Source organism: Scophthalmus maximus, chromosome 14 (assembly GCF_022379125.1).
Source record: "Scophthalmus maximus strain ysfricsl-2021 chromosome 14, ASM2237912v1, whole genome shotgun sequence".
In the NCBI taxonomy this organism is placed as follows: domain Eukaryota; kingdom Metazoa; phylum Chordata; class Actinopteri; order Pleuronectiformes; family Scophthalmidae; genus Scophthalmus; species Scophthalmus maximus.
In genome coordinates, this window is record NC_061528.1 from 5,457,310 (window position 1) to 5,579,205 (window position 121,896).

General features: G+C 44.6%; 6 protein-coding genes and 1 long non-coding RNA gene across 15 annotated transcripts; all 7 read right to left on the bottom strand.

Moving 5' to 3' along the window:
- Positions 1 to 29,820: 29,820 nt before the first annotated feature.
- Positions 29,821 to 85,217, bottom strand: LOC118282596. Of its 2 annotated transcripts, XR_007032163.1 has the most exons (8): positions 84,535 to 85,217; positions 83,678 to 83,713; positions 79,462 to 79,677; positions 76,181 to 76,294; positions 69,303 to 69,410; positions 65,448 to 65,515; positions 64,615 to 64,715; positions 64,240 to 64,471 (listed from the first exon to the last, which is right to left on the bottom strand). It is a non-coding gene; the product is annotated as an uncharacterized LOC118282596 (long non-coding RNA). The 2 variants fall into 2 exon arrangements; XR_007032164.1 differs by lacking the exons at positions 64,240 to 64,471; positions 64,615 to 64,715; positions 65,448 to 65,515 and adding exons at positions 29,821 to 30,931; positions 44,959 to 45,164.
- Positions 85,218 to 85,480: 263 nt separating this feature from the next.
- On the bottom strand, positions 85,481 to 92,623 carry asmtl (acetylserotonin O-methyltransferase-like). Of its 2 annotated transcripts, none has more exons than XM_035603830.2 (15): positions 92,550 to 92,623; positions 91,734 to 91,855; positions 90,633 to 90,764; positions 90,482 to 90,529; positions 90,332 to 90,396; positions 90,172 to 90,236; positions 89,920 to 90,028; positions 89,262 to 89,610; positions 88,937 to 89,179; positions 87,844 to 88,006; positions 87,544 to 87,743; positions 87,305 to 87,437; positions 87,078 to 87,218; positions 86,837 to 86,959; positions 85,481 to 85,979 (listed from the first exon to the last, which is right to left on the bottom strand). In XM_035603830.2, exons 2-15 carry the CDS (start codon positions 91,824 to 91,826, stop codon positions 85,774 to 85,776), a joined length of 2,070 nt encoding a protein of 689 aa, XP_035459723.2. In that variant the 5' UTR covers positions 91,827 to 91,855; positions 92,550 to 92,623; the 3' UTR covers positions 85,481 to 85,773. The 2 variants fall into 2 exon arrangements, with proteins under 2 accessions (XP_035459723.2, XP_047193192.1); XM_047337236.1 differs by lacking the exon at positions 85,481 to 85,979 and adding an exon at positions 86,050 to 86,381.
- A 108-nt stretch (positions 92,624 to 92,731) lies between these two features.
- Positions 92,732 to 96,484, bottom strand: p2ry8 (P2Y receptor family member 8). Of its 2 annotated transcripts, none has more exons than XM_035603832.2 (4): positions 96,282 to 96,484; positions 96,044 to 96,173; positions 94,544 to 94,864; positions 92,732 to 94,034 (listed from the first exon to the last, which is right to left on the bottom strand). In XM_035603832.2, exons 3-4 carry the CDS (start codon positions 94,834 to 94,836, stop codon positions 93,290 to 93,292), a joined length of 1,038 nt encoding a protein of 345 aa, XP_035459725.2. In that variant the 5' UTR covers positions 94,837 to 94,864; positions 96,044 to 96,173; positions 96,282 to 96,484; the 3' UTR covers positions 92,732 to 93,289. The 2 variants fall into 2 exon arrangements, with proteins under 2 accessions (XP_035459725.2, XP_035459724.2); XM_035603831.2 differs by having other exon boundaries at positions 96,093 to 96,173; positions 96,282 to 96,482.
- Positions 96,485 to 97,462: 978 nt separating this feature from the next.
- Positions 97,463 to 102,133, bottom strand: upf3a (UPF3A regulator of nonsense mediated mRNA decay). 4 transcript variants are annotated; one of them, XM_035604651.2, is made up of 10 exons: positions 101,901 to 102,132; positions 101,063 to 101,169; positions 100,842 to 100,948; positions 100,503 to 100,601; positions 100,290 to 100,400; positions 100,129 to 100,184; positions 99,874 to 100,032; positions 99,628 to 99,764; positions 99,198 to 99,521; positions 97,463 to 99,063 (listed from the first exon to the last, which is right to left on the bottom strand). In XM_035604651.2, the coding sequence occupies exons 1-10, from the start codon at positions 102,063 to 102,065 to the stop codon at positions 99,009 to 99,011; spliced, it is 1,320 nt and encodes a 439-aa protein (XP_035460544.1). In that variant the 5' UTR covers positions 102,066 to 102,132; the 3' UTR covers positions 97,463 to 99,008. The 4 variants fall into 4 exon arrangements, with proteins under 4 accessions (XP_035460544.1, XP_035460543.1, XP_035460542.1 ...); XM_035604650.2 differs by having other exon boundaries at positions 99,198 to 99,486; positions 101,901 to 102,129; XM_035604649.2 differs by having other exon boundaries at positions 99,186 to 99,486; positions 101,901 to 102,129.
- A 1,189-nt stretch (positions 102,134 to 103,322) lies between these two features.
- LOC118283024 lies at positions 103,323 to 105,250 on the bottom strand. The gene is made up of 2 exons (XM_035604653.2): positions 104,403 to 105,250; positions 103,323 to 104,310 (listed from the first exon to the last, which is right to left on the bottom strand). The coding sequence occupies exons 1-2, from the start codon at positions 104,645 to 104,647 to the stop codon at positions 103,563 to 103,565; spliced, it is 993 nt and encodes a 330-aa protein (XP_035460546.2). The 5' UTR covers positions 104,648 to 105,250; the 3' UTR covers positions 103,323 to 103,562.
- A 341-nt stretch (positions 105,251 to 105,591) lies between these two features.
- On the bottom strand, positions 105,592 to 113,435 carry cdc16 (cell division cycle 16 homolog (S. cerevisiae)). The gene is made up of 18 exons (XM_035604536.2): positions 113,242 to 113,435; positions 112,970 to 113,024; positions 112,613 to 112,710; positions 112,471 to 112,509; positions 112,173 to 112,313; positions 111,465 to 111,624; positions 111,263 to 111,357; positions 110,509 to 110,642; positions 109,841 to 109,920; positions 109,668 to 109,717; positions 109,511 to 109,584; positions 109,280 to 109,405; positions 108,885 to 109,037; positions 108,530 to 108,593; positions 108,151 to 108,212; positions 107,170 to 107,305; positions 106,891 to 106,981; positions 105,592 to 106,406 (listed from the first exon to the last, which is right to left on the bottom strand). Exons 1-18 carry the CDS (start codon positions 113,287 to 113,289, stop codon positions 106,150 to 106,152), a joined length of 1,863 nt encoding a protein of 620 aa, XP_035460429.1. The 5' UTR covers positions 113,290 to 113,435; the 3' UTR covers positions 105,592 to 106,149.
- A 751-nt stretch (positions 113,436 to 114,186) lies between these two features.
- cfap97d2 (CFAP97 domain containing 2) lies at positions 114,187 to 116,378 on the bottom strand. 3 transcript variants are annotated; one of them, XM_035603719.2, is made up of 6 exons: positions 116,211 to 116,378; positions 116,001 to 116,103; positions 115,728 to 115,805; positions 115,315 to 115,433; positions 114,992 to 115,178; positions 114,187 to 114,745 (listed from the first exon to the last, which is right to left on the bottom strand). In XM_035603719.2, exons 2-6 carry the CDS (start codon positions 116,097 to 116,099, stop codon positions 114,560 to 114,562), a joined length of 669 nt encoding a protein of 222 aa, XP_035459612.2. In that variant the 5' UTR covers positions 116,100 to 116,103; positions 116,211 to 116,378; the 3' UTR covers positions 114,187 to 114,559. The 3 variants fall into 3 exon arrangements, with proteins under 3 accessions (XP_035459612.2, XP_035459614.2, XP_035459613.2); XM_035603721.2 differs by having other exon boundaries at positions 116,202 to 116,378; XM_035603720.2 differs by having other exon boundaries at positions 116,187 to 116,378.
- Between the last annotated feature and the right edge of the window lie 5,518 nt (positions 116,379 to 121,896).

The window sequence follows — 121,896 nt, forward strand, 5'->3', positions numbered from 1 at the left end:
GGGAACATATGAGCTCTATTGTCGAGTGACTTTTCTTTCAAACAGAAGGAGAAGAAGAAGAAAAAAAAAAAGTCCCTGATAAATGATACATCATTGTCTTTTCTTTCACTTTTTTCTTCCTAGTTTTTTTTTATTTATTTACTGCAACATGAGTTTGGTGCAGACAAACATTGGGCGGCGGTTTAAAGCCGTAATTCATTTTGAAATGTCCTCCATTGAAGTGCCGAGTAACAAACACTTCACTTAGAGCTGTTTTCAAAAAATGTGCTTCTCAAAAATGTCAAATCTCTTTACGGGAGTTTTCTTCAAAGGCTTTTTTCCCCTTCTTCTTCCTCTTTTTTTTTTTTTTAAATTACACAACTTCAAAAACAGTATTTAGACAACAAATTCCCCCAGAGAAGATCATCATTGCATATTAATGTGATCAATAATCAAACGGCAGTTTTATTTCTGAGCTGCGCTTCAATGCTCCACCACCGTCGATACACACAGCTCTGCCCTGCGAGGGCAAACATTTTGAGGCTATGCTCTTATTTACAAAATAAAAATGAATCTGAATGGGAGAAGCAAATACGATTAAGATGAGCAACTGAAACAGATGTCAGCAGTAAGCGTTTTTTTGCGATCCGTCCCCAGCAGACCATCAGAGTAGATTCCGAGGCTACGAGCTTCAGTTCGCTCCGATCGCCAGGACGCTCTCGAATTCACATTCCTCATCTGGGTGCGTGTTCCGCCGCTTGTGCAGTCGAGCGGCAGGTGGTCCGCCGGTGACGTCTTAATGCCGTTTGTCACAGTGAGCGGATCAGGGGGAGTGGTGACGTTCGCCATTAAACATTCACGCCGGGAGAGAATCAAAGGAAAGAGGAGAAACTGAAACTCTTGAGTAAACATATGATGCAGACGGGGTTTTTTTCTTCTTCCCCCGTGTGGCTCTATGACGGCGGAGAACAACTTTTCCACGTCTTTATTTTGCGGCCCGCCGTCGCAATCAGTCACCCGGAGTGGTTTATGCTAATCTGGACCAAAAGGCGGGGGCAAAGGTCACGGAAATGGTTTCTCCTTTTCAACACTCGGCCCGGAGATCGCTGGCGAGCTTTCTGTTTTGATGTGGCGCGGCGAAAAACATCTGCTTGGCAGAGGACCGGCTCTGAGACGTTTCCAGAAGGACAGCCCAACAGTGTAATGTACCTTGTTAAAAAGATTACACTACTGACTTGGTGGCCATCTTGGCTTTGAGTGTGAGGAGATCTTTGTCTGATCTGACACAAGTCATGAAATACGCCTCTCTACTAAACCCAGATTGTTTTTTTTCCTGAACCATCTTGGCGACATGTGCCCACGCTGTCAACAACATCAATTGCGTGGCCTTTCTAGAGAACTATCAAAAACGGTTTGGGGCTTTTTTCGCCCCTGCCACTAATGCTTTGCTTTAAGTGAATTCTTTTATCCTCTCATTCTCCCCTTTGCATAATAATTCACAGCGACCATCTTGTTGAAGTAGGGAACAGAACTGCCAGGATTTAATGATATTTACTTAAAACCACAATCTTTTCCTGTCCCTTATCCAAAGTGTCTCTGCTGCCTCAACCTACCCACATGTAGGACTCAGGATGTGACCCCTGGTGTCTGGGGGTCGAGGTGCTCTGCGTGTCCATCGTCCCGAGTACTATATTGGAAGTTGCAGTGTTTCATTGTATTGTATTGTACAATCTAGTCTCGTCTTGCCTCATCTTGCCTCTTCTTATAGTGTATCATTTAGAATCGCATGGTATCGCATTGTATCGCATCGCATCGTATAATATTGTATTGCCTCGAATCGTATCGCATCGCATCGTATGGTCAACAGATTGAAAAGACAATCACCTGTCGCAGTATGTCCTGAGTGGCTGGGAGGATGTTTTAGAAGAAAGAACCTCACCGATTCAGGTATACGTTGATGAGAAAGGAAACAATCTGCCGCTGCAATTATTGCTGGGAAACATATTCACCCTGCAAACAGGGAACACAAAGTGTCATATGTATAAATACATATAATATGTCTCGGAAAACATTTTTATTTAGATTAATTGATTGCTGTTTTGGAAATTCACGGGCAACTTCCTGCCAAGTTTGAGCTTCTCAGGCTAAAAAGGACAAAAGAAGGTTGATGCTGATTTCGTGTGGCTGGTCGAATGAATCTACCTCAACTTACGGGCAGAGGCCCGCGATGTAAATGAAACCGTAAAGACACGAGTGAAACAAAACTTCCCGCTGTATTTTCCCTCCACCGAGAAGGGAAAATGAAGCTTCTGCTGCAAATCCACAAAGAGATTTAAGTGTGGATGAACAGATTAAGGGTGTGAGTCTCTCATACTTTCTGAGGTCACAAGGTCAGAACCTGAGTGAATGAATAGGAGCATTTTGGGTGAAGGGAAATGGGATTTACATAAAATATTGTCAGCAGTTCTTTGTGTGCAGTAATGAATAATCACTGAAGCTCCCAGGACGGATTTGGTTTGGTATTAATATCTGAAAGAAAACTCTGTTTTTAATAATAGAATAATTGCCTTTCCATCAACTGGGCCCACGACAGAAATTGCTGAAATTTGAGAAGGTCATGCCAATAATTTTTCGGTTGTACTTTAAACACCCAAAAAAGCAGACAAATATTCTCTGTATAAAAAGGCCCCGCTGACAAAATCAACTGTATCACTTTACAAAGAGTGACCTCGCCGGTGAATGACAGCGACAGAACCATTCTCCCAAACGTTTCACTTATGTTCAGCTGCAAAAATGATCCAAAATCATACTCGAGCACTTTTTACGAAGGGAATGGGGAACAATGGGGGGGGGGGGGGGGCTGAGCCATATGGTTCGCTTTGTAAAGCGTTATTAAAACATTATTAAAATATCTATTGGGAAGAAAGAACGCACTGCAGCTTAAGGAAAACACAAAACAAAAGCCAAGGCCGTCCCTCCATAACCCCCCGTCCCCCCCCCCGTCCCACCCACCTCACCCATATACTTTTCACACGGCTCCTAAATTAATCAATCTGGACAAATTAAAATTCATATTTGATAAAAAACAAAAAACAGTCCTATTTCATAAACTTTGGCTTGAAAAATGCTTTTGTCTCTTCGGCGGTGATTCATCGCGATCAACAACAAAATGAGGGCAAGTAATGCAACTGGTGCAGTGAGCAAACACAGTGTGTAGCAAATTAATCAGGCTCTGGAAAAATGATCTCATTTGACCAGACGGGTCGGTTTGCTCCTCTCTCTAATCATATCGCAAGTACAACACGGCGACTCCTCGTCTTTGTTGTGGCCATCGCGAAAATAAAAACAGAAACGTCGCTGTCAAGTATTGAGCACAACTTAGGTTGTTGAGCAACCGATTCCTGTTTTTAATGATCAGGAATTATGCAGATTTTCCCTTTTGGATTGCAGAGTGAACTTGGACAGTTTATGCTCCGAAAGGATTTTATGCAACTGACAAACATTAGGATCATATTGATAAATAACGACCGGTTGGTCCATGAGATGATCTTTGGTCTCACATGCATGTTGCGCTATTAAAAGTTAAATACCAACGCGCACTTTTGAAATTAAAAATCACTGAATAAACATTTGAGTCCCACAGCACCGAGTATGGATATCTCACCACATGCACATCACACACCTCTTCCACGTGACTTTGTGACCTCACGGAGGAATCAAAGCCAGCGCCATAGTCTTATGTCTTTAGTTGACTACTGAGTATGTGGCATAATGAGATAAATATGAATATAAATGCACTCAAGAAAACGAAACAATTCCCATGAAAGGTCCACCCGGGGTCAACGCCAGCCATGCAGAATAACAACATGTCATACGCACACATCTGACCTTTCCACCTGTGAGGATTCTTATTGGCGAAGAGCGATGCCTCGAGGGGGGCACCCAGACTTTCCAGCGCACATACTCGCCGCACAATGGTCAACTTATTGTTCTCCCCGAAGGTGAGGGATGGGAGAATATTTCACACTTTAAAGGCAAATGGGTCTATACGTTGCCTGAAGGAAAGCTAGCTCTCCTGATTGCTACTCATCTCGCGGCTTCCCAAATGTTTTACGCTCTCCTGACTGGTAATCAATAGCTACACATGCAGCCTCTCAGCCAGCAGTGCCGGTCTTTTATACGCCCAAGGAGGAGTTGTCAGTCAATGGCAGCCTTATAAATAGACCGAGGCTACATTGTGGACCGGTGGATGCTTTTCCTGGCAATTGTGAAATGCCTCAGCTCAAACAGTCGGCTTTTTTCTCTTCTGTTGTGGACGTTATGGATATTGTGTCATGTAAGACATATTCTGAACTACATCTTTCAAAAATGCTGCACCGCTGCACCAATGATATGAAGAATTTTCTTTAAAGCTACTGTGTGTAATACTAAGAAGAAGGTATTCACAGAAATTGTATATATTGTCCATAATCATGTGTTCGTATATGTATTATCACCTGCAACAAAGAACCGATGTTTTTTGGTGAACTTTGAATGAGTTAAATATAGTAACGTGAGGTGGACCCGACCTCCGTGTAAGTCGCCATGTTTGCTACGTCGTGTTGTGCTGCGTTCCACTGCCACTCGGTAGGTCGGAAAAATATCACCACCCCGACTTCCGGGGGCCGAGTTCCGAGGTATAATGGAACGCAGCATTAACTAGGGTTGCAGAAAACGTTCTAGAATACGTCGCATTCGCGTTGAATTTCCAACTCTGAACTGCCAGAAACTGGAATAAAGTGTCCCCTGCTGGGTGCTCAGTTTTGCGGTTTGCAACTTTGCCACGAGATACCGCCAGAAAAGTTCAAAAATTACACACTGGGGCTTTAGGTTGAGACATTGAAAAAGCCCTTCAAGCCTGTAGTATTAAATGTTCATAAGTTGATTGTAGATGGATTTGCCGCCATCTTTCCACAAGGTTTATGGTCAAATAGTTGATTGCAGGGCTGGGGAACGTCCGGCCTCCACGGCTTCTATGGGACGCATGGCAATTTGATCTGGGCCGTGAGGCAATATTCATAAATACAAAAAAAAACAAAAAAAACATAGAAATTCATGGTGGACAGGAATTATTTGTGTCTGTGATTAAAAACAAATCTTTGGCAGAGGTTGGGCGTCCACTTGTAACAAGTTTAATTAGCTTCAGTGTTCATACCTTACTATTATTAGGATTGTGAATCTTTAATCATCTTACTGTTCAATTATTCGTCGAACATTAATAAAACAATTCATTCAACTTTAAGATCTCCATCTAAATACAAAGCCATACTAATAAATGACTTATTCTAATAAAATGTAACCATTGCAGGGAAAAACATAAAGCCATTCTTGTCAGCTTTGAAAAAACAAAACATTCTCTCGGCGTTTACGGACATTCGTACGGACACCCTCGATTTCCAGACGCCGCGGTGATGATTATCCACCAGTGAAAGATACATCAGTAAACCCGGCGAGGCTGCTGTTCACTTTGAAGAGAACAGAGTACCTAATTAGCCTTATTTACAGGACGCTCCTGAGTAGGGCGTCGCATTATCTCGCCGTGACAGCTTCACTCGCCCAATAAATGTGATCATTAGGACGTTCACTTCTGCTGCTACGCCTCGTGGATATCGCTGATTTCTCTGCCGGCAATCAGATGCGGCGTGAAAATACATCTTTGAAGAGGTAAAGGGCAGGGAACCCTTATCGAGAGTTATTACGGACGTGTTGGAGGAATTTATAGAGAGTCATTGACGCCTGCAAACACATGACACACAAACTCACGTCGGCCCAAACGACTGTACTGTTATAATCATCTTTAGTGAGAACCAAGTGTTTTTATTTTTACCCGGCCGAGCACGATGACTGTTCCGATCCGCTGCAGGTACATAACGTGCGACGCGCTGATGAAAAACTCTCTGTTAAAGCTACTGTACTGCCCGTCCCCACAGGCTCGCTCCCACCATATTGATGGGCAAATTAACAGAGTTGGATTTGACTCGAGAGGCTTCTATTAGATGAGGCCGTGAAAGATGAATTCAATTGTGATTTCAATAGCACACGGCCCGCCCATCAGCCGACTTTTAATGGGATGGTGGGGGGGGGGGTTGGCTTGTGCTAAATTGAGTTGCGCCCGTTTTGATGAATGCTCGGCGGCATATCTGTTTCTGGTTTGTCATCACGTCCGGTGCTCGTACAGGAGGCCACGATGACAACGCCTCTTCAGAGAAACAAACGCTCTCATGCATATATTCAATCAAATGCGCGACTGAACCTGTGCAGTTCGGATGCCAAACTTGGCAAAACCCCTTCCTCTTCGCCGCCGGGTATTCTGAGACCCAATTAGACGTACATATCCCACACACCGTCGGGCCGGGGGCCAGAGTGCGCCCGGTCCGTCCGAAGGGAAGAGGCGTGGGAGAGAACGGCGCAGTGGGTTGTTTTCTTCCTGCCCGCCAACACGCTTGCACTTGGCATGGCGCATATCAATACGAGCGGCAGCTAATAACGCTGGCTGCAGGTGTGTCTCCCAACATCAGAGGGAGACGAGTGCAAAGGTTGTTTCATCTTTTATAGATCCTGTTCGAAGAAGCAGCAATTGCCTCAAAGAAAGACTGAGTGAATAACCAAAGAGCAGCAACCAAAGTCACAGCGTGTGTGTGTGTGTGTGTGTGTGTGTGTGTGTGTGTGCGCGCGTGGACCACGTGTGTGTACATTGTGCGTAAATGCCGCGGCCCCGGCAGCGGCGTATCTGTTGCCGTTTGCCGCGATCTTGCCTCGTCTTTGAAATTGTTTATGTGGGCCCATATATCCCTACGGTCGGATTAGCACGGGGGCTGTAGAGTTCCCTGTGGAGGTCAGCCTTGCCGAAGCCCCCCCCCCCCAACCCATCATTTGCGATTGCCCTATGTGATAGCACCCAGCAGGCCCGAGAACGCAGGCCCTAACGCTCCGGATGGTCGGTGTCATGAAAGAAGACAATTATCAGGCAGTGAGCGAGGTCTCCCAGGGTTATGGTTTTAGTCAGATTATTTATTTTATGTAGTTTTTGAAGCAGGAGCTTTAAAGTTTAACAGCCGTAGGGTTCTTTGTGTGTGTGTGTTTTTTTCTTTTCTCCCTGGCTGTGTGTATTTGTGCGAGGTTGTATTGCTGGGAATAGGGTTTTTGAAGATCTAATTGGCTATTATTGGATGTTTTCAGGCAATAACATTGTGCTTTTTTTCCCCTTTTCTTTCTTCGTTGTCTCGTTTTAAGGTGTAGTGTGTGTGTGTGTGTGTGTGTGATATTGAATGGACTTCACACGAGCCCTTTCTGCACCCTTCAGCGTGTCGGCCACAGCGGCTGCTGCTCGCATAGACAACACTAGAGAAATACAGATGCATGGACGGAGATAGGAAGACGAGGCTACGCCGCACAGGACTACAACTTTCATCCACGGGATAGTTGCATTTTTCTCTCCTCATAGTGGATTCTGTACAATTAGATTCACGAATAGAATGTCAAGCATGTGTTCATATGCATTTGAGATAATCTACATGAGTGAGAAAGAGACAGAGGTAGGAAAGAGAGAGCAAACAGATGGAACTGTGTGATTGTGAGTCGCACAACAGCTTTCCAGTAGAAGCGCTTTGCTTTGCTTTTTTCCCCCTGCCACCAAACAGGATGATTCAATAATGTGTGTGTTTGCCGGAGAGCGTGTCAGTCTTAAGGATGATAAGTTGCGTGCAGGTGTGGTGAAGGGGTGAGAAGAGTTTCCAACCCTTCTCTATTGGCGAGACGCTGCACATGAATCCACATCAAGGGCCGGCCACGAGTCAGAGAATCCCGAACACCATCAAAGAGTCAGTTATTGATATTTTGGACTTTTGACTTTTGGCTTCTTCGCCGTCACTGTTTTTCATGCGATCCCATTCACCTGTCAGGACTGTTGACCGACCGACCGCTGCAAATACCCAATGTAAAATGCCACTGTTCGTGTCAGACGAACACGTTTGACCGAAATGAAGCGTTGAGCGTGGGAGAATACCTGCGCTCCGCGTGCTGTTGTTCTTTTCTTCTGCTTGACTGCCGGGCGCCATACAGGGCGGTTGTACTACACAAGTCAAAGTGGTGTGTGTCTCTCAAAAAGAACTCACGCTCGACAGCATTTATTGAATACGTGAGGATCCGTGGCTTGATTCCTGCAGAACCGTCGGTTGTGCCCCGTTGTGGAGCGGCTCCTTATGCCACGGCCAGTAATACTTCTTCCTGTGCAATCAACCTCTGCCAGTTTCCCAGCGAGCGGCCCCACGTCTCCCGCAATTACGTCCTCCCTCTGTAATCTGTACTTCCACCCAAATGAGACCGGCCTGAGTAATTTGCGCAAAGATTCGCCAAATTGAGAAATATAATGGGCGAGAATCCGGCCCCGTTCTCCTGGTTATTGAATACAGCAAGCGCCCCAGAGCGATTCGCGCTCCTTGTAGCCTATTGTATATTGTGGCTAATCACATTCGCGGGGACCCGGCCCGCTGTGCGCCCGCGCCTCTCCCAAATGGAAAACAAAGGCAGTCATGACAATCTGTAATATTAATCTGATTGGGTTAACAGTGTCTCAGGGCTCTTCCACTCTTGACTTTTCAACTACCTGTGGCTGTGTTTTAATCTGATTGCACTAATAGCATATTCAAAATCAGGACCTTGCCACCCCCCTCACTGGTACACACATAACTTCTAATGGAACATCCTGTATTTCGAATGAACACTCGCAAAAATTTGTAAATAATTACTATCACATGGGAGGATATAATAGGTGGCCCCCTCAATTCAAATTCACTGGCTCCAGGCGGTGTGGTAATCAGGGAGGAGAGCGGGGCAGGCAGGCAGGATCGGGCCGATGGGGGGCAAGGGGAGAGAGGAAGGTGATCACATTGTATAACAAGCACAGGGTCTGACAGTTTGATAAGAGAAAGAGTTCACAGTGAATAATGAGCGACTTTGTACATAGTACTCATGACTCTATGTGCTACATCATTTGTCAGTAACAGCTGCGTGTTACCTGTGGTTAAAACGATCCTGGCACAATCCAGTGGATTCATTGTTCACCGGTGGATTGGCTCCTCACAAACAGCCGGCTGTATTTCGGCGGCTCACATTTGCTACTTAAAAGCGACCAACAACACACACAAAAACGCGCGTTCCGGGGAAGTCGGTGATGGATTGGATGTGTTATCTGCCTATTAGCACAACAGCCCATTATCAGTTTGCCCAGGTTAGCGCGCTCGCTGTCAAGCAATAAAGACGGCCTGATTCCCGCCACCGCTGAGTAGGAGTTCAGTGGCTGCCCGCGTCCTATCACTTTCAAATGAGCGCCACAAATCACGTCAGCGGGGATGCCCGCGCCGTCGGTGTGGCCGTCAGCATATGAAAATATGTACAGGAGACCATCCAATTTACTGCCAGCGGATTGGAAAGGGAGAAACCCGCCGAGCGTCGAGTGATTGTTAGGCGGCCGCGTGTGCATGTGTGACTCTGGATGTGCAGGTCTCGCTCTGCGGATCTTAATAACAGGCGGAACGACATGCGATGGCGTGTGTTCTGTGTGTAAACAACTTTCTTTTTTTTTTAAATATTCGCCAGGAAAAATGGCAGCATTTGTTGCATTAATAAGCAAATCTTTTTTTTTTCTGTCTGGGGGGGAAAAAAATAAAAATAAATAAAATCACAGTATAACAAGACAACCAGGAGCAAATGTCGGGCTTGTTCAGTGCGTGTGTGTGTGTGTGTGTGTGTGTGTGATCATCTTCGATTTGTGTTCATGTGTCTGTGGAGGCACGCCTGTCCGCTTGTGATCATGTGTGTGTGTGTGTGTGTGTGTGTGTGTGTGTGTGTTCAGCTCGTGTTTTGTACAAACCAGTGCGATTGTCAAAAGGGTGTTTTGTGTGCACTTTGTTCTCCACACTGATCCTGTCCCCGGCAGAAAATAATTACAGTCTGTTTGTGAGCCGCTGCGACGGTGGAAGGACAACACAGGAACCGGCCTCATTTCACTGCTTCAGAGGAAACGACGCCACGTCGCCCAGGAAGAGACGGGGGGGGGGGGGGGGGGGGGGGGGGACAATAGCAGGAGAGAGAGATGAGACCATTAGATGAGAATGCTAATTACTCCGCCTCAGATTTCGCGTCTGTCAAAAACCACCCACTTCCCTCTGAATGTTCTGTGCTTAACACACACTCTTCTTGTTCCACACAGCTGGAATAATATGGTTTGTCCAAAACTGATAAAAGGCAGAAAGAAAAAAAATATATACATCTTTGGTAGACTAAACAGAAGAGACAAACAAAAAACAAAAAAAAGTGCTAATAGCGAGAAAAAGCACTCGCTGATTTCAAGATAGATCAGACAACACAGCCGTGGAGACAATGCTGCCGTTTGTTTTTTTTTAATGACGATTTATGACACGCATCCTCGCACGCGCACATCCGCAGACGGCGTCGATCCCCCTCTCCATCACTCAACGCGAAGATTTACATACTGTACACTCAGACATGCACGCACGCTCATTAGCGGAGGGAGGGGGGGGGGGGGGGCTCCGCGCACGGTATACAGTATGTGCTCGACGGTGGCGGATGAGATACCCACCTCCTTGACAAGAGATCTGAGAGAAGATCCCCGCGTAAGAGAAAACAGCCGTGAAAGGCTCCTAATATCTTTGATAGCATCGTCATGGTGATGATCAGGAGCAAATGCAAAATGCATGAAGTGTGCCTGGCAGTTGAGGATTGCCAATGCTCGTCTTGCTGGCAAGAGGGAGGATGGAGAGAGAAGACAACAAAACGTGTTACAGGAGTCGAGCATGCAGATGTTGTTATGCTTTGCCCTAATTGTTTTTTCGACAGATAAGTGCGGCTAAATGACTTTCATGTGTTGGCAAGTGCACGCGGGGAGGGAATTGCTTTTCTTACCTTTGCTCTCCGCTGTTTGGCAGAGATGCTTGTTGGAACAAAACATTGCCCTCCTAATTATTCCAACCATTAGATCTGCTCATTTGCCCAGCCAAACAATCCAGACAGACAGGTTTTTTTTTTTTAAATCAAAATACCAACAATAGAAATATGTGTGATTTCCCAGTGAACATCCGAGTTTATCCAAACAGAGGAAAATGCAAAACAACCTGAAGGGGTCTTCAGCAGAAAACCTAGCCCATCCTGTCACTTCAAAAAGTCTCAGCATCAACCTGTCCATCATTGACAGTTATGAGTTTGGACTCTCTCCCTTCTCTGATAGTCTGTGTATGCATGCGTGTGTGTGTGTTTGTGAATCCGCATGTGTGTGTGTGTGTGTGTGTGTGTGTGCCTAAGATCTCTAAGGAGTGTCTTTCAAACAAATCTCCATCGAGCAGTCATCAGTAGGAGGTCCAGGTCCATTGGAGATGGCGTAGTCACTCCGAAATCACACCGCTAACCAGGACTGTCAGCCAATCAGGATGTTTTTGATTTTTCACGAGATCCACGCTCAGCTCAGATTAACCTGGACTCCGACGCAGACATCCGAATGGAGTGTGATTAGATGGCGGCGGATGTTCACATCTGGGGAACAATTAGCCCGGATGCGCGGCCGAGCGGGCGTGAACAAAAGTGACAGCGTTGTCAGATTTTGACAAGTGACTTGAGTTGTTCCAAATTTAGAGCCACTGAAGTCACATTGTGGGGGGTGAAATCGGGTCAAAGAAATGCATTGTGAAAAGGGTCACCCTTTCTTTGGAGCCACCGCCACCCCACCAGAACATGTGAAAGACCTGTTATAGATGTAAATGTGAAATGTGTTGCATTCTGGACACTGTAGACATCAAAGAAGGCGTCTGATGATTGTTGGGCTTTGTCCGATTTTGCCAATACATAATTATAAAGTGATGACCCTGAATAATGTGCCAGAAGTCTGAAAAGATGATGCTTACCACACAATGTCCAGTTGGTGTGACCCTTATGCAAGTAAGGCCAGAGATATACTAATTGTTCAAATGCTTGCTGTGTACTTCGCATGTTACCGGGGTTTTCCACTAGAGGGCACTCAACAGTACACGGACCATTATAGAACTACCGGATCCCCATCCACTCATCCATTATCTGTATCTTTAAGTATAGACAATGGATGTAAGCTTTGGGGGCTGGAGCCAATCCCAGCTGACATTGGGCGTCATCTGCATGTCTTTGGACTGTGGGAGGAAGCCGAGAGAAAACCCACACAGAAAGGCCACGATTGGTTGGTTGAACCTTCTTGCTGTGAGGCGACAGTGCCGCCCACTATCGGATTTGCATTCTGTAAGTAAAAAAACATGGCGACAATGGAGGAGGTAAGCCTGTGGCAACTTCTGAGATCACGGCGCAATCGCGGCGCCATCGTCGCCTATATGTGAGACCCTAAAATCAACAATGGCATAACAATGGCGGGTACGTTCCCCTCCACAGCGCCCGCAGAGTTAAATTCCAAAGATGTGCACAACCGGACGTGCCAAAAGGTAGTTTGCCTACTTAAAAGCAAGCATATCTCTTCCGCCTGAGGGTTTTAGATCGGCCCCCATCCGAGCCAACCCTTCGCTGTACTGCTAGATGCACGGCACCTGGATTCAGTCTGGGCTTCACGTCAGTAGCTCACTCAGCTTTTATTAGGAGCGCTGTACCGAACATGAGACGTTTATCAAGGAGCAGTTGGAAACACTGCCAGACCCAGGAGGTCTGAGTGAGCCTGGGGGAGGTGGGCCCACAGTCCTACAGGGAGGGGCTACCAATCAGTTTCACAGGGCCAGTAGTCAATCCTGTGGCTTTTTGTACCTGCAGCTTTTTAATCCACCGATCGGCGGAGGATCTGACTTCTCATTTTGGCGCCACGTGCACTGGGTGCCCACTGGGCTAAAATGCCCCACAGGAATGTTATTGTGCACGTTGTGTATACACCGATTTTAATGGCTAATCTTTTGAAGGCTGGCTGCTCGTTATCAAAGCTGTTGTCTGAAAAATAAAGGGAAATTCATTTCTCGGCAGAGAGTGGACACTGGTGACTTGCCAATGACGAAGTGACAAGGACGTCTGTCAATTGGACGTTTGATGCGGGCTCAAACTGAATGAGGGGCCGCGAGCAGTGGAAAGCAAACAGTCTTTGAAGTGCATTGTTCCACGACATGTTGTATTCATTGGTGGATGTGAGGTAGTGAATTAATGAAAGAGGAAAATATGCCAGTATTGCCTTTCAAGCACATCCAAAAAACTCCAGCAATAAGAATTAACATATGTGGATCCCAAACCCTATTTCTGTCCACTTAGTTCCCGTCAGCACGAAACTTGTTCTGAGAGGGAAATTAATGCCGCCATTAATCGAGGGGTTTTCTATCAACGGCGGAGGAAATGACTCCATGTGATGTGAAAGGGGTCACTTGGAGAAACAAATCCACATTATCACCAAACTCTGCAGTTCCCTTCGGCACTAGAAAGTGTTGAAGTGTCTTTTTTTAATTGTCTTCAGCTTTTTGTTTTAGTTTTCAATCCTATAACCTGATCTCCTTCGGTTCATTCTCACCACTTTCATTCGTTTGCTTTTAAGGAGAAAAGCTCCTGCGACGCCTCTGTACACTATCTGCTCAGCACCACACCACGTGCAGGCAGACATAGTTAGAGACAAGAGCTGGAGAAGAGTCCGATGGAGAAGGAGACGGAAATAGCAAAATATCCTTCGTGACCAGAATTCAAAGCAATCGTTTGACAATTTGGAATAATGCGCTTATTTTTCTTTGTAGTCGAGAGTTAGCATTGAGACTGGACACGACATGGGAAACAGTCCTGCTCTTTTCAAGTCTAACAAAACCCACCAACACATCTGAAGCTCACTAATTAATGCATTATATATTGTTTGGGGGATTTGTTTTGTACAAAAACAGAACAAAAATTCGAAGATGTTTCGGGACAGAGCCGGGCGACCACGGGTCTCGTCTTCTGAGCTAAGCCAACCAGTTGTGGGCTGTTGCATGTTTTCCATATCAATGTTTTCATCTAACTCGTGGAGAAAGCAAACAAGCGTATAGTGAATTCCCAAAATAGCAAAGCAATTTTTTTTTAAAGCTGCAACATGTGAAATTTGTGCTGTAATCCCCCCCCCCCCCCCCATCCTGGTTCGAATTCAGAGTTCATACAAAGGCACGGCTCCTTTGCTCTGCAATCCTTGTTCTCACCAGCCCCCCCCACCCCTCCCCCCGTCTGCATCAGTTTGACCTGGCGGGGTCCGACCGTGTCTGCCCCCCACACCTGTGCACCATTTCGCCCTCGCGGTTCCCACCCTGGAAAACATGTTGACTGACAGCTGCACTTCAAAGATCGGCCTCCCGCTCGCTGGTTATCATCTGTTATGGGAGTCGCATGGTCAAAGATGGAGGCAGCGTCTCGGCCAGCCGGTTCTGTTGTGGGGGCCAATTTGGATGATTGGCCTTGAAACGCAAGCTGAAACGGGGCTTCCCTGTGTTCCTTTAAAGTGACCCATGCCTGGCAGTGTAATGTAAAATTATCCCCGCCGTGTTTGTGTTGTGTCAGATGTGGTGACTGGCAGAAACTGTTAGTAATTGTCTAAGTGCTCCGGTGTGTCAAAGCTGTCCGTCACTCATCCCGGCCCCCTCCCTCCCCTGCTCCGCTTCTTCAGCTTCTCATAATATTTTCACTGAACTGCAGAGGACAAACTACTTGCAGTGATGGAGTTGTCACTTTGGTGCTTTTGCTAAGAAAAATATTTTACCTTGGGAAGAACACACAACCGGCTGACATGTGTTCCTGCTTTTTTTCGGGAGAGGGAAAATAAGAGAGGCATACTTGTTCTTTCTTTTGTTCTTTGATACTTTTACAAATTCAAGACTATGAGCTTTGCTTGTCACAACTCATTGAAGTCGAAACTAACCTGAATGTGACATTATGAAAATACATTCCTCACTGAATCAACTCTAAAAGAATGGACACGCGTACATATTCTCTTATGTATACACTTAAAATGGAAACTACTGACTCGAACAGAGCCGGCACCATGAAAAGAAGTTTCACACAGTTTGGTTTTCTCTGTCTGGGAAATCATTTAGAAAAAATTATTTAACGCTACGTCGGCTGCCACACACACACACACACACACACACACACACACACACATAGAGGCGCTGCGGTGTGAAGACGTGCACCTCAGGTGTGTCGAATTAAACCATGAAGTGCAAATCATACTGTGGTTATTAAGATTCCTGTAAATCAGGGCTTTATTTGGGGAGTTTATTCTTAGGCTGCTTTGGGATCATGGTCGTGAAGAACCTTATATTTAAAAAAAAAAATGGGATTACAGGAGACTATGCTGCATGTTGCTGCAACTTGGGAAGCAACAGTGCGTTTTATGAGTGTACACGTACAGTGTGGCCACGGTGACGCGGTACAACGGCTGCGTTTGTGTGGTACGTGGCGCAGCTGTGCTGTGATTCATTTGTGCAGCAGCGCAATATGACATTCCGCTATTTTATTGCAGTTTACTAATCGCAGTGATGATTTTTTCTTTATTTTTTATTACTGGGAGGTTTTGATTGAGGGTTGAAATCGTTTTTTCCTCCTCCGAGGCCCTCGCTGCCTCCGCCCAGAGGCTCTCGGCGGAGCGGGGGACGCGAGGAAACGCACCCCTCGGTGACCCCCAGGTTGTCAACAAGGCGAATGTTACACTGGTCGCCGATCAGTCAGTTAATATCTTTACACAGTTTGCCCGGCAGCAGCTGCCACGTATCGTTTTTCGATCCCTTTTGTGTTAAATACAGAAGATGTGACACGTGTCGCTGTGCAGGTGACGAAAGGCACCTTGAAGAAACCGGGCCTGAGTAATGAAAGCAATACGAGTAGTCTAATGTAATTACTTTGGCTGTTGAGTAATTTGCAAAAGGTATCTAATTACTTTTTTAAATGAGTAATTGATTACACTTTTCAAGCAGCTTGCCCAACATGCTTTTCATATAAATATTTTTAATACTTATGCCTGTATGTGCCATTCCTTACTTTGGGAAATATCCATCTTTAAAATCTATTAATTTTCCTGTGCAACAAGCAGAAAACAAATGCAACATACTGGGTTTGAACTGACTGTGTTGAATAATTAACGCAGTTACGTCAATCATAAAATAGAGGAGTCGATGTTTATGTACATGGAAACGAGTGGGATTACTTTGTCCAGTTTATTGCTTCCCCCGAAAGATGTGAGACACCAACGCAATTTTTTTCTTCACATTTTGATTTAATGGGCAGTTCGCTCATGTGCTCTCTACTGCAGAGCCGTAGGCCTCAGGATGCAGGACTGCCGTGGAGTCAGTGTGTCAGGCCCCCCTAACCCCCCCCTCCCCTCCCCAACTCCTGTCCAAACACACCTACTCTGCCTTCCTCTCGGGAGGAGAAAAATCATTCGTTATTTTAATGGGTGTCAAATATGTTTTCCAAATCTACTAAAAGGTTATCGTTGTTACACGCGGACAAGTGCTTATATCTGAATCAATGTTAACTTTGTTACCAGGGAAATTTACTGCCTTTCCGGGGCCGAAGCACGGCGCACAAACTTAATCGGCATGTTTTCACAAAGTGCAAGTCGGGGGTGATTCATACGGCCGAGGTGACTGACTGCTCTTTGATAGAGAGGGAGGAGGAGGAGGGGGAGAAAAACAACACGTGTCCGAGAGGTGCGATGACGGCATAAATAACGCTCTCTGTGTTTTCATTTGAACGTCCGACACACGGAGATTATGTATTGTTGGTGTTAGGGCGGGGGGAAGGGGGGGGGGGGGGGGGGGGGGGGGGGGGGGGGGACACGGGTGGTGGCGAACGTGGTAATATGAATGAATGACATACGACTGTGCAGACAGAGACTTATCTCACCTCTGGACTCCCTCGTCCTTCCCAGCAGGACCACTGAACGTGTGATGAAATCAAGGGGGAAACATCCCAAAAATTAAAAATCTTTTGTTGAAAAAAAAAAAAAAAGGTGAGAGGATGAAAAAAAAGAGACAAGGGGAAAGGCAAAGAAAGAATGAGAGCACCGCTGTTACTCCAGTGTCCCGGCGTCACTATTTGTCTTGGGCGAGTTAGCTTTATCTAATAAAGTGTCTTTGTATTAAGATGGATACTTCAAACGCTCTTTTGTCTCTATAATCACAGAGGAGGGAGGCAGAACTCACACATTCCTCGCTCAATTTATTATTAATAAGTACATCAGTGGGAGAAAGATGTCCCGGGGACCAAAACACCCGCCGAGCGCAACATTCATCAAACGTAAACGAATATCACAATACACAGGATACAGAGGCTCCAATAACGGATAATTGATGGGAGAGGTCTTTGGGTGCACTGGATCACGGTGGATGCTTATCATTATATAACATCGTTTCACAGTTTGCGACAAAATGACGAACCGTTTTGTCGGCTGCCCTTCTGCGCACAATGAGGCGGGAGAGTGTGTGTGTGTGTGTGTGTGTGTGTGTGTGTGGGGGGGGGGGGTCAGTGTGTGATTAGACTGCGGTCAGCTGCATAACTGCGTCCACTCAATACTTGTGTGTTTCTCACCAGAGCTTAATCTATCGCAACCGCGGCAATTACCCTTCCGTCAGGATAACAAAACACAAACACACGGGCAACACGGTCACATCCAAGGATTCTAATTCTTTTAAACAGCCTCTTCATCTCCTGCCGGCATGATGACGAGGCTTTGAATCCTGTTTGTCTTCCTTAAGATGCCGAATAGAAATCTCAGTTGTAATCTAATGAAAGATGCAAAATAGAAACTCTGATGTGTACAAAGGTAATTCAGGGAAGAGCTGTTTTTTTTTCTCTCCCCGCTAATATCCCCGCACTCTCGTTTTGTAAGTGATAATGAGGCTCTGTATTCCGCGAGAGCCCTGACAACAGGGAAGCACTACTCCAGATGACAGATGGGGGCCGACTGTGTGGCTGCGGCGATAGGCCACTCCCCCACGCTGCTGCACAACCTGTGCTCCGGTGTCGGGTTTTTTCCGACAGCCAGTAGCAGCGCAGGGGCGTGCACAAGACCCGTGTCTGAGGGCAGGAATTCAATCAATACGGCTCACCCCCTCGACAAGATGTACCATGTTACAGCAGAGACACCGAGAGAGAGAGAGAGAGGCTGAGCCATCTGCTCCCTTCCTCTAGCACGCTTCCCCCCTGTCACATGTCAATCTGGGCCGCTAATGTCCAATATATTAGGTTATCACTCATACACTTTAGAGCACCTTCGCAAGGCTTTATGTAATGAAGCCGTAATTCGATTGGCTTCGGGTCTACCGTTCCCCCCGGTGCCTGCTCTCAAATCGGCTTGCATCTGTCCCCCCCCCCCCCCCCCCCCCCCCCCCCCCCCCCCCCCCCCCCCCCCCTCGGGGACGGGTGTATCGCCGCGGAGCCATTGTCACGTGTCAGGTGATAACGCATCACAATGGCACTTCATTAACGACGATCATCATCACCCCCCCCCAAAAAAAGGGAAAAAGCAGCGGATTAGTTTATCTGATTTTATTTTGTCTGCCCCCCCCCCCCCTTGTAATTGTCCTGTCCTCTCGATCAGATTTTAAGTCGCTCGCAGTCAAGTGGATGCGCGGGCAAATTGGTAGCAGGTGGAGGATTTCAACAAAACAGAGAGAAAAGACGGAAGACGATTCAAAGTCGTACCCGATGGATTTGGCCTGCAGGGGCCCCTGAGCCCCACTTGTTTCCTGAAGAGCCTCTCCGCAATCAACGCTGCTTTTGAAGCGAATGCAGTAGTCATTTGCTCGACAACCTTCGAGTGCCGTCGAATCAACCGGCCGCGTAATGAGCGCATCATCAGTCACATCCCCGCGCGATTCGTTGAAGTCGAACAAGTCAGGAGGTGTCGCAGATCTTCATTCCTTTTCTGTTTTAAACCTATTTTTCGTCTAAAATCATATTACCCAGTTTGACTTTTGCAAGGGGGATGTCAAACCTTTTTTATAGGCAGCTAGTGACATTTCAAAAGTTGTATCACTCAGAGGAGGAACACGAGCACTAGTTCATACGATGAAAAGCAGATTCTATAATAATAATAATAATGCACATGAGGGATGCTTTCGAAACCCGATCTGTTATGAAACATGTATCCATAAAAAAGAAATTCAAAGCAACATTAGGACCTGAAACCGAGTCCAGCGGACTTTCATCCTGCTCCGTCCGCACAACCCCAGTGTCTCCGCTCGATGGCACAATTTATTATTCAGTTTACGACAAGGTCCTCTGTTGTTTCTGTGGTCTGCGGTAATTGTGCTCTCATAAGAATATGAATACTCCCCCATCTGTTTGGTGTTAGCTTTCAGACCGCACTTAGCTCGCAAACCCGCAGCCATGTGAGACATCTACTGTTTAATTACAAAAAAGAAATAGGCGAAAAAGAAAAAGTCAGAATAAAATTATGCCGCTATAAAAGCGTCTTGCCAACAATAACATTATCGTTTGACACGCAGCATGTCAAAAAAAACAAAAAACGCCAGCTTCACATCGCAGCAAAGAGAACCGACCTTTGAAGAATGTGTGTGTCTCTGTGTGTTTGCATGTTTGCGAGTGTGTGTGTGTGTGTGTGTGTGTGTGAGAGCCGCTGATTTTAAAGCTTCAAAGATTGCTTTTAGGATACCACAAAAGAATAACCTCTGACACCCAAACAAATAAACATAAGCCACATTTAAATAGCACAAGCTGGGGAAAAAAAAATCAGAAAGCTTGGTTCTCTGGTGAGTGTGTGTGTGTGTGTGTGTGTGTGGCAGCAGCAGCAGCAGCAGCCGAGTATGTGTGTGTGTGTGTGTGTGTGTCATAAAGAGCAGGGACATGTCTATTATGTGCAGTTTGATTAAAGCATGATGGCTGGTGTCCAACCTGCTTTCCAGGGGAGAGCTGTGACAGCCAGCAGCGCCTCTACCTGCCGCCGCCGCCGCGGCCGCCGCGTGTTAGGTGATTTACGGCTGACTCCCCCCGTTTATGTACTGGCTCATTTTCATTTCTACCCCGCTGAGTGCCAGGTTCAGAACTCCTGAAGAAATATTATGCTTTGCTGACAAAATACAGTGACAGCCATCTCCCAGCCTCAAAAGAGTGCCAGAGTGTTTAACAGTACGCGAGCCTGGGAGACAAGGCGAGGTTGAAGGCATCTGTAAGCACGCGGCCCGCTGAAACAGCCATTTGATCTAAACCCGCTCCGATTGGGCGGAATGATGTTTATAGCCGAGTTAGAATCCACTTTCAATTAAAAAAATGACACGAGGGGGGAAAGGGGAGGTCTGTAAAACAGACGGTAAAATTTATTGAACAACTTTTACTAGGCTCTTGTCGGAGGAACATGTGGCGCACAAATGAAATGTTTGTTTCGACAGACGGGGCTTCGCCTGCAGACGAGCAGGTAACTTGACGCCGGGGACTTTTTCATTAACCCGCAGTTCAAAACCCCGCTGCTGTTTTCGGGCTTTTGTAGGGGAAGCAACAATTTGACGTAAACGGATGAATATAAATACCGCTGTTGTTCAAGAGCCGCCATGTTGTCCCCGTTCATTCGCCGCCTGCTTTTCTCTCTCTTGTTTTGCAAAAGGAGCACTCTGAGCTGTAATGAGGTGTTGTCGCGTCCCGAGGCGTTTATCATTTGCCGCATTATTATTTCAAAGGCTTTCACGGCAGCTCTGTCTCTGATGTCATCCTCATGCATATGGAAGGTGCTCCAGTGACTTGATAGCCGTGGTCTTGAGGAGAAGGTGACCCGCTCGCTAAATAAAATGAGTGATCACAAACCTAATGAGGCAAACGAGTGTCGGGGCCCAGGCATCAGATGGACACGCCGCTGTCTGTTGTTAGCCTCGAGCTACATGAGCATTGCTTGTTTTTATTTCGATTCCAACCAGCGCCAGTTAATACGAATCTGACGCCACAAAAAAAAACCCAACCCCCCCCCCCTCCCTGCATCTGAGACCGACTATAAATAAAGATTGTCATTGTACCCTAATCAAATTATGAGACGTATTTCGGTGAGGCTGTCAGTCGTCTCAGGCTCTGTCTACCTCTCTCTCCCTCTCTTTCTCGGCAGACGAGGCGAAGCAAAGTGAATCCCCTGAGGTCCTCTCATCTCTCTTCAGGAGCTGCCGACTCTCTTCTCTTTATGGCACACCCAGAAGGATTAAGCACAAATGGCATTCACATGATTTCAATAAGCTCAGGGAGACAAGAACCAGCCTTTCAGCACATTAGCTTTTCGCTGCGGAGGACACAAAGCAGACACCGAAGCAACCGCGGGGGGAAGAAAGAAAGAAAAAGAACACACAGTTAATAATGATCATAATAATAGACCAGTCTGGCACCGCTGGAATGGAATTCCACTGGCCCCAAAATGGCCCCCGACGTGGTGATGTCATCAATAACGGCCCTGATTTGGTTAGACGTGAACCTGAGGTGACACCGTCGTAAAGAAGGTGACCCCCCGCGGCAGAGCCAGAGTTGTGGCCTTTCAAAAAGAGCCATGAAAAGAGTTATCTGGACAGAGTCAGCACGTGTGACAGGACGCCGTAAAACCTTTGTTTAAAGGAATAATCCGGGACCCAAATGTAACCAAATGGGTCAAATCCCATTACCGATATTAAAACACATGGACCGTTCGGACACCCACATTCAAATTAACTTTGAATGCTGTTTTCAATGAAGTTGCTGATGTTTCCTGTTTGTGAAAGCAACTTTACAGCTGGTCTACAATTTCACTTTTGATTAGTTAAAGCTGCGGGAATAGATTTTTATTTCAACGATTGATCCAAAGGCAATTTGAAAGATGCAGTTCGTGATGTCGAAGCAACAGATAATTATCATTCATCTCTGCAGTTCCTCTCAGCCATAGGAACAGTACAAACTGAACAAATGGAGGAAAGAACACAGAGGAGCATGTAGCCTCTACAGAGCCAGAGAGGTGGAGGTGGAGACCAAAACAGAGGTAACATTGGATGAATATTAAACTGACATATGTTGCATTGCCAGAAACATGACTTTTATGACGGTTATTTTGTTAAAAGGTTTGATGTACCAACTTTTTATGGTTTAAGGAGATGTGTGAATTTGGGTTTTTACAACTTGTATTTATGTGAAAAAGTATTAATATGTATATAACACGTGGAAAATGCAGGATTGACAAACAAAATACTCTCAGATTAAATACGAGCAAATTTACCCGGTAACTGATATGCTTGAAAAAATAAATAAATAAAAATCTTCCTTCCAAACAACGTTCAAACAATTTTTCCTACGCCTCGGTTCCTTCCGTTACTTAAATTTGATAAAGACTTATGCTATAACCACGTCGTAGAACATTTTAACTATGGGCCACTTATTTCCAACTTCCTCTCTCTTATGTGTTTTCCACAGTTTTTCCTCATTTTAGTTTTCATTATCGCTTTAATGTCCCTTTTTTCCCCGCTGTCGCGTTCTCCGTGTCTTTCTTCCCTTCTCCCTTGTGAATGTGACTAATCATCTAGCTGGCTGAAGCTAAAATGGCACTTGATCTCCCTCCCTCCCTCCCTCCCTGCCTCCCTCCCTCCGCGCCTCACTCCTGCACTGTCAGTGATTTTTCATCGCCCTTGTTGGGGCCGTTTTATGCATTGTTTCCCTGATGCAGTGATTGATGTCAGGGGCTGGTAATCCGGGGGAATGAGAGGCTGGATGGTGGCAGTCGAGTCCCCCTCTGTCTCTGACACGTGTCGGCTGAGTGGTGGTGCGCCGCGCCGCGCTGGGGGCCCTCGTTTGGCTGCGGCCACTGCTGAGGCTGCTCACTCGGCTCACTCAGCCAGCCCTCATTTCCATTTCAATCTCAACCTCATGAATGCAAAAACTCTGGCCGAAAATTAATAACACCACGCGGGGGAAAAGTGGGCGCCAGGGAGAGGGGATGGAAAGACAGAGCGATGGAGGGGAGAGTGAGAAAGAGAATGCGGCGCCGGGGCCTTTTTCACCCTTTTTGTTCCACCAAAAGTGCCCCCTTATTTTATTCCCCTCTCTCTTTCAACAGTATCTTCCAATGAATGGCATTACAGACAATGCCATATCCGGAGTGACACAAATTTATTTCGGTTGCAGCGCCATAGTGTATTTCCACGGAACCAGGGGCGATTTGTCTGGGGACAATTTGGTTTCCATAAAGGATTTAAATGGTTTCTGTGGAGATAGTGGGGCGAAATTTAATTTGTTTCTCATTTACTACAGCAGGTATGAAAAGGAGAAAAATTGGACGGCTGATGGGCTAAAAATTGGTGCTGTCCCTCTGCTGTATCCCCAAAGGACCGAGGCCCTGCATCATATAGATTGAGTTCGACCCCCCCAGCCCTCCCAACCACAAGCCAAGCCAACACACACACACACACACACACACACACGCACACAAACACGCACACACACACGCACGCACACGCGCGCGCTGCCTTCAGCCTGGAGAGAGCTGTAACCTTAAACCAACTTAAACAGTAACCTTTGGGGAGGCTGCCAATCACTCCTAAAACAACGTTTCCATCGATCGGCCTGTCTGCGTGATTTATGGCCTCATTTTGGACTAATTGAGAATTAGAGGGCGGATTAGTGGGCCTCAACACTTCGGCCTGATATGCACTCTGAGCAGTGTAATCTGTCACGCCGGGATGTCCGACACTCTCTTACTCACAAAGGAGGAGAGGAGGGAGGAGAGAGAGGGGGGCGCTTTCTAATTGAATTTCCAGATAACACGGAAATTAATTTGACACCAGCGAAATTTGACTACAGCCCTGGTGCTGTGCTCTCTCGCTCTCTCTCTCCCCCATTATGAAATGTATCTGTTTCTCCTCTTTCAATCCTTCTCTGGGTCCCTCCCTTTCTCTCTCTCTCTCCTCTTCACTCTCTCCGTTTCTGCTGTGCCTAGCAAACACTATTGATCCAACTCACTTTGAGTTGAAGGCTGTCTGAAGCATGGAATCCCTAAATCATATTTGCGCTCATATTAGGGCAGTTAATCTGCCGCTATCTTTGGCCAGATAAAGAATATTACCTTTCATTTTGTTTGACTGTGTTCACATTATCCGTTGTTTTCTTTTGCTTTCTCTCTTTCCGTGGAGGGGGATCTCCTTTCCCCAAGGCTGGCGAATGCATTGCAGGCGAATGCCCCGAGTCAACAGTTGGAATTGAATTACGGTCCCGGCTCGCCAGGTCCATTGTCTGGGTAATTTGTCGTATAAGTGGCAAAATGAAAGCTCTCTCCACGGTTCTCTGAGCACCTGCTGTTGTGTCACTCATCGCTGCAGACATACTGAGAGCGCGACGGAGGGAGATAGAGAGCGAGCGAGCGAGCGGGCGAGCGCTTCACATGCTATCACAGAGCGCGTGTTAAATCGCTCGGCCGCAATAAACTCAGACGTCACCGCGGCGTGACAACATCAAGATAATCAACGAGGGGGATTATTTCACTTTGAGAGATCTAAATAATACCTTTTCACAACATACTGGGCACTTTTTGATAGGATTTTCTGCGGTGGAAGTTCAGTATTATGCAGAATGACCGTCTACGGTGTCATCGGACATCTGTGGGTTCTCGCTTTGGATTGTTTCACACGAAAACGTGATCGCGACTGGTCAAAGCAGAACGAATTTTAACGGCTTGCCATGCCGTTGGGTGCTTGAATCCATCGCAATGACTCGTATCTTATAAAAAAAATGAGCATTTTTAGTATTTAATTAATCTACAAAGTAACTTGTGACGAAAGCACTTCGTTTTCACATACACACTGTGCACCAGAAACCTCTTCCTTTGTAGCCTGCATTGTGTGGGAGTTAAGTTTGCACGCGGGCTCTTTAGCAGACTAAGAGATGCATTTATCTGCGTAATGAACTTTGGACGCTAGCTAACTTAATCCCAGTAATGCCTGCGAGAGTCAATTAGCCCGAATAGATTCAGTGTGGTATTTATCTGATGGAGCAGACCCACACACACACACACACACACACACACACACACACACACACAGACACACACAGACACAGACACACACACCAGGACACACACATTCCATATTGACCATCTTCATCTTATCTTTCGGCTAATGGGACCACAGGGCCCATCATCAACTCCACTCTAAAATACAACTTGTGTTTTTTTTTTGTTTTTTTTTTAAAAGCCTGGAGGGAGTTTTGAAATTGAGTAGCTGTTGATTTGCAGAACTAACAACAAGTCTTTTAAGAAGTTGATTTTTTCTCCTCGCCCTGATCATTTCAGTTTTGTGACGTCATATGAGCGCGTTAATCCGGATTTGCCTCAATCAATGCTCGCAGGATATTATCAATGTAGCACGCAGGTGACAGCACATTACGAGACCTGTAACGGATACCTCTGGGATTCTTCATCTCCCCCATGACAGGTTCTACTGCGTGGAGCAGGGAGCCTGTACAGAGAATAATAAATGACAGGATGTGATAAGACGAGGCTGTTAGCAGGCACGGTCATGGTCTACATTGCCCCCTCTTGTCTCTCTGGGGACAGTGGCATGCGTGTGTGTGTCTTTGTGCATGCATCAGTGTGTGTGTGCGTGGGTGTGTGTGTGTGTGTGTGTGTGTGCTCCAGCTGTGCTCTCACACCGACCACGCTTGACTTTAGCAACAGCGTCAGCGGTGGCCATTGTCTTGTTGCAGGCTGCACACTGGGTTACAAAGGTCTCTATATCTGCCTGCTTCCTCATTTCTTATTCAGACCCACAGGGACGGAGGGTGAGGAGGCTGTGTGGGGAGGAGGGGGAGGAACAAGAGGGGGGGGGGGGTAACTGAGAGGCTGATGGAGACTAGGTGACAGGTTGGAATGGGCCATCAATAGATCCATCAGGCGGGTAATTTGGAGCGCGCTTAACATACATCAGTGGAGTCGCAGGAGCTGGTATCTGTCTTGTCGTGGAATCACAGTAAATAACAGTTAAAGATGGTGTCAGGCCTGACCTGGCTGACCCCCCCCGGCATGCACACACGCACACACACACACACACACACACACACAGAGCAGCAGCAGTGAAGCGTGCACAGATGGGAAAGGGATTAACACATAGATTAACAACATGTACTTTCACACATCCACGCATGCATTCCCTGATAGACACGTTCAGACTCAATCATGTTGAAAAAAACACCCGTCTCAATATAGATTTGAGCCTTTTTTCAACTTTGAATACTAAAATACTTTAGTTTTCCATTGAAGAGGAAGTGATTGTGCCAATGAAAATAAATTCAAATTCAAATTTTCCAAATTAATACATTTTTCATCAATGTTTTACTGTCTCATTTGCAGACCTTTTAGCTGCGGCTTAATAAGACACGACTTAACACAGTTATTGTCCTTGCGTAAGAGGCGTGGATGGGCAACGTCGCTCAAATCGAGTCGGTCGTTCTCACTTCGGGGAAGCTGTATGACAGGAAAAATCGCAACTAGAAAGAACAAACCCGCTCACGAGCGAGTTGACAAATAGGCTGGAGCGTCTTCCATCGACAGACACACACTCTCAGAAAACAAATGCTGCGGGTGCTTTGAGCGCCGTGTGTAAAGCACCAGAGGGCAGGCAGATGAGCCTCATCCCCCTGCGGAAGCATGCGTCTCTCTTTTGTGTAAAAGGTGAGAGTGTGCGTCTGTGCTTACAGCAGAGCATGTGACTATAAAAGTCAAGCACCTTAGGCTAACTGCTGTTCCTGCCACTCACACTCCCCACTAACCCCTCCCAACACACACACGCACACACACACACACACGCACACACACACGCACACACACACGCTCAAAGGTGTCATCTCACATTTGGGGGGACAGTGACGCGGCGACGCTCGATGATAAGCTGCATATCACAACAATGGTCTCTAATTCTTCAATTGATTAATATCTATGATCACTTTTACCGTCAGGTTTAACAAGATAAGAATATTTGTGATCATATCCGAGCAGCAGATCGGAAAAACTTTCAGTTTGCACTGAAGAAGTGAGGTGAAATGAAATTAGTTTTTTCTTAATTGGACTATGATATTGTTGTCAGAAAGTTGTATTCCAAAAAAAAAGATTCATGTCCATATTCTATTGTAAGTGGGTGTTTTTTTTTTTTCATTATTATAATTTTTGATGGAGGAACTTTGTAATGTGATCAAAGTTTCACAAAAAAAAAAACTGAAGACTTGCCGGGGAATCCGCCGATATAAATACGACGTGGTGATGAAAACCAATACTGAGTATGTTGATACCTTTTGTAGCGTCTTTGATAAGAGATGCTTCAGGCATACGGGCCCTGCAGAGAGAGAAACAAACTTTTTGCCTCCGATTTCCCTTTGCAGGATTTTCCGGGACCAAATGGCCGATGAAATCTGAGCCGTGATCCAGGGAGGACAAAATCGAACAAAGCGGTGACACACCACACCGTGCTACTTTACACGCGTCTCTTGGTGATGACAACAGTACCTCCTAAAAATAGAGAAGCAATGAAATACTAGATAACCATTCATCATCACAGACATTTATGATCATATTGCATATACACAAAGCGCAGTTTGCTCTAAAGCGCTTCACGCCAGAGAAATGTAAGACCCCTCCTCCATGCATATGTTCATGTTTTGGTATGTTTGACCAACCTTCTCCCATGTTTTCCCCTCCATCTTCATCAGATATCCCCCTAACCCCGGAACCAACAAGAGTCACATGTTGCAAGTGAGAAAGAACTTCGTCCTGACAACACAAAGTTGTATTACTAGTAAACCAGTAATACAATCTTGGGACCACGAGTTGCTGTCACGGTTTGGCAGCTTCCACTCTGTGTGTGTGTGTGTGTGTGTGTGTGTGTGTGTGTGTCGTGCTGGATGTGGTTACCTGTTTGCTGCTCCTGTCGATTTACCTGCACACCTGCATCTCGCCACCCTTCCCGTCTTTGCGGTCGTCCCTCTCATCCACAATCCCGTCCTCTGGCCTGAAAAGCGGTCGAAAACAAAAATCTGTATTTGTTTTCCCCGTTCAGAGGCGGACGTGGTTTCCCTACAGCGTAAATCAAATTAGTGGGAGGGAAAATCTGATCACGGACGCTCACGCAAAAGACGAGCTCGAGGTGCAATTTGAGAACTTTGAACAGAGATCTGCGCCTGTTTGATCCGGGCACAATATCGGGGTGGACCTCAATGGAAGATTCTTGTTCTGGGGCAGAGGAGGTTTGAAGGGAAAGATTGTATCTGAAAATCGTGTATTAGATAATGCAATTTATACATATGTTTGTATGGGTTGAGTGCCACGAGATCACAATTACTTTTTTTTACCATTTAAAACAAAAAGTTGTTTAATTTTAGGTTTAAAAAAAGCACAATCAGCAACTTGAACTACTATTTCAAATACTTTATAACATTAATGTCTACACCAATGTTTCCACAGACACAGTGTAATTTAAGTAATTTATAAGTTTAATCGTCTTTAATTTGCCAGAAAGGGAGAAGGAATAAAAGAAATTAGGAGTCACCTTAAATTCAAGTTGCTATCTTGAACTCGAGGATCAAATACTCACTTATCAGCGAATCCGCTCGTGGTATCGCAGGTGATGGCGTTACAGCAAGCACGCGCAGCGACACAAACCAGACGTGAGCCGCGACTCCGACCTGCTCTCCTGTCTCGTTGAACTTGTTCCAGTCCTCTCGGCCCCGCTTTAATTAAATCCAATTAGCTAGTCGAGGTTGCGTGCACACCAACGCCGTGGCTCTGATACAATCTGGCCCCTGCTTTTAGCTCTAAGTGCGCCGCGGCTACCTTAATCAAAATTGTCACTTAAAATGAAACTACAGCTCGAGTAATTAAATTTAATTGGATCTTGTCACTTCTCGCGCTGGCGGTGTCTTGATCCCCGTTGAGTGGTTGCTGCCTCCGCTTTGCACCGAGCTCCGTTGCAGCGCTGTGGCCTCAGCGCCCGTCGGGGCCAAATTCGTCCGGACCCGGACGAGGCCGAGGGCGCTTTGAACCCCTCATCGTCGGCGTCGTCGTGCATTTTCCACTTCACGTCTGTGAATTGTGTTGCCGGGTCCTCGACTGTGGAGGAGTCGGAGCAAACAGGCTGAAGTGGAGCCACGGTCAAATCAATGATGCTCTTTGTCCGTGTGTAGGTGGTTGAAACGTTCTCCCAGTGAGGATCTTTAATATCGCCGCCTTTTTAACAAACATGGGGTGTTTCAAAGTTGATTTTGGTGAATGTTTATGTTTTTTTAAAAGCCTGGCTTGAGACGACATTACTTTTTTAAAAAAGTACGTTTTTTCAGAAATGCAGTTCCTCTCGGCTGTTTTCTCACAAAACTCACCGATTTAATGGGTCACGAAGGAGATATCAATGAGTGCTGACGTCTCCATACATTGTGCTTAACGTAGTGAATTCGGGGGTGCCAAAGGTGGAATAGCTTTTTTTCTGGAGCGTTTGGCTTCACGGCCAGTTATTTCGCGTTGCCAGAGGAATGAAATATCTAAATGGAGCGGTCAGGATGGGCTTGGCAGCGTCGGAGTTGACCCCTCGACCTGCGGACTTTGGAGAATATGGAGGAATTGAACATGCAGCCGCGCTACACCTAAGGCGGAAGCGGCGAATCTTTATTCACTGAGAGCTGCTGGCTGCTAAAGCACATTCCCCTTCAATCCATTAGGGCTCGCCGTCCCCTTCCCCTTCATCACACAGTGCGCCCCTTAATTTGACAATGACAAAGAGCCACTTGCAGATTTTAAATTTCATAATTTTAATCTGTCAAGTCTGACATTTAATTAGTGGCTTCCTAACCTGTGTCTGCCTCGCTCTCTGAAGGGCACCGTTTGTTCTGAGAGCGCCCGCGCAATCTCTCGGCGGCGGGGGAAGAGAAAGTGGATTAATATATATGTACATTACCAGCTGCTGCAAAGACAATACACAGCGAGGGGAGGCCATTAGGGCCTAATGCAGACGGATGAGGTTAATAATATTTGGGAAGTGTCGCTCTATTAAGCAGAGCGCTGATTAAGACCTGAGTGGGATCCCCCCTTCATGAGGCGCTGATTGGGACCGGGGCTGCCTTTTGTTCTGCCGCTTCCCGGAAAGAGGAGAGAGGGAACGAGTAGCAGGCGAAAAAGAAAGGACCGGAACAATGTTGGCCGACTTTGCGTTCGAGCCGACAATGAGGATGGGCTTAATGAGAATCTTTACAGACCCTGGATGAGGCTTTTATAGAAGTCCGACGCCCACTGATAAGTTCATTACAACCCACGAGCAAACAGATGGAGCCGGCTCTGGGAATCGTTCTGGTCTCCGTCTGAAGGAGGATGATTGCTTTTAGTTCACACTTGATTTCTTTTTCTTAGCCACGGCAGATAATGTTTCCACACTGACCTCATTAATTTATCTCCATCATTACATGCGGTAGTACGAAGATTCAGGCGCCCCAGTTGTAGCTTGAGATTCTTTCCCACCAAAAAGCAGATTTCTTCGCAGGCTACTATTTCATACAGACAGCTCCGGTGGAGCAGCTATTGATTTTTAAATCAATAGAAAGTTAAGGGAGATGGAGTGGAAATGGCTTGGAATTGGGCCGGCCAGCAAAGTGTCAGGTGCTGCAGGTGTGTGTGAGTGTGTGTGTCATGTTCTGTGTCAAATGTCAATGTCAAAGTTTTATGATCATAAACATTTTTTCGTTTCATGGATGAACTATTCACTGGTTTCTGAAAACCCGACGTATTCTCTTTGTAATGTCCTCAGACTCACTCGTCCACACTTGAACTTCAATACAAACCGAGAGAGAGTGTGTTGAGGAGACGGTGGCATGGTGGGATGCGGTGGTGAGACTTCGGGGAAGGAGTGAAGATGTCTTCCTGGGGCCCACTAGTGGCTGCTCCTCGCCTCCTCAGCCACTCGGCCTGAGGGACGAGAGCAGATGACAAGCACAAGACAGATGAAAGACCCTGAGAGCGAGAGGAAGACGGACAGACAGAGAGAGAGAGAGGGAGAGTAGATCCACATGCTCCTTCCCTTCACTCTGGACGTGGACTAATCTCACACCACAGGGAGGAGAGCTAATGGTGGAAAAGTCAGGCCCACCTGTTTAACTGGTATAAATCAACCCGTGCGAGTCTGTGGGTGTCGTGAGAGCATCTGCATGCGTTTGTATCTCTGCACGCACACGTGTGCGCCGGCCGTGCGTGTAAATCACCCCCATTGGCCTAATTGGTGGCTGATAATGCTCTCATTTCCTGTGGAGGAGGTCCATAAGTCATCGGGGGCCTGCTGGGTCCCCGTGGGGGCTTCAAACGCCGCTTGACCGAACCACTGCCTCTCTGACTGCCTCCTAATCTGTACCAAACCTCTATATCTGCACATGTGGTAAGATGTGGATTCTTGTCGGCGAGCTCTTTTGGTGAACCATGTGCAACTTTGTGTGTGTAAGTACAGTAAGAGAGTGTGTGTGTGTGTGTGTGTGTGTGTCTGTTTGTGTTTCGCTTGATCGCTGCCGCTCCCCTGACAGTGCTCATGCAGAGAATCAGAGAGCGGCGTGAGATAATCACATGAATAAAAATGCAGCCGGTAGCTCATTACAAACCCTATTATTCATTAATTAACATTATTAAAACGTCTAATAGAGCCCGGCACTCCTCCCAGGCCCCCCCCCCCCCCCCCCCCCCCGCCTCTTTTCAACTAGGTCCCCGCTCCTCGGGTCCCTCCTGTTTCCAAACATGAAAAGAATAAGCACATCAAACGAGGCCTGGTTTCAATGTGTTGGGGATTTGCAGGTGTAGAATCACACGGCGCGGGGGAAACGACTCGTCGGGCCCGCGCTCCGTGCTCTTCCCTCTTCGGCCTCGCCGTGACACCCGGTGCTCGCCCGCGCCATAACAAACCCCCTCATTAGGAGCCAGGGAGAGAACTGGGCCGCGTGCTTCCCTAATTAGGACCCCTTCTGAAACTTTCTATGGTCGTCCCCCCCCCCCCCCCCACCACCACCACCACCACCACCACCATCACCACCTCCACCCCACCTCCGTGTCCCTTCATCACAGGAAGAAAAGTAAAAAATGGAATGATGACATTCATAGAAGGAAGTTTGATCAGAGGTGTGTGGTGGGGATATGAGGGGGAGTTTGGATAACAGTTTGTGTCTGTGACATGTATGTATATGCAAAAGGGAACACGAGCCTTGAGTGTTCTGCAGCGATTGAGCAATGCCGCTTCGGCGGCGTCGAGATTTTGTGATATTAGAAAAGCAGAATATATTTCATTTGATTCTCCCCTCTTCTTACTTTTCTTTACTCATTATGTCTATCAGCGCATGAAAATACACAGAATCGTCCACGAGTGGCGAAAACGTAGCAGATTAATATGGTTTTCGTTGTGGTAACTAATATTCAACGGAGGGAATAATATCTATCAAAAGTTTTTAATTGCGTTCCGTGAGAACAAGACATATTAAACACGCATAATATGAATATATATATTTATATACGTGCCGCGAGATCTGGATAATTTCTCTGTCCCCCCAAAATGTAATGATCATCATGCATATTCAAATGTCCAAACGACGCACCTTAGTTAAACATTAATGCCATAATTTAGATACAATCAGGTTTAATGTGTCCGAGAAAAGGACGCGATTATTCCTCATTTTGTTTCTCATTATTTTCAAATAAACAGGACACGTTTGTGCGCGTGGAGAGAAGGGGACCGAGCGGACGGATGATGAATATGTAGAAAAGTCTCAGGGATATTAGCGGCGCTTAAACTACATCCTGTGATTACTTTTTCGTCGCTGTAAATACTTGACGCTCCGGTTGTACTATGACCTTAAACGCGATTTTATTGGAACACAATATCCATACCATTAAGGGAGTCTTTCATCATTCTGAGAGGGACATTGGCTCCTCGTAATCCCTTCGGTGGAGCCTTTGTACATTAAATTACATTCATATTCCTATTTATGGCAACCGCATTCATATGTAACACCGTACACCACGCACCGCACATGGCATCGCGCTAAAACAAATATGCTCTCGCGGGATATTTGATGCTACGATGACGGTTTTTTGGACCGAGTGAATTCCTGAAACGCAGTCGAACAGACGTATAAATATACAGTAGGAGCGGGAGATAATGGGAATTTGTGGTAATAATCGTCTCTTATCAAAGCATCCTTATGGAGACGTATGGAGACAGCTCTTCCTCTCCTAATATCTCCCGCTTTCTTCTCACTCTCTCCCCTTCCACACATCCTGAGTGATGCCTCCTGACAAGTAAATCACATAAGAGGTGGTGTTCCCCCATGTGGCTGAAGAACCAGCCCTCTTCTCTACCCTCCTTCCCTCTTCCTCCTCCTCCTCCTCCTCCTCCTCCTCCTCCTCTCCTGATTAAATCTGGTGCTCCCTGCAGGATTATTAGATTTCTAATTCAATCTGAATTTCAGGAACTTGTTTGCTCGGTTACCTGTCACAGCATATCAGCTTGTCATATTAGTGGTGATCGTTGGCTCCACCTAATCTGCTTTAAACAATTTCATTGGGTGCTGGTCTATAAATCATCCCGTAATGGGATTGACACGCGCAGGCTTAGCTAGGTAAACAAATCAGCTTTGTTTTATGTTAGGCAGCAATGAACTTGGCTTTATCAACTTCCCATCGATTCACACACACCGCAAGGTCAAAATCTCTCTGGCTGCTCATCAGCGGGAGTAGGGGTCAGCACTCAGCAATTAGAATATGTATCAGACAGAAAAGGCAGAGGAGCCCCATCACATCCCGCTCTGCCACCGCGCCTCTCTCTCCAAAGCGTTAATTCATTTCTTATCAAAGTGGAGGCATTTCAAAGTACAGCTTTTGCGGCATCGGAGGGGGAAGCACTCTTTATTGGGATTTGAAAGAGAAAATGGAATGAGTTTGTAGCTTATTGACGGGAAGTCCCAGAGGCGCCTTAAAAACTCATTAACTTTCAAAACTAATTCAAACGTGTTGATTAGCAGGGTTTGACTTTTTCTTTTCTGCGGATTAATGATTCTTCTTTAAGGTCCGGTGTTTTTTTGGGGGGGATTTGCAGACATTCCGTCATTTAACTCTTCACTTTGACCTGTTTAGAAAAGAGTTTTTTTAAATAGGATTTTGATGAGCCACATCATAACTCTGTTTTTCAAATAGACTGAATATATGTGCGGTCTAACATGTCAACTTTAGGAGTAGTCTTGAACTATACTCTCCAAGTAAAATGATATTCAACTGTACCCTGCTGTGTCTTTTGAGAGGAACCTCCCAAATCTATTTTTCCTAAGCTTTAAACATTTTTAAAAAATGTATCTGAATTGTCAGACTAATATCCCCTTTCCGCATTCCGCTGCACAGAGTTACTGTAAATACTCTGGCTGAGTGGATTCTGAGGAGCACAGCAGAATGATGAACGTCTCAGTGACATCAGCAGGTAGAACAGAACCAGTTGTCTTGGTTACACACTTCTGCCAGGTCATCAACTTCCCACACGTCAGAGGGCTTTAGCGTCTAGAACACAAGCTCAGGGTCAAAATCTCAAAAATCACAAAAATCACATACTGTACGAGGAAGTAGTATGTGCATTGGGCATTTTTTCCCCCCCTCCGAGGAATAAAACACAAAATCAAATGAATACTTATTATATTACTGGTCATTATTTATGTGTAAAACCGGAAATACAGGCAAATTCGAAAAAAAGAAGAGTCTTTGCATTTAGCAAAAGAGCCATATCACAATTTAACATCAAGAAGATATTTAGATATTTAGTTATTTACGATAATAAAAGTGTCTTAACCTGCATTAGACATTGCTTGTCACTGGGATGGATCAGGTTTGCTATAAGGCAAAAAAGCCAGCGTACTTAATGCAACCAAACCAGAACTGCTTCGACAATGGAAATAATAGTTATGATAATTTCCATACAACATTGCAGGTCCAATATTATTGTTAAGATAAAATGCTACACATGTAATATCCCTCAAAGTGTCCCTTACTATAAATGGTGTGCTTAAAGAGTTAGAAGAAAAACGAACCGATAAAAAAACAAAAACAACACAGACAGCAGGTCAGTAATTGATGAAAAGGTCCTGCGGACGAGAGCAGTCAGAGGAGAAACAGTGGGCGTCTCCAAGTGCATAACTTGTCCAAACCCTAGATTCACACGGCAGCGCTGAACCACCCAATTACTAATCTGATCAAGGGACCCGGTGCAGGAGCTCGGTAGATGTCCCTTACCGTCAAAGAACGGCTTCACATAAACGGACTAATCAGAGGGTCTGACTGTCGCTCCGCGCTACCGAGGCACACGGGAAAGCGAGGGAACGCAGGAAGGAACAAATAGCAGGGAGCTGACCTGTTCGCCAGCGTGTCATGGGATCTTTTCACACCAACACATCTCCCTAATGCGGGCAATTTCCTGCAGCTTGTCACCTTGAGAGGGGATTTGACCTCTGCGGGCACACACTTAAAACGAATTCTAATGTTTGCCTATAAGGAGGGATTAGGCCGACCAGAAACTGGAGAGAATGTGAACGTGAATGAGCCCCTTTTGGAATTAACAACCACAAACATGTGCGCATAAGCGTCATAGGTGTTGTGCAGAAGCACATTGCTTCTATAAAAATTCCAGCGCACACGTATAAAAGCGTGCATTTATGGCAAGTCTTTCGTGTTGACACGCAGCAGACTGGGAGACTGGGGACAGCGGCGTCCTTGTATGTGGGGCATGTTGTAAACGCACATAAAGTGACGATGCCGCCTGTCAGGTTAGAAGCGGCTTTATGGGAAAGTTGAGGCGCTCGGATGAATATGTATCTGCCAAAGTGGTTGACAAGGCAGCTGGAGTAAACACAGACGTGTCAAAATCTGTGCACTGATGTTTTTTTGTTTTTTGGGGGGGCCTTTGGTGTTTTGATATTTTTGTGCAATATTGCGGAGGGGAAAACTTTCACCACTTGAGAACCTTTTTCGAAATCAAAGCTGGCGTGTTGAGGATAATCGTCTCAATTACCCCGTCTCTCTGTCTTTCCGAGTGTGATAGGCTCTTAGCCCTCTGATTCCCCTGCATCCCGAACCCCCCCCCCCCCCCCCCCCCCCCCCCCCAAAAAAAAAACGTGTGCCACTGTTGACAATGAGAGGTAAACAAGAAGGGGGGGGGGGGGGGGGGGGGGGGGGAGCGAACTCACCAAATCCTCCAGAGGCCTGGAGGGGATGCCACACAGCCAAAAACTCCTTTCACTCCTCTGCTGTGAAACAGCAGCTGCCTTTAAGGCTGTGCTCAGGAGAGACTGACAGCAATTACAGCTTCCCCCCCCCCCTCTCTCAGCCGGGAGAGAGCCACTCGACGGGGAAGAAACCACGAGAAAGGGAATGAAAACCGCCCCTCTTCCGCTTGCGCTCTCCCCGAGAAAAGGAGACATTTACATCCAGCTCTCGGTGAGGGCGATGATTGTTTACCCCTCGACTGATGTGCTATTATGACAGTTCAACGAATCAATGTTACACAGGTTTGTGTGGCAAACGCTGGAATTTCAGAGCAAGCCCATGTAAATTATTAATCCTTTCGGGGGGGGGGGGGGGGGGGGGGGGGGTGTACACACACACTCCGACCTGACAGTTTGCGCTGCTGTGCCAAAACGTTTGACAGCCTGCTCTACTTTAGATTTGTTAAGGAGACATTGGGGCGAGTGTGAGTCATATTCAAAAAGCTGATCTGAGATCATCGCCGCGTGTCTTGCACATCGACTGCGGTGGCTGATTGGCTGGACTGCATGGCAGTTAAACACACACACACACACACACACACACACACACACAGCTACTGGGCCCACTGGATGTTTAATTTACACAGTGTGCATGATAGTGTGTGTGTGTGTGTGTGTGTCACACACACACTGCACCAGATGATTTTCTATCGTTTAAAATCGCATGGCTGATTCCTCTGGGACTTTTTATTGGTCAGAGAACATTGAGAGTCCATGAAAGTCGATATGAGAAACATGGTAACTGAAAAAAAAAATATAAGAATGGCTCACTGACAGCTCGTAACCATTTAAAAACTAGAAATAGATCCATATAGTAACTGCTGAAGGTGTATCTGCTTCTATTTTCCTCCTGCTCTCCTCCCGTCCCCGTCCCCCCCCCCCCCGCCCCGGCCTCAGCCTCCTCCCTCCCCTCGGTGGTCAAGCGTATGAGGATGAAGCAGAGGTGAAGCGGAATCAGAGTGGTACACATATTACTCTCTGTCTGCCTCCATTCCCTTCTTCTGGTGGTTGACAGGGCCTGTCTGGCCTAACCTGGGTGGAAAGTGACTCTAATTGTCATCTCCACAGACAAGGTTCTGCAGCCATCCCGGAGGCGCGGGCGAAATATACTTAGCTACTTTATCATATAGACAGAGCCCGACCGCCGAGGCAGCTTATTGACATGGACTTTTATGCAAAGACAGAGGTTTTTTTTGAATTGGCAGGTCACGTCACCCGCTGCTTAGCATGCATACATAATGAGAGAGAAGCTTTTTAGGCCCTGGCCGAGACACAAGCATCTGACAGGTGGGGTTTGAGAGTTCAAGGAAATGGGTGTATCCTCCGCCTCATCTTCTGAGCCCGCGCCGGTTGGGGATGATCGCGTTAGCCAGGAGCAGAGCGTTTTACCAAGTGTTCAGCGCTCGATGGCATTAGTTCAAGGCCGATGGGACTGCAGTGTTCACACGGGTCTTACCTGACGGAAGCCATCAGAGGTGAATGTTTGTTTTGTCATGAAAAAGAGCGACATTTTCTACACCACTCATCCTTCGAGGACGGCGTGGGGACGGAGCCTATCCCCGCCGACATTGGGCGAGAGGCGGGCTGAACCCTGGACGGGTCACCAACATGTGGAAATAATAAGAAAAAAGAAATCACAGCTGAGGGCTGTTGAGAATGTCTTTAGTTTTGCAGATGGTTGACCAAAATGATTGGACAAACACTTTGACATTTTTACCGGATACAGGAGGAAAAAAACGGAAAATGCAATGGATCCTGTGGAGAACATGAACATCTATCCCAAAGTTCATGGCAACCATTCAACAGCTGACTAGAGATTTCGTTAAAACACCCTGAATGAATCCTCCATCCTCTGGGAACCATGAAAGTGTGGCCCAGCTCGCGTTGGTCAGACCGACACTGATAGCCTTAAAAAACTGCCTCAGATATATAGAAAAAACCACCTTCATGATGTAGTACACCTATCAGAATGAAGTACGATCGCCGTAGTTGCAGCTCCCCTCGACTGGCTTTGTTTCCGTGTGTTTTTTCCTTTGACTACAGACTTCAGCTGTTGCCCCCCCAGATGTGAAAATTGCCCTGCTTTTGTATGAGGCACAGGCCGCCTTTGAATGCAGCCCAGGCGAATGCCTGTGGCCCTATAAATGTGCTCTGAGCGGGAGAGAGAAAGTTAAGCTGTCCCATTGAATTGATTGAACATTCGTGAAACTAAAGTGTGCCCCTTCCTCCCGCCTCCTCACATGTGGAAATGACTTCCAGACATCTCCCGCGTCCCGTATGCAACACAGCCGTGAGGATCCCTACCTTACCGTCAGGTGCTGAGCTGTTGCCCTGCAGGCACGATTCAATTGTTAAATCTCTTATGAGTCGGGCAGGAGGGGTTACCTCGCACCACTTACACTCTCACACGCGCACGCTTTTGACTTTATTGGAATAATTGCACAGTTATTTTACACGGCATCTCGCTTTGTAATCATGTTCTGCCTAAATGCTCATAGTTGCATAAATAGGGGATAAAAGAGAAAGATTATTTTAAGGTTGGAAAAGAAAAGGCGTTCTTTTACTCACCCTGCAGAAAGTAACAGACTATTTTACATTCGCTGTCTCTCTACATCAAGTCCTCATTATTTTGGTAATCTTACGGGAATGTAACAGGCACACGCAATATTGACTTATTTGACTTTTATGTGGCTTTTTTCTATTGCACAGTCATGCATCTAATCAAAATGCCTTATTACTTTCACCCCCCACCCCAAAATACACTTAAAAAGAATGAATTCCAAGTGGGTTCTCATTTTATGTCAATGTCTGTGTAGTGTCAGCCTCAAAGGGGGCAATATTGAAAGCAATTTTCTATGTATTTAGGGGACAGTCAAACGGTTTCTGGAAGAAGAACTAATCAAAAGGCATGAGGCATAATCAATAAAAAGTGAAAGAAGTCGTTTGGTACGAGCAGAATGACAAATTACACCAATTCGGCTTTTTCTCCCATTGTGTGGATACTGCATATTCCTGTGTGTGCGTTTCCGCATTCCGTCATGTGCACACAGTGTGTGTTGTTAAACGAGCGTACGCGAGCGTGTCATCATCACACATTAGATCACCCGAGCCCCGATGTGCACAGCGCGCAGACTATATCGTGTCCCGCCATTAAACCATGCGACATGTTCCACCCAAGGTTGCAGTCGCAGCCGCAAAACACCGAGGGCTCAGGCAGCAGCGAGACCTAATCATTATTTGGCAGCAGTAGCGGAACCATGTCAGGGTGAAGGCCCCAACATCCTGCTTCCTAGTCACATTTTAATCATCCGCAATTAGTTTTGTTTTAATAACACTCACAATTAAAGGTCCTCCCGCTTGCATAATTCATGACACAGCAGCGCTGATGTCAGAAATCAAATGCAACAAATTAGAAATAACAAGTTTGAGACAAGTGTGATTCAATTAAGATCCGGGGGAAACATTGGGCCATGCATAATTGAGGGGCCAGCAAGGCAAGACTCATGTCAGGCCTGTCAGCCCCGCCACAGCTATTGGATTTGGCCTGTCACACACACTCAAATCAGCCCTGTAAAAATTACAGGTTACATTGATTCCTTGTTTTTTATTTGCGAGTGCTTGTGAGCGTGCACGCACGTGCTAATGTGCGGCTGTGGGAGTGTGTGTGTGTGTGTGTGTTAGTGCATTCTGTGCAGGCACGCACTCAATAGTGTGTGTATACAGTTACACACACAGTGTAACATGTGTGTTTGTGTACTAGCCCGTGCACGTGGGTGTGCTCACATGTGCGCCGCTGTAGAGAGGGGACATAAATCAGGTGTGGGAGCCCGCGCAGGACTGAGTAATGCAGCCACATCTGGAGCTCCGGGGTTCGCACTCCGGGTCCTTCCGATGTCGGAGAGGAGCTGAGGCCGAGCTCGTGGGCAAACGCGCGAGACTAGAAAAATCCCACGATCATTTCCAATTTTTACTGTTTCAGCAAGATCATCATGGCAAGGGCTCACATTTAACTCTTGTGGACCCATTCGTGTGTGTGTGTGTGTGTGTGTGTGTGTGTGTGTGTGTGTGTGTGTGTGCGAATCATAAAAAATCACGCCCATGTCACATCCTGGGCCTCGTTTATTCAAGTCAATTTTTTTTTAGTTCTGTTTGTCATAATGCACATCAAGATGAATAAAAGTCTCATGAGGTAAGTATATTTGTGCTCATGCTAGTGTGTGTGTGTGTGTGTGTATGTGTGGGTGTGTGTGTGTGTGTGATTTTCAGTTTACCTGCAGTTTAAAAATTGAACTTTGCTCACTTCAGTAACACCGAAGGCCCATTTTAATCGAAATCAGTGCAGACCTGCAGAGATTTTATTTTTCGGCCATGTGTCGCGTGCCCCGTGAACCGCACGCGAGAGAGACCGTGATGGCCGTTAAATCGTGCTCTCTGTTCATGAAACACTTACAGGGTTTTAATTATCGCACAATTTTCCGGAGATTGTTGCGAGCGAAAGGAAATTGAATAACTTCTTTATGAGTTTGAAAACACCCCTAATGCTTATTTAATTAAACAATCGTAACCACATCTCATAAAGTGCTCGGTTAATGCGATTTCCCCGAGCAGAACCCGCATTAGCACGGACTGCTGCCATGCTTTTAAAAAAAATCCGCATTCCTGAGACGGCGTTTGGCGAAACTGAGGCAGAAATTTGGCAAATTGCGGGGGGAAAAAAAACAAAAAACTTCGCTTCGGGGCTGACGATACTGGCATCGGAAAAAAGGGAGGAAAAACAAAAACCACATAAACATGCCTATCAAAACACTTCCTGTATGAAAGTATGTCCTGATTTGGATCTCGCTGGATGGCCGCTGGTGTAGGAAGGAAACATGTGTTTGTAAACTCGCGCACGCAGCCACACGTTGCCTTCACAGTCAGTAATTTCTCACTGAATAATCACTAATGGCCGAGGACCAATGGCTCCCTGAAGCGTCATCTCAATCTCTGCGACTGACTAATTGCAGCCAGACACACTAACCTCTCTGTGGCCTGTGTCCTGGCTGTAACCCTGCTGCACTTCTCTTTCTCAGATTCAGCCGCTCACTCCTCCTCTCCCTTGCCATTTTGATCTGCCCTTTCTCTAAAGCCGCCCCCCTCCTCCCTCCCTTTTGGCTCCCCCTTCAACCCCAAAACCCTCTCAGCAAGGCTACAAAGACATATGGGAAACTTTTTCTGGCCCCGATTGCTCCAATCTGATTGGGGGAAGTTATTGGGGCTGCAATTTATAGCCGCTGTTGAGACGTTGAGACGCTGAGACGTTGAGGAGCACCCTCTCCTCTCTGCTGCTGCCCCGTTCCCAGTCCAGGCTTATCCATTGGATCCAGCTCAGACTCCTCCGACTGCTCCGACTGTCAAGGCTGCGGCCGTGAATCAAAACCTCTGGCAAGCAGACGGATCCCTCCGTAATTGCACGCTTCAAAACAATGCCATGCCCACTTTGAGCCGGAGTGGTCTGCGCTCAGTTAATTTACAGTCCAACAGAAACAAGAGGGTCAGGGGGGGGAATAAAACACTTTCCTGCGAGGGACAGTTTTACATTACATTAATGTAGTTGGTTTGGGTTCAACAAAAGGGGGACTTGGCCCGAGGAGCCGAGTGGAGAGGGGAATTAGAGCATTTAGCCATCTCCAGACACGGGAGAGAAATGAGCCTGGTGGCCCTTTGTGTTATCTAATCTCGTTTGCATTTCCTTTCAGCATCATGAAAGAGAAATGTAATAGGGGCCTGATTGTGTTTGTTTGGGTGAAATTCTCATTTAGGAGGCTTGCAGCGGGCTCGGTGCCCCCGCGAAACAGCCTCTCCCCCCGGCCGCGTTAACACATCTCCTTGCTGCGTGTGTAGTTTGCGGAGCTCTTTGAGGAGATGAAAAAAAAAAAACAGCTTTCAAAAAACTAAACCCCCCCCCCCCCCGAAAATGAGGGTGATTTTATGCAACATCACCACTTCTCTCTCTCTGTCTCTCCGACGTGCGAGCCGCTCGGTTCACATTCCTGAGTGATTGACTGGCGGAAGGATCTGATGACAAAAGAGACGGGAAATGCGCGTGGAGTGGACTTGACAAGATGAGTGCCAACGCCCCCATTGATCAGCCGCATTGACATCCCTCCCCGAACCCTGGAAGGTGGGCTGGAGTAGGCAGGCAGCTGAAGGTCACAGCTCGCTGTCACAGCACTGTCCGATTACATTACACATCACGCCGCCCGAGAAGCCGCTCGCCCTCCTCCCATGACGGACAGGTGACAATCATCCCGGCAACCATGTTTCACGCGGCCTCCTCGTCTGCGGGTGAAACATGTGTTTCTCTCCGATTTTGTTCCCATTTATATCTTTTTAAAAAAGCGTCGAACCATATTGTTGGCAAAACGTGTCAAGCTGTAATATCTTCAGTATCCAAACTTTTCGCAAACTTAATGAGGATTAATGGCGGTATTTTTTATTTTTCCGCCACTGCCAATTTAAAAAAAAAGAAAAGTTCGGGGGGCCCTGCTGTTGCGCAGGGCTGCTGATTCATAGCTCGGCGTCGGTCGGGGAAGGTGTTTGTGCGAGCACGGCCAATGGGCTCTTTGTGTTTATGACGAGGGGAGAGGATGGAAAGGTGATTTAGGAAGACAGCGGGTCTGCTTCTCCTCAGCGCGAACCTCCAGCAGACAGGCCATTAACAGAGGTGGCGGGGAAAAGCGGTGGCAAATCGCTTTGATTCTGATTTACGGCCGTGCTGCAGAAATAAAAAAAAACCCAAACAAATTAGAGGAACAAAATAATACACCGCGAGAAATAAATCACATTAACGATCAGGCTTTGAACGACAGTCAAGGCATGAAAGCGAGTGGCGGGTGGGGGGGCATCTGGAGGAGAGGGTGGCAGATTATGAGATGATATTAGGGAGCTTGTCTTCAGAGAGGGAGAGGCTGAGAACAATCAGGCACCGGCGGTAACAAGAAGACGCTCTTTGTTCTTCTCTCCACTTAGTAACTAACATGTTGTTATTCAAGTCAACAGCCACTAGAACCTCGTTAGGAGGCCACGCGGCGTACTGCTCATTAGCTGACAAAAGGGTGAAATCCATTGACAGGCAATGTGCCCGCGAATGCGGAGCTTTTTTTTGGTCACCATGCAGAAAACATGAAGTGATGGAATTTAAAAAAAAAAAAAATAATAATAAAAACGGCTCGTGTAAAAATGACAGATAACATACGGTTTGGACTGAGTGTGCTTTGTGAGCAACATAGCAATTTATTGGAGATAATAGTGTCATATCGTGAAAAATTGGGCATCGGCCTTCGACCAATGAATAATTGAAGATATCCAGTGAAAACAGAAATCGTATAATGATCCGTAAAAACACGGCGAAGCTCACATTCCTCAGTTGAACTCTTACGTTGAGGCCATTTGAATCATTTTCCTACGTGGTCTGTCTTAACAGGAGAAGTAACCCAGTTGGACGCAGTGTCCATTCTTTTTTTCCCCTTTTATTCACATGTGGTGCTCTCATCATAATTAGAACTGTATGTCCTTACTGTGTGGAGGTTGCATGTTCTCCCCGTGCCTGCGTGGGTTTTTTCTCTCCCGCTTCCTCCCACAGTTTGATTGCCGACTCTTCGTTGCCCGTCGATGTGAATGTGAGCGTGAATCGTTGTTTGTCTCGGTACGTCGGCACTGTGATAAGATGGCGACCTCTCGCCCAGTGTCATCTGGGATTGGCTCTGGCCCCAACGTGACCCTCAAAGGACAAGCGGTACAGCCAGTGAATTAATAAATGAATAAACTTGATAGCCAGCATTGATAGCTGCGTCGGTTCTGATCTCATCAGGTGAAGCAGTCATTTTATATGCCGCTACTTTTATGAAACAAAATATGTGCATTTTTACAACATTTTCCGAGCAAGAATATTATTGTCAATCTGACCTGAAACCCTTGTTATGTATAGCTGCATTTCCAACGCAGGGTGCAAGGTCTAAATTCAATTCTGGTTACATTTTTTTTTACCTTTCTGAATGTCAGGAAGCCTTTTATTCCCTGCAGGTCAGTCTTTTCGCAATAGCTCGTAAAATCTGTTTCCTTACTTCAAGTCGAGCATTTTAGGTGTTTTGAATAAACTTCCCCTATAAATCTCCTCCACGTTTACTGTTGTTGAACTGTTGCTCGGATTATATAGTGTCAATGTTGTTGTATAGTCTCCTGCATAACCGCAGCCTGTTGCAGCCATCGGTTGTTGGTGTAGACCATGGTGGAAATCGAGGCGTTTTTCGGTTCCCTGAAATAAGTTCCCAAAGAATTCCAGGTTCCAGGTACTGTTGGTCGAAATGTGGCTAGTGAATGTCTTTGCTTGTAGTTAAGAAATGAAGTGTAGTTAGGGCCAGAACACAAAAAAACAATGATCTCAAAGAGGCAATCAAAGCTCCTTGGAGCTGCAGAAAAATTATGATTCATGATGATTATCTGCGGGATCATCAATTTTTTCCCTGTCGTTTGTGCTATGAAAACACATTTTAAGGAGATTCCCAATCAACGTATGTACATAAAAAATTTAAAAGGGGGACAGAGCATCTCCAGTCATAAAGTAACAGATGCTTGATTTGTGCTGCTCAGAGAGGACGGCCGCCCTCCCACACATCTGACCTGCTGATAGACTGTCGCTCCTGCGGACGCCGCGCGCCGCTCAATGAACTGGTCCGAGGCCGAGCGGCTCGCTGCACCGCGGTCCCACGGTGGATTCCAGATGACAGCACTAATGGATGATCCTGTGATGCAATCATCTCTATCCCGGGCGCCTTGTTCAGCGGATGGGCTGCGTTTCCCACTCAGACCTCGGAGATTGAGCGCCCCTTAACACAGACATGCAAAAGTCATTATACGTCTTATGTACATACTCCCGCTGCAGATCCACAATGATTGCTTAATTCCATTTGATTCAAGGAAAATAGCCCCCGGAATACTTTCCTACAATCACATTTGACAGAATGTGAAGCCTCAGATTACGTCCGTCTCCATCCTCGGAGATAAAGCATGTGCACATTGAATTACAGCCTTTTGGAAGGAGGATGGAGTTACATTTCATCTTTTATCACTTTGCAGTCTAACAACTGTGTAAACAGAATTAACCGCAACATCACAAAAACGACCCAGTAACACAAACCACTAACAAGGTCCTGAGATTAATTATTGTTTATGACTGAGATCCTCAAAGCTCGTTTTACAAGACGTTTCAAAAAAACACACTGAATAACTTGCTTTTCATTTTAGGCCTCGTTTACTCAAGATGTCTGTGAGTCGAAGTGAAGTTGATTATGAAAAAAATCTTTTACAATGATGATGAATTTTTTTTCTTCCGGTTTTCCCTTTCAAGTTGCCTTATCCATTCAGCCAACAACATTTCCCCAATGTCCCCTCATATATACTGTAAGTAGGTATATATAAGTCCAGTCTGCCGGGGGACCGACAGTTTGCGTATTCTCTCATAATTATTCATCAGAGCTTTCAGAGAGAGGCACGGACCATTTTCAGAAACGCTTTTCGAGATATAGGTCTGCCGCACAGCTGCTACAACGTTCGCCGGTTATGAACGCCATGTTCATTTGACAGGCCACTTCTCATCAGAAGGTTCCGCAGACCGCGCTCACTTGGACAAATACCAACACATCTTTGCTCGATAAATAGGAATTTATAAGGTAGTTTGGCTCTTTTGAGATAAGATAAGATCACATTTTAATGTTTCCCAAAACACAATGATGTTTTCCAAGAGGGTTTGTTGCTGCGTCATAGCTACCACATGATCTTGCATGGATATGAACAATATTGCTTCCTTGAGAGTTGGCTTGCTCATTTAATGAATCATGTAATTGTAATAGCTGCTTATAGAGATTTTGACTCAACGCTAATGTCATTAAGTCATTGTGTATAATGCCGTGTTGAACGCAAAGACAAACGCTAAGAAAGTACACTGTGGCTTACCTTGGGTAAAATGATAATTATTAAAATATTACAGCCAGTAACGTAGTAATAACTATTAAGCACAGACTGTAGACGGACAACATCACTCAGCAATGAAAACCGATTGAACAAACGCTCACTCGGAAGTGTTGTTGAGGAACTAATAGTCTACACCAGCACAGACAATAATAAGTGTAGCACCTCTTCTTGTCACCGACTCGCCTCGTGTGTGTCATCCTGTTCAAGCATCCTGTCCACCAGTGGCTTGTACAGAAGCGCCTTTCGCTCCCCGGGGAGCAGGGTAACAGAATCCCGGGCTTATACAGACATCCACACAAAGGACAGGCCCGCGCTGGCAGGTGGCCCCGACATAGATAAGTGTGTTTTCTGTTTTGTGGGGGAAGAGGCGGGAGGTGTGTGTGTGTGTGTGAGAATGAAGGAGAGACCGCTCACTTACAGCGCCTGTTCTCCTCTGAAGGATGATGCCTCCTGTGGGCGTAACGCACAATTGAGGCAGTATAGTGTAGACATGCTGATCTGTTTACGTCTGCGATAATGCACGAGAAACACCCCTCCAGACCCCTGGCACGCACAAACACAGACTACAGTGTATATATATATATATATATATATATATATATATATATATATATATATATATATATATATATAAATAATGCCAATTCAGTGCTTTGCAAAAAGATTGACAGACTTGCTGTGCATAGTTATGGCTGGTGAGCCGTTACTACACAATAACTGTTTGGGGGAGGGGTTCAGGAAACAGTCAACTAATGGAGTTGTGAAGTGGGAGGAGCCAGAGGTAAAAAAATTAATTTGTTGCATTGAAAAAGTGTTTTCAATCCATGCTTCGTATTAGCAAATAAACCATAGCAATAGATGAAGAGGCTCATGGGTATTGTAGTTTTTAAACCTGTGTGACGAGCGAATAAACAGGTGGAAGCAGAAGCTAAGTTGAAATAATCAATCCAGTGGCTACGTTGAGGATCAGGGAGGATATCACTGGAGGAAATGTTGAAACTGATCATCTGGATGGGGAAAAATTCCAGAACCAGCATCTCCTCGAGTCAACTTTATTGACAGATCGACTCCTCGCTTGTCACTGTAACCCCCCCCCCCCCAGTCCATTTACCCAATCCTTCCACCCGTCTCACTATTTAAACACACTCATCTCTCACTGCAGCGGGCCCTGACAGCAGAATTTGCTTTTTCGCTCGGAGGCGAGTTCCAAGATACACAAATAACACAGAGGTGCATTTATGGTATTTGTATAATCCATGAAGTGAAAATTGCGCTGCTATTTAGATGAAAGGCAATTAGACAATTACAGCTAATGAGGGCAATCCTTTTCTTTCACCCCGAAGAGTCCGCGGACTAATTATCAAATTAAAGAATGCTTCTTTTCTCCCCCTGACCCCCGCGCGCTGTCTAAAAGGGAGGGCTCTTTGGGGAAAGGCAAACATTGGACTGCTCTGTGGAGGTCGCGGCTGGAGAACAGGCAGGCAGCATTTAGAAAGTGATGGGTGTATTAATCACCGCTTAAGTTAGGACAGCTTTACGGTCTGCGGGGCAGGCACACACACTACACAGACACGCCGCTGCTGAGTCCGTTCTACATCACACAGGACTGTACGGAGAGGGCCGCCGGCCAAACAGGAAACACGGACGTATATACCCACAGGAAGTGAAACCCACTCAAGACGACTTGCAGACCGTGCCAGTGGAACTTCCTACTCACGGGGGGGGTCAAAGGTCTCAAATAAAATCCACCTGACACACTCGCAGAGCAGCGACTTGAATTACAAAGAATCGCGCCGCTCTCCTCTTCCGAGTGAACGACCCTGTGTCGGACGCTCACTCCGGCCAATCGAGCGGCGTCTGTTTTCCCGCTCAGCGCTTGGAGAGCCGATCGGCCTCGGTGGGGAGAGCGAGGAAAAATGTCTCCCAGTTGTCCCCCGGCGACGTTTCTGTTGCCAAGCGGCCCAGCTCCGCGTGGTGCAGAAGGCTTCGCTCCGAAACAGCTCTCCAGTAAAAAAAAAAACTTCGTGGTCTGTCGATATCATCCTTTAATTAACTCCAACTTAACTCGGACCATGCATCAACCCCCCCCCCCCCCCGTCTCATTCGCTCTTCTGCTGGCTTGGACTACAGCTGCACCTACTGGCAGCAGAGAGGCGCATTGCGAGCGCAGCACCATCTCTCTCTGCTATTGATATTTGACCCGAGGTGACGACGCAAACAAAGCCATAAGTAATACAGCGCAATAAATGTCTACAGTTTCACTTTCAAGTAATTTGCCCCTCGGGCGTATTAAAACGCTCCGAAAGAAAAGAAGAAAAAAAATCGGAATAAAATGGCACCTCTCCGACACGGAGAGCTTCGGGTATCGCGCCGCTATCGTGTTTCTCCGAGGGGCGGCTAACAAGCGTCGGCCGAACCGCCTGCTGCCCTCGCTTCGTCTTCACACTCGCCTGTGCTTCTCTTTTTCTTTCTTTTTTTTTCCCATCAAATGCAAAGCCATGTTTTCCTCCGCCGCCCATTTTACAATTGGAAACCGTGTGAAGGTCAGGGTTCAGAGGTTAAAGAGAAGTTCTTTTCACACTCCCACGCCTGCCCCCCCCCCCCGCTTCACAGAGCCACCCTACAGGTGCGGGGTGTCTCTGAAACAACTTAACGGCCTCCCGCCTCCGAGGAGAGACCTCTGCGAGAGAGAGAAAAGAAAAAGAAAATGCCGCTCCTAATTGTTCCCTGCTCTGTGCCAATCACTGGCCCAAACGCTCCTTGTTATTGAGTCTTTTGCGCAGTATTTTCTCAGTCGCGGCGGCTGACAGAGGGGTTGGTGCGAGTTCACAAGTCCCTCTTCCGTGACAGTAACTCCTCCTGTCACCTTCTTTCATATGGCAGGGGTGCCGGCGCATGGTGAGAGACTCCAGCTGACACGCCTGACACGGCTGGACTTAATGCGGACTGATGGCAGCCTGTCAGTGGAGTGACACATTAAGCGGCTTTGTCGTAGATCAGCCGTCGAGCTTTATGCAAAACTGGGCCTTGCGTTTACTCGGCGATGACCTTCCAGAAGTTCACTCCGAGTCTCGCAGACGCAGAGCTGGGTCGAGGTTTAAAGTTACGACTTTGGGATGCAGAGAGTTTTCACACACACACACACATACACATACACATATACACACACACACACACACACACACACACACACACACGGTATGCATGTATGCAGAGTTCTAGACGCGCACACACTCTCTCTCTCTTTGTCTCCTGCTAACACACACACACACACACACACACACACACACACACACACACACACACACACACACACACACCGGTATGCATGTATGCAGAGTTCCAGACGTGCACACACTCTCTCTCTCTTTGTCTCCTGCTAACACACACACACACACACACATATTCCTCTAAAATTTCATCCCCAAAAAAGTTCAACTACAGGATGAGGCATATGATTTTTAAGTACCGAGTTGTCATTAAAGTTTGGACTCCCGTGAATAGGAACACTTGAAAACACCGAATGCAGAGTGAGTGTGTTAAGGTAAACAGGAAAAGCGATTTGGTTTGCATGAGTACAATCTTCGGCTAAGAGCTCGCTGGCCTTGCTGTGGCTGTGGGAGTTGGGATGATGAAGAAAAAAGAAAAAAAATCTTTGAGGAACACAACACAAAGAGAAAAGAAAAGAGGCTGGTAGAGGGTGGATTTTGCCACTGTGGATTTCATATGTATATTTTTTTTGTATTTATTTTGAAGAAATAAACAAAACTCAAGTGTTAAATATTCAGCTACTGTGTCCGTCGAGGGAACATAACAAATAATGTGTTTTCTCAGAAATATGAGGATTTGACACTGCAACTTTTCATCAAATCTCCAATTAATCTGAATTACAGTTATTAATATTTGTATTTCTGGTGGCAATGTAAATCGGGACAACGACTAACTCATTTTCAGACAAATCTGGGAATCAAATGGGGATTGGGTCAAACACTAGAGTAACGATTAACTTCCAGCTATGCAATATTTACGGCGTATTTGTACATATTCATCAAATGCAGATGTTAAACTTTTTTAAACACAGGCCTCCTCAGTTTCAAGTTAGTCCCTCAACATCATAATTCTTAAGAATCACTCCATTTAAACTGGAAATGAGGGGGCTCCAACGCTGCAACTCTCCGAGATCGTCATATATTCCTGTCAAGACTAACATGAAGTTATTTGCTCATTTGTCTGAATTGTTGGAATAATTTGTGTGAATGTGCTTTTATACCTCCCCAGTGGTCCATAAATCACAGGCAGCTCTTTGTGGCCGACCAATATAATTTGTTTCCTTTTGTTTATCCCACTTAAGTCACTCAAAGCTTGATTCATAGTGAGACAAATCTCGCTTGCTAGAGTTTGTCATGTAATCAGTTTGAATATATTTCGCGCAGTAAATTTCCCTTTTAAACCCGGTTGCTCGGTTACCAACGGTCACATTTGAAATCTGATGACGACCCGCGTCCCGTGACAGTATTTTATTTTGGCCGTGCCACAGACAGAGGTCCAGCCTTCATGCGTATAAACCACATGCGAAGGAAACGTGCACTAATGTTGTTCTGAGACGAACTCTAGTGCTCAACATTTATTCCGATAATGAATTCCATTAGTCGCCTGATGGAATTCGTGACTGACTGCTGCTGGGTGGGCAAGAAAGAAATTTACACTATGGCCATGTCAGCTACAAACCAGACAACCCAGTACAGTCTGACTCCTGACAAATCTATAAAAGAGGGCCACATACTTTGACTTTTGTTTTTTTTATGTATGATTTCGCATAAATTACTTTGTAAAGTAAAAAAAAAACCTACAAATATGCTACCATCTTTAATTCTAAATTGTGACGTAGGTTCATGAAGCATTTTCCTAACATGCAAACAAAGTACAGGCAATATGAGTAGAGCAGAAGTGACTTGAGGCCAAATTCAGCACTTACCAAGAACTAAATAGTAATTGTAACTAACTATTTCAATAAAACTGTGATGGCAAATCTGGATTTTTTTTTTCTTGACAGATTTTTAACCAAGTTGAATTCTGGGTCAAATTTAAGGAAACAGGCACAGACTACACCGATGCATAAAAATCTATAGAAAAAATGTTTTACAATTATTTTTATATCACTAGTGTAATCATCTGGCCAGAGGCACATTAGAACTTTATAGTACCTGTAGTTGTGTGTGTGTGTGTGTGTGTGTGTGTGTGTGTGTGTGTGTGTGAATTGATTTCCTATCTGCACGCTGGTGGCTTCAGGTAAAACATATATTTTGTGGTCTAAGTCAGTTCTTCACAGTTTACTGGGGATTTAAACAGGAAGTGCAGAGTTTTGGGAAGTGGACCAACATTTCTGTACAGATGTTTAACTCTACCATACTGCTGCCAACATTAGACTCAAATGAATTAATTGTGCATCTGAAACCCCCAAAAATATGTGTTAAAATATAACTCAAAATTGTTAAATGAACCGGATAAGAATCAGATTCTTATGCGAAATCCTCGGGCGGCAAAAATGAGTGCAACAACATCTAAACATTAAAGGGTAATTATCTGGCAACATCCTTTCTGCTCGACTTCACTCGCACTTTGTTGTGTGGCAAAGTTAAAAATATTCAGTCCTCACTAATGTCACGTTGACTTATTGACATTGACTGCGCTCGGCATTTAGAGGAGAGACAGGGAGCTTCAGGATTATTATTTTTCTTCTCCGAAGCAGACACGTTTGAATCTATCATCTGTCTGAGTACGTGTGTGCACATGCAATTGCGTGTGTGTGTGTGTGTGTGTGTGTGTGTGTGTGTGTGTGAGAAAGACATAAAAAGAGAAAACTATTCCAGTCTAGCAGCAGGAGTGGGAAAACAATTGTTCCTGACTGATTTTCCCCTAACCCCATAATGAAGCCCATGTGTACGCCTGGCCTTTCAACAAGCTGCAAATCTGTGCGCGGCCCACTCTCCACTTGATTAAAGCAACATCCACTCACCTGCTCCTCATTAGCCCGGGCCAGGAACAGACCCCGGCCAAATAAGTTAGCACCTGTATGTTCCAATTCCGCATGCCTTCTACACGTATGTAATATTTGTGCGTATTAAGCTGACAGCCGTGTAAATGATGGCATGGCTTTGGCCGGTGGTGGTGGTAGTGGTGGTGGTGGCGGTGATGCTGCCGCTGCCTCTGTGTGTGTGTGTGTGTGTGTGTGCGCGCGTGTGTGTGTGTTGTGAGGCAGACGAAGAGAGATGGATGTGTGGAGGCAAAAAAGGGCCACGGGTGGAGAAAGAGCAGGGACGTGTTCTGCGCGCTTGGGTCGGCGGAGATAGATGAGGGACTGCGCTTGGAAACACTCATTAGCCATAATCAGGGTCCCTAAAGGAGAGCAGATGGTGGCAGGGAGGAAAGAAAATAAGAATTTGCTCGGCGTACGTACGCACTAAATGTACATGAGTGAATGCAAATGACCCAAACATGAAGAATAACGCCATCAACAATTGCGTCGCGGCCATTCAGGTGAGCGTGTGTATTTGTGTGTGTGTGTGTGTGTGTGTGTGTGTGTGTTGGTAAACAAAACACCGCTTATATCCAGCGTGGATGTATGTGGTGCCAAATGTGCTCAGACATGCTGGTCATTACAGAACAACCCTAAAGGGCATTGTGTGGGATGGAATCATCCGAGCTCTGTTGTTTCTGTCTGGTTCCCGCTCACCGGTGACTCCCCTGACCTCTGCCTGCTCTGAATGGAAGCATATTAACACTCCAGGCTCTCAGCAACATTTAACCAATTTGGCAAATTATCTGTGAGGCCACTTTTATAGGCCTTTCTTATTATTCAGAGAGAGAGAGAGGGGGGGGGGGTGAGTGGAAAAATAGAGAGGGAGATAGAGAGGCTTGATGAAGGGATGTGGGCACCAGGACCCTGTTCCCATTTACATACATTACCAGAGCTTTGCCTTTTCCCAGAGTCGCGTAGCGGAAGCACCTGTTAGCCTCTCACGGGTCTTTCCCCCTCTCTACCTCCGTCTCCCCCCTCTTCTTTCATCCCTCTTTCCTCCGTCACCGTAGCGTCTTGGCTGCGACCCTGCGGACTCCCCCGAACAAGCAGGTGTTCTCCGTCAAGCGGCCAATTCCCTTCACAGCCAGCGGAGAGGGGGGAACGCCGAGAGAGGGGAACTGACCAGGAGGCCAAACGGGGGCTCATGCATGGGAAGGGGAATACTTAGAGAGAGGGCCTGGTGCTGGGGGGGGGGGGGGGGGGCCTCCAGTGGGGTAACGCTGAACACTGCCAGATCCAGGTGTTTGATACCATCACTTCTTATTTACCACGTGTGGACATACAGTTGTTGCCCGGGCCTCGACTCACAACAAATTGTCGGAGCGCGGGGGCGTTTGTAAAAGAGACGTCTGTTCTGTCGGCCGAGGGGTTAAAGTTAATTTGATCGGGCATGTGTACTCTGGGCGAGGAGCGGAGAACATCTGCATTCAGTGGCATGGCCCCATTTGTTGCAATTTTGGGTCTCATTTCCATTTGCAAGAGAGATAACTGCTCGCATATGGAAGCAATAGATAGAAGAGGTCAATGCAATTTCTTTCACCAGGGGGACGAGGCAGGGAGAAGAAACCCTTATGCAGTAATCTCAGTTGGCACAGGAAGAAACAAAAGTCGAGGGGGGGGGGGGGGGGGGGGGGGGGGGGGTGGTTGGAAAAAAAGGAATTCCTTTCAGTGCAGTGATTCCTTGATTCCTTTACCAGCCAATAACAATCCCACACCCCTTTCCAAACCCACTCCAATCACTCCTATTATCGCTGATTGGATCTGGTGACATGATGTTGTCCAGCCCATCCGCGTTCTTACTCTCCCTGGGAGCAGCGTCTCAAAAAGATACACCACTCGCCGCGTGACGCAGAAACAGAAAAAAAGGAAAATCAGACTCGAATGTCTCAACTTTCACAAACTATCAAATTTCCGCGTGGATTATTATTTTCTAGGCATAGATTCACTGTAACACACACATTGGGAACCAAAAAGCAAAAAGTTTGTGATATGCTTTAGATGTTTTAAGTTTGTCTTTTCTTCTTGAGGCGTGGTGGTGGTATAGGAGACGGCCGCTGGGTGGGAGGAAGTGAGGGGACTAATCGTGGGAACTTGGGGGACTTTCTAATTCATTGAGGAGATACGAAAGACAGACACTGTGTTTGTCATATGGCCGAAACGCGCAAGTTGAATAACACATCAAATGCGCCGACAACATCATACAACTCTCTCAGAATGCGTCTGAAGACTTGCTGTTATTCACTGGAGCCCCCTTTTTTTCTCCCCCTGCAAACCTGACTAACTAATGGAAAAACTCCGGGCACAAACTCCAGACATCATTATGCTGCAGACGATAACTTCACAACGCGTCGTCGCTGAATAAATCAAAACAAGGGCCAATCTAATCTCCATACACTGTCTGTGGATGATTCTAATCTTTTCTTTCATACGCGTCTCTCTCCAAAACTCAATACACTCAAATCCACGCCACTCTGAAAATCCCCTAATAAGGCAAGTTAAAACCTCGAGCTTGCAACTGGTATGAAGTCACCAGAGAGCAATTACGCTTTAGCTTGATAGTTAGCGAAGGACCAGAGGAATGTCTCCCCCCCCCACCCCCCATAATGCCAGGACTTTGGAGACTAACCTAATTGAGAAGTCTTTTGTGTGTGTGTGTGATTATTTATGATTAGAAAAGTGTTAGTGGAAAATCTGGAGGAGATATCTGGAAATGGGGAGTGTTTGATGCGGATCAGTGTGGTGCCGCTCTCCCTGATTAATTATGTCCGGGACGTCTAATGGCTGGCCCCGCTCGCGAGGGGTTGACTCTCGCAACAAAAAAAAAAGACAAAAGCCCCCGAAACTTTTAAAGCACTCTTTGAAGTGAAATGGGTTTGAATAATTCCTGGGCGCTAATTCTGGGTTCAGGCAAACGGATTCATGTCGAGGAGTGAAAGAAATTGCAAGAAAGACAATGTGTTTCTTGGCAACGACAATGTTTTCTATCAGCGATCCATGAAATAGTATCATTGGATTCTTTTTTTCACCCCCACACATCTGCTCTGGGTGTGCAGAGTGTCTGTACCTTGCATGTGACTCAGTCTCCCGTCTCCTTACCAGTGCCCCCTGAAGCCCTCATTTCCTGTTGGGAGTCGGCGGAATTGGATAAAGGACACGGCTCGGGGGCCTCTTGGGGCCCGGATTAGGGCGGCCTGCTAGAGAGCAGAGGGCCCGTCTGGACACATCTCCATCCATCAAAAATCCAAACTGATTCAAGGATCCATTCAATCCCAACAGCAAGAGAGGAATTATGGCCCTGCGACCGTAGCAGGTGCCTTTTTAATTTTTTGCTTCCAAGCAACATGAGCGCTGCAATTGAGACGGGGGCACGGTTAAGGTTACGGCTTCTGCTGTAAGAACAATTTCTCCACGAGCGGTTGAACAGCGGAACAATGGCACTCGTCCACCATGTTTCAGGGGTGAACCTCCTGGTAGGACTGTGCCCAAGAGCTGACAGAGAGACGACTGTGAGTGTGTGTGTGTGTGTGTGTGTGTGTGTGTGTGTGTGTGTGTGTTGAGACTGGGCTCATTACGAGGGCCCGTGTGTGTTTAACAGATACCAAGGGCTACTCTTTCTTCCAATAACAACTCATTAATGAAGGTTTGTGTGTGTAAGGGAATTAAAGTGGCTGTAGTCATGAATCATGGGACACATCAGTCTCGTGTTATTGATCAGATCCCGAACACCAGGCCGACAGAGATAAACACGGCAGTTAATGCGAGGAGCAGGGAGAAACAACAGCTGTTTATATACGCACGTCCATGCCTTCAGATTGCTCTCACGAATGACTGTTGAAAGGATATTATAATTGACTTCCTACCAGATTGACCTGATTACCCTGATTAGCTACATAATCAGTTTCGCGATAACCTTTTGAATAAGTCTATCAATAATGTGATTTTACATCTTAACCCTTCACATCTAAGTAAACTTCATTTACTGCCAGGGCAACCTTCTCTTAAAAACCTTTAGTCTCATTTTGTCCACTGAAGATGTAAGGTCACAAATAACGACTCAGTCAAAAGTCCAGTTGTTGGGGAGTGATGTCACTGACCTTGCAAGTATTTACAGCACCAAAACTACGGATATGGGATTCACTCAAATTAAACTACAGAGCTTAAGTAGGCCAGTGCTACACTGATGTGCTTCAGACAAGAACAGACAGTAATAACATATATCAGGCATTGTCCATTGCTATATAGACAAAGTGTTTTTGATTTTGGTTTTATTGGAATCATAAGACTTGATTTTTTTCTCGACTATTTCAATTTGTTTTGCAAGAGTTTGGAAAAATCAAATTGTGCTAGGACATAAAGCTTCCATAAGAAGGCAATCCGTTACAGTGAACAGACTGTATTTTCTTAAATTTATTTCAACATGTATATTAATATTAAATCATAGCCTCATGCAGCGGTAAGCAGGAGCCCATTTGAAAGTTCATAGATGCTTTAACATAACATAACATTATTTATATAAGAAACAAGCAGATTACATTACCTTTCAACAACACAAATGAATAAATGAGGGGGAAAGTTAAATGTGTCCGATTTAATTTTTATTTAAAAAAAAGATTGCTTGTTAATACCAGTTATATAAGCTCTTGACTCTTGGCCGCCGGACAAGTTTGAGCTCTACTGACTGTGTAACATAATGAAATGATAGCAGTAAGGATATAGGGTTCGTAATAATTTGGCTAAAAACCATCTGCTAAAGCACTGACGATGAAAACTGAAAAAAAATCCACCCTAATACCGCAGCAGCTGTCCTGAGCTCCGTCTGTCGGAGTTCAAATAGTCCTTCAAAAAGACACGTCTGTATACGCATCTAATTTCCTCATCTCATGTCATGATTTCAGTGAGAGCCTGCACCGTCACATTTCAGCACCGCCACAACAAAGTAGGCTCATTCAGAATAGGCGGGTGGGGGGGGGGGGGGGGGGGGGGGGGGGGGGGTGTCAGACGGATCAACTCGGCAACAGACGAGAGAGAGAGAGAATGAGTTGAGAATAATCAGTTATCATTGCCTTGATTTATGGCCTGTTTTCACGTTAAGCATGTTACGTGCACAATGACAACACCCCCGGTTTATTGCAAAAATACCTGCCCGCTCACAATAAAGAAGTGTTCCATTTTTTCCCTCTTCAAAGTAACTGCTGCAGGGAAGGAAACGTAATTACAGAACAATAATAACATCTAAATGTAAAAAAGGAGGAGAAATGTGGCTTGTCGAGGAGGGGAGGGGAGGGGGGGCGGTTAATGGGCAGCGAGCTCGGTGTTCCTGTCTGTGAGATTTAAATTTGGTGCCCAGTTGATTCTGGAGCTATCCAACTCATCTTGGCCCGTGCACTTTCCTGTGGGTTATTATTACCTATCAAAAGGTTCATAGTTTTTTATGAAGTTCTTTACAGAGCATTGCACAAAGGGAAGAAAAAAAAAAAACCCAGTTTAATGGCTCGCTAAGTCAGGGCACGGTCCCACAAGTCTCCACCACTTCGCCGAGAATGTCTGGGAATGGGAAACACATGTGCTTTGATGGCATCAATTCTTTTTAATATTAGTTTGTTTTGAATTAGGCTTGTGATTGCAGGATCCTGGGAGGCTTTCACTGTCCATTAAAATGCTGATTTGACGTAATACACCACGTCTTGGACAGGTGCCTCATACGCACTATGGCTATTGTTAATAATGTTCACAGTGGAGTAACGTGATAGCTCATTGATCTTTATGGGGGGAATTCTCCATTTCCCCGTGTTTTTACAGGTAAGTCAGGGCCGTGTGGTCCGTCTCAATCTGGAAGAAGTTGGACAGTTGACAGTAGCGACTAAAGCTAATCCGGCTCATAATGTGTTTTATAGCGTCACAAAATATGGTCTCTCAGGAGAAGAGCTTTTTGTGTTTACCCAATGAGAATCAAACATATGCTGTAAGTCTTTTTTAAAAATGTAATCTAAATATCCTCGCTCATAACATATTTGACAATAAAGCAATTAACAACAATGAAGCATTTTAGCTAGACAAAGATATTTCTTGATTATTTTATTTTTTTGCAGTTTCATAAAAGCGGGAACCATTGTCCTTCATTATTTTTTTTTACATTTTGTTGAAAGTGTTGTGCAAGCCAATGCCGAAACCAAAAACACAGCATGGATTCATTGACTGGATAGCACGCAGTGGCGTGTGTGTGCAACGATAAAGAGGTGTCATGAAAATAAATTGCAATTTTAAAGAAACGGTTAAATTTGCCCCGTGACTTCACAATACCACAATCTATTTTGAAAACTATGATGTGATTATTGTGTAACTTAGGTACAACGAGGACTTGAACTTGGACAGTATTCTTTTAAGACTCTTGCCTCTTTATGAAATTCAAGCCTGGTGTGTTGGACGCTCCCTGGCCATCCGAGCAAATTGGGCAATTTTGCATCTCGGTGTGCACAAAAGCAGGTAGCCATTCAAAGTGGCAGCGTGGTCACAACCAATAAGCCGACGGTGATTGGGCCTCTTTGGGCTGGATTTATTTTAATTCACTAATCCTGTAATGGTGGAGCCGTGTCTCGCTGCTTGTGGGGCTCTTATTTGGGGATTGACAGCGCAGAGCCGTGGCCAGCCTGTCTCATTGCTTCAACGGAAAACTCGCAGAGCCACTAAGCGGTAGTTGACTCCTTAAGCTCCTGGAGGACTAAGGTTAGGGGCTGGCGGGGGTGCGGGGATACAGAATGGATGCAGGGCCGGTGCTTGGTGTGCCGTTGGTAGTGGTGGTGGTGGTGTTGAGGCCAGGAGGAGGGGAGGAGCGGTGTGGCAGGGACCAGACAGACGAAACATTCACCCCCAAAAAAAAGTGCACCGCCCGGACTAATGGGGAAATTATTTATGAACTATTTGCAGTGCACCTGAAAATACCTCCAGTGAAATTATGTTTGGCAACCTGAACTGCTTTGAAGTCAATGGAGTGGCAATAAAAATTAGGCCTTCATTAGAGAGCTGGGCCTTTCAAACTGAATTGGCCCAGTCTCGGCGGGTCAGGGGCATTTAGGCAGCGCTCTGCTTCCTTTAGCTCTGGCAGCCACAGACACATGGAAGCAATTTGCCTGATTCTTTGCTGTTTTTATGATCCCCCCCCCCCCCTTTAATTTTTTTCTCACCACATCGTGCTCCTTTTATGTTGCATTTAGGAAATTAACACTAACCGACAAATTACTTTGTACATAAAAAAAAAGGTAGAGCTTTAGAACGTCGAAAAGACCGAGAGTAGCCCAAGGGCCAGTGTTCTCCCAGCAACAAAGAAATCCTTCATAACTGTTTAGATATGTCATCCCGCAGCCTGGCTTTATTTTATCAAGTGTATATCATTTTTCAATTGAAATAAATGTACAGCATTCATCGCCCTTGTGTGGAGTACTAGTGCTTGCATGGCCAATCCCCAAAAAATGGTGCACTTCACTTAAAAAAAAGAAAAAAAGAAAAGAAAAATCACCTGAGGGGATTTTGGGGGTCATTTGCAAACTGCTTCACGCTTTGCTCGAGCACAAATCTCATTCACAAAAAAAAAGCGAGGGCAGCTGACTGGAGCGAAACTGTGTAATCTTCAGAAAACCAGATGCACCAAAGTCCAGGGGATTGTAATCTTCAGAGATGTAAGCTAATTACTTAATCACTTACACTCGTAAATCTTATTATTGTAAAGAGAAATTGCTGGGGTGATTAAATTACTGATATTTATCTCCTAAAAAGCGCTGATTAGGAGGTGATGCTAATCTGTCATTCTGAAGGGCTGATATTAACGGCATCAATCTAACAAAACAATAAACACTTAATATGAAAGAGACGTTTTGTGCACTCGGGGACCAGATGGCCCGCTTTAGTCTGGAATGTGCAATATTCCGGCCTGCTCGGCCGCGCCGCTAATGATGGGAACCGCAAACTGTTGACTTATTTAATTGAGTTGTTTTGCCCCATTAACCTGTTGTCTGACACGGCGGACACGTGAGTTTTGGAGCGAGATGTTTTTCGCTTTAAACTAAAACAGTCTCACATTTGTTCTCTTCTGTTGAGGCTTTTCGACTGTTAGTCTGTGCACTGCAGTCCGAGGACCTGGTCAGTTATATAACACGTTTGAAATGTCTTACCTAAGGAAGATTTTGCGGCTCCATCTCAGGACTTAGATGGTGTTGCAGCGACCTGAGCAGTTGAACAGTATGAATATTTCTTCTTAAACAAACTACATTTCTATCCTCACCTCAAATTTGGCATATTTTGTGCACTTTTTTTGTTCGCTTTGAAAAATCCCGTACTGTGGTAGCGTGTGAAGAAATTCTCCAGTGCTCCCCCTAATGCTACAGAAGTGGCCATAAATTATGCATCAGGAATATGTATATGTATTGACTTTTAATAAGAGCTATTTCCTACACGCCAGCTTTTGTACCTGCAGAAAGAATCGCTTGGGTGCTTCCTTACACCAGGCACGGGGGCTGGTTCTCTCACTCCCTCCCTCCCTCCCTCCCTCCCTCCCTCCTCCGCTGACGATCAGGTGGGGGAGAATGAAATAAAAAAGAGCATAATTAAAATAATAATGTAGAGTCTCCTCTTGTTTGTGGAGGGTTCTGATATTTTATTTTCACAGTCGCACTTGGCAACGACGGAGGAATCTGCAGGAACTGTCGAGGAGGGTTAGTGTAAATAAGTAAACTCTGCTTTGTGAGACTGTGATACCTAATCAAGTCAGCACTGACAGGTGTTCTCTGGCTCCGTCTTTCTCCCCCTCTCTCTTTCTTTTCGAATTTTTTTTTTTTCCCCTCCTGCCTCCGTGTCTGACGTGACAACCCACCGAGTGTTGGTGCTGAATACTTGATGCCGCGGAGAAAAACAACGACGCCACTCTTTTAACAGTGACAACAACAGCATCCGCGCCCCCACCACGCAAACGCAGACATATTCACAAACAAACGTTACTTTTGCCTTATTCCTCAGTCTTACTCGTGCCCCCCCCCCCCCGAATTAGGGTTTTTCACTGGGCTGCGCATGTCATTTGTCCACTTCTCCTTCCCTGTTTTCTGCTAGTTGGCCTCCAGTGCTTTGTGTCTGTGAATGCTAACACGTCTTACCTTGCCCTGGGCGAGAAAAGAAGGCGAGAATACCGGGTGTTTGGCCATTCTGCTCCGTCGGTCTCTCTGGAAACCTCGGACGATAACGCGCGTAGACTTTCGCACACACACACACACACACACACTTGCAAACACACACACACACTGGCAATCAGAGTGAGGTCTCACCGGGCACCGGTTGTCAAAACTGAATAGCCGCTTGTCCAGTGCGTGTGCGCGCTTGGCCATGTGGTGCCCCTCTCGCTGAGAAGACGGCCAAAATGGCTGTTGACACAAGAAAAACAGCAAACTCACTGCTCCGACGTGGACTCTCGGTCCCTTGTGGCGTCATATCACGATGCACTGCACAATCAACATTCCACATGGCAGTGATACTAGAAAGGATGGGGGGGGGGGGTCAATCAGCACCCTGAACTGTGAAAACCACAAAGAAGATGTCATCAAACAAAAATGCTTAGGTACGCGTGCTGAAAGACGGTTGCTAAACATAGGGGGCAGAGCGCTATTAAGATGACATCAGGGACAACCACTCAACAGCTGCATGGGAGTGCCGTCTGTTGCGGGGGACAGAAAATGGAGGGCAATACAAGGGAACACTGATAGACTAACAGCAACAAGGGGAGGGGAGTCAACACCCGTCTAAGCATGTGCTGATTGAGCCCGGCTCTTTTTAACCGGCAGGCCTTTGGAGACCCGGTAGTTGGCAGCGGGGTCACAGGAGTACCAGCGGAGACACGGCGCTTCAAAAAGCCCCCCCCCCCGTCCCCCCGTCCTTTATCGAGCAACTGCCTCGCTACACGGAATGCGTCGCACCGAGACTCACTTAGTCGTGGTGGGACCTGCTCTGATTGAGGTAGCAGCTGGGATATGACATCAGCCGGAGTGTTGGCCATGTTTTCACTCACTGGAGCAATTCTGCTCCTAAAAGGTTCCATCAGTACCACTCCGGCGAGTTGCAGAGAGTTGCTTTTCATCTCTTTGGCCGCGCAATCCGCCAGCTGGTCAAAGTGCCCCTCGGTAAGAGAGGACCGAGACGCCAGAGTGCTGCGCTCATAAGTGGCTCATTGTCTTCAGACGCTCTGGAGTGCACGAGTGAGATGTGAGCACTCGCATACATAAAAAAGAAAAGCTGCACGCACACACGCAGTATATTAATACAAGATCTTTTTTTAACCATGGGGAGATACATTTTTCCGTTTATGTCTGCTCTTAAAGGCTGTAAGCGAAACCAAATGGCACCCATCGCTTTTGGTCCGCTACGACTGAAATGGCTTTCGTGTGGGAGATGTTTTGGCAACAATTTCCCCGAAACTTTGGTTTGACCTCTGCACAGGTACTTGTGAATGAATTTTCATGAGCGGCGCTGAACTGCGCTGCGCTTTGGATTCAGCCTCCAGTCACAGTTTCCAACAGGGGCCTCTTAAAAATACTAAAGCGAACCTCCTCAGAGTGCACACTGTGAATTAGCACTTGAATATTTCGAACATAAAAATCCCTTTTCCACCCTGTCTTCTGTCCAAGTATCTTTCCACTGTGACACCGAGGGACCAATTGAGACAGAAATCTATTTGCACTGCTCCATGGTGGTTGTGTGTGTGTGTGTGTGTGTGTGTGACTCTAAGCTGAACACAAAGCACACATCGCCTGGAGTGAATAAATCACCAGGGTGGAAGAAAAGAATGGTTAAAAAAAAAGAAAAGGAAAAGAAACAGGCAAAACACATCTACAAAGCAGCTTATCACATTTAGCATGTGCTTATTAGGCCTCATGCCTCTGCATCGGCTGCGCAGAGATTGAGCTGAGCTATTTGAACTGCTTCAGACTGATGGTGAGTCTGGGGTATTCTGATGAAATGCGGTGACATAGTCAAACTCACTAGGAAGCTTGCTTTTCGAGCTACTTCTCTGGGTAAATGGGGAAAAAAAATACATATTCCTCACAAATATGCACATTTTGATGCATATTTTTCCCACAAGTGTAAAAGGAGCTCTTAGCCGACTGGATTAACACTGACAACTTCTATATCAGTTCTGCTGCGAATGACTTGCAAAGATTATTTTTTGTGTTTGTTTTTTGTGGCCCCTGGTAACCCTAAGTAACCAATTTTTCAGAAGAAAACGCCCACTCTCTGCTCAGTGACAACCCAGGAAAAAACATTAGAAAAGCAAGACATAACTGTCCTACTTGCTGAATCTTAAAATCGGACCGAATATTTTGCCTGATATCGTGTTTATGTTAGCGATTATCTCTTATTGAGAGTGAGGTCCAGGTTGGATTGTTTTAACCCTAACAGAGGTCAAGCATTTCCAGTCGACTAAAGGGCTGAATAATTGAATTAAATCTATCCATAAATCTATAGCAACGGCTAATCTCTATTCTAAGACTAGTTTGTGCAGTGCAACCTGTTTCGATTTAGTGCCACGTTAATCTCCACTAAAGCACACACTTACAACCTAACTAGACCAAGTTCCAACTTTCAAACAGCTGACGCAATCGACTCTTGGGCCTCAACGTGGGAAGGGCCTTCGAGGAGCCTGACATTAAAATATTGTACGAAAGTAAGATGCCCATGTCTTGTGTTTTCATTTCCACTGTGTGCGTGGATCGCAAACTTGCTTGCTCTCAGTTAACAGACGATAGCCACTGCCCGAAGTGGGAGGCTTTCCACTCGCCGTGTTCCATTCAGCGCGCGCTGTAACAGCTGCCCGATCACCCACCTCCCAGATGTCCCAGACGGTCTCAGACTCTGCGGCCATGCACGCTCCCCTGGCCGGCCCTCCACGCACAGTAGCGGTGCTGCCAGGAGATGCTCGCAGCCAAGCAACGTGAGCTGGAGGCAGGTGCACCAGGTCCACTCTGGTCTGGATCCTGCAACACCGCGGAAGGTCACTCAGACGGCACCAGATGATCCAGGGGGTTTGCACCTGAATCAGGCCCAAGGCTCCTATATGAATAGTTCCACACCAAATCCAACCGGAGCATTTTAGTCAGAATTTGACCACCTGTTTGGCTCATTTCATTGCTGACTTGACAAATGCCATTTGCGTTTAACCGGTGAGTTTTACCTAGCAACAGTAGACTGATTACCTGTGGTTGGCCTGGTTGTGTGTCACTCTTAAAACAGTTGGCCACTCTGAGGAAAAAGCTCAGCCGACTGTCCTGTTCATGCTAGAGGTCCAGAGAGAAGCCTGATGGGGCAGATTTAAAATGGTGCTAAAACCCCCAAAATACTGTACATCCCCAAAACATCAAATAAAAACTTATATTTTCTTCTGGTATTTTTGAATAGGCAAGTGGTGCCCACTGAAACAGGATACGCAAAGGGTCCCCAGATTTGTATGCTACACCCCTGGTCATGCACAATGTGCCTGGAACATCACTGATCGCATAAGTTAATTTTGTGCGTTTAAATCCCCCAGTGGGATTGAAAAGAAAAAAAAAAGGAAATGACTAATCCAAAAGAATTCTTAATACTGTTCGACTGTTCCTCAAATCACACTCACACAATCACTGGTTTAAATCAAAACGTCTGCAGTCTTTTGACTTTCCCTTTATGGCGGGTTGGTGCTGTACTGGAGGTACGGCACAGTAGTTCTGCCTCATCAGGTTTAAACAATGATGGCAGGTTCTCACAACATCTACCCGTCCTCCTAAGCCTAAAAGGAATCAACAGCATTGTGACCGTCTCGGGCCAACTTAAGCTTCCCTTTGTTTCCTTGCCAAAACACGGCTCATAGGGCCGTCGCATGTTAGTCCGGCCCATTCTCACGTCATTGCCCTGTCATACAGAATAAAGTGCACGGGTCAGAGCTTCGATGTGAGCAGCGGAGAGAGCTCACCTGTGTGGGATACTTAAAGTCGTACAGTACTTGGCCCCCGGGGGTGGGGGGGGGGGGGGGGGGGAAGAGGGAAATAATTACCGTTCTCGTCTTTGTTCTTTGATAAAGATTGATGTTAATCCTCCCAACACCAATCTGAGGTTGTTCCTCTGTAAAGAGAAATAGATCGATGTCAACTGGACTAATTGTTTTCTGTTTGCTGTAACAGAATATAGTGATTCACAATAGTCTGTTTTTTTTAACTGCAATTTACTGGAAAGATTTACTTGCACATGTACCCCCCCCCCCCCCCCCCCCCCCCCCCCCACACACACACACACACACACACACACACACACACACACTTTGATCTAAGGAAAGTTTTACAAATTTTGTGTGTTGAGAGCAGCCCCTCAGCCTGCCCACCCCCACCTTCACCCCTCCCCACTCTCCCCACCCTGCCACCAACAGCCTCCTTGGTTCATTAGTCGACCTTTAGCCACCGAACAACAATTAGGCCTGTCGTTCGCTCGCCGGGCTCGACTCTGTCGGGCCGGCTGTGCGGCGAGGAAGAGTCCCTGACTAATGATTGGCTAAAGAGACCTGACAGCATGTTACAGCCACAGCTGTAATTGAAGACAAGCTCTAACAAGCCTTTGAACAGGAGGAAGAAATATTTCATAAGCTTGATGCAATTTGGTGGGTGCACGTAATGAAAATAATGAATGTGAATCCCTCACATTTTGAACTTATAATTGATGTTTTTTTTTGGGGGGGGGGGGGGGAAATAATAAAACAGATGGAGACGGACACAGGCGGCGAGTGATTTGAAGATTTTTGATCCCTCTTCCCTTTCGATGTGGAAAAAAATAATTTCCTTGGCATTTCGTAGCTGTTTACATACCAATTTTTTTCTGTTTTCGGCGTTTATAACAAGGCTGATGTTTTGCTCTTCCAAAACGGCCACTGAAACCTCAAACATGGGGTGCATGACAAGCAACTTATTATTTCATGAACAGTCCGCATCCCAGGCACAATCCTCCAGACGACACTAATTGTTGTGATACATGTTTTTGGGCTCTACTGTCCGCTGGGATTGATGTGAGAGCATTGGCCTGCTCACAGCTTCCCCCTGTCCAGCGAGGCTTGCATAGCTCATGTGTTTTTCCGAGCACATTCCAGCAATTTTCGAAAACATGCACTAGTCACAACGTGCTACAAACAAATATTTGGATTATTTAGCTAGGCCCTTATCATCGTTTTGTGAAATCATTTGTGAATAATTCAGCTATGTCACTTGCCCCGTGCAGCAAATGCGCTCTCTGCAAAAGTTGGAATGGAGCGAGGGGAAAGTTTCCTGCACCCACTGTGGCCAGAAATTGGGACGAGAAGAAGAAGAAAATTGGACATCAAAGGCCAACACAATATCAGAGTGCAGTAATCAGGACATCCACATTGGACAAATGGCACAGAGAAAAGCAAATGAAAGGCCCAAATGATGAATTGGACCAAATTACATGGAAAAACAATCAAATATTAAAAGAGGGCACACGACTTTCCCCCGTCTGATATCAAGGGTACACAGGCAGTAATCACACGATTGAAATGTTCATCATTGCCTCCATTTAGTGTAAGAGTAATAAAAGACATGTCAGGGCTGGGAGAGGAATCCCAGCCTGGCCTCTCATTACCCACAGGGGACAGAGAGACTTTTGGGCCTAATAAGGACATGATTTAGGCAAATCAGGTCGTTATGATAATGTGGCTGCTGATAATAAGGCACTTTTGCTCGTGTTTGTTTTCTTATTTTGTAGCGTATTTACCCTACATTGCCACTGAGGGAAACAAGGGCAGCATCTGATTGGTTCTTTTCTTTGATTTTCAATTCTCCGAGCAGAGCACCCTTGATGTGCGCTTTCAATTCGCCCGTGATGAATCAAGACGGGGTCTGAATTTTTAAACAAGGTCTTCTCTTCGGCGCCTTATTTTATAGGATTATCGCCGTCTTTGTGTGATGCTACTCTATGGAAGTAATTACCTGCGAAAATGGAACATTTTCTAAAGTAGGCTAATGTCTGGAAGTTGAAGACAATTTTCAGAAAGTGGGATTGGTTTGCTTAGCAGGTGATACATTTGTTGTATGAATCTGCTTATATTTAATGTGTATATTTAATGAGGGGCTTCATAAACAAAGAACAAAGAATACTGCGCTGCAATGCTTGGACTGCAAATCACTGTTTGGATTTTAATCTCTGTCCAGTTTAATAGGTTTGGGGAATACAGAGAATGCATTCGAACAGCTCAGTCACCCAACTCATGTGGAATAGATTTATTATAGAAGTATGCAGTTTGTTGATATTTGGCATCTAACCTCTGCGCTGGTCAATCCCTTGTGTGTGGAGATGGTTGGAGCTTGTTTACTGCTGAATGAACAGCAGCGTCAGCTGAGGCATCGGTGCCAGAAGCAGATATTAACAACATGAATAGAGTGCGTGTTGGACATATTTTAAATGTGAGAAACTTCGGGCCAAATAAGGACACGCTAGCCTTTATACTCATAGGCCTTTAGGGTATAGCTAGGACAAAATACGTTGGTGGGCCAATGGACTGTCACAAAATCCATTGTCCCAATTAGTCCAAATGGCAAGTTCGAAGAACAGCACATAGGCGAGGGCAAGCCACGTTGACGGCGTGTAATTCTGAGATAAATACCATGAGGTTTGGTGTAGCGAGTGCTGATCTCATTAACGTTTTATTGCAATCATGATGTGTTGATGAAAATACAGGAGAGTTTCATTAGTTTCCTAAACTAGCTTAAAATCTTAACAAACCGCAATGAATAGTTTATTTTTCTATTCTAACCAAACAGAACAGAGACATCACCTCACGATATGTAAATCATTTAGTTGGCGATGTCCCACCATCTACCGGGCTGCATGCCAAAAAATCATTAATGCTCCCACGAGATCACCTCATTTGATCGTGACGGTCCTGTAGCATTACATTCAGCTATTACATAGCTTTTTGTCTCCAGAGCACAGAAAAAAACTTAGATATATTTTTAACCTAGAAGAGTTATTATTTTGTTCCCTTGTCTCATACTTATATATTGAGCAGTGGAAACACTGATCACAGTAACCTTGATGGGGCCCGAGCGAGGCTTTAGACTTTTAGTGACATGGAGAGAGACACGGAGGGAGACAAAGACAAAGTAACAGCGAGACACCGCAGCCACTTTGCCACAGACAAAGGCAAAAAAGCGGCGAGAGGACGGAATTAATTTGACGGTGGAGAAGTGACAGCCATTTTAGTGCGGCTCTTTCTTCTCCTCTCATGCCCCATCCCACTCTTCCCTCTAATTGCACGGTGGACATCTTTGAGCACATTGGGGAATTTCAACCCACGATCCGGCACAGATTAACAGTCACAATGTGCTTTGTTGCGGCATTATTTGCATGATAATTAGTTGGTGGCGGTGTGTATCCTAATTTATTTATTATTTCACAAATATAGGTGCGCGGGGAGAGGGAGAGAGTGAGCGAGGGAGAGGGAGAGAAAAATAGGACAATGTGTATTAATTAAAGTCATTAAAGGATTGACTGAACTTTGCCTTGATGTGTTTATTCAATTAATAAGCACAGTGGCAGATGACTGTTTGACTTTTATAACGAGTAATTGTACCGTTTTCGTTAATTTAGACTCATTTATCTTACACACATCCTCTTAAGAGATCACATCAATCTCAACCCATTTGCAGGAGAATCTCGAAGTCTTCGGTTTCAGTTTATACAGTTTGTAGAGATTTTTCCACAGTAGCAATTAATTAAAGTGTGTAAACAAAGTGAAACATAAACTGTAAATTGCCTCCACAAAGGCTTTTTTGGGGGAAAATGTAAATTTTGATTAAAAAAAACACATAGGACGATGCAGCAGCACATCCTGAGAGCAGGGACACACCTTTAGTTTGATGTCACTCGTTTCCCTTGTCCCCTCCTTTCTCTTCTTGCTTCCGGTCCACCACCGTCCACTTGTTCTTCACCACCCTTACGGTGGCTTCTCTGAGATCTGGACACAGGGGAGATGGAGCAGTTTGAGTTGAGTGTCTGAAAAATGAAAACACACTTCTTTATGGGCCGCGTCTGTACCCTCCTTATTCCCACTGCATTGTCCAGAGGAACAAAGGGAACCGTCTATTTCTGTGATAGAAGCCAATGGCTGGTAAGAGGTTTGATTTGAGGGTTGAGGATGCTATTTGCCTAGAGAAAGCCCGAGGATGAGGGCCGATCGCGCTGGCAATGGAATCGGGCTGTCAGCTGGCATCTAGCGATAATTGCTTCCCATGGCAGGACCCCGCCGGCCGGGAGAGGAGCAGCGCAGCGTGGAGAGTCGACGCGGGAATCCATTTTCACCGCAGCCCAGTCATAATTGTTTCGTGAGCACGACGATACTTGTTGCCAATCTGCGTGAGGGGCCAAGCTCTGATTGACACCCATTGACCAGAGAGAACAGGGGATGGAGGGAGAGGGGGAGAAAGGGTTTGGAAGGCCTTGAGTATCACCGCGATTGTCACTCAAAGATGTGAAGTGGAGGAGAGAGGGGGATAATGGGAAGGTGAGGGGGAAAGAGCAGAGGAAAGTGCAGGAAAATAACCACGATAATCATGATTTTTACAGTATGTTTGTCCAACGATCCCGCTCCTTTCATGATTGTTTCCTCTTTCATTATTTATTCTTTCAAAATCAAACTTTCTCCCTTGTAAATGATCATTTACACAAATCAATAAAGCAGTAGGCCTGAAAACAAGCAGCCCGGCCACATTTAATGATCTTCTCAGCACCATACTCTGCGGGGGCAAATTTATATTTTATCCGCTTTAAGCTGCAGGAGAAGTATTGATTAGTAATTGATAGGATCATCTCTTTAAATAGACACAGATGTCTGCCTGCTCTTTCAAAGAGATCCTTTACGCTGATTGTGATTACCATATGCTCTATAGCTCAATTTGCCTCTGTGAGAACAACTTACAGTCTGAAGCCCGTGATGGCTCCACTGCTCTGTAAGATGGCTTGAAAGCACCAAGGGAACTTATCACTCACCTGTCCAAAGCTAATTCCGCTCGGTGTCAAGCGTGGAATTGGATTTAAGGACTGAGAAGTTGCACGGGTCCTTCTGCTGTCAGCGGGTCCCAGTGCCCCTCTCGTGTGTCACTTTATCGCAGGGTGAACACGCAAAGTTCCTAACTGGGTAAAGCACCATCACAGGCTTATCTGAGGCCCTGGGCAAATCTCTGATGACACTCTCCACTCCCCATATACCTCAGTACTTTGGACCGGGATCCCCAAATATCTCTGAGCAGACGCATTGTGTAGGGAATGGAAATTCAGCGGAGATCCTGACCCTGTGACAGTGATGTCCTATTATCTGTCAGGCGCGTGCACGAGACCAGTGCACCCTGGGAAGGATTTGACTGGAACATATACGTCGGACGATTTTTTTCCTTTCTTTCTCAGCTGACATTAACCGATCGTTGATATGAGTCCTCAAATATTGTATTCTCGGTGGCGTGGGTTCGGCGCGTTTCGCCGCTCAGAAAGTGGCGGTTAGATCCACACAATGACAGAGTAATTGCTCTGGTAACAGTGTTGTTTAGAGACTGGTGAGGGGTCAAGGGTGAGAGATTACCCCCGAAATATCTTTTCCCGGAGAAGAAATGGCCGCCTCAGTCGACAGCCGCGGCCCTGCTCACTGCCTAGCCTTGAGGCATTCAAATTGACAGGTCTCATTATGTGTGAACTCCCAATATTCCCCTTCGGATTCCGCGGCCTGTCAGTCTCCACCTGCCTGTCCGTCTTGCCGCTGCCGCACCTCAGCACCCACTCACTGACAACCACCATCTCCTCGCCAGCTTTAAGGCCTGGAAGAGAGGGAGTGTGTGTGTGTGTGTGTGTGTGTGTGTGTGTGTGTGTGTGAGGAGTGTGTAGGTGAAGGCACTGGCAGGCTTTACAGAAAGAGCCCAGCTTTCTGCTGACAATCTGACAGGGGTCCGCTTGTAAACAAACTGCAACAACCAGTGTGATCTAACCTATAGCGTTGTACTGCAAATTAGAAGGGTACTCACACCTCACGCGCATACAAGCACCTACATATAAATATATGCAGGTGCATACACATATGAGCGCACACACACACAGGCATGGTGGGACCTTAGCAGAATCTTAAGTACCTTATGCAAACTGTATGTTTGTTGGGGAGGTACAGGCAGAGCACTGATGAGTGGCTCATTATGGCAACACCAGCACTACACACTGGGTATCGCATAATCAAAGCCTGGGGGTACGTATTAATTATCCTTTTGAATAGTGATGAAATTTTAAAAAGCTTCTCCTTAAGGCTCACATCACGGATAGATGAAACAAAGCGCGGCACAGCTTGCGCGCCCAGGCTCACATGTGTTTTTACATCTGTTCAGGATATTTCAATTTGATGCTCAACAAGCTGAGACCGAGATTAAAGGATAATAACGTGTCATCCTCCACACAAGCATCTCTTCCAGAGCGAGTAATAGCACATCAGCAGGCAGGCGGGCGAGCGGGCGGGCGACTCGGCTTCTGGAGGAACGCTACCTAACAGCCATCACAGACTAAGTCGTTCCAGTCACGCGTGTGACTCCTGCTTGTCTCCAGTCAAGGTTGCTGAGGCACTGTCTCTCTCTCCTTCCCCTCGCACGTACCAGTTGACTGGGAAAAGAGAATACAGGAAGGGGTTGGGTGTGTGTGTGTGTGTGTGGGGGGGGGGGGGGGGGGGGGGGGGGGGGGGGGGGGGGGGGGGGGGGGGGGGGGGGGGGGGGGGGGGTTGTATTGAGATTTGCTTGAAAGAAATATTCATGAGCTGATTTTTTTTCACGGTGAAAGCTTTGTCTTTAATGAACATGTTTAAAGATCGTTTCACCATCTATAATTTATAAGGTAGGGCTTCTTCAGGGAAAAAATAAAAAAAGGACGATCTTCGGTTTGTACCTGTGAATCCCTGATCGTGACGGTAAAAGAGCAACATCTGCTTTCGCCAGAGGAGGTGCGAGGAGGTGTGACTGCTTGACACTGCTGCGGCGAACGGAGGGACTTGTGGGATACAGAGGCACGGTGAGCGTGAGGATGCTTGTTGCTAAGCTGCATGAGGAGCAGCTGATTGACACTCGCTGACCAGAGAAACGGGAGGATGGAGGTTTGGAGAGGCCTTGAACGTCAGCGTGGCTGTCATGGAGCAGACAGGGTGTGATGGAAAGGTGAGGGAGAGAGAAGGATCGCGATTCGGTTGTTTCTGCAATTATCTGCTCTACATTCTGACTATGTTGGCTTTATAGAACTGATCCTTTCAAAATTCAGCTTCCTTCATTGTGATGTCCCATCAATAAAGCAGTAGCCCTAACAACAGGCACCATGGAGAAGCAATGTAGTTTTTCTCTCTCCATCTTTTTTTTATCGGGGCAATGTATTTCATCTACTTGAAGCTACAGGACAGATCATTATTCTAACACAATTCATGTGATGAAAAGGACGACTGTGAAAGTTTGCTTTGCTGACGTGTCATTAAAGGCACGCAGCAGTACAGACGTTTTGTACTTTCATAAAAACCAGGGGACTCAAAGAGACCCATTAAAAACTTTGAGCAAGACGCCGAGATATCCGGACAGTTCGTCCCTAGAATGAGTCAGGATAACAAAACAGCGGATCTTTACACATGCAGATGATCGTACATGAATATGTACAATCAGCGTTAACTCTACAGTTATTTTCTGTTGATTCTCAACTGTAAATTAAGGCTGAATGGTTGAAACAGACAGAAACATTAAAGTATCGGTTGAAATAGTTAGCTTAAAGCAAAGACGTAGATTAAAATGAAAAGACTGAAAATTGAAAGTTATGGATGAATTTTTTGAAACATCTTCCAGTACAACGATATACAAAAAGGATTATAGTACAACATCCAGATCCAAAGAGGCGTTGATTCAAATCTGGTCAACTTTGAAGCCGGTGATAGTGTTTTATTAAGTTAAACTGAAGCCCATCCATTTTTTGTCATTGCTTGTGATTGCTAACCAATGAGGGGGCGCTATGACTGTGATGTCATCACCAAGGCGGTACACACCTGTGCCGTGTGGCTTCTGTGTGAGCTTTTGAGAGCCTGAGTTTGTTTTTTTCCCCCTTTAAGAGAAAAATATGAAACTGCTTTTGTACGTGAACAATATCAAAAGTCAAGGAGCCACGGCAACGCGCATCAGACCTCCTTTGGTTCGACAGGGCTGCGTTTGTCTGGGTGTCTCCTTCTATGACCAGGGCGGATGATCTGATGGCCTGCCGCCGCCGCGGCGGCTGCTGCAGAAACACCCTCGGTGATGACAGCGTGGGTGAGCAGGTGAGGTCACAGCCAATTGTCACTAATGGGAGCGAGATCAGCCGCGGCACGAGCAACTGTGTGGGAAACTCTAACCTTATTATTTACAAAGCCGCACCTCGAACCTTATCAGGCTCAAATGGAGGTTTGCCTTCAGCGCGCGCGGCGGCTGAGCAGAGATTATACAGTTGCGAAAAAAGAAGATGGGTGGGGGGAAACGAGGTATACAGTAGCTGTCAAAATTTCCTCCTGTCTGAATTTCTCCTTTTACAAGTGCCTCACTAAATGTAAACACAAGCACACGCCCACACAGAGACGCATTCCAAATACACAACCACAAAGAAAAGTACACGCCTGCATGCACACATATATACACACACACACACACACACACACAAGAAACCGTAAAAAAAAAAAAATCCGAGTCAAGGATGTTGGAAAACCTGTCAGACTCTCACAAAGAAAAGCTAATTTATTTATTTATTTGAGTTCAGAGTAATTACAGGCATTACCGCGGTGCTTGGCTGTGACATCTCTTTATGAAATCAGGTGTCAGAGTGCGCCAAGTAGAGACGTGCCAGGGAGGAAATGTGACTCTTTTCCTCGTCTAATCTCTAATTAAATTAAATAGTTTTTTCCTGCATTTGCTCTCTCTCTCTCTCTCTCTCTCTAACTTCCCATCACATGAGACGCGGAGCGGATAAGCTTCGCCTGAAACTGCCAAGTGTACAGTACATCCAGATACCATGAAAAACATTCTGCTTGTCAGCACTTCCATAATTTCTTCGGTCCTCGGGAATCTTTTGGATATGCCGGCGCGAGTGCACAGAGCGGTAGCTCAAGGAAAACACCCGAGCCAAGAATCCAATTGAAGGTATTTGTTTCCATTTCCGGCTATTTGGCAAAGATGAGACTAGATAAATATGTTATTCATTCCTGCCAAACACAGTGGCTTCTGAGGAAATGTGTTACTCTCGCCTCTCTTCTTTGACTCTAAATAATTGAACAGAGCGAGGAAGGCCTCTGCAGGGTTCATATTGAGTTTTATACTGACTTTCCCCACATCTGTTCCTACTGGCTGTCTCCCTTCACACACACACACACACACACACACTCACACACACACACACACACATGCACGCACGCACGCACGCACGCTCACACGCACGCACATAAGGATTCACACTCACACAGATCAGATGACAACACAGCTGTCTGAAACTCGCGGCTTTGAGCTTTTGACAAAATAAGCAAGATGAAGACAAGCGCAGGTACAATATGGTCGGACTCCACTGGGTTTGCAGATGCTTACACTCCTCCCCCTTTAGCACGAGCACCACCAGGCGCCCCAGGGCCCTGACAGAAAAGATATGACATATTCCACACAAAAAAAGAAGGGGGAAATGAAAACAAGAGCCTGTGTTTTACATGTCTCTCTCACAACGACAGCTTCAGGGACAGTTTATCTGCGAGAGACAAAGATACTTTGACATTGTCAGCTTCTGTCACTGAAGCTACCAACGGTTGCTGGCGAGGAGTCGCTACAGCAAAGCGGCCCTGCTCCGCTCGTGTTGATCTCTGTGTGTGTGTGTGTGTGTGTGAGAGAGAGAGAGACTGTGAAATGGCTGGGTCTTTTGTGTGTGACTTGATGTCTTGAGGCCTTTATGATAATGAATGCTAGGTCTTCCCCCGCTAAAACATATCAATAAATAAAACATAGGAACCTCTCCATTGCGGTTGAATCGCACACGGAAGCAGGCGGCGGGCCTCTTTCAGCTCGCTGCCACTTTAAGGCAGTGTAGCTTAGCTGCGGTACAAATACACCATCATAAACACTTAAGATGAACAATCCACCTGAGACCACGAAAGCAGCCCTTTTATCCACGGAGAAAGGAGAACTATACATAATTAAGAGAGGAAACTGTAAAGACGTAATTGGTATGTTGTTGATAATCTTGATTACCATTATTAAGTAGTTTTTAAAGATACATGACTCTGAGCCATATTTAGAGGACTTAACTTATTAATCAGGCAGCTGTTTGCAGTAGCTCTTCAGAGAAATGCAGAAGAAGAGGTACAGTAATGAAATTACTGTACGAGTGTGCATGAGGAGGGAAACCATAATATTATTTTATCTTAATTCATAATTGAGCAAGAAACCTGAACTTTGTTGGACCTGAAAAGCGATGTGTGATTTTTAAAACAAATCCTTTATGAGTGTATAAAAATCACTGCACAGAGAGGAATGGAGACCAGAATTAATAGAGTCAAAACACATTTTAAAGCACTGACTACATAAAATATATATTTTTTTTTTAAATACTACACCACTATGAACACAGAGGGCCAGACAAATCCCCCTCTGCATCTTAGTAATCTCCCCAAAAGTCTATGTCTCCTTTGTGTCTTTGCTCCGACTGCAGAGGTCATGTTGTGGGTCTTACCCCCGGGTTTGAGGTTCGCTCTCAGGTGCTGTCTGCCGTCCAGGCTTGGCTCACCCCCATCCATCCCCAGGCTCCACTGCTGCTCTTCAAAGACCGCTCAAAAGAAAAATGTGGCTGAATGGAAGAAAAAAAAAAAGAAAAAGACAGAGTAAACATTGATTACCAAGAAATAACATTGGTGGATTTTTATTTCCGGAGGCAGAATAGTGGTTAAAGGTAAGAAGAAAGGAAAAAAGATATCCAAATGAGCCGTTTCAATTTTGATAAAGACATACAACATATAATCTTGTCTCCATCTTTATACTATATCAGTGAAAATCATCATGTTGCTCTGCATTTACCATACCAGAGGATGATGGTGCTGTATAAGGTCAAAGCAGACAACTTTTAAGTTTATGGACTTTGGTTCAGCAGAAGGGTTTAATACATTGATACAAAACATGCTTATTACAATACCTGACCAAAAAATTGTCATAAAACATAAAATGTTTTCACTCTTTTTAAGAGTCAACAGCCAAACATCTGCCCTCTCTCTTCATTGGTCAGTTTTAATCAAAAGGATGTGAACTTGGTCGTGTCACATCCAAATGGAAGAATAAAAAACTGCCCATGTAGAATATATGTATATATATATATATATATATATATATATATATATATATATATATATATATATATGTATATGTATATATATGAATATATATATATATATATATATATATATTTATATAAATGCACTTTACACATGCACCTTTAAGTTTTGGGCTCTGGCCTTTGTGATGATGCTTGTCATAATAGCCATACTGCCCTCCATTGGTTGAAGCACGTATTACAACAACAGTGCTGAGGGTGAAGTCAGTATTGACATTCCAGTTTGACTAATCGTATTCAGGGTTGTTAGAATCAGGTGTGATAAAAATCACTGACAACGGAGTGAGAGACTGAAAAGCCGCAAATCATTACAAAGACCGACTTCCAAAAAGTTACTGAACAGACTAGTTAATGTCGTTTCAATTCACTTTCAATTTTGGCCCTTGAATCTTTCTTGGAGGTTTTCTGCTTTCCTTTTGCTGCACCTGTTTGAGGCAGGACAACTCATAACTTTATTGTTCTTATTGGTACACGTAGTTTGATGAGGCTTGTTTTTCTGTTTTTTTTAAACACAGCTTCATCCACCTCCAACCTGAGTAAATATGCCTGAGGAGGTTGAAAACGCTGCTAATAAAGGGAGCCAAGGGGGCAGGTACTAATTGTACAGCTATTATTTTTATTCAGCGCATATCAAGGTTTTGTGGATGTGCGCACACCTACTTTGGCTTAGAAAACCTGCAATCCTATCTGTACCTACAGTATCAGAGAGGGAGCCTTTTCATTATTAGTCACTGGAGAGGGGCTTGATGAGAGCATATGTTTTGACTGGAGCTATATACAGTAAAGCTCTACATTAAGTGACAAAATATTGAACACAATAAAGTACCATGATGTTACCTGCAACAAATTAAGACCTGGACTAAATAGCCAGATTTGTTCCTCGAAAATTCTAACATGTTGCTCCCTATTTTGCAGTAGTTAGCAGTGAAGCTTGGTGTCGTGCTGATTTTAAGAGCACATCTGGAAAGAGATAAAAGAAGGCAGTCATACGGAGGGTACAGTAGTTTAATTTGTTCATGGTTATTATATTGTTATCGCGCCACAAAATTAATTTAATAGAATGATAAATTGATGTTTAACATGTAAGATTTCCTCTTTTAGTTATGGCCAAATATGTCTTTTTTTAGAGGTCACATTGACCATGACCTTTGATCTCCCAGATCTAATTAATTCATCCTTAAATCCAAGTGGACTTTTGTGCCAGATGTAATGAAATTCCCCCGCGGCATTCCTGAGATATTGCGTTCACAGGAAGGACGGCCGGGTGAATGGATGGACGGACAAACCAAAATCATGTAGTGGAGACTTGTATGTGAATGAAGCGTGTGGTAAAGGAATTTGATGAAAGGCATTAAGTGTATTTCGTCATGACTAGCGTGAAAATTCTTGACTTATGGCCAAAAACATATTTTTTCTGCGACCTTGACATTTGACCTTTCCGCCACAAGATCGTAATCAATTCTTCCCTGATTCCAAGTGAACGTCGGTGCCAAAATCGTAGCAATGCTCTGCAGGCGTTGCTCATATTCATGTTCATGAAACAAAAAAATGTGTTTATTAAGGTCAACGCAGCCTCGACCTTCGACCACCACATTCTAATCAGTTCGTCCTTGAGTTCAACTGCACATTTAGGCAAGATGTACTGTAGTGAAATTCCCTCCAGGCATTCCTGGTATATCGTCTTCCCATTGACAGAGGGGGGGTCACTGTGATCTTGACCTTTGACCACCAATATCGAATCAGTTCATCCAAGTGAAAGTTGGTACCAAATTTAAATAAATTATCTCACAGCGTTACTGAGATATCACGTTCACGAGAGTGGGACTGACTGACGGACGGCAAACCCCAAAAATCATAACTCCTCCAGCCAAGGCTGTCATCGGTGCCGAGGTATAAACTTTGCCCTGTTTTTTTTTTTTGGGACGTGTGTCTAAAGATTCCAAATATGAGGCGAGCAGCAAAAAACCATTGGACTCTAATCTTTTTCTGACAGTCTTGATCAACACCTTAAAAAAAAAATTCTAATAAACCGACGACCTATAATAAAAACGGGTCATTGTGAACCACAGTTTAACAGTTAAAACAGCTGCTGTGAAGTTACCACGAGGTGAACGAGAGAAAAGCTGACTTCTGTTTTGGGCTTTACTGGTGAAACTGTTCGACGTTGTGTAGCTTGGTGAGAGGCCTGACTGGAATAATGAGCGCCTAATGTCTGGGAGGCGAGCGCCGAGCGGAGGGTAGCTGATTCAAGAAAACTGGCCATGTTTAGGATATTGCCATGATTGAAACCAGATGGTACTGAGAAAACATACACTTTTCATTTTTCATTACATTCTCATTTGGTGAAAAGTCCTGCGGATGAAACATCCCACCCCTTTGAAAGGCAAATCATGTCAAACCGCCGTGCGATGAATTTTCTCAAGTGGAATCTGTGAGAATCCACTGAAGGCTTCAGTTTGTGAGGGAACCTGGCAACTTCACCGCACTTCTGTCAACAAACGTATGAGTACTGATGAGAAACGCCCAATGAATCGGGCCAAGTTCATTCTCCTCATTCGCTGAATGAAAAGGCCTGGACATGCAGAGAAAAACCATACAACTGGGAGTTATCTTGAATAAAAGCCACGTACCACCTCCAAGCACCCACGTAAGACGTATGCCCATGCACATGCAGGCACAGTCCCCCCGCGGGGGCCGGGAAGACGGTTTGGCAGGGGATCACGAGGAACAGGTCAACAGCAGTGGAAGGCGAGGCAGATGGAAGAGTCAAAAGAAACCCGCAGCAGTCTTTGAATCCAGTGGAATTCCTCTCCTCCTCCGCGGCTCCTCTGGGAGGCGTCAGGAGCCTGTGGAGAGAGCGAGGTAAGACGGGGCCTGTCAGGAACAAAGCTCCGAATTCACATGATATGTTTAGCTAAAAGGGTGAAAGCGAAATGAATCAAAGCTTGGCGGGATCAAAGAAACGCAACAATAAAGTCAAGGCGGTTGCCATGGGACCAGCAGGAGATGCATATCATTTATAAGTTGTTCTCCGGCTCTGTCAGATGTGGAGGGAATTGATTGTTATTGTTTGGAGGATGATCTGCTGCTGGAGGGGGTTAAGAGCAAGGGTCGTCATCGCACAGTGAGCGGAATATATCTGCTCGCTTGTTTTAAACAGCAGCTGCCTGTGATCCGTGTCAGAGGCCACCGCCGCACCACCTTCAACTCGCGATAACAGACAACAAGACAGACACAAAGACAACTTTGTCAACCCCATAAATATCTCATCGGCACAAACCATTGATAGGCTAAACATTTGTTTTGCATCTCACACTGTCAGAGGTTACGCTCATTGTCACCGTTTGAATGTGAAATCAAATAGACTTAAGCTGTTCACTGGAGGCTTTCATTTTCATTCATGCAGTGTCATTTTCAAATGAGGAACGGCGCAGCAGCTACACGAGCGCTGGTTCACCTAAATTACAAAATGCATAATTTGTCACTTATGCTAGTGGCGTCTATCCGTGGAGATGATTCAATTTTGATGCAACGCTAGATTAAATCATCCTCCCATGAAACGTCTGCCACTATACCACAATAAAATGCAGGTGAATCAAATTTTAAAAGTAACAGAGGAAACAATGCGCCTTTCCGGAAATGACATACAATAATGTACTGTTAATAATTATGCCTGTTGATTATCAAGATATCTCAAAAAACTTGGCAGGTTAATGTGGCTAAATATGTATACTTTTTACTTACTAAGCCACAATTATGTGATATTGGGTGACTTATCATGCTACAATCTAACATAATACAAATTATGTTAGAGCAAGTGGAACACCTCATTCTGTAATACTCTACTTATATTTCAATTACTGTAAGTTAATGAATTTCCCCATATGTTCACACCCCCTAAAAAAAAACCTGCCAATTTGATTGACATGGCGGTGAGCATGTCATTATTATTTTTATTTTTTTATGCATACATGTGTCGCGGTGCGTGCATGTGTGTTGGCATGTGTGTGTGTGTGTGTGTGTGTGTGTGTGTGTGTGTGTGTGTGTGTGTGCGCATGTGCTCGTGCGGTGATGAGACCCAGTCTTGTCTGCTGCTCTCTCAGACTGCACCCATGAGAGATCCCAAAATAACAACAGAGAGCCCCTCAGTGGGTCGGATGAAAGCCCTGTCACCAACCATTTCAGCACCCAGTCTCCTCCCCTACTGTATCTCTGCGTGACACCGCGCACATCACATGGAGCCGGCGAAGGGTGGAGACAGACTCTCGCGTTTGACCGCAACAAATGTTTCCATATGTTAATGAGACTGTTGATTTGGCTTTCAGCAGGTCGCCGAATCTGGCCCCTCTGGTTCGGAGCTCGTGGTCACGTGGAAGTTCGAGTTGACAATTATGAGTGGTCAGATAAATAACACAGTGTGAACACTTATTATAATAACTAGTTTGACAAGTCCTCATTCACTATCTTGGCAAAAGTAAGACCACACCAACCACGACACGCAACGCCAAGTAAAGCTACACGTTCCTGCTTCTACATTTTTGGGGGTTTTGTATCAACGAAAACCCAATAATTCATTATTGAGCTTTAGACGTAATGGAAGGGGGTGTGTTCATGAACTATGGACAGAGCCAGGATAGCTCTGTTTCCTTCTGCGTCCAGGCTTTGTGCCATGCCATGCTAAGTCGATCGCCTCCTAGCCCCAGCTACATACATGCATGGCGTGCAGACATGTTCTTCCCTACAAAAACGCGCAAAAAAGAAATTTTCGTTTGCGGGCCAAACTTTTTGATTGAATCATCTAAATTCAACAAATGAAGAAACGTATCATATGAAAGGCCTCAATAATCTACTGATCTTCTACAGGAAAAATAAAGCCCCGATCTCCGATTGGCGTTCCAACGAAGCACATTCTCACACAAGTCACAGCCAGCAGTGAAAATCCAGAGTGAAAATCTGATCCCTGTTCCACTACTGATGTCACGCCAAAAAAATAAAGAGGGGGGAAAAAGAAGAAAAAACAGAGAAGAAAAAAAAAACTACAAACAGCAGAGAAGGACTCCATTGTTATTTCTCACTGGTAGAAGCCCCGGGGTTATTTTTCCTCTGCCTTGAAACAAATCAATGAAGCACAGCTCACTTTGAACAATCGCACATTTGCTGAAATCAGATGTGGGCTGAGGAGCCAGCCATCATCGTGCCCGTTCTGTTTGTTGACAGAGGAGGACTTTGATAAACAAGCCCGGTTGCTTCGAAACAGGTGCCCGTGCACGGGTTCAGTTTTGAGAGAGACATCTCAGGGAAGACTGACTGATTAGAGGGTGTTTGTTATTCCGCGTGCAAACCATTTGGATTCTGTGTATCCTTCCAGCACAAACAGCGATAAGTGTTTGTTTTCCCTCAACCGAGATAGCCTCAAAAGTTCGACACGGGTATTTTGCAGAAAAAAAAGAATGTCAAACAGCTCCGCGGTGAAATTGTCTGTCCTCTCCCATCGCTTTGGTAACAGTGTCAGCAGACAATGAAAACTTTATGAAGTCGGTCGTTGATGATTTCTTTGAGTCAACGTTGCCCCCTGGTGGCTGTGCTGGAAGTTGCATGACATTTCACTGAAGTACAAGTTTCCATTACAGAGCAATTAACCTACTGAAGCTTAAGAGAGACTTTGCACTCACCGTTATTCAACAAGCTCTCGTTGCGTCATCCTTGGTTAAATGTGCCGGCCGAATTCTCAACTGAGACCCGGAAGACATGACTTCAACCCCGGTGTGTTTTCACTGGCTGTACTGCCGCCGTAAACACAACATGCAGTTCTCCTGGTTCACAATAAACCCAGCTTATCCTCCCTATCAGCATATGGAAGTGTTTTCAGAACCGCTATCTACCAGCAGCAAATGGTCTCAAATCAGTCATTTTAATATCAAAGCACTTAACACTAGAATGATGATTACTTGCAGGTTGGAATATCCATGCTGCTTGTCAAGACGGCATTTGAAGAAAATGACTGAGCTCTTATCCGACACGTACAGTACCAGCCAGCGTTCAATGGGCGAGATCACATTACATAAGATTACTTTGGAGTTCCAGCAATTTTCCCCAAATTACACTGGCCTTTGGTCTCTGGTAAACTTGATTGACTTGAATGGTTTTCATTAGAAAAGCCTTGCAAAAGTCTGGAGTCTGTTGCCGTTGATGCCCCCGTACACAAAAGCTGAGGCGTCTGGTGGAGGGTGAACGGGTGCAGCTGGGACACAGGGAAAGTGCAAGGATATGCAAATCCCTGCGTGGAAACGCTTATTCGTGTGTTAACATGAACTCCGCTGTTTGATTTGTGACGCTCATCTGTAGTTCCCAAGCCTGACAACAAGCATTTGGTGTCACTTAGCTGTCTTAAAGGAAGAAAAAAAAAGAAGAAGAACCGATCAGTAATACAATATGTTTGAATCAATACAGGCTTTCACAACCAGTGTAGCGTGAAAGTAATGCAGTGTATGGTGTTTTGATGCATTCAGTGTGCGTGTGTTAACAATAACACAAACCGTATGTGATTTACGCTCACTGTCATACTTGAACTTCAGAATAACCTCCCTCTGTCTCTCCTCATTGAGAGGGAAAAAACGTGAGTAATGGAAATCAGTTAGATGTCACAAAGAGCCTGAGCCCAGACTGACAAGAAAATGGCCATGAATAACATGACCACCCCTATTACCCCTCTAGGAAAATACTTAGGAGAGGGATCCAAAATGGAAGAGTAATCCGGATACACTTTCAGTGTCACAAGGAATAAGATCTATATGTCCTGGCCGGGGGTATTCCCACATTCCCATCAGTAGTTTTGGCTGCTCTTACCTGCCGCCTGAGAACTGAACTCCAAGAGGTATAAACCTGTAAGGAATTAAAGGACGGTGTCATTATGCTTCTCTGCATTGACAGACTAAACCTCCCAACTGTATGTACATGTAAAGCACCAATCAATTACTAAACTTGGCAACGTTAAACCATTGATTCTGATAGCTCACTGTCAGTCAATGTTCATATGGATAAAATCTCGAGCAACCGATTTGCTGCTTCCCACTGGAGAGAATTAAGACAGTTGAACAAAAACAGGAAGTCTTGTGTCTCCAGGTTTTCTTGAGAGATCTGCAGGTTTGTGATGCCACCTTGAGGATATTCACTGACATAGCAAGAACATGAAGCGCTGAAGTCTTTCAACTGGAAAAAGGAATATCTGGGTTATACTTACAGAATAAAATGTCTCTGTCGTGCAGCATTCCTCTGCTAAGGCCCCCTAGATATGCCTGATTCCCCTCCCCCCCGTCAAGATCCAGAAAAAAAGTGACATGCAAAGTATTTTTTCTCTGCAGCTTTAATTTGGGATAGATTACCGTCAAAGGAGATGAAGTCAGACTTTGATCATTCTCGGAAGAAAAAAGGGGAATTGTGGTCACACAGACCAAAATCGAGCAATAATATATGCTGTGTTTAAATAGTACTTTCATTTATCTTATCTGTCGGTTAGTGAGACTTAACTCAGCCTAACCGATTGGGGAGCACAGATGGAGGACGAACGATGAATATTACTAGTACCAGATTTTAATGGTGGGAGACTGAAGGTCATCACGCAAGACCGAGACCAAGACTCCACCCAATGCCTCAGGAGTATGTTTGACATGGCCCTCGTGGAAGAAAAAAAAAAGGGGCTTTACCTCCCTCATCACTGGCAGTCTTCCTTCCAGCCTTCAATGAAGTCGGAGTAAACATGAAGTCATGTCCGCTGGGGCAAAAAAGAAAGTGCAAAAATGACATCCTATTTAGATGATAACACTACTTAGATGAAATGATTTCTTCTTTAATCATCGTGGCCCGTGTTGCATCCAGATTGCATCATCGTAGTGTGACAGTTCGGAGTGTTTTAAAAGGCAAGGACGCACACAGTTCAGCCACAGCCGTCATCCGGCTGACCACAGGCCGAGGGGGAGCAATCTATCTGCACACCCAACAGTCCCAGAGTGCATCATCACATAACCGATCTCCCATCTGGTGACAGTTAGACCGTTGATTTAGTACTGATAATCATATGACACGATGTTCTAAACTACACGTACAAATGTATCGTTGTTGTCAATGTAGGCCATCGCCTACACAACAAAGAGTTTCACATCTAACTGGAACAACTGCTGCTCTGCCAACATAAAAAAAAATCCAGTGGCTTGTAGGGATCCTGCCACCGTCTAAATTGTGGCCAGTCTGCAGAAGGCAAGCTCCAATCTGATCTGATTTCATCTTCTTTTTTCAGAATCACAGCGAGCCTGGTATCATTGCATTGATAAATTGCACTTTTCTGAATTCATAGTTACCCGTACTTGTACTTAGAGTACATCAGAATATAACTGATACTGAGCCAGTGGTCGCACAGGCAGGATATTGCCAATTTATGCTAAAGTTGCTTGTCAATAAATTTAGCGGCTTTGACGACTTTGTCATTGTTCTGCAGTTGATCTATTGTTTACAATGTCATTAAAATGCTTTGTGGACTGAATAACTGCAGCAGGTGGGAGGGATGCACAAAATGTCCATTCCCCCCAAAAAAACTTATTTAACATTACAAGATATAAAAGTACCCTGAAAATAAAATTCTTGAGACCAGATACATTTATTTGCTCATAAAATATTTATGGATATGTAGTAATAATCCAACAATACATGAATAACTTAAAAGCTATTCTGTAAAGTGCTTACATGTCTGATGTTGATATAATTTCTGCTGATAAGCTTTAAGGCAACATTTTGAAGTCAGAATTTTAACTAATAATTGAGTTTTTTTCTTCTTCTTCATACCATTATTTTATTGAAAAATATTTTTTACACCACTGATCAAACAAGTCTGACTGCATTGCAACACAATTTATGATAAACATTGATGATTTGTGGGCACGATTCCCTTGCTACATTTTAACGGCAATAAAAGCATCCATGAAGTTCATAGTGCGAACCACACGCGTGTTCCCAAATCCGTGTTGGCCTAGCATGTCTGCGTACTTGCTCTCGGTTCTCTCCGTTCCCTCGGCTTGGGCGAGCATGTTCAGAGACTGCAGGGCGGAGTAGGGTCTCAGTCCGTCCAACATGGTCTCGGCTATGAGCACTGCACTACCTAAGACCCAACACAAGAGATTGTTCCGACACCTTAGTGTATGAGAAAATCATTAAATTGCTAGTAAGACAGAGTATAGAGTAATGAATCCTCAAAAAAAAATTTTTTTATATGATTTATTGTTAGATAACACATGAAAAGTACATAAGGCCGTTTTATAGACTTTCTATTTAGTGTCGTCCAGAGTGATGTGAGTCACTTTGACGCAGAGCATAGCGTCCAAGAAGTTGTCTGACATGTGTCTGACATGCGCTGTGATGAAACCGTGGCTCTTCAGAAGCCGGCTGTAATCCGCCGCGCTGCGCTGTTTCCCCTGGCCCATGCTGAGGGCCTGCAGCAGCCCGCGACTTGGGCCCCCTCTGTCTTCGTCCAGGAAGATCTCACTTAGCAGGAGTCCACAGCCTGGTAGCGTGGCGCAAGTGTGTGATATATATGCAGATGTAGAACAACAGAAGTAGATTTGTCTCCCATTATCTCATCGCGTTTAATTTCTTAAGGCACAGAACACATCTCAGGAAGAAAACAAAACTAGTCCCTGACTGAAACCAAACTTAACTTGAGGCTACAGTAACTCGCTGTCAGTAAGTGACGAGACAGGCACTAGCTGTTTAGCATGCTAACTTTAGTCTATTTTCTCATAGACTTTGATGGAAACTGACTTATTTTTGCAACCGGAGAGTCGCCCTCTGCTGGGGATTCCAGAGAATACAGGCTTCAGGCAATTCCGCATTTGCTTCATTTCCAAACCTGGTGACTACGTCCATTTGTATATACAGTCTATGGTTGATTCTAACGTTAGCTATGTAGCTACACTAAAACATACAAATAGCAACATTAAGGTTCAAAGATTTTTTTACCTGGTGTGCATGTTTGGGCGATTTTGCTCAGCAGCATGTGCACCTTCTCATCGGGCCAGTCGTGAAGAATTCTCGCCAGGATGTACAGGTCTGCTTTGGGCAACTCATCTTTAAAGAAGTCTCCTGTTCATAAGCCGAAGAAAGGTTTTGGTCAAATGATGAGAAAGTGTTCATTTATAGGACACCATTAAACATTAATGGTCAAGAAGATAGTACATTAAGTGCAGATAAACCAGCTGACCTGCCACGAATGAAACCCTGTTGTCTTCGTGGAGTGGATGGAAATGTTGATTCATCTCAACAACAGCAGGTAAGTCAAACACCGTCACAGACAACCCAGGATGGGCTTTGGTAAACTCGTAGGCCATGGCACCAGTGCATCCTTGAGGCAAGAAAAAAGAGGATGGAGGAATTTTTTTTTTTTTTGTTCATGCACACAATTTTAAACTTTAAAATGGATCTGCTTACCTCCGACGTCACAGGCTGTTTTATAAGTGGAGAGGTCAAAGGCTGTGGCCACGTCTTTTCCTGTAACTCTGGCAATGCTGTGCATGGCATTCAGGAATCTCAGCTTAATCTCTTGACTTTTGTAGTAGTTATCCTTCAAATAGAGCGAAATAAAATTGGCATCTGTGGAACTTTTTTTGGGGATGATCTCATTTGCGGAACTGTATGTAAATCTAAAGGTTTAACTCAAAGATAATCACCTGGAACACATCGTTAGATTTCTTGCCAAAGGCCCTCTCGTGCTGGTGCGTGCCCTCCCGCACAGCACTCTCAAGGTGGGAGAAAAGAGGCCACACCGTGTTGTCGCAGTGCTGGATGTATCCGTGCAGCGAATACGGTGCATCTGACCGCAAGAAACGCTTCGCCAGATCCGTGTTCTCGTACACAGGCTTTTGGCACGCTGGGAGACACCACAAGACATTTCAAAAAGCTTCAGTCCCTCTAAGGTTCGGAAAAAGTGATTATCATGTAATTATCAACAGGGCTGAGGGCTGACTAACTTCTCTCTTCGCTCTTCAACAGTCCCAGAGACACACACGCCTCCAACAGGCGTTCAGTTCCCTTTGCAGAGGCTTTGATCTCCTGGGCCATCTGTGCAGCATCCAGCCCCGGCCTGCTATGCAGCAGGTCAAACACACACAACTTGGATGCAGTAAACAGCGCCTGGATTATTATTTTGGAAAGGCAGAGAGGATACGGGGGGGGGGGGGGGGGGGGGGGGGGGGGGGGGGTGTGGATGTGACAATGTGAGATGTCGGAAAATCAAAAAAAGATGTGCTTGTCTGGTGCTTGAAATTGTTGGTAGATAAAAAAAAAAAGGTTTCTGTGTTCTAGTTAGATGAGGAGATCAATGTCACTCTGTCTGTTGAATATTTACCAGCAAACCACTAAATCCAGGTTTCATTCACCTTTTCCAAGGTCAAATTCAAGCACCTCTAAGGTAAATTACACACTGAAAATGATTATTTCCCTTTTTTATCAGGCTACACTGTGTTTCATAATACCAAAAAGATGAGAATTAAAAGGAAAAACCTTGAAAACATATTTGCAAGGATTTCAAGCACCCATACGAATCCTGTAAATCACACCAACTAATGTATCGTACATGTTTGGTTAAATCTGTTTCCTGTAGACTTGTGGTGACCTTGCGTTTGCCAGGCAATCGGCAGAGAAAACAGGATGTCACTGCACCTGAACAAGAAATAGTGCACCAATTCAATCCCTAGTAAAACCACATGTTTTAAGTGTAAATGGCTTAAATATACATGAGATATAACACATGCTTATGTGCTCACAAGCAGGTTTGTTCTGCTTCAGAACAGGGCCTGGGTGTTTTTTCCCCCCTCGTTACCAGTAGTTCTGCCAAGATGAGATTACAGTTTCCTGTCTGTAACTTTGTATTTTGCTGGACAGATAAGAGTGTGGTATTGATTTTCTCAACCATCCCCCGGAAAGACAAAGTCCAAAAATGTCCAATTACTCCTTTATGCTGGGCTAAACACTTCATTACATCCTCCAGGAGTCTGTTACAGTAATGGCAAACACTTTGAAAACAACTTAACTGATAGTATAGTCAGTTTTTTACTTGATTACCTTTGAGGCTTTGAATCCATCCATTAGGTCAGTGATTCGCTGCAACTCCTCCTTTTTAGGTCCACTGTCCTCATGCTCCATCCCACTGAGCTGAGTCACCTGCCCTCTGCTGGCTATCAGTGGTAACGTTGTGTTCTCAGAGTCTCGGAGCGCTGCCCCACTGTCGTCGGTGTGTTTCGACAAGCTGTTCACCAACGTCCCAGAGCTGTCACCCACTTCACTTTCACTGCCTTTCCTTTTCACCTGCAACAACACATGTCTTCTTGTGAATAATGAAAGAAAAACAAAAAGGTGATGGATTGTGCTCATAGGGTGAGACACTGACCTTATGGACAGGGCTGAAGGAATGGCCGTCATGGCCGTGGTGTGTTTGATTGGCAGATGGACTGTTCGGTCTGGGACTGGGAGAAGAGTTGTGTTTGCCTGAAGAGCTGCACTGGGCTGACAGATTGGGTGGCGGCTGAGCGACTATCGAGGGGGGTTGAGTGACGCTGTGGCCCAGAGGGTCAGAGGCACTCTCCTGCTCCAAAGAGGAAGTACAGCGGTTGTAAATAAGGTCTAACTGTTTGCAGAAGTGGTTGAGGGGGAAGCCTACGACATTGAGGAAGTCTCCGTGGACGTACTCCACCAGCATGCCACCTAGAGCCTGGATACCATAACCTCCGGCCTTGTCCCTAGCACACACAGACACACACTTTTCAGAAATGAAAATGAAAATGAGTTTGCATACATCACATACAGCCCTTCGGGAAAAAAGTTCAGGAAATGTCCGGAACTCAGAGCATGTGTGAAAGCACATTTAATTTCTCGCTGACACAGTCCCTGCCAAATAGGACAAGGCAAACACAGCTGGAATAAAAACTCAGACATCAAAGTCCAAACAAGCAACACAGGTTCGCGGAGCATTGATTTGAATGCATGGAAAGATTACTACACCAGGAGAAATCAATAGCTGTGTGAATGTTCAAACCTTAATGACTCACATGGGTTCACCGCTATTGATGTACTCCCACAGCATATCTTCTGAGAGATCAGCAAACTTCACCTTTGTTTCTTCGTAGAAGTCAATCAGCTGGTAAGCCACTTCTTCGTCTGCGGGTCAGGGGGAGTTAATAAATGAAATGTGTTCCCAGGCAAAAATCATGAAATCTTGGCCAGTAAAAGCTTAAACGGAATATTCTCCATTAGGCTTAACTGTTACTTCTGAAAATGTATTTTATTCCGTATTGACTTACTTTCATTCTCATGACAGAGGACGATTGCTACACCTGTGACGACACTGTGCTCTTTACCGCTCAAGCTTGGAAAACGAAAAAAAGAAGGGAGAATTTGTAGAGAACAGTTTCAGTTTCAAATGTTAATTTAGAAAACAGAAACCACGTCAATGGTACCAACCTTGACAGCATCCTGTAAGCATCATGTTTGTCCACTGGCTTCTCCAAAATCAAGCCATCCACACTCTTTGGAAAAAAACTGAGTTGTAGTAATATACCAAAAAACAAGACAATAAACAAATAAAATGCTGTGCTACTTTCTTTTTCTTACCACAATAGTGTCCGCTCCGATTACAATGTCCGGAGTTTTCAAATGTTTCTAAAGCAAATCAAGACAAAAAATGTTACGAACATGTAGCACGTCGGCAGCCTCAACGCGATGCATGTGTGTGACGTCGCAGAAAAAGAGGAGCTTCACTCACAAAGGGCATCCTCCTGGCCACCTCCAGGGCTTTCTGTCTGGCCGTCTCCACTGCGTACTCGTGAGGCGCTTTGAACAGACCCTTCTCAAGAGTTTCTTTAAACCAGGACGGGACAACCTCAAAGCGCAAGCCCTGACACGGAAGAGAGCACAACGAAAAAAATTAAATACTGAACACTGTTATTTTCGTTGAGGCTTCCATCACCGTAATCAGATACGAGAACAGAAAAAAGTTCACAAAGATCATTAATCATCCATTCAGCCTCTAAACTTTAGAGCATGCATCGACTGATACATAAGTGTGACCTGCTCCATTTGAATGTATAGACAGCCTGGTTCAGTGGATTTGAAAATATAATATTTTTTTACGATCTGTAAGGGTTACCACTACATAATAGTGATATTCTTGTGGTCTTCTTATTCCTTCATTCACCTGTTTAAATTAGTTTTTACACACTTATGTCACACACATCTTGTTTTCTTATCCGAGATGAAACGGTCCTAATAAGAGCCGGACCGATTTATGCGTTGGCCGATAAAAAACAGACATATCAGTGACAGACATATGCCCCAATATAAAAAAAACTTTTATTTGACAGAATATGACATAACAATGCAGGGAAGATGTGCATTTATGTTTAGAATTTATGTTTAAAAAAAGTTTGTTCTCTTAATTCACTCTCTTTTTTTCCCCTTTTGTTCCTATGTCATGGATTTACCTGTTTTAAATTTGTATTACTTACTGCTGTCGCGTATCTATTGCTCTTATCATAGATTAGTCTGTTTTGATTTTGGCTTTCCTGCAAGCCACAAACAGCCTGAATTGAGTTGAACTTCTTTGTGTCACCTTATGTAACCATTGGGTCATGAAAGATTTACTGTCGGAAATACTTCTGACTTTTCTTTTCACAGCCATGCAAATTTGGTTTCAATCTGTGAAAAAACAAATCAAAACGGAAGGCCACACTTTCACACAACAGGGTCACAGACCAAAAGAAAAACTATTTTGCGGCGCAATCCAACATATAAAATGTCATGTTTTCACGTGGGGGAAAACAAATGTGTGTACAGTCCCTTTGAGTTCAACCAGAAGGAAACATACCGCATTGTGGAGAATGTCCAGTCTCCTCGGAGAGGCACTTGCCAGCACCACCAGTTTGCCGGAGAGCTTGGAAATGACAGGGTTCAGCACCATGGTAGCCCTCTGTCGTCTGACTGCTCCTGCTGAGGGTCACACATGGAGTTGAACATTACAGATTTGGCTCACGTGGAGTGATCACGTGACTGCAGCTGTCACACGCAGAATGAACCCACATGGAGTTGAAACAATTCGGAGGCTTATCAATCAAACACAGGTTGGACGAGAGATTGAATCACTTGAATCATTTGTACACACGGGATAATGTCAAACATTGACCGGTCAGCACTTCTTCAGTGTGAGGATTTGCTGCTTTTCAATGATTCATTATCACAGTTAATACTAAACTTTTTTTTTTTGACTTTTGGACAGTTGCACCAACAAAGCAAGCAAATCACAGGGGGTGTCTTTGGGCTACGGGAAACGGCGATGGACAGATTTGTGGTAAATCACATACGTTTAAAGAGATGGCATTATGCTATGAACAACCAATATCGTGTTTTGTAATAACAGAAGGAACATAAGTTATATGGTTTGAAATGTGTCATGTGGTTGTTTGGAAAAATAAATCCTGGTGCTAGCTGCATCTCTTCGTGTTAGCTAACGAGGAGTTGTTGTTGCGTGGATTACTTTTTTAGCTTCTGCAGAATCAAACGTGCTAAGTCGACGACACGTCGCAGATGTGAACACGAGTGAATAAGCGCCGTGACTAATTTCATCAACGAGTCTCGCGGTGTCGACGCTATATGACATGAGAATCCGCTGTAACGTGTGACTTACCTGCACAAGTTCAAAAAAAGCGACAGTGGTAACGACGACGACGACGACGACTTCTGATGACGCGTGACGTCAAGGCGCAGACGTGATGACGTTCACAACAGTGCGCGGCGGATCCACCAATCGCGCGCCGGTTAGAGCAGGCGAAGCAGGCGAATGAAATAAATAACAATATACAAGCCCACTAATAATAATAATAAAATAGTTTTATTTCGTTGAGGAGGAACACAAAGTGAATAAGAATAGGAACGAGAAACACACTAAACAGGAAGCGACAGTCATTCATAGATACAGTCACAGTATTATCATTTAGAGAGAGGTAATGTCACAAATGTTAAAAGTCCAGCTTTCTTTGGGCAGTGAAGGTTATTTAACACTTTATTCACATTGTATGTGGGCATGCTACATAGTCGGAATTATTGATACGATGCGTGTGGCAGATATTAAAATATTTAGACATTCATATACATATATATATATATATAAAAGTTGCACACTCCTCAAAAGAAAGAAGAAATAAAGACTAAAACTAAAAAATGGTGGGAGAGACACACAGCTGCGACCCATGTCCATTTGTTCTCAAAAAAACAATAAAAAAAAAACTGAAGTAAAATAATTTTGAAATCTTTACATGACAAAAGATGTGGTAAGAGTTTGTCACACTCAGGGCAACCCGTAACACCATGTTTTCCCCCTCTCACTTCCTTTCTTTGGTCTCCTCTCACTACTTTTAATCGTTCTCTCTATGTCATGGTGAGTTGTGGCATGTGACTGTGTTTTCTCTTTTGACCTTCAAAACTGCTCGGTACAGAGAACAAAGGTTCCATCTTCATCGAGTCCATACTACTCAGGCTGTGCATATTCATTATCTCTCTCAGCTTTTGCCTGAATTCCTTGGAAGCAAAGTAGTAGATGAATGGATCGAGGCAGCTATTCAGGCAGCTGAAACAGAGAGTCAGTTTGTAAGCCATGTACAGGGACTTCTTGTAGAAGATCCTCAGTATGGTGTGAGCCAACAGGAGAATGTTGTTGGGTGCAAAGCAGAGGATGAAGACCAGGAGAACAGTGGCGGCGAGACGGATCGCTCTCTCTTTCTGGGCCGTCTTTGAATCTGTGGACAGTTTGTGTATGACACTGACATAGCAGAAGATCGTGACGCAGAAAGGAAGGAGAAAAAGGAGGAACACGCTGAAAAGGAAGGCCGCCCAGGCAAACATGGATGGGAGCATGTCTTTCTTCAGCACGTCAAAGCATGTGGTAATCCCGAGTTCGGGGATGTCAAAGGTCAAGTCTGTGGTCATCAGTGGCCACAGAACGCTCAGGACGATACCCCACATGAGGAAGCAACTGAAGACGGCGATGGACTTTCTCTTCCTGGTCTGTCTGAACAGCATGGGCCTGACTATGCCCAGGTAGCGGTCAATACCGATGGCCATCATGGTCAGGATGGAACAGTACATATTGGTGTAGAAGACGAGGGTCAGGACACTGTTGGAGGAAGAAGAATGTTTTATTTAATCACAGGTTATGAAAGGTACGGCATACCGATTTGATGAATACTTTGACAGCTTGGGGAATGTGCTTATTATCTCAAACCCTAGTCATTTAAATGTGAATCTACGGCTAAGAGATGGCTAGCACAGTTTAGGATAAAGGCTGGAAACTGGTCTGGCTCTGTCCACAGGTCACAAAATCAACTGACATTTATTTTCTGCCTTGTTTGTTCAAATCTGTTGAAACGTGTGAAAATGAGGCATTGTGATATGCCACTTTCTAGAGTTGCGTCATCCCTGTGTTACTGCCAGGCAAATAGAAAAGAAACAAATGTCACTGTTTCGTTCCAAGGAATAGTCCAACTGCAAAACTCCCTGAAAAACCACAATTATCATTTTTCCCCTGAAACTTTTTCCCCTTTCCACTTGTGCACTGAAGATATTCGCTGTGGATTTCAGCTGAAGGACACCCTCCGTCAATCATCCTGCTGTAATAGAGAATACCTGCACATATTGGGTCCCAGGTTCCAGTTGTATCCTTGGAGCTGGTAGGCAATCTGAAAGGGCAGGGCAGCGCCGAGGGCCAAGTCGGTGAGGGTGAGGTTAATCATGAAGATGATGGAGGGAGACTTAGGCCAGGTGCGGAAGACGAGCAGCCACATGGAAAGGCCGTTTCCCACCAGGTTGATGGCGGTGACAATCATGTAGATGACAGAAACGATGACGCTGGTGCTGACACTCTCAAACAGGGACAGGGTCGCGTTGTCGAGCTTGGTGCTGCTGGAATTCCCCGTCATGACTGGAAGGCAACGTCCTCGAAATCACCTGCGTGCCAGGGTTTAACAAAAGCTTGTGAGGTTTGTGGAAGTGTCTTTATTTATTTTCCAAACCATACTGTAAAATGTGAAAGAAAAAGGAGATATAACAGACTTTACACCACAAAGGGAAATACCTCTCGATCTTTATCGAAGGTGCTGCGCCACTAACACAACACCTTTTTATTTGCAAGTGTGCAAAACTGATTGATGTCGAGGTGTGAAGCAGATCCTCTAGCACTCATGTCAGGCAGGGCTCCATTACTGCATGTTGCTGTTTGCGTGCAAGTCATCCCATGTGTGGGGTGGAGTATTCACACAGGAAAAGGACGTTCTCGATTTGTGGTGGAGTGCCAACTGTCACGCTGGGTAACTCGGTGTACAAGACACATGCAAAACATGTTTTGGGTGTGGACTCACACATGCCAAAGGTTCTCTTATTACCCCAAAAAGAAATCAAGACCAAATTGTGTTGGTTTTTTAAAAATCTCAGAACCATGAGATGGTTTACACTTCAACACTGGCAAGGAAGGTAAACATTTTATTTCACACAGGGCGCACAGGGTGGTGGTTGTGGAGTTGGGGGATTACCACAAACAAGACAGAGGTGAAATTGACACATGCATGGGGCCACTGTAATTTTTCATTGGAAGTTACGCAAGGGAAAGTACACCATTACTGCAACAATGAGCAGAACAGTAATACAGTAGATAAGACAAAAAAAATAATTTGGTAACATTTCAAAAGACTTTTTTTTTTCCCAGAAAAGTAATTACATGTCTTTATTATCCTCAAAAAAGAAATTTGTTACAAAATTTATAAAAACTGCAATTTGAATTTCTTTTCAATTCTTTCTCTCGGCACCATTTACATTTGAACCATTGCAATGTGTTTCATGTCATGTGCTATGTACACTGTACTAATGTTTGTAGCTCTACGTCAGGTGTTTATGTGTTAAGACGCCAAATACTGTCACAGAATTGTGCTGATATTTATTTTTCTTAAAGATATTAAGGCACCAAGGGCATTTAAAAACAGCATGTCGTTTTTTCACTCGCAAGTTAACGGTTCACATAATTATGATCAGAATAATGCAAAAATAAATAAAGGATTCATCTACCTACACGTGACACAGCGTAGGCAGAATAAAAAGAACAACAATATTAACATTTCAAATACAAACGCTTACTGTAGCAGCTGTCCAGATAAACTGCCGTAAAGGTCAGTTGACCACTCACCTAGAGGAACACGGCTGATAAGACAGGAGTCAGGCTGGCACACGCGAGCATCAGTTACAGATGGGGCCACAGATACTGTGACTGTTAGAAGAAATGACATGTGAACTTGTTGCCAGAAGGAAAGCGAGCGAGAGCGAGAGACGGACAGACAGAGAGAGAGAGAGAGAGAGAGAGAGAGAGGAAACGCACCATGTGACGTCTTCATCCTACCAACTGTAGTAACAGCCATGTGTCTAGGAATTACCAGCAAAGTGCTGTCAATTCCTCTCTTCAATCACTGCTCGGCTACACCTGTAAATGTGGAACGACTGAACATTAGGAATGGCTTCCGGTTAAACAAGTCTGTTTAATAAAATGAGTGAAAAAGTCTGTTTCCTTTGAGTCTAAAAGTCTGGAACGTCAAAAGCCTTGGTCGAGACTGAAATACAGAACATGTACACTCACTTTCTCTCTCTCTCTCTCTCTCTTTCCCCAAGTTCAAAGCCGCTTCTTTGTCATGGGAAACGGAAGTTGGCAGTAACAATGTACACATAATAGCAGTAAACTAGAATAGAGTTCTAACATCTTTGAAATGTTGTATTTAAATTTATACATATAAATTAAAATAGGGCAAGTTTAATTTAGACATATGAACAGAAAATTTTGGGGGGATTTTTGTCTTTTATAGTTTTTTTTTTACATATACACCTATATATGTACACAGGTGGATACACAAAAATATACAGGTGTGGACATTGCAATGAAAAATAAAACAATTTTTATAGTACAAAATCAGTGTAACGTATAAATAAGGATTGTGTAAACACTGACTCTCTTGGGTGGGTGGGTGAAGTGTGTTTGAATGTGTGTTGTGTATTGTGTATTGTGTATTGTGTATCTCTCTCTCTCTCTCTCTCTGTGCATGTGTTTTTCTTTTAGAGTGAAGTGAGAACATTTCAGCCCCGATTTTCATGAGATTCACGGGATGTGTTCTGGCTTCCTGTTGATTATGACAGTTCTGCTTTATCTGGCTGACACTGTGGCTGTCACTGTGACCAACATTGTCTGTGAGATTGCTCTGATTAATAGAATAGCGAACACGGACTAATAAAAAATAAAATTTTGTTGTCACTCAAGAGAGAGAGAGAGAGAGAGAGAGAGAGGGAGGGAGGGAGGGAGAGAGAGAGAGAGAGAGAACATCAATACCCTTTAAGGTATTATTAAAAATGTTGGGGTTTTTTTTAAAATAAAAAAAGGCTTTTATAACTATAAATGTTTTATAACTGACTCATATTAGTTTTTTGTGAAATTGTAGCGCAGGCGTTGCTGCAGTCAAATGCTGCCTCGCCCAAACTGTCAGATAACTAGAATAACTGAAACACTGCTTGGTCTCTTATAATGGTAGAAGAGCTTTATTTTCTCACATCGTAAGGAGAGAAAAAAAAAAGAAATGGTACAAGAGGTATGATAGAGAAATGTCAGGGCATTTGCAAACATAACACAAGGCTTGTTAAACAAACCATGCAAATAGCATAGAAAATTCACTGTTTTCACTTCCTCTGTCGCAAACTAAACAATATCCCCTTTTATTTTTGAGTAAATGCTTTGTAGAAATGTAGACAATGTGTTCTTCCTGGCTCATGTACAAAGCTTGCGTAACAAATTCCTGTCTCTGTTGGAGACTGTAAAAAGATGGATAGAAATTAGGAAAAGAGTGGAAAAACATGGTGACATTGTCCTCTTCATAAATAATAACTCTTCCTCTCGGGCCACTAACCTTTACACACACACAAAAAAATGCACCCATAATTCTCACTTTTACATTTTCTACATCCGTTCTTTTTGTAAGTTCGACTTACTTTATATTTCATTTTTAATAAATAGCATCGTTATAAACATCCGGCTTTTTGAGCAGACTCTACAAAGATTTTAGAAGTTCTGGTGCACAGCATTGGATGGCGGTCAGTCACCAGCACACTGTTGATGGACACCGCATCAACCGGTGTGAGCTGCCTCTTTCACAGGGACACACTTAAAAACATCAGGACGGCCAATAGGAGTGACACCGGACCGGACTGCCTCATGTGACAACAATTTGATGTGACAGGAAACTAGCTAGCAGGAGGAGACTAAAAATAAATCCATAAATCTGTGCATTTTGCACCAAGATACTGCATGAAAGATATCAAATGTGCTATCACAAATGTAACAACTATTGAATTGTTTAAAAAAAAAGAAAGAATAATACCTAAAATAATACCATAGTACTTCGATAATTCTTTGAATATTAATCACTGAGACACTTAATGTTCATGCTCCAGCAAAACAAAAAACCTTGAGGAACATTATTACATCTAATTAGAGCTGCAACAATTAATCAATTACTAATCAATTACTGAATTAATTGCCAATTATTTTGATAATCGATTAATCGGTTCAGGATAGTTTTAATGAAAACAAAAGTTACACTTATCTGATTTCAGCTTCAGTTTCTTTTGCAAAACAAAATAACATCATCCTGTAGTTTGGGGAAACACGGTCTGCATTTTTCCCAATTTAATGATACTTTGTGGACCAAACAACTTATCGAGAAAATAATCGCCAGATCAATCGATCGTTAGTTGCAGCCCTAGATCTAACACTGTTGAAAATCACTAAAGGACAGTTTGCTTCTGAAGTGCCGTCTCCCCTCAGCGGGGTATGAAAAGTCTCGTCAGCTCAATAATAAATAAAAACCTGTCACCATCAACTGAAAAAACCCTAAATCATTTATTTGCATTCCCCCTCTGAGCGTCCAGACCACTCACTGCTCATCTTTGCCTTTCTCGAACCCCTTCTCCGGCACCGTTGCCGCAGTGACGACGTCGAAGCAGTGGTCCGTCCCGGGTTCGGGCGAGGGGCCCACGGGGACGCAGTCGTAGCCCTTGCACGCCGAACTCATGCGCTTGCGGTTGCGCGCGCCGGGCTGATAGAGCTGCATGGCGGGTCGGTCCTGCGGGGAGACAAGAGAGCAGGGGACATGGGAGAGACGAGCAGCACACAATTTGAACACGTATATTCGTGGGCTACATCCAGCCACATATTGCCCAGTCCCCACCCCCACCTCATGCTCACCTTCTCGCTCACCTTGTTTCGGAGGCGCTCCTTCCTATTACCCAGGTCCTCCCTGTCCTCCTTTCCCAGCTTGTCCCCGCCGTCGGGACAGTAAGAAAACCCGTGGTGGTGCCCCTCTTTCTTGGCCCGGTCTTGGCAGTAGCCCTTCCCCCACTTGGTCTCGTCTTTGCGCCGCATGAACTTATCAAACTCGTAGTGGTGTCGCTGTCGTTTCCTCTCCTCGTCCTTCCCTCGGTGGTCCTTGTCCCTCTGCCGCCGGCCGTGCTGCTCCCTCGGCTCCTTGTCGCTCTCGGGCTGACCTCTGGTGGCCGGAGTGGAGATTGCACAGACACAAAGCTGTTATTATGGACATATATTGACATTTAAAACCATACCTTCGGATGACAAAGTAATATAAATGTTTCCCAAAAGATCAGAATTCAAGGGATTTCACAGTCCTTACTTTTCTTTGGCGTCCTTTGTCTTCATTTGTCCTCCGGCTTTCTCCCATTTCCCCCTGCTGTCCGCCTCCCCGGTGTCACTTTTGTCTTTCACTCTGTCTGAGTCCACATCGTCGTCTCTGTCACTCTTCTTCAGGAGCTGAATAGATGCAGAGAACACGGGAAAAGCTCCATAACTATTTGCTCCTGCGCCGTTCCAAACATTTGGCGTCCGGGCGATTAACTAGTGACCTCCACAGAGGCGTTACCTTGATCTTGATGTCCTTATCAGACAACTTCTTCTGCTTCTCGACCTCTTTCCGCTTACGCCTCTCCTCCTCCCGTCGCTTTCTCTTCTCCTCCTCCCTTTGCCGTTTCTTTTCCAGCTCTCTCCTCCTCCTCTCCTCCCTCTTCTCCTCTCTTATTCTCTACAAGGAGAAATGAGGCAATAAGTCGAAATGCAATCTTCAAAGCAATTTGTGGTTAATTTCCTTCGTTTGGCCATTTTCTTCTTCCTTCCTCACCTGTTTCTCAATTTTCTTATTTTTGATGTACTCCAACAGGGGTGTTGTCCGCTTGGCTGAAAGCAACAAAGAGGGCGAGAAGTATAGAAACATTAACAATGATTAACTTTTTGAAAATTATCACAGGGAGATAATAATAATCTGTGCATATGGCAGTGTACCTATGAGCTCTCTGGTCTTGGCCTCTATCTCTCCCAGCAGAGTCTCAGGATTGGCCATAGACTTCTCCTCATCGCAGGAGTAATTCTCCAGGAACCGCTTGTATTCTGGATCTGAGAGGGTGAATATTGAGTTTCTGTACGACTCACATTCATAAAAGAACCGTATCATCTGCAGTGAATCAGGAGAGATGCTAAGGCTCTGTATTTCAGTACCTTCTTCGATGCTCCCAGCTTTGGCGTCTTTCTTTTTCAGTTTCTTCTTGGATATTTTCTGGAAGGGGGCAAACTCGACCACTGCAGGATACTCCTGACCTGTGTAAATATAGGGATAAAAGGCAGCTCATCATTTAACAGACCAGCTATCAAATAGTGGCAATGGCAATCACCGCTCCGAAGCCACACATGTGCATCCAACCCAGTCTCTAGCAGTTAAACAAGCACGTTTTTGTTTGCATTTCATACGGCAGAGCGGCTCACGCTGTTTGCCCACCGCCGTGGCGCCATACGGGCGCCAGAATAAAAAATTGATACTAAAACAGAGTCAACACATACCTTTGTTGTCGATGAAGACGTAGCCGTCGAACCGATCTCGAAAGAGCAGGATGTCCTCATGGTTTTTAAAGTTGATGTATGCCCTGGAGAACAGGTGAGGATAGAGACTTTGGCGCGAGAGAGGAGGAAGAGAGAAAAGACAAATAAGGAGAAGTCATGAATATATAATAAGGGAAAAGGCAATGTGATTTTGCATCATAATATTAAACAGTTTATCAAACCTTTGATCTGCGGGGAAGAACTCGAAATAGTCGTAGGACGGCAGCGGACTGAGCTGTTCCTCTAGCAGGTCTTTTGACAGGTTCGGTGGCAGCCTTCGAATCACCACCTGCAATAAATCATATGCATTATTTTTTCTACATGTCCATTTCTACGAGGAGGATGCTTCAGGGTTTCAGCCTTCCACGTGGAGCTGAAACTCAAATTAAAGAATGCAGTAACAGTTGTCTGATGTATTAAATGGATGAGGGAGATTTTATTAGACATTGACTGAGAAACTCAGATTTATAATTGAGCTTTTCACTCAGCTCTTCGAGGGATTGGATGAAGCCAGCGCAGATATATAAAACTCTTGGATGAAACCTTACAGCTGCTTAAGGGAAAATATAAGGGGAAATTGTTTGTTATAGTCTTAAATTTTGTTTAATATGTAAAACAAAAAAATGTATACAGACCAAAATAAGCATTTTGAATGGTGTCGCTTTGAGCCCTGGGAATTTATTTACTCCAACAGAAGAAAAAAGATCTACAGTTCCACTAATATTGCAAATAATGTTACAGCATCGCTCAGAATAACAGTCGCGCGATGACGCACGAATATGGACGGGATGAGGATGGGACGTAGTGATTACTGCATTGCTACGAACACTATGCTGCAAACTGCACACCGGTTCGATCCGTGCACTTCAGAAAGATGGAGCTGGACGCGAGCTCCGCGGGTCCGCCGCCGCTGTCCGCGGTGCTGAAACGATCCCACCTCCTCCTCCTCCTCCATGTCTGTTGTTTTTTTTTTTTCCCACCAATGCGACACATCTCGCACAACGCTCGGCCTCCCCCTACCTTTGAGAACACCTCCTTCTTCTCCTCCTTCTGCTGCTGCTGCAGCTGCTGCTGCTGCTTGAGGTGACCGGCGGCGTTGTCCTGCTCCCTCGGCACGTCCCTGAACTGGATCTCGACGACGCTCCTCTCCTTGGCCACGGTCACCTGCTCCTTCTCAGACCTCATTTCTCTCCATCTCCCCTCGCGCCGAGGCCCCGTGTTGTCGCCCCGCTGCGCTCGCGAGACTTCCGAGGTATCGCGAGACGAGACGAGAGGAGACGAGAGGAGAGGAGAGGGACGCGCAAAGAAGGATTTGAATAAAACGGGGACTGAGATAATGTTGCTGCTGGAAGTTGGAAGTAGTTGATCTTCTTGGTTTTTTCGAATTGCAATTTTTTTTTTATGGCGAATTGTTTTTTTAACATGCTATTTAGGACTTTAAGTGTTAAATTCTACACATGACTGGGTTGTTTCTCTCCCCCCCCCATCAATGAAGTATTTCTGATTGCTTTTCTGTTTAATTTATATTTTGTATGATCAAATCGTCTGTAACTCTATTATGTCTTATTATCGCTGCCCGTCTTGGAGATGGAGAAGTTTTGTTTTTTTTGTTTGTTTTTTTTTCAAAATACTTTCAAAAAGGTGAAAAAGGTACTTTCAAAAAGTATTCTGCAACTATTATTGGGAGATGTATTGTTCCTTTAATAAAGTAAAAGTAGCATTATCCACACTGTAAAAAAGACATGTTACAAGTGAAATGTCTGGATTTAAATATCCCCCTTAAGTTGAAGTACAAAATATACATCAAGAAACTAAAATTAAAAGTGTCTATTATGCAAATCATGCCATTTCAGAATACAATATTAGATTATAATTCATTTATAATAAAGGCTATTCTTATTATTATACCTAAATTATTATATATATTATATAATTTCTCAGTCTGGGATCAATGAAGTGCCTACAGCTTTTGAATCCCCCACTGGGATCAATGAGCCTCGTCCTACACTCATTCAACAAATTAATTCAACAATTGAATTAGTGTAGGAATGTTGAAATGCAGTGGAGTTAAACGTATCCTATCATCTGAATTGTTGTGGAAATAAATAGTATTAAGTAGCAGGAAATTGAAAGACTCAATTAACTTAAAATGGTACTTCGATCAACATCATTATATTTTAAAACATGTACAAATAAAATCATTCAACTTTAGGAGATCACACTATAAATCACTGCAGCTGGTCTTCAGGTATAATTGGAGACATTCGAAATCCATCAAAGACTTGATTGATTTATTTCCCTAAAATCGAATCCAATTAGGGCTACGACTGACGCTTCTTTTCATAATCCATTAATCTGTCGATTAAGTTCTCGATTAATCAATTAGTTTAAAATGTCATCAAATTTAAAAAAAAATGTTGATCATGTTTCCCCCAAAACCCCAAGATGATGTTTTAGTAGATAGATATTTCGTTTTACTGTCACAGAGGAGCAAAGAAACAGGAAAATAATCACATTTAAGAAGCTGAAATCAGAGAATCTTGACTTGAACCGATTAATCGATTACCAAAACAGCTGCCGATTAATTTACCAATCGTTTAATCGATTAACTGTTGCAGCTCTGTATCGAATGCATCCATCGCACAGCTGACCTTCCGGTTTTACCCTCTACGCAACCCTCTTCTACATCGAAAGGAAACGGTTATTGCACCGAATAAGAGTGAAAAGTATCAATTGCGGGTCTGGAGTCGGTCCGCTTGTCCCGCAGACGGTCCGCTTGTCCCGCAGACAGCCCTCCTCGGTGTCATTGTGCGGGATGGAGTCGGTCCGGTTGTCCCGCAGACAGCCTTCCTCGGTGTCATCGTGCGGGATGGAGTCGGTCCGCTTGTCCCGCAGACAGCCCTCCTCGGTGTCATCGTGCGGGATGGAGTCGGTCCGCTTGTCCCGCAGACAGCCCTCCTCGGTGTCATCGTGCGGGATGGAGTCGGTCCGCTTGTCCCGCAGACAGCCCTCCTCGGTGTCATCGTGCGGGATGGAGTCGGTCCGCTTGTCCCGCAGACAGCCCTCCTCGGTGTCATCGTGCGGGATGGAGTCGGTCCGCTTGTCCCGCAGACAGCCCTCCTCGGTGTCATCGTGCGGGATGGAGTCGGTCCGCTTGTCCCGCAGACAGCCCTCCTCGGTGTCATCGTGCGGGTCCGGAGTCGGTCCGCTTGTCCCGCAGACAGCCCTCCTCGGTGTCATCGTGCGGGATGGAGTCGGTCCGGTTGTCCCGCAGACAGCCCTCCTCGGTGTCATCGTGCGGGTCCGGAGTCGGTCGGGCTGCTGCTGCTGCCGCTGCCCGGAGCCACAGAGAACGAGCCGCCCGCGGAGCTCCACGACTCCGGGTGGGAGGACTGGCTCACTGACCGCCCGTGGACATCTCGGCGGGGAACTGGAGGAGCAGACGGGAACGACACGCATTCGATCCACCCATTTAAAGTGGACTTCAAAGAGGGCGCAAAAATGTTCCCCGTATACACTCACCGCTGAGGAGGGTTTGCCCGCCGCCCTCCACGCAGAGCCGCGGTCTGTCCGGCGTCCACACGGGGCTCTTGAGGCTGGGGACGAACGTGGAGCAGGTGTCCAGGTCCCGACTGACCCGCTCCTGGGTGTAGATGACGCCCGACTTGGACGGAGTGCAGCCCATTGCCTCTCCGGGGGGGGGTCCCACTGGAACAATTGTCCGGGAGGTAAACGAAGAAGAGTAATAATAATACTGTGACTGGCATGTGGACATGAGGGGAGTGATGTGATGGAGGGGAGTGGATTTGAAGTGTGGTCGGGAGGTCTCACTCCTCCCCTAAAAAAAAAAAAAAAAAAACACTGGCTCATGACATCTGAGCTGTACCATCACTGCTCAGGAACTCTAATCCGTAATGGAGCTACTGCTTAAAAAGGGCATGTTTTTCATAAACAACAGTTGGGTCTTTTAATTTAACATTATCCTATAAATAATCTATTATTCATTTCAATTTATTTGGAAAGTGAAATTTGGTTCAATTCTATAGTTCCAGTTAACTGCATGGACAAATATTAGGATTATAATCTTTATGGCAAGTTCTAGTGTAACGTGTGTTAATAACTACACAGTTGATGGTTTGTCCAAATAATTAATTGAATTATTTTGTGGTTTATTTTGTGGTTTACTAGAACCTAGTGTTTCCATGCTGCAACCGCTTTTAAATAAAGCAATCTTCCATTTAGAAAGATATGATCTGTCAAATGTCAATTAGAGCTGACACAGTTAAACGATTAGTAATCGTTTACAAAATGAATCACCACTATTTTGAAAATTGATTAATTGGTTCAAGTAGTTTTTAATGGAAAAAAATGTCAAAATTCTCTTATTTCAACTTCTTAAATATGAATATTTTCTGGTTTCTTTGCTCATCTATGACAGTAAGCTGAATATCTTTGATGTGTGGACAAAACAAATCCTCGCCTTGGAGTTTTGGGAAACACGATCGACATTTTTCACCATTTTCTGGACCAAACAACTAATCGAGAAAATAATCGAAAGATTGATCGATAAAAAAAATAATCGTTAGTGGCAGCCCTAATGTCAATATGACAATAGTATATTAAATGTTCCAGCCAACGTTTGCCACAACAGATGCTCGACACAAACCAACCAATTTCGTCCAATCAACACAAAACAAAAACATGCTCTATATTTCTTTTTTAAAGTTAAATGCATGGTTTATTTTAAGAATTAGCAAGAATTGATTTCACCAAAACTGCTCCAACTTCAGCTGGCTCTTAACTCGAGGTGAAAATCCACAGGTTAAGCGACGCAGAGCGTCCTGCCACAGGCAGCAATAAGTGACTACAAGTCTTTCGGTTGCGACGCGAGACGTGCGGGGGTTCGTCAGGAGGACAACCGAGCGTCAGAGGATCAACAAGTTCCCATCGTCTGCCGCCGCAACCAAAGGTCCAGTTCTGAACCAAATACTCAACCCCACGTTAGTGCAATTGCATTGCAAAATGAATGACATACAGCAGTTGCTGTATACAAATATCACATTTACTAATTTTCATAACGTTCACGAAGGCATCTTTGTTTTTGACACTTACAGAAACGACCATATCTAATGCACAAGAGGGGGAATATTCCACAGGAAACCTTTGGCGGCGACATTTTAATTTTTTAACGCTGTCCTGGGGGGCTTGGATGTTGTGTTCCCATGACGACCTGTTGATATGACGGTTCAACCTCCGGACAGGAATGACATCACGTGCTGGTGTCTGATAAGGTGTCCAACATGACGTCGCTCTCGTACATGTCGCACTCCAGCGTGAGAGCGAGTCGGAGCGGCGTCTCCAGCATCATCTTGTCCTGGTTCGACAGTGGCGTTTCCAGAGACGTGATGCTGCTGGTGTCCTCCAGCCGTGGTGTCGCCGAGAGGTCACCGGCCTCCGTCGTGTTCAGCATCTTCATCAGCGCCGGAGTGCTCAGGCTGCTGCGCACTTTATCATTAATGTCTGTGCCTTCGTGGAAACAAAAAAATACAACACATTGTAGTCAGAGAGCTTTACAGACTTTGGACATTTTACTGTATTTGCCACGAAAGGGAAAACGTTTGTCCGTTGTGGTATCTAGCCCTACAAAGATTTGGACTAGTCTGCTGGGTTTTTGAGATATCCCAAACTGAGATTAATGAGATAACTGCCACCAAGATATTTGTTACCACTTGAATCGAATTTGTGGTTCCCATGGAAAGACAATGTCCGAGTTACTCCAGATAAACCCACTGACGCGCTATGAAGAAGTTAGACGGGAACTAAAAAGCATTACAAATGCTAATACAGCAATTCTGACTTTAAAATTTGTTTAAAAAAATCAAAATTAAAAAAATCTATGAATTAAAAAATTGCATTCTTGAAGATAAAAGATTCAAAACTTTTTCACAATCATTTTCTAAAGATAAAAATAACTGCTCTGAAACTGTAGAGGGGCTGTGTCATACTGTACCTATATAGGCATCTGTGTCACCGATGTACATCTCTATACAGTGACCAAGCATCGTCACAGAGAAGGTGTCGTCCCTTTTCAGTCCAAGTGCCTGAAGCAGAGAGGAAAAATACAACTTTTAAAAAAGAACAACAGATATTTCTTCAAATAGAGAAAATCAATCGATCACAGGCCTCTTTCCCAAGTGTTGATGTTCAATCCAAAGAAAATCAAACAAAACAGTTGTCCAAAAAAACCCCACATTTCGCATTACATTAAATGAGAAAAGAGAGACGTCACCGTGTGAAAGTAGTCGATGGCGCTCTCGAAGTCGCCCATGAGGCTGTGCACGTATCCAATGGCGGAGTAGGTGGACGCGTGCTGAGGGATGAGCACCAGCGCTTGCCGGTGGTACTCGAGAGCCTGGTTGTACTTTCTGCAGAGGAAACAATCACCACAATGACATTCAAGGTCGATATCGACGGACTCAACAAAAGATGGACGCGAATTAACAAAACACATCTTATCGTAGTGTATTTAAAAGACTTATTACAATATTCCTAACGTCTCCACGGCAGTGGTTACTTGTGGAATGACAACAAACAGATCTGATGTATCTCAATAAGCCAGTTTCACAGGGGCAATTTTTTTTTGATAGCTGTATTTTTTACTTATTTTGAATTTCAAACCTACAAAAACGAAGGTATCAAACTAAAAACTACAAAGATGTTTGTGCTACATTTTTTGTTTTTATTACTGTTTAAAAAAAAAGGAGACAATTAACACTATAAAGAGCCCCTGCATGATGCAGAACTCAGACATGGCAACGTGCCTTAAAATATGAATTTATGACTGCAAAGAAAACATTTCTTTCGTGGCAAATATTGATAAACGCAAAAAAGAAAACTATTTGCCAATATAGGCGTATAGAAATATTTTTCAGTGATAATCATGTAGTAAAAAAGATTGCAGACAGCGCTGACACACTTCACCAAGTATTTGTTTTGTATGAATGAAACCCTCCTTTTACATTAAACTGGCCGAAGCTTTCAGAACAACCACTTGTGTGGAAGCCCCTCATATCTATTGAGTGGTGGCTATGAATAATTCATTAAAAGGGTCTTTGCGTGAATTCTCAATGAGGAACTAAGTCTCCTATGTTTTACAGGTACAATATGTGATTTCTCAAAGAAGAATATGAAAAATGCAGAGCTTCAAGCACAACCCACGCTTTCAAGAGCATTTGTTCAAATAGAAAATAAAAATAGGCTCAGTACGTACTTCAGTTTCCGGCACACATGACCCAGGTTGTTTAGCAAAGGCTCCCATTTGTCCACAGTGACCTTGAATGTGAAAGAAAAACATTAAAAAGCATATAAGTTATTCTTACAGAGACATGGTAATGTCACCGTATGTGTGTTTGTTTGGTACAGGTGTGTACAGTAGATGACATAAAAATGAAGGCCAAGCTCAAAGAGGTCTGATCAGGTCATGAGGTCAGTACCCGTGTAATAATGGAGTAATGACTACCGAGCGCTCGTGGGTCTGAACGTCAACGGAGGTCGTGAGCTGGTGAGATCCCATCGCATGATGGTCTCTAGATTTAAAACATGCACCTCGATGACACTTTCGCCATCCGATAAATCAGCAGATACCGCACCTCGTTCCCTATGGCTTTGATCTTCTCCATCGCGTCGAGAAACAGCCGCTCTGCCGTCTTCCAGCTAAACCAAAGAATGTCAATGTCAAAAACATTCTTATAGCATCTCTTTGAAATAACCAGATTTCCCTGTGTGCGTGTGCTTTGCCGATATTCATGATTTGATGATGTTAAGTTTTGAGGTATCTGATTTTTCTAACATACCAATACAGTAAAGGTGAAGTGAATTTGGTTTTTGGCTCTCACAAATTAAACTTCACAAATCTAACTGTCAAACAGCTTTCATGGAGATGGTTTAATCAACAGAAAGTATTTGGTTTAGTATCAACGTATGTTGCACATATGCACGACTCACTCTCCATTTTGAAACGCGACCACTGCCACCTCGTGTATGACGAACGGGTCCTCGGGAGCGATACTAAGAGCCTGGCTGAAGAAACGCTCGGCCAGCTTGGAGTTGTTGGTCAGACCGTACTCCAGGCCGATGTAGAGCATGGGCAAGTGACACCTTGAATGAGAGACAGAGACATCACATCCCAAATTATCCTTCTCTTATGATTTAGCACTTAAAAAACAATACTATACTAGAGTTGAAAACCTTTAAAACTGCAATGTTACCTTTAAAAGAATCTGTTTAGTATTGAAAATTCATTTTTTAAATTTAGGCTGATAATATAAACTTGAAAAATACTCAAATTTATAAAAGAATGTTGAATTGGGAACTCCAGGACATGTCAGTCATGAACCTACCCTTTCATCAGCTGGGCAGCAGTAAAGTAGGCCGCCATGGCTTGGTCATGCTCACTCTCTACTGCGAATGAATGACCATAGGCGATCCACGCAGGGCCGTAAGTCCTCTCCAGGGTGGTGGCTTTGCTACGGGAGATATTCAAAATCCAATATGTGTAAGTGAACTGAAAAATATATAACTGCAATTTGGCCTCAAGGAGATAGTTCCTTTTTGAGCGTACAAATACATACCTAAGGTATCGCCGAGCATGTTCGTTTTTATGGCCGACCATGAGATAGTAGCACCCAACGGCAAACCAGGATACCTGATAAAAAAAAGTTTCTCTTTGGTTATTAAATACTGGTAATTAATCTAAAAGGGATAAAGTGATATAGGTGCAGCACTTACTGGGTTGTTGGGATACAAGTCTACAAGTTTGTGTGAGAGGTAAAACAATTCTGCAGGGGAAAAAACAACAACAAAAAAAGCTAAATCAGAGCAATAACTCACAATTAAAAACATTATACTGAGGGGTACCAACCAAACTAAATATTTTGAAATGGATTAGTGATTGACTTTACCATTCGCTTTTCCAAGCTCCACCAGAGTTCCTATATGGACTGGTAAACAGTTGGCATGGAAAGGGTCTTTGACCATCACCCTGAAATAAAAACAAACATTCAATTCAATCAAACACATTATTCATATTTAGGTATTTTATATATATTTTTGCTATCAACCTGCTATGGCCAAGTTCAAATTAAATGGCATGATTCATAAAAATTCAGAACAACAAGTAAATGCAGAAGTAACTCAACAAAGAAGAAGCAACATCTGCTAGGATTTATTTGTGGTTGATTTAAAAAAGTGAGTGTTTCAGTGATATAAACTACATCCAAGTTTTCGAACTACACCCAGTTCTTCTTATTTGATTTGCTACATAAAATCAGAATGATATATAATTAAAATTTCCATTATAACTGAAATACCAAATCTTTAAGGTTTGACTGTTACACTACAATAACCCAACAGATGTGCATCAACACCACCAACAAAATCCATTTCCTTTTGTTGCAGTAAATGAAGTATGACTTGTAGGTACACAGCTGAAAATTAATGAGTGATGTAAGTATATGATGTTGATAAGATGGATGCAGGCCCCACATGTCCACAGGATGAATTTATTAATAATTGGCCTTAAAATTGACAAATTGACGAAAGACAGAGAGAGGAAACCAAAGACACCTACGTTGACGTGAGTTTGTAGCACATCTTGAAATCACAGTTATAATAATGCCTCTCCGCGAGAGACACCACAACATCCAAGTTGTTCTGTAGACCATTGACCATCTCTGGCACCACCAAGTCACTGGGCTTGTTATACTTCAGATAGAGAGAGAGAGAGAGAGAGAGTGTGTATGTGTTAATACAGTATGTGTGTCTGAAAGGTGGGAGCAGGGGTTAACATTTGGGTGAGTGGGAAAATGGATAAAAGCGAGGTCACCGAGAGGTGACACATAACGACGGTAAGAGGGAAACATGCCAGAATATCCTTAATGGGCATTTGCATTTCAATTAATGTTAACTGAATACAAATGAACCCTGAGGCTTGGCAATACTGGAGAGCACCATCAAGTTGTGAAATCTCTCGCAATGAGCACAAATTATAGGATTGAGAAATTAAATGAAAATAAAACCTACCCATGATCGTGATCAATATAATTAAATAAGGTCCTCCACTGCAACAATAAAGGCTCATTCATGTGTTTGAAAAAATAAATTTGACAACCAATGGAACAATAATAAGTCTATGGCAAAGAAGAATCTGAAATATCAGGCTTTGACTAACGTGTTAGCTAGTGTCAAGTTTATTTTTGGCTTTGGACTATTCCTAAGATTTGTTGACAATAACATAAATTTAACATTTCACGAGCCTTATACTTAAATGAAATCCATAAAGGCGATATATAATATCAGAAAGTCTTAATGCAGAGCTCCCCTACCTTCTTTAACTTATTCTCGAACAGGAAGTGCAACAGTTCCTCCTCTTCCTCAGTGCACTGTTGACTCAGAGGAAGTGAGTCGAGGAAGTCTTTCTCTGTGGAAAAATGAATAACAATTTAAACACAGACCACGGGTATAAAAGTTACTGAAATGACAATACAAAAAGATCAGTGCACATCATCGCCACAGAATCAGCCTCACCTTCCTGCGCGGTCAACATGTGGTGCGATGTTAAAAGGTCAAAGGCTTCAAAGCAGTAAACATCCTGTTTTAAGGCCTCTTTGTAGCTGGAGGTGGCCAGTGGTCGGTTGTCCATGGCATCATAGATTTTACCCCGCAGGAGGCAGATGGAGCTGCTGATCTGAAATATCCCAGAGAGCGGAAAGAACAGAAAGAGAAGAGTCTCTCGTAAATGTTCAAAATGTAACTCATGAGTTAATTTAGTTTTATTACAATAATTGTTATTTAATATTCACATCTAGAGCTTGACTTAATTATTTTCCGCCAAAATTTTGAGCAGGTAAACTCCATAACATGAAAGTCAGTACAGATTAGCATACTTGTTGTAACATGATAATTAAATCCGATGTTAACACAAGAACGATTATCACATGTGTGTGGGTGGTTGAAAAATGTAAAAGTTATGAATTGTGAATGAATAATATATCATTTCTACCAACACTGGACACTAAAATAACAGCATTTAACAAAAACAATTATTTAAAAACAATTAAATGGTATATGAGGAATATGAATTCAGTTCCTCCTGTCTTGTCCTTGGATTAATTTTGGGCAGGCTGTGTTCCAACATTATTGAACAATGTTGACAAGTTTATATCATCCGACACTGACAAATGCGAGCGCCTGTTTGATATATTTGAGCGTCACAATGTGGCAGAAGAGACTTACAGATGCGGGGGACATGTCCCAATCCTTGGCGGACTCTGGCGTCACACTGTCCTCCTTTGCACTCCTGTCCAGCAGCTTCTTACACGCTGGCTCCTCCGCATCCAGAATATCCAAGGCTTGCTGGAACTCTTTGGCAGCATACTTAAAAAAAAAAATAATGACAGAAAAATTAAAAAATAAACCAGATCGCGAGCATGAATAATATCAGACGGGAATTTTTCTCCATGATATCCTGCTATATATGCAAACACGTAGGAGAGGGTTCAGAAGTGTAAGAACAGAGATGTGTTTTACTCACGTGGCACCTAGCAGCAAGGTACTGACAAGCTCCGTACAACTGTGTGGAAGAGGAGACAAAGTGATGCTTCAAACTGGGGACTGAAGTGATGGGATTCATCCTGATCCATCAGATTATCTCATACACTCGCCGCGTCGGTTACCTTGTCGAGCTTTCGTGAGCGGAGGGCGTGGGAGGCTCTGTGGTACTGCGAGGTCAAGTAAAGGCACTGAGCTAGCCAGTAGATATCCTGGGGGTCCTCTGTGTGGCGAACAAAGAGGACGGACCATCAGCCTCTGACGTTAGTGGGGTCAAGCTACACAACGACTAGGTGCAACTGATAAATGGTCAATTTCCTGTTGTGATAAGTGTTCAAAAAAAAGAAAAAAAAGAAGCCACATACAGAATACACCAATACATCACAAAGTCCGGCTAACATTAGCTCTTCAACTTCGAGTGACAAGTAGGCACCTAGCAACCAAACCAGCCAATGATAAGACAGCACTGGGAAACCACTCACCGTGGGAAAGGGATGCTATTTTGTCGGCCCAAAACAGAGCGCTCTGATACTGCTGCTGTGAACACAAACAAAGAAGAGGGTCGGTCACATGTATAGTGTGTGTGTGTGTGTGTGTGTGTGTGTGTGTGTGTGTGTGTGTGTGTCCGAAGGGTGATCACTTCAACATAGCCAGGAAGCCAAACTGTGAAGGGTTGCCACCACTTTACGCTGCCAGGCTAGCATTAGCTAGCAACCCACAAACTCATAAAGGAAATCATAATTCCCCTCCTCACCTGGTCGATGTACTGCCGCACTCGCTTTCGAAGTCGGTCGAGGTTCATCTTTGCACTTTTAAAAAAAAAGGCTGTCGCGCCGTCTCTACATCAGAATCGCGTCATAGTCAGAGAAAGCAATATGACTAACAGTGCTGCGTGCTAGCTTTGCTAGCTGCGTAAAATCCAAATCCGCGGCTTCTTTCTGCGACGGGTGTTCTGACAAATTGTTCCGGCAGGAAACTCATACCGGAGGAAACGTTCCACTTCTTCTTGAGTTTCTTTTTTTTTTTGCGGTTGGCAAATTACAAAGCAGCAATGATATTATATATGTGTATCTATATGTGTATATAGATACACACAAATAAATACCAACAAATCCTATATCATCAATTACATTAGTTTGTCTAAGATACGGCAACAGGATGAAATGTGAGGTCTTTTGTAGAATATCAATTAGACTAAACTGTACTTTTATCTTTCGGAGGTTTTGAATCAGATACCTGTTTTTTTTTTTACTATTTTGAACCGTGTAAGTCCAGCCCTGTAAGTCTTGATATTATTGTCTCATGTCTCCTGTTCCTTCCTGCGCACCTCAGACCTTCCTTGTAAAAAGTCCTAAATCCATCTATATATTCGACCGTGAACATCTTATTTACACAATCGGATTAACAATTGTGACCACAACAGCCTCCTTACAGCTTTGTTGCAATTTTCCACCCTCCCCAACTTTGTTATATAGTTCCGGTAGAATATCCCATGGTTCACTAAGATGGTTTATCATAATATGACAAATCTGATCTTAGCCTGGTGCTTTTTATTTTTTCTTGAGTGAGGAGTTTAGTTCTATATTTGTAAATAGCTTGTATAGTAGGTCATTCGTCATGTTGTTGTAGTTCTTCATATCATAGTGATAACGGTCTGAAACGGTCCACTGAATGTACAAATACCAAAAATACACATTCATATTGTCTTATTCCTTTATTTACTTTTATTCGTTGTTATTAAAGAAATATTTTACTCTATTTTTCAGTAAACACACCATACAATGTACTACTAGTGGTTTATTTTAGACTAAGCCAGTTCTTAAGATCATGATTGCCTTACAATATTGAGGTCCAGTTCCTGAGTTAAGATTGTATTTTTCCAAACTGCTTGTGATTGAGTCTCTTTACTATGCAGAAAAAATATAAGAGCAGTACAGCATTAACGCAATTTATCCTTCCTCTGCACTTCATCAGGAGCAAAGGACTTTTCAACAGAGTGTGGGTGATAATTGTACATCAGAAGAACCAGGACTTTCAGATGTATCTGGTGAGGTCGGAGGATTAACCCAGGATCATCTGGCTCTCTGTCCGTCAGACTCTCTGCTCCTGGAACTTGTTTCTGCTTGCTTGTTTGTTCCTTTCTTCTTCTCATTTCCCTCAGATTCAGTTTTGACCTTTGCCCTTGCAGGGGTGGCATCTGTGTTCATCTTTTGTTTTTTGTCACAGCCACTGTTCGACTTGTCCTGTTTCTCTTCCCCCTGGTGTTGACACATAAGATCTTTATTTTATTTTTTTCAAATAAAGGACACAGTACAGTTAAGAGGGTGATTGTAACACTAATGACACTGAATATTTATTATATTTAATTTGGTATTTTCTGAATATATACAAAATATCATTCCAATGTGCACTTGTCCGGTGCAAGTGGAATGAAAATAAAGTCTATCTATCCAAATTTAGCGTACAATTTATGGCATGTGCTCAATATATGGAAAAATAATAACCTTTTGCAAATTCTCCCTTCCTCTTGGGAAACGTGCAATGCTGTCCCTCAACCTGAGAGTTCTGAGCCAGTCATCGTGCCAACTCTTCACATTGTAGTTCGGCCTGACTTGGCTCAGGCGGGACAGGATCATCTGATTCTCCGTGGTGATACGGAGCAACTCCGACCGTCGCCTTTCTTTGTCAAGGCTACGACGAGAGAGTGAGGACAGGTTGTGCAACTGTGATTTCAACTGGGACACACCAAGTCGTGGTAATTCCACCTGTTCCCATGAAATGAATGATATGTTTTGTTTATGAATAAAACCCCCAACCCTTAACTAACCTTTTCTTGTCATAGTAATTCCAGTTGTCCAGTCCTCCAGTCGTCCTCATGATGTGTGATAGTTTGTCCCTGAGCATGTCGTTTTCCCTCTGAATCTGCAGTGCCCTGTCCATTGCCGGCTTAACAAGAAAAAATATGATTTAATAAGAGAAACCATTTATTTTACACAAGAGAGAGAGAAAAAAAAACGATCCACATTTCTGTTTTTGTATTTTATCACTGTTTTTGTTAGATAGTGAATGTGGGTAAAACACAATAGTGTTTTCACTGTGAGACCAATATCTGATTTGATTTGGTGACATTTTATCTATTTTTCTCATGTGAGACTCTGCAGGATGGTTTCAGCACCGGAATAGTTTGCTGCCGCCCAGTGGACATGAAGTGAATTGCGTCAAAAAATGATAGAGAGCAACCTTTCGTGTCACGTTCAGGGACAGGTGATTATAGGTCCTTGGTGGAGTCATATCTATTGTAGGTTTAGCAGACTTTACCTTGGGGGAGAAAACAAACAAACGACAGGAGAGTTTTGTCTCAGGGTGGCAGAATGGTGAAGATACACATTTTTTTTTCAGGATGGGAGGGGACATGAATTCGATAAGATTTGTGGCCAAGTCATTTTTGAAACTGGAATGACCGGGACAAACGGGGATGAAAAACCCAAAACCCAAATATAGGTTGCTCATGACCTTCATCCTGTGTAGATCATATGCAGACTTGTCGAATTTATGCTGAAGAGATTTGTTCGCAGCGGGAAACAGGGGGGGATATAACAGATGCTGCATCATCGTACTGTGAAGAAGAAAAAAATTCAGCAGAGTTGAAATACTCCGATAGTGATAAGCCTCTGATCAATGTAATATGGCAGTTTGTACAGCTTAGTGGGTTACACCGCTGACTTTCATCCAAAAGCCGGGGGTTCAAGTCCAGGTCACCCCAGTGGCCCCTGAGGCAAGGCCCTTAATGCTACCAGCCTCGACGGTTGTAAGTCGCTTTTTGGACAAAAAGCGTCAGCAAAAGGAATATAATGTAACGTAATAGCAATTCATTATATGGCCTATATATCTCTGTTCTTCATCCCTTTTGTTCTCCTTCCCTTTCGTCTCCTCACACCTTTGATCTCCTCAAACTTCTTCATTTCCTTCCCCTTTGATTTCCCCACACTTCTTGAATGCCTCCCCTTTGATCTTGTCACATTTCTTGACGCCCTTCCCTTTGTTTGCCGCCCTTTTGTCTTAATCATCCTTGATTTATTCAAGTGTACGTACGAGCGTCCATTGGCCTTTAACTACAATCTCATCTTTTGACCAGATTTAACTACAGTGACCCTTTGATATGCATGAAATAAAACTTCCCATGACATCCAACCAGAAAAAGAAACTTTTTGAATGGATTCATTTTCAATATCAGTATCATTCTGACTCACCTCACAGTGTGTGGCTGCCCTGGTGTCTCAATATTACAGCTCCCCATCAGCCCCGGGTGTACAGTATGTTGACGCTCCCAAAACCGTACAGGCTGAATGGAGCTCAGCGTCGGCAGAGTCTGTTTGCTGCCAGTCATACGCGGTTGCCGTGACAGCAGCTGCAGAGAGCGGCGTTGATGAATGAATGGTTTTTCAAACGATGTGCTTGTTTGGCAAGTGCCCACACAGAGAAATGCATTCAGGCATAGAGATAGGCTGATTGGTGAGGGGACTGTGGAGAGGGTGACTGCGAAATGAGCTGCTCGGCGAAGAGTTTAAGAAAATGAAAATTAATTTTTAAAAAAAGCAAGTTTTCAAAATGTGTTGTTTTCAACCATCCTGCCTATGTGCAAAATGAAGGCGTTAAACTGGCTGGTGGTGAAATGAATAGATCAAATGTAGAATTATTTACTTGAATTCACTTGAATCTATGACGTCAAAGAAAAGTAGGTTACTATAGTTTCCCACATACAGACAATTACTGTCTTAGAAACAGTTACTTGGAAACTTCGACTAACACACTAAGACGACACGAGACACCTACAGAAAATCTGCGGCCATCAAACACACTGTAAGTCGACGCCTGGTAATCACAGAGAGAAAAACAATAGGACCAGTTTTGTTCATTTTATGTCTTCAAACATTCAATTTCATCCAATACACAAAAACACAAAATCATTGTATATTATATACATTATTTTGTGTAATGCCAACTTGTAGAAAAATTACCTGTATAACTTCTGGATTAAAAAAACAACAACACAGATTTATTATGTCAAAGATTTTTTTTGAATGAATGACTTAATGAATGAACATCTACTGTACATTGCAACACTGCCCCCTGCTGACTGGAACTGGCTACGACGATTTCTTTTTTTGAGAAACAGATCTTTATTACGGTTAATAACTCAAACCCCTTGTGACGCCAGAATGAACTAAATCACTCATGTAATTGTAAAAGATGTTCATTTAAACCAATTTTTCTCATGCACCATATTTTACAATGCAATCAGTGTTTTAGTTCAACAAAAGTTAATCTCAACATTAATATTCAGGACCAACAAATGCAAAACCTGTGTAAGCAAATAAATACTAAAACATGTATCAAAACAATTCCAATGTATAACTTTAATGTATATGACATAGTAAAACAGCTGAGTAAGATGATTGGACTTGTTGTAAAGGTGCCTTATAGCAAATGTCTGACTTTTCTTCAAAGATGCCCCCACAGACCAGTAAACTGTTCCCCCCCCCCGGTGCAGTCACGTCTCAGTTTGCAGGATGAGTCCTCGTGAATTAATTAAACGTAGTAAATTGTTACCACAATGGTGATATAGATCGTGGGAGATAGGCGCCCTCAGATTTTTCTCTACCTCTTCATGATGGTGTGTCCTTTGTCCATCACATTAAAAAACATCTACATTATTTGCTTCGTAGCCAAGGCTTAATGATGCAGTGATTTTGTATGCTGCTGCTATTATGTGTAATAAGATGGACTCATAAACTCTGTGTGCCATGGCTATAAACCTCTTGCCATCTGACAGTTCATACGTCTGAGCCAACAGCAGCTGCATTATTACAGCTTGTCCGGGATACAAGCTGCGAAAGCAGCCGGACCGTTGACAACGACAAAAGAGCACATCAATCCAAACTTAATTGGCTTCCGGTAAATACAAGAAATTGATTATTAGATTTTATTGTTGACTATAAATTTCCAAATTTGCGTGTCGTGATTAGTAATGAATGACTTTGAGGGATATTCTGTTGTTCATAACTTCTTTTGTGTTCTTACTATGGTTGGTACAGAAAAAACTATCAAAGTAGTTTTTGCCAGGAAATTAACTACATATATATTTGGACCTTTCATTATTTAACAAAACCCCATTGTCACACCTTGATTACACACAGAGGATTTCCATAACCTTTACAATGCCACCTGTTTTATAAACTTGGCCTATTCTGTGGATCATCATCAAAGATCCTGTTTGTATAGATTTTGATTGGATGTGGTTAAACAAGAAAAAAGAATAGTAATGTTTGTCGGTTCTGCAAGTTTTCATCTTTAATTAAAACAAGAGACTGTTGATTACGATGCATTTAAGATAATGAGGCTTGTTTTCATGTCCTGTTCAGTACGCCGGGGGACGCTACCAGTTCCAGGGAAGTCTCACCGGTGATTTTCATTGTGCTCTACCGTGGGAATAAGAGCCAAGAAAGACAGTCTCTTTGGGACACGGGAAGCACAATTAGACCTCATACACACGTCAACATAATAGTGTGTGTGTGTAATGATTTTTAGGAGCTTGTTTTTGAAAATGATCTTTTGCTAAATAAAGACATAAGGGGGGGTTACAAATGAAAACACAAAAATCACAAAGGCCCAAGGTAATTTGTCTCTATTCTCATAACAAGAGAATAATAATTAACATCGGAGGAAACATTTTGTGTAGTTGACTTTGGAACACTGTGTTATGTGTTATGTTTGGTAGTGCAGGTACGTGGCCATTTGCTTTGATTTAATGTGCAGGCTTAAATATTGATTTGAATATGTCATACCAATAATTTAAGGTAACTTCAAATCCTTTTTTTTGTCTCTCTCTTTGTCGCACTATGGCCACTGAACAGAAAAAAATTGCTGTGGCTCATTTCACATACTTTGATACCCACAATTTTGCATACATACAAGATGTCATTTCCAAATTGGTGGCAGAGGACAGAAACGGGAGAAACGCGCACACACACGAGAGAGTCAAGCGTTCCATTTTAGGTCAAGTGAGCGAAGCAGCTGGTTGACATTGTGGCAGTCAGATGCTGTGGCTCGCCGTTTCCGGCGAGTGCGCGGCAGCCATGTTCGATTTGGGAAAGAACGCTACCCCTGTCGGAGTTCAGGCTCTGCGGCGCCAGCGGGTGTGCACAGTGCGCTGCACACGAGCGCGCTGACTGACGCAGCCGACTTTGAGACACAGCCGCCAGTGGATGGAGACAAATGCCCTTCGCCTGTGGTCTGAAAAGCTCACGAGCGGCGTCTGAGCATCAAGTTTTTTCTTCTTCTCTCTCAGTGTGGTGGAAAATGACTATGGTAACCGGTCCCACGAGAGGAACCTGTTTGGAGGCGGCTGCGTCCCCCCGGCTCCCGGTCGGCTCGTTAGGATTAACGATCACCTGCAATCGAGCCGTTTTGCTTTTAAGGGAAAAACAACAGGAAGGCTTTGGCCAACAGAGGAACTCTCCTCCACACTCCCAGTGATCGTTTGTTGATCAGATCGTTGTCCACGGCACGCCGTCGACGACCTTTTTTAAAAATAGAAGCGGACATTGGAGACATCTCTGGGCACACGACGGCCTTCTGCTGGAGGTGACCCTGTTCCCTGCCGCAGTCGAGTAAGACAGAAGCTGTCCTAGTGTTTGATTACATCAGGAAGTGCGGACAACACGCGTTTTGTCTTAAAATGGGGCTGTGTTATATATGACCCCGAGCAGATATACAATTTTCCCTTAATTGGACAAAGGCCCAAAACCAACTCCCAAACAATTTCCCTGGTTAAATATTTGACATCAGACAAAAAACGGGGGGAAAAAGCCCGTTCTGACCGGATGTACAGAGGAGTTTTAAAGCCAACAAAGTTTGCAGCTAATGGACGGTAGAGTGGGTAACGGCTCCGAGGCACGGCGCTCTCAGCCCCCGCCGCTGCATTAATGCCGCTAAGCGGGACGGAGGCTTTGACTCGGAAACAGGTTCCATTCCTCTCAAAGTGGCTCTTTATGATGACAGTTGGGCGCACACACGCTGCACTTCCTCCTGAACGCAGGAAGTTTGCCCCATTTCATTACTCCGACCCGTACAGGCCCATAAGCCCGCATAGATCTGGGCTATGAAAGGGTATAAATAATGAAAGACGCCGTCTTCACGAGTTAAAAAAGCACCACAGTGCAGTTACATAACAGCGGAATGAGTTATGAGGATGGCAACCTAGCCGGAGCGAGGCCGAGTACAGCGACGCGCCGGACTAATTGACTGCAGTTTGCACAACACAAATGCAGGTTGGCGCAGGTTTGTCCTTCTTCAATGTAACCTCGGTCCTGTTCGCCTGTTTCCCTTGGCAACTTCACCTTTTCTGACCAAGCTCAGCTCCTTGGTTTTATGGCGAGCTCCCCTCTTCCTTGTATCTTGGTTTCAAACCTTCAAAAAGTAAAACAACTCCTCTCAATTTACATTAATCTTTTTTTTTTAACATGCATGTCTCCGTATCACGCGTTCTCCTGGTCCCCCCCCCCAAAAAATATGTTGTTCTGTCTGATGGTGATGGATGGCGGAATGGACATTAGGTGCAATAAGTGGGATGTGAGGCCACAGGCAAAGAACTCGGAGGACAGTTTGACGACCATCGTTTTCCACATTTTCTGGCTACACAAGTATTTGTTACGTAACACGGTATGCATGCTTAGTCACACACATACTGCAGTATCTGTGAATATTGAATATGTCAAAGTGAAATGGCATGGCAGGACAAATATTATAGGAAAAAACAAACAGGAATTTGGAGAAAAGGTTCACTTCATATTCTCTCTCTCTCTTTCTCTCTCAAAATAACCCGATGCTATCACATTTATCGTCCAACTACTTGCTGCATCTTGTTCTTCCTTGTTCATCTTTTTTTCCCATGCTGTTACAGTGACTTCTACTGTCTGTACATATCTGTACCGGACGGAGGAGCCGGAGTCAAGACAGTGCACAGAGCAGAACAGACTGGTTCACGACATGACAGGTCAGTGGTTAAAGAGAGGGCGAAAGAGCTGAAATATTGATTATCTCGTTGTCGGCACTGCAGGAACTAATCCATCGCACACGGCTGTGCGTTTGGGCAGGCCCCCCCGGCTTCATGAGCATGTCACTGCGTTGTCGCCGACCATGTAGAGCGGAGCGATGCATGCCGATGAGAGAAACGCCAAACTCGGCGAGAGACGATTGTAAAAAGGCGGCGCATTGAGAGTGGGCTTTATTGTTGGCCTTGTGCGTCATTGAGACTTTCGCTTCTGGGGTACGGCTTGGATGAGGGCGTGTGGAGGACGAGCAGCGCCAGCGCTGAACGATGCTCGCCACGAAAACCAGCACCGAAGCT

What these genes read in the sequence shown, in the direction of transcription:
- asmtl (XM_047337236.1), bottom strand. Translation starts at nt 91,826, where the DNA reads ATGGTGCTGAACCCTGTCATTTCCAAGCTCTCCGGCAAACTGGTGGTG. An exon ending in TGGACATTCTCCACAATGCG is followed by an intron (nt 90,765 to 91,733) that starts GTATGTTTCCTT and finishes CTTCCGTGTCAG; the next exon opens with GGCTTGCGCTTTGAGGTTGT. An exon ending in CCTTCAGCCCTGTCCATAAG is followed by an intron (nt 89,180 to 89,261) that starts GTCAGTGTCTCA and finishes GTGTTGTTGCAG; the next exon opens with GTGAAAAGGAAAGGCAGTGA.
- cdc16 (XM_035604536.2), bottom strand. Translation starts at nt 113,289, where the DNA reads ATGAACCTCGACCGACTTCGAAAGCGAGTGCGGCAGTACATCGACCAG. An exon ending in ACTTGTATCCCAACAACCCA is followed by an intron (nt 109,585 to 109,667) that starts GTAAGTGCTGCA and finishes TTTTTTTATCAG; the next exon opens with GTATCCTGGTTTGCCGTTGG. An exon ending in TCAAAGCCATAGGGAACGAG is followed by an intron (nt 108,213 to 108,529) that starts GTGCGGTATCTG and finishes TTCACATTCAAG; the next exon opens with GTCACTGTGGACAAATGGGA.
- p2ry8 (XM_035603832.2), bottom strand. Translation starts at nt 94,836, where the DNA reads ATGACGGGGAATTCCAGCAGCACCAAGCTCGACAACGCGACCCTGTCC. An exon ending in CTGGGACCCAATATGTGCAG is followed by an intron (nt 94,035 to 94,543) that starts GTATTCTCTATT and finishes TTCCTCCAACAG; the next exon opens with TGTCCTGACCCTCGTCTTCT.
- upf3a (XM_035604649.2), bottom strand. Translation starts at nt 102,065, where the DNA reads ATGAGGTCTGAGAAGGAGCAGGTGACCGTGGCCAAGGAGAGGAGCGTC. An exon ending in TTCTTCCCCGCAGATCAAAG is followed by an intron (nt 100,949 to 101,062) that starts GTTTGATAAACT and finishes CTCGCGCCAAAG; the next exon opens with TCTCTATCCTCACCTGTTCT. An exon ending in ATAAGGACATCAAGATCAAG is followed by an intron (nt 99,765 to 99,873) that starts GTAACGCCTCTG and finishes GCATCTATTCAG; the next exon opens with CTCCTGAAGAAGAGTGACAG.
- LOC118283024 (XM_035604653.2), bottom strand. Translation starts at nt 104,647, where the DNA reads ATGCCAGTCACAGTATTATTATTACTCTTCTTCGTTTACCTCCCGGAC. An exon ending in CGGGCAAACCCTCCTCAGCG is followed by an intron (nt 104,311 to 104,402) that starts GTGAGTGTATAC and finishes CTGCTCCTCCAG; the next exon opens with TTCCCCGCCGAGATGTCCAC.
- cfap97d2 (XM_035603719.2), bottom strand. Translation starts at nt 116,099, where the DNA reads ATGATGCAGCATCTGTTATATCCCCCCCTGTTTCCCGCTGCGAACAAA. An exon ending in ATGATCTACACAGGATGAAG is followed by an intron (nt 115,806 to 116,000) that starts GTCATGAGCAAC and finishes TTCTCCCCCAAG; the next exon opens with GTAAAGTCTGCTAAACCTAC. An exon ending in GAAGGGAGAATTTGCAAAAG is followed by an intron (nt 114,746 to 114,991) that starts GTTATTATTTTT and finishes TGTCAACACCAG; the next exon opens with GGGGAAGAGAAACAGGACAA.